This window comes from Arvicanthis niloticus, chromosome 27, assembly GCF_011762505.2.
Source record: "Arvicanthis niloticus isolate mArvNil1 chromosome 27, mArvNil1.pat.X, whole genome shotgun sequence".
NCBI classification, from domain to species: domain Eukaryota; kingdom Metazoa; phylum Chordata; class Mammalia; order Rodentia; family Muridae; genus Arvicanthis; species Arvicanthis niloticus.
Genome location: NC_133435.1, coordinates 19476058 through 19615920, shown reverse-complemented (window position 1 = coordinate 19615920; position 139863 = coordinate 19476058). Strand labels below are relative to the sequence as shown.

The window sequence follows — 139863 nt, the reverse complement described above, 5'->3', positions numbered from 1 at the left end:
AGTGGGCCACGGGAGCTGGTGACTAAGAGTCACCGCCCCTCACGGAAGAGGTGACTCCCAGGTTTTTTTTCTAGGCCATTTTCTAGAGTTTGTCAAGGGACCAAACCCAGTGTTCAGAGCAGACTTTGAATGAACAAGCAATCGGTACCATTGCTCGGTGTTTCTTTCTCTATCCTTCTTTCTGTCACCAGTTCCTCTTAAAATCTCTTTTCAAGAAAAGCTCTTAAATCCTCTCCACGGGTTTGCTTCCTGGACAACATAAGGGAGCTGCTGCTGATCTGAGCTAACCTTCCACCACAAAGGGCTCCTTACGGAAACATGACTACTCTGGTACATTAGCCTGGGTGGTGGCAGATACGCATGTGGACATGATGATGGATGTTGATATGGACGGCCATCTCTACAGAATCACCACAAACATAAGCCTCTCAGCGTCTGTGATGAGGTTTCTAGATTGTGTTAACTGAAGGGGGAGACCCACATTATGCTGCATCGTTTCATGGGTAGGGGGCCCCAGACGAAATAAAATAAGAAATGGGCAGAACACTGGCACCCATTTATCTCTGCTTCCTGAACGTGGACACGTGGCCTCGTGCTCCTGCCCCTGTGACTCCCCCACCTCCATGAAGGTCCACCTTGGAACTGTAAACTCAAGCAAGCCCGTCTTCCTTAGGTTGCTTTTATCATGCAACTAAGGCACAGTATCACTTTTGGGTGGCAGTGTTTGCTTCCTTTGCTTTCATTCTATCTTTTAAAAAAAAATTTTTTTTAGAGATTTTATTTATTTTATGTATATGAGTACACTGCAGCTATCTTCAGACATGCCAGAAAAGGGCATCAGAACCTATTACAGATGGTTATGAGCCACCATGTGGTTGCTGGGAATTGAACTCAGGACCTCAGGAAGAAGAGTCAGTGCTCTTAACCACTGAGCCATCTCTCCAGCCCTCATTATATCTTTATATAACATTCATTATTATTATTAGTAGTATATTGTGCATGTGTCTGTATGTGTGATATGTGTGATGTGTGTGTGGGGGGGGTGATGTATGTCATGGTGACCATGTGGAGGTCAGAGGGCAACCAGTTGGAGTCACTTCTCTTCTTTCACAGTGAGATCAGGATCAACCTCGGGTCTGAGGCTTGCACGGCCAGCGCTTTTACCCACACTGAGCCAGCCCACAGTCTTGGTTTATTTTTTTACCTTTCTTCATTTGTTTTATCCCAATGCTGGAGATAGAGCCCCAGGACCAGCTTATACCAGATAACTCCTCTATCACTCAGCTACTCTCCATCAGGACCAGCTTATACCAGATAACTTCCTATCACTCAGCCACTCTCCATTTCTCATGTACTTTATACACCTGGGGGAAATTTTAAAGTACATTTTGTAGCCTGGCATGGTGGTGCACGCCTATAATGCCAGGACTTGGGAGGCAGAGGCAGGCGGATTTCTGAGTTCGAGGCCAGCCTGGTGTATAGAGTGAGTTCCGGGACAGCCTGGGCTACACAGAGAAACCCTGTCTTAAAAAAACCAAGCAAACAAAAAAGTTGTGTGGGGTGTGTGTGTGTGTGTGTGTGTGTGTACACGGGGGTGGAACACATGGATGTTCAGATGCATGTTGAACCAGAGGTCTTGATCATGTGTCTTCTTGTAACATGCTCTACTTTTTTTAAAATATAGAGTCTCTCACTGAGGCTGGGACTCTTTCTTTGTTTCTGTAAGACTAGTGGCCTAGTGGTCTCTGGGGACCTCATGTCTCCATCTGGCCAGCACAAGGTTTACAAACACACCCAGCTTTTCCACATGCATGTTAGGGATCTAAACTCAGGTCCTTATTCTCATGTGTAGCAGTCATTTTGCTGCCCAAGTCATCTTCCAGCCTCTACACAGATATTTTTAAGAACTTGAACTAGTGTTAGTGATGATTTAACTCATTACAGAAGCAAACTTCTTATTATTGCAAAATTTGGCAATAAAAATAAAGCCACTTCCTAAAATAGCAGGGATGATGGTGAGCGCCTGGAATCCCAGCATCTGAGAGACCGAGCCAGGAGAATCTAAGATTCACAAGGCCTGGGACATGATGTGAAAAATGTGTCTCAAGGGGGAAAAAAAACCAACAAAGCAAAACAAAATCATCCTTATGTGGTGTGTCTTCTCGAACCACTTCTCCATAAATCAGGAGGGATGTTATCTGCTTAAATTTGTTTAACTGGAAAAAATAGGAAAGAAAAATGAAATATATGTGTTTGTGTGGTTACACATTCCTGTGTATTAGAATTCTCTAAAGAAACAGGGCTGATAGGATCAGAAAGAGAGACAGACAGACAGACAGACAGACAGAGACACACACAGAGAGACAGACAGACAAAGACAGAGAGACACACAGAGAGAGACAGACAGACAAAGACAGACACACACATACACATACAGGCAGAGAGACAGAAACAGAGAGAGAGAGAGAGAGAGAGAGAGAGAGAGAGAGAGAGAGAGAGCATTTTATTAGAGTTGTAGACAAGCTGTGGTCTGACTAATCCAACAATGGCTGCCTCCTGACAGAAAGGCTAAGGATTCAGCACTAAGTAGTTCAGCCCTTGAGGCTGGATGTCTCAGCTGTCCCAATCTGGTGCTGAGGTCCCCAGGGAAGTGGGGAAGTCCTAGAGATCTGTCAGTTTTCAGTCCACATCGAAACCCCGAAGAAGTGGGTTCTAACCAGTGAAGAAGTGCCTGAGCCGCAGAGTAGATGAACTTGCCAGCGAGAGTGAGATGCAGCAGGCAAAGGAACTCCTCCACGTTTCTTTATCAAGGCTGCCACTAGGTGTTGCTCAGATTCAGGTAAGTCTTCCCACTCTGATCTAATGAACAAAATCTCTCAGAGGTGTGCCCAGTTGCTTGGGTTTTAGTTGCTTTTGGATGGCTGGCAACCAAGATTAGCCATCACATTTTGGATGGTGTTAATCTGTGATATCTAGATTCAGCTAGACGTCTGGCATGCCTAACATGGCTGCCATGTGATGGGATCAGTTCCTCACGCCCCACACTTAAGCACTTCGGTTTTAAACTTAGCATACAGTGATGAGATTCATTACACCATTGTCATACAGTGTCTCTGCACTTCACTGTCTTCCTAGCCCTGCCCTCTTCTATCTCTTCTCGTCCTCCCACTTCTTCCTGCCCTCCTCCCTCCAAGCAGTGGTGCTCTCTACCCTCCATTCAGTGCTGTTCTCCCTCCTCTTTCCATACACTGTTGCTCTCCCTCCTCCCTCCATACAGTGGTGCTCTCCTTTCTCTTTCCATGCAGTGGTGCTCTCCTCCCTCCCTCCATACAGTGGTGCTCTCTCTCCTCCCTCCATACAATGCTGCTCTCCTCCCTCTACACTCGGCTGTTCTCCCTCCTCCCTCCATACAGTGCTGCTCTCCTCCCTCTACACTCTGCTGCTCTCTCTCCTCCCTCCATGCAGTGGTGCTCTCCTCCCTCCCTCCATACAGTGGTGCTCTCTCTCCTCCCTCCATACAGTGGTGCTCTCCTTTCTCTTTCCATGCAGTGCTGTTCTCTTCCCTCTCTCCATATAGTGGTGCTTTCCTTCCTCCCTTTATACAGCAGTGCTCTCTTTTCTCCCTTCATACACTGCTGCTCTCCCTCCTCCCTCCATACAATGGTGCTCTCCTCTCTTCCTCTATACAGTGCTGCCCTCCTCCTTCTGTTTATACAGTGCTGCTCTCCTCCCTCCCTCCATGCAATGCTACCCCCCTCCTTCTCTGCATTCAGTGTTAAGCTCCTTCCTCCCTCCATACAGTGCTGCTCTTCTTCCTCCCCACAATCCTCCCTTATGCTCTTATGCCACAAGAACATGAATTCCGTTATCCCACCTCCTAAGATCTCTTCCTTCCATCTTGTGGTCCCCTTTCTACATTCATGACCTATAGACATATATAAATTTAAATCCAGATTCTGCATAAGAAAAAAACATAGGATCAACCTTTGTTTGAGTCAGAGTCTTAATAGTAGCCCTGACTGTCCTGGAATTCAGTATGTAGACCTGGCTGATCTGCTTGCCTCTGCCTACAAGTGCTGATATTAAAGGCATGTGCCTCTATATCTGGCTTGGATTCACCTTTCTTAATCTGTCTTAATTTGATTAGCATGAGTCCAGTTCTGTTCATTTTCCTTACACTTTCCATGTAAAAAATAATGAGAAAAATTCCCATCCCAGTTATAGTGTTTCTCCATGTTCTGAAGCCAGAGCACATGGTGTCCTCAGTAGTATGGCTTCACCATCTAGTTCTGGCAAGCCATATAATATGCTTGTAATAAACTACTAGGTTGTATAATTTGAACTTAGTATATCAAGATCAACTTGGGCAAATTACCACTTGGTGGTAACTTGTTAAGAGATATCTTTTAACAATCTTGCTTTCTAATGGCACCTTTTGGGTGGATAGCAATAAAACGTATCAATCTTTACTTAGTGGGCTGAGCTTTTTATATCTTGTTTAAGAGATTCTAGGTAGGTATGATGGCTCAGGCCTTTAATGCCAACACTTGGGAGGCAGAGCTCTGTGAGTTCAAGCCAACTTTGGTCTACATAGTGCATGTTCCAGACCAACCAGGGCTTCATGCAGAGACCCTGTCTCAAAAGGGAAGAAAGAAAAGAAAAGGAACCCTTAACCTACCATGGTGGTATATTCTTATAGTAAACTACTAGGTTGTATAATTTGAACTTTGTACATGGAGATCAACTTGGGCATTACATTGAGATCCTGGTATCACAACAGGGGGTAGAAGAGACAACAGAATCCTGTCTGTGGGACATACAAATATTTTCTTTAAAATGTCTTACTTTTACATCTTATATTTAAATATGGAGTTTTAAAATCAGATACAGTTCGATATGTAAAAGTTTACTGTGTTATCATCTGTGCCTTCATTTTAGATAACCCACGGGAGAAAGTCAGTGTATTTCTTTTCTCCCTTTTCTTTTGTGGTGCTTGGAAATCTGAACTCAAGGTCTCGCACACACTAAACTTCACAACCAAACCACATCCTCATCTCTTTTGTTGTTGTTGTTATTATTATTATTATTTTGGTTTTTGAGACAGGGTTTCTCTGTGTAGCCCTGGCTGTCCTGGAACTCACTCTGTAGACCAGGCTGGCCTCGAACTCAGAAATCCACCTGCCCCTGCCTCCCAACTGCTGGGATTAAAAGCGTGCACCACCATTGCCCAGTTTAGTTATTATTTTTTAAAGATGTACTTATGTGTGTGCTTATCACATGCATGTAGTACCCACAGTGACCAGAAGAGGGCATCAGACCTATGGGAATAGGTATGGGTGCTGGGAACTCACCCAAGTTTCTACAAGAGCAGCAAGGGCTTTTAACTGCTGAGCTATTTATGTCTTCAGCCTCAATTTATTACTATTTTTAATTTAAAATTTAAAATTACATGGTGGAGTGCATGCACATCACAGTCTGAGTGTGGTCAGAGGACAACTTGTGAGAGTGAGTCAGTTCGCCAGGTGGGTTCCTGGATACAAGTCGGGTTGTCAAGTTTGTTGGAAAGTGCCTTTACTCTCTGAGCCATCTTGTTGACCCCTGTTTACTTATTATTTTAAACATTATTTCATCTTATCAGCTTCAAAACCCCAGATAAGCCATATTTGCTTTAGTCAGTGATCCATTCTCTCCTGTAAGAATTTATACTTTAGATGTGGAAACATCATGATGTATTTAAACTGCCAGGAGAAGGCATAAAAACATCTTGGGCTACAATTTGAGATGAATTGAATAGACAATAGGTGAAAAAGTCGTAATTATCAATAGATTATGACCCAGTGTGGGCTCTATATGACACTGGCTCTATATGACCCAGTGTGGGCTCTGTATGACTGGGATACAGTAAGGAGAAAGAGGGAGGAAGTGGGGGGGGAGAAGAAGAGGAGAAAGAGGGACAATATTTCAAAATGTGTATTTAAATTATTAAATTACTATTATTTTTATAATATATATATTGTATGTAATATATAATATACATTAACTCTATTATTAAGCATGGAGAGTTGCTATGTAGTGACTTTTCTCAAATTGCAGAGTCTACCAGGTCCTAATGTTCTCCTGGAGTAAACACGACCAGCCAATTAACACAGCCCAAGAGCTATGTCAAACTTACCTTTGGAATTAAGTAGTGTAGGAGGAACCGAGAGCCACAGAATAATTGTTAAACGCTCGGAGCGCCCTCTGGTGGACGGCGTTGGTAAAGGCGCAGTGGTGAAGGAAATGAGCTCCTTGACTCAGAGGGAAAGTTTAGAACAGCCGCTACCTTTTGAAAAGGTAATAGCTGTCACTTTCCCTTTAGTGAGCTCAAGCTGTGCTCCTGCCTCAGCATCCCTGGCAGCACGGCCCATGGCACACACCACTATATCTATTCGCTTTTTGGTTTTTTTTTTTTTTTTTTTTTTTTTTTTTTTTCCCCCACTATGGTGAGTTCAGTTCTCTCAGTTCAACACTCTGAACTTCTGGCGGTTCCCCAGAGCCTGCACAATCCGCCTTCAAGAACATGCAACTTTCTCATCCAATACGGTTTCATCCTTTTTATGTTTCCGTCCTCGGTTGTAGTTTGGAGACTTTGGCTCTTAAAGGTCCCTCAAAGGCGCACATGTCCCAATAACTGTGTTTGCGGTGGTGATCCTGGGGTGTGGTGGAGCTGTCAAGCAGTGATGTAACCGTGAGGGGGACTGAGGGCCCTGGGCTTGTTATCCTGTTTCCTTTCTGGCCACCATGACGCCTCTCCCATTCAGAGAGACCTCAAAGCAATAAATCGAGCCAAACTCGGGCTTGGACTCGCCAGGCACACGACCGCCATGGAGCCGTGCTCTTTGCCTTTCCACCAGGATTTTGCACCAATAGGCTCTCCGGTGCAGGGTTTATTCTGCTTACACTAGCCAGGCTACTCAGGACTTCTCAAGTGCTCGAAAATTGCTCTGTACGCCCATTCCTAAGACATAACTGTAAATGTAAAAATGAGTTCCGGGGTGCAGCTCACTGTTGGAGGGCTTTCTTAGCTCGCAGAGTCCTGGTGCAGTATCGTCAAAACAAACAATCCACAAAGGTTTTTGTTTGTTTGTTTGTTTGTTTTAATACATATATTGCAAAAGTAAAATTGCCTGGAATTCTGGACCTGGTACGGCTCTTATATTCACAAGGCACAGCAGCTGTGGTCACCTGCACAGGACCTATCCGCGCAAGCTAGAACCAACGAGATTGGTCAGCATTCCAGCAGGCAGTGCTAACTGATTACATAGGGAAAGGACCGGAAGGTAGGCAGAGGGTGTGTACAGAGGTGTGTGTGTGTGGGGAGTGCGGACTGGAGGTGGGTGTAGTCAAGATGTGTTACGTAGGTGTATGAAATTGTCAAAACATGAAAAGGTCTGGAAAACAATGCACGGAGTGCAGGCACCTCAGGTGGGGGGAGTTTTAGGTTGGAGGCTCGTTGAAGAGGGAGTTGATTGAAGCAGGGCCTTGTCTGCTAAGCAGGAGTCTACCACAGGGCTGACTGAGTACCTGCTAAGGGAACTACTATAAAAGCAGGGAAATTCTGCTTTCTAGGCCCCATTGCTTGCTTAGGAAGAGTATTTGAGATCTGTTTTCTTTCAGAGCCAGCGGTCTTCGCTGCCATCACCTTGGGCTCTTTAATGAATCCTCCAGTCAGTGCAAGTTCACAGGGTCCTTATTACAGAATGAAGTATCTTCCGGCTTCTTTCTGTATTAGAAATAAAGGGGCTGAAACAAAAACTACCGAGGAGACATGTATCCTGGATCTTATATCTCGACAATAATGTCCTTTCAGGGTGCTTTTGACACATAAAGTGTGTTAGATTTATAATGCAAGGAATTTTGGGGGTCAAGAGAGGTGGCTGGGGGGGCAGTAAAGGTGCTTCTACCTGTACTTGTCAGGTTTTATTGACAACACAAACTAGAGTCATATCATGTTTATTTTAAAAAAATGGAGCCACCCATACTGGTTTGTTGTTACGCGGCGCTATGTTCTCAACTAGGCAAGGCCTGGGGCCACAAGGCGTGTTCTCGCTCAGGCCGACAGCTCAGGCAGGCCCAAAGCATTGACCCTGACACCCACAAGACGTCAGCATGGGAGATGGCTCTGCCAGTCTCCCATGCTGTCTCCACAACAACGTTTGGGTGAGCACAGGTCATCCCGCCATCCACATGGTACCTGGTATAAATGAGACTCTAATGCTTAAAGATTATCCAAAGGCTTTATATGTTTGGTAATGCTCAATAACAAGATGCCCACACAATTGGAGGTGTTACCCAATTAACTAACCTAGATATAAGTTGTTACCCAGGACTGTCCTGGACCAGTGTGTGGAGCTCCATGGCTCCTACATCTCTCCCCTCCTCCTCCTAGCTCCTCCTTTTCCTTCTCCTCCGGACTCCTCCTCACTCAGCCTACCTCTCACACAGCCCAATCACCGAGCTTTATATAAATGTAGTGGGAAAATAGGACATGTTGATGGAGGCATGTTCTTAATTAATTATTGATGGGGGAGGGTCCAGCCCCCTGTGAGCAGTGTCACCTCTGGACACTGGTATCCTGGGTATCAGAAAGCAGGCTGAGCAAGCCATGGGAAGCAAGTGAATAATCATGATTCCTTTATGGTCTCTGATTTAGTGCCTGCCTCCAGGTTCCTGCCTTAGCTTCACTCCAGGATAGACTGTAACCTGTAAACCAAACAAACCCTTTCTTTCTCAGATTCCTTTTGGTTGTGGTGTTTATCACAATGACAGAAAAGCAAGCTAGGATATCACCTACACCAGATAATCTTGAGTCAGATGGTAGAAGAAAAGAACTGACCTCCCACAAGTTGTCTTTCGACTGCCACATGCACATCCCTCCATAAATAAATAAATGAGTGTTCAAAATGTTCAAAGCGATCTCACAGGAAAGGTTCACACCATCATGTCTTCCTTATTTCCATCAACAGTCAGAAGGAGCTTGCAAGAAGGAAGTCTCATTTGTTAGTGTCCCACCCTGACAGTCAGATACTGAGGTGGGACACAGCATAGAGTCAGTGAAAGTCCAAAGATGACGACTTTTGGCTGGCAATTGACTCCTGCTGAAAGCAGCAGGGGGTTGAGAAAAGAAACTTAGTTACTTGGGCTCTTTACTCTTTGACTCTGGGCCAGGTGAGACACTTGGAGTTTGTTAACTTTTCCTGAGCCAGAGAGAAAGGAAAAGAAAGAGAGAAAGAAAGGAAGGGGGGGGAGGGAGAGGGGGGTACACATATACACAGGCACACTGGATGAAGCAGAAAAGGGCAACATTTTGGCAACATTTTATACAAGTTTTTTGGGTTTTGTTTTGTTTTGTTTTTTTGTTTTTCGAGACAGGGTTTCTCTGTGTAGCCCTAGCTGTCCTGGAACTCTCTGTGTAAACCAGGCTGGCCTCGAACTCAGAAATCCACCTGCCTCTGCCTCCCAAGTGCTGGGATTAAAGGCGTGCGCCACCACTGCCCAGCTTATACAAGTTTTCTATGTAAGAAAAAAATTACCTCATAGATAAAATGTTACACGAAAGGAAGTCACAGAAGAATGTAGACTATAAATTCAAAGCAGTCTTTCATTCTATAGGCTCATTATAAGTTCAAAGCAACAGTTTCTTGTGGTCTTGCTTTATCATAGTGCACACCTGTGGCCTCATCCTTGGACCTGACCTAGAATGAGTATTTTTCTTAGTCATTAATGCATTTCAAGCCTGTTTTCTTTTCCTATTGCAGTTAGCCCACAACACATGGAGGTTTACGAAGCTCTACTTGCAGCTTTTAGTCTATGGGGGCTTGAGAATACTTGTATCAGTGTAGGAGTTCTATAAAATCACTATCAGCAATTATGAAACCATCAATTCATTTAAATATTACTACATGAAAGTTCATCTTCATATTGATTCTGCAGAAAATCTGCCCAATAGAGTGGGTAAATACCCAGGAAATCATTAAGCTATGTAACAGAGGCAGGAAAAGTATAGCAGCAGTGAAAAGCAATCCTGAATTGAAGTCTCTGGGGTACTCATACCCACTGCAGTCATGCAAAATGGTGGGCTAGCTCCAGGAAACTCACTTCTTGCTGTAGTCTTTCCTAGGTGGCTCCCGTCATTCAATCACGCCAGTTAACTGCTAAAATACAAAAAGGTAATTTCTTTTTAAAAATTACTAATCTTTAAAAAAAAATATGCTCCCAGAAGTTCCTCTGGATCCATTAATTGAAACAGTACTGGTATGCAAATGCTTCTTGGTATGCAAATGTTTTTATGGCTTAATTTCTGTTTTCCCTGTGAACAGCCAACATGTGTACTGGTAGCAAATCTTCAGGTAAATGTGTAGCTCTTGTTTTAGGCCAAGCCCTGCACTGGAAAGATGTCCAATAACAACTCAAGAAACCCTGCATGGTATTCATTTCTTCTAGATAGTGCGATGCAGGTCTCCTCTTCCATTACAGCAGAAGGCTGAGGAGACACGGTCAGTAGAAGTTAATGTGACAGGAACTCAGGAAGTTACTGAGAACGTGCAACAATGCCAGCAATTTTTATTACAGAAAAACCACCCTTGGGTACTGTTGATAGCAGCTAGCTTTATGAGATTGAATTGCTGAATCTCTCTCTCTCTCTCTCTCTCCCTCCTTTTTTCTTCTTCCCTCCCTCCCTCCCTCTCTTCCTCCCCCGCCCTTATCTCAAACTCCTAAACACCCCCAAACTTGGATTTTCTTTTCTGGCTGCCTCTGGAGAGAAAATGAAGGCCATGGTCATTATAAATGGCCTGGAGGCCCCTGGGTCAACCCCAATGAACTCTCAGAGGCCCCGGATTGACCCCAGTGCTTTCGTAGAGGCCCCTGGAAAGGGCAGGGAGGCTAATTCACTAAAGGCAAAAAAAAAAAAAAAAAAAAAAAAAAAAAAAAAACTTGACCACAAAACATAACTTCTCAATGTAGTCCTGGAACTCACTGGGTAGACCAGACTGTCCAAACCACAGAGACTCACCTGCCTCTTCCTCCTGAGTGCTGACACTGAATGTGTCCACCACCATGCCAGGTTATATATTTCCTTTTTTTTTTCTTTTCTTTTTTCTTTTTTTATTGGATATTTTATTTACACTTCAGATGCCATCCCCTTTCCCCATTCCTCTACCCCCCCCACCCCCCCGAAAACCCTGGTTATATATTTTTTTGATCACAGCGTTCTAAGTGAGGTGAGATAGGGTCTACTTTTGATTTGCATTTTCCTGATAACTAAGGATGTTGAACTTTCCCCCATGTTTATGGCTATTTATACTTCTTTTAATAACTTTCTGTTCAGTTAATTTGCCCATATTGATTGGATTATTTGTATTTTTAATTCTTTTATTCTTTATATACTCTAAATACTAACCTCCAATTAAAGGAATATTTGAGTTTTTCCTCCACCAAAATCTCTTTGCTTTTGATAATTGTTGTTTCTGTCTTGAACTATTAGAAATCTATTCAGGAACTTCTTGGATACCTATGTCTATATCTTGGAGGGTTTTCTCCAGCAGTCTCAAAATCAGGAGTTACATTAAGGTCTTTGACGCAGTTGGACTGTAGGAGGGGACATAAGGGTCTGTTTTCCGTTTTCTACATATTAATTAATTAATCAATTGATTTAATATATACTAAAATTTTCCAGCACCATTTTCTCCAAAGTATGCTATAGTGATATCAGTTATTTCTGGGCCCTCTGTCACAGTCCATTGCTCACTGGATCTGTTTTTGTACCAGTGCCATACTGGTTTTGTTGTTATAGCTTTGTAGTATAATTTAAAATTATTGTGACACCTCCAGCATTGTTCATGAAAAAGTATGTGTTAGTAGGGTGTCCATTGCTGTGATAAAATATCTCATGGCCAGAGAACAAGCAGGGGGCTGGGGGTGGGGAAAGGTTTGCTTCATCCTACAGCTTATAGTTCATCATCCAGGGAAGCTGGGGCAGGAACTTATGTCAGGAGCTGGAGGCAGGAGTTGATATAGAGGCCAGGGAGCAGTGCTGCTTACTGGCTTGCTCCTCATGACTTTCTCAGCCTGCTTTCTTTTAGCATTCAGGACATCATCCAGGATGTGGCCCCACCCACACTGGGCTGGCCCCGCCCACACTGGGCTGGCCCCACCCACACTGGGATGCCCCCACCCACACTGGGATGGTCCCTCCCACATCATTCATTATTCAAGAGAAAGCGTCAGAGCCTTGTCCACAGGTCATTCTGGTGGGTGCATTTCCTTCATTGAGTTTCTCTCTTCCAAAATGACTCTAGTTAGGGTCAAGACAACGTACAATTAGCCAGCACAATATACAAAAACTTGCTACGAGGAGATGCTAAGGAGATGGCTCGGTGAGTAAAAGCACTTGCTGAGCAAGCCTAAAGACCAAAGTTCAAATCCGCAGGACCAATGTAAAAGCTCTACGTGGCAGCATGTCTGTAATGCCAGCTCTCCTACACAGAATGCAAGGTAGAGACAAGCGAATCCCTCCTTGGTCAGCTAGCCTGGAGCTGGAGAGACCTGTCTTAAACATGGTGGAAGGCGTGAACTAATGCTTGATGCTTTCTGCCTCCCACGTGTGCGAGGGCATATACAAATGGTACACACACCACACGTTATCACATACACTTGCGTACATAGAATGATAAATATTTAAAGATACGTACATGAATATTCATTGAAAACATTATTTATAATAGCCATGAAGTAGAAAGACTCAAATGTTCACCATCTGATCAATGAATAAAGAAAATGTGGTCAATGAATTTATTCCCAAATTAATATTACTCGGCTGCTGTCCTGTGTCACACTGACATGAAGCCACTGTGGATTCAAGAGGCCTGCACTTTGAAATTCGACCTTTCCCCAGGCTGTTGACCTGCAGTGTGATACTCTCTGACTTTGCCAGGGACTGGCAGCTTCCTGTCCATCTCACCATTTTGGGGTGACAAGTGACATTCTACGGTATATCACGTAGCTAAGCTATGCTTTGTTGTTTAGGTGTGCCCAGTCCACTTTTGACTTATGATGGGGTTTACTGAGCAATGACCTCACCCTAGGCTTAGGAGAATCAGTATCTAGACAGACAGACAGAGCTCAGACACACCACGCAGGCAATACAGTTCGGATGGATGCTGCAGTGTAAATTCACTTTGAGAACATTATGCTTGGTGGAAGAAGTCAGAAACAAAAGGCTCCATCGATTCACAATGCCACTTAAGTTGCTATGGTGACCAAAACAGGCCGATGCAGAGAGACTGAGGAAGACTTGTCATTGCCCAGGGCTAAAGAGAGAACAGCTGGGAGCGGCTGCTGATGTGTGCAAATTTTCTGTTTTTCAGCAGCAAAACAGTTGTACAGTAAGATAACGGTTCGTAGTTCCACAACTTTGTAAATATACCCTACTGTGGCTCTATTATAAAATGTCCCCCTCCCCTGGTCAGGAGCCATCATAGGAAAAGCTAAAAACCAGCAGGTGATCTTCCTGAGATGGTCCATCTTGGATTAAAATCTGTAATGGCTCTGGTAGGCAAGGCCCAGGAGAAATCCATCTTAGGAAAGATTCCTGTTATTAATATGTTTTTCCTGTTATTATTAAATATATAACAATCACTAGGTAATTAGCCCACCGTTTTGACACATCTCTATAGACCTATGAAGATGTACCATCTTGTAGTGATGCTATATAGACAAATATATAATAATTTTATAGAAGTCCTGATTTGATTCAAATAGTCTCAGGAAGAAAGTTTTTAGAGATGGTCTTAGTTGCTAGGAAAATGTAATAAAGTTAGAATTCAGAATAGAGTGTGCCCACTCCTCAGAATAGTGAGTAAAGGCTTCATAAAAAGGAGTACAATGAGCTTTCATAGTTACACTAAAAAGAGAAATAGACTTGGGACAATTTTGTGTTTAAGGAAAACCATTTAGGTCCAAGGATAAAATCACAGGTGTGCACTCTGACAAGGCAAGGCCACGTGAAACTGTTGCTTTGATGCTTTTAATGAGTATGTTATAATGAAACACTGCTTTGAACTTAATATCAACATCCTTCTGCAACTCCCATTCTATGTAACATTTTATCCCCGAGGAAATCTTCTCAAGAACTTTTTGTCTAATAAGGTATAAACGACCAGAAAAAAAGAAATCAAATTGTTGGTTGAATAGTTTGGTTTGGGGAGCTTTGCTCCATCCATCTGTCCATCCGTCCGTCTGTCCATCCATCCACACGTGTATATGTTTGTGTGTAGGTTATATGTGTATGTGTGTAAGCGTGCATGAATACTTGTGGAGTTGATTGTGACAGACGGTCAGGCCGGCCAGAGTGTGGGTGTTTGAATGTATATGTGTCTGTGCATATCTGTTTGTATACGGCATCTTAATTCTTTTCCTTTCCTTCCTCTTTGGTTCACAAAGAGTTAACCAGTTCATCCAAAGAGATTTCTGGCTGATTCATCAGAAAAAGGAGCAATAAATGGTTTCACTTAATCTCCTGCTGTTTTAGGATGAGGTGCTAAAGAGTTCCTCAACTCAGAGGTACTCGGAAGGCAGGTCAGCTACCGAAGCACAGCCGCTTAGACTTAGATAGGAAAACATTTTATTATTAACAGCAACCCTAAATATCTCTTACCCCCATTGAAGTTCTTCGCCCTCCGCTGTCTCAAGAAGAACCAAGAACAACCAAGAACAAGAAAGAACAACAGACCGGGCTGGCCCCCAGCACCCCCTCTTCCTCCATGCTCATGTATGCTTGGCTGTCAATGCTGGGCTTTTGCGGGTGATCAGGTCCTAGCACTCTAACCTAATAAATGAATTGATCCCTGGATGGACTCGTAATAAGATGGAATTATAGATGGGGAAAGTGGAAGGTGGGGCTCAGTTGGAGGGAGTAGGTCTCAGGGCCATGCCCCGGAGAGACGTGTCTTGTTTCCTACCCACTCTCTCTGTACTTCCTGACAGCCAGGAAGTAGCAAGGTCTGCCACACATACCTGCTGCCAAAAGCCAATGTCAAATTTTTAGTCATCTAGCCCTTGGGACAAGCCCGGGACATAGTTGTGTTCCTATCCTTACCTGTTTAGAGAATGAACTCAGAGATAGTAAATATTTTATTCGATGTTGCAAAAATAAGAAAGGGACAAGACTTGGCACTGACTTGGAAGGGTCTAGCCGGAAAGTCCATTTACTCACTATAGTATTTGACTTGTCATCACAGTGGCAACCAAGGCCGGTAGACAGGTAAACAGAAAACCATGTTTCTCAAAATATTCAGGACAACCTAAATTATTGTACCTAAGACACACATCATTTTAATCAGAACAAAACAATTTTTTACTAACTATCTCTGTTTAAGAACAGTGCCTTGCTGGCTCTTACATTTATAAAGCCCGGAAGCTTCCAAGTTATTTCCCTTGGAAAAGTGTGTTTTAGTAAATCTTTGGGTCCTATTTTCGGTGCTCAATAGAATAAAAAATTTTCACTTTATTTTGAAGTGGAAAAAAAAAAAAAAACACTTGGATGGGGAAGTTGGCTCTGCCTAGTTCCTTTCACAGGGCCAACTCATGGGAGGCTTCAGTTCCAGGCAGCCTGGCCAGGGTCTGCTTTGTCTCTGTCAGAGGGGGCCCTTCAGAGCAGGCCCGTCTGCCACACTGACATTGGTCTGCCAGAAGCTTGCTCATGTCGCTATCTGGACAACTGAGAAGAAGGATGTTCATTCATCCGACAGAGGGCTGCTTGGCACCAAGTGTGAGCTTCCACTATAGTGATGGATCCTCTCGAGCCTGGAAAATGTTACGTCAAGTCCTGTCGGAGCAACGCGAGGTTAAGGCGGGTGCTCAGTGTGCTAGGCGCAACAATGGCTGCCAGTTTCCATTCTTGCCAAGCAGTGGGATCACAGTGAGGCTGGGGAAATATTAAGACCGTAAGGGTTTACCTTGCACCCTTCAAAGTCGGGCATCTTATAATAGCCCACAACGCCCCCTAGTGTCTGGTCCCTGCCACCACACCTGTGTCCCTCACCTGTAATCTTTTCAACTTTTAATCTCAAAGCAAGAATAACGTTGAGAAGAGAGGATTTAACAACTTGAGACCTTTAAACAAATGTTATCTGTGCACCTTGACTGACTTCTGAAAGTAGAACATAAGTGTAGACATTATGAGGGCAACCAGAGCTACTGTGTATGGATTGAATATTTATTATTAAAATTACCGAAGGGACATTATTCCACTTGAGCATACAGCTCTGGCAGGCCTTACCCTTCCTCCCCATTCCCTCTGCCTTGCTAAAACCCACTAGATTACATTCCTAAAGCTGGTCACCAAGGTCTACTCCCTTATTTGGCCACTTCCTCCTCCTGAGGCTGACTACCAAGGTCCAGTTGTCAAAGTATTAAAGTCCAGTGATCAAAAGCCCGCTTTGACTAACCTAATTAACACCCACAATCAAAATTAAATACCTCCTTCTAACATGGGGTTTCCCCTTGTACCTTTATAAACCACCGATCGCCTAAGGGTCCCGTCTGTTCTCTCTATCCAGAGACAGTCCTTAGTCCCTTTAGGACAAACATCCCTACCCCTCTCCTTTGTCCCATCTCCCTTGTCCTCTATCTCCTGTGTTTGTCTCTGGTCCCCTGACCTCTGTCCCTCTGGGGCAAATGAATCTCCTTAGTGCTGAGAACTTGGTCTTGGGGGTCCTGAGCTGATATTTTTCCTTTTAATTACTTTTTTTTTTTAAATTTGAGGTGTACTATACTATTCTAGTGTCTATGTTCCCCTGATGTCCTTGACAGGATTAAAGACAAACAAACAATAAAACAAAATACCGTGTGTAAATGCTATTGGGAAATAGTAAAAATATAGAAATCCATGTGTAGAATGGAAAAGAATCTTTTTTTAAAGAACATTTTTTTTAAAAAAAACACGATTTATTTATTTTATGTATGTAAGTACACAGTTGCTCTCTTCAGACACACCAGAAGAGGGCATCAGATCCCATTGCAGATGGTAGTGAGCCATCATGTGGTTGCTAGGAATTGAACTCAGGACCTCTAGAAGAACAGTCAGTGTGCTTAGCTGCTGAGCCATCTCTCCAGCCCTGGAAAAAAAATTTTGACATTAAGCTTTAATGTTCCTTGTTATAGGAATGTTGTCCTTGCATAATATTTCATTGTAGTAACATATAAGACATATATTTTTATCGTGTTTCTAGGTAAATAACAAGAGACACTATGCATCAAGCATGCTGCATGGTTGTTTTGACACGGTAGGGCGTTTATAAACATTATTCCCCTTAGTTATAACAACTTCAAATTACCTTTTGTAATTCTTAGTTTTCCAGAAACGAAAACTCAGAGTCTGCCCAGGAAGAAGCTGGAGTATTGGAAGTCTGACTTCAGAGGTTACATCTTTAACGTGCTAGTCAAGCCCTGAGATAGGCACAGAGCTGGCTGACACTACTGACAGAGACCTTGCTTTTCCCTGTACCTTTTGTTGGTATAAATAGTGACACTCTCCCTCATTTGCTTCAGTTCTGCCATGCTCTATATTAAGACTGATATACTTGATTGTGTGTGCACTTAGCATTAAAAACAGAACATAATGCCTGTTTTCAAAGGGGCACAGTTAGCTGCTGGTGTCTCATCCAAAGCCCCTTTGTTCCCTTGTAGCCACCCAAGGAGAAAATTGGTCACAGTCTCAGCAGATGCTGGCTCAGAGAGTGGGCAGCCCGCTCCATTAATTTTCAGCAAGCTCTCTGTGTTTTTTTTTATTTTATTAATGTCTTGGCGAAGTGGCCCAAGACTTTTAAGCTCGCCAGGGGGCTTGCTGTTCACTCAATTTGCAGCTGTGACTGCTCCTTTGTTTTTGTTTAATTTTTCCACTCATTAAACACTTGAATCTGGCGTTAGCTGTGACCCTCAATAATGCTGGGTGTCTGGGAGAGCTGACGCTGTGGAGATGAGAGCACCATGTACTTTGTTAGTGTCTACTACTGCCCTACGGTGCGATGCTACTCTTACTGTACAGTACGAACATCCTGCTCTAGGAACGAGCTCTGAGAGACCGGAGCTGTGTGTGATTCAAGCTTTTGCTCCAGGTGAAGGTTAGCACGATCGGGAGGAAGTGTAGGTCACGTGACCCGAATGTCTGCCAGGGGGAGGGTTTGCTGTGTAGAATAGATCGACACCTAACTCACAGAGATCCACCGCCCTCTGTTTCCCAAACGCTAGGATGACAGCTGTGTACTGCCTATACTTGGCCAGGAATACGCCAAGTTGTAATTGCCTTGAGTCTCTGAGTAAAGCACATAGCTGGCTTTTTGAACAATAATAGAACTTCAAGACCATGCAGACGGATAAAGATGGACTAAATACATTTGCTAGCTGGTGGCACTGAGACAGACTTGTGGGAGGCTGTGGTGGAATGTTAAGGAGATAGGTGTCCAGTTGATGAGGGGCACTTGTGATGGTTAATATTGACTGCCTACTTGTTTGGATTGAAAAGCACTTTGGGGAGTGTGTGTGTGTGTGTGTCTGTGTGTGTGTGTGTATCAGTAAAGTGCTTGCTGCACAAACATAAAAGCTGGGCAAAGCAGCGTGAGTCTGGGGAAGCAGAGACAGGTGGATCCCTGAAATCTAATACCCAGACAGCCCAGCAGAACAGAGGAGCTCCAGGCTAGTGAAAAACTGTCTCACAAAAGTAAGGTGGGGAGTGACTAAGGGTGACATCCAACATTGTCCCCTGGTTTCTGTCCACATCTACACGGGATGCACAACCACACATGTGCATACTATATACATAAGGACATATGCTTAAGAGATGAGAGTGGGTGTTTCTGAAGAGGGTTAATTAAGGGAAGAATCACCCACAACGAAGCTGCCACATACCTAGAGGCTCGAGTTCCCCATGAAAGAGAAGGCAAAAGCCCATGTAGGCGCTCTCCCCTCCCCCCGCTGCCTCCTGGTGATGTGGTGAAGGGTGCAACACTGTTATGCCCCCTCCACCATGGCAGAAACTTCAGCCACCGTGAGCTGACATAAATGTTTTACCCCTTAAATTGTTCTGCTTAGGTCTTTTATCAGACTAATGAAAGCCAAATAACGGCTGTTTATCTTAAAGTCGGGAGAATAATAGCATTTTATGATTATAGAAAGGTTTTTTAATTGTGGCCAGTCAATATTTTGAAAATATTTCACCCATCCTAAGAGACTGTAACTTTTGCTGGATCTCACAGCCAGAGTTAATAACACATATCCAGGTCACTCAGGACTTTAGATTGTGTATCCCAGAACTTTCCTTAAGACTGTTACCCACTGTGTACCCCAGGTTAAAGGCTTAACCTGCCTTTGAGAGAACAATGCAATCTTGTGACAGGGAAATGCTAGTGATCCCCCAAAACACACACAGGAGCTGATCTGATGCATCTCACAGGAGGGTCTTTAATGTATTTGAGCTAGCTTGCCCTTCCCCCAACGCACCACTGTCACGCAGGATGGTTTTGGTGGTGGTGGTGGGGAGACCCTGAATGTCTATGGGGCAAGGCTTTATAGTAAGCAGCAAGCAGGGAGTACATGTGTTTGTATCTAACTGGAAAGCTACTCTGGCCTTTAACATAATTGGCTGCTGTTGGGAGTCATATCATAAACTTAACTTCTTCTCCCCTCTGCATTGGTGGTCGTTAGGCAAGGGGTGCAAACCTGGGGGTGCAGGTTTGTTGGAGGAATAACCTGGATATGCTGGTCTTGTTGAGGGTGTAACCTGGGGATGCTGGTCTTGTTGGGGATTAGCCTAGAGATTGGAGCTAGGCTCAGGTTTTGTTGCAGGCAAACTTGGAAACTAATGCTAGGTACCAGCCTGTTAGTTTACCTGAGTTCAAACTTAGGTCAGGTTCTCTAAAATGGAGTCTGAACTTAAAAGATTTGGCATCTCAGTAACAACCAACCTTGTTTTCCTTGGACTTCCCATGGAACGTAAGATAGTTCATAACTACCATCTTAAACTGTGTCCTCTTCCCTGCCTCTGACCCAGATAATACCTGTGTATCATGTGCTAAAAACAAAGCAAATACAGAAGCAGAAAGCAGTGTCCTAAAACGTCCCATAAGGATTGAAAGCAACCACTTATGGTAATTGGTTGATAAACAGCCATGTTTGCTGTGTGGGTCAGTTGGAGCCAGTGACTTACTCTCTTATATTTTTGGTTGTGAGCCTAGCCTTTAATGGCTGAGCCATCTCTCCAGCCCAGTGACTTACTCTCTAGTGAAACTGTTAAAAGATTTCTGTAAAGTATCTCATTCCTTCCCAACCCCCATGATGTTTTCTATGCTGTTCAATAACTACAGAGCAAAGCCTTTTGTTAGGGACAGACACATACAACCACACAGATGTGACAGATACACACAGCTCAAACAACAACAGACAGATACAAGGAAAAACATATTCACAAGATAGCCTTTAGGCAGGCACAGATCAGAGTCAGGTGACAGATAGAGGTTAGGAGTGGCAGGGAACACGAAGTAGAGAATTCAAATCTGGACTTGTTCTTGGTTAAACAACCCCAAGGAGAAATGCTTTGCTATCTTTCCTTAATGCAACAGATGAATTATTGGTGACTTGGACTTAAACACTAATGCGTTCTAATCCACATGTTAAATACAGTTAAATGACCTGCGCAGTAAATCTTATCTCTCTAGATAACATACTCAAAGAAGTAAGGAGAGATTGTCAACACTGAGAGCAAGTATTGACTCAGAAGACATTTTATTCGAACAGGCTTATGAGGATCCCCACTCAGTGGTTTCGTCTTGCCTTTTCTGGTAACTTTCCCAGTCGGTGGTCAGATTTCACCAACACCGTGTAACTCTCTTCCACACTGTGAAATTACTCCTGGGAGCCATTGTATAGACAGGGACCCTGTAGTCCAAGAGTTTTTTGACTAGTTCTGTTTCCTTTTTTATGTTTTCTAATTTTGTAGAGAGCACATTGAAAAGATAGTGTTTACCCTTTTAACTATTTATAAATGTACGGACAGGTCGGGGGCAGTAAGTATGCTTCTGTTGCTGTGTACCTATCTCCAGAATTTATTTATTTATCATCCTTGTATGTATTAAATATATATATATATATATATATATATATATATATATATATATATGATACACACACGCATACATGGCTATCCACATATCTTTAACTTACTTGACAAAGCTCTCCTTGATCACCTCTTACCTACCTCAATTACATTCATTCACTCAGGCATTCATTCATTCATACTCTCTCTTTCTCCCCCCTACTTCTCTCTGCTTCTAAAAAACTATGTCCTCAAAAAAAAAAATCGAGAAAACAATCAATATTGAAAAACCTTTCTATCCTTCTTTATGAAGAATAAGATTTATTCCAGAACTCACTCTAAATGACTCACCTTGCACCCTGATTCCATCAAGATAAAATGTTTCTCAGTGTGATCCCCAGATGGTGGCATTTCCACTGAAACTTTGTGTTTTGATGTCATGGAAACCGAGCAGCGTTCTTCACACCCTAATCAGCAGGTCTCACCGTGGGCAGGAGGCTTTGCTTGGGCACCGTGTCCACATGCTGTTGCCAGTCATTATTTATAACCTTTACTTTTCTTCTGCTTACAAAGTTACAGGGCGAAGACAGCAGCACCTTTTGTGAAGAGAGTAGGGATTACTCTGGGGAGGAATTCGCTGCGGTGTAAAGCTGGCGTTTCTCAAAGCTGGATATCTGGCACCTTCTGAACAAACTTTTTATTGAATTTATCTCAGGCCAAATATTTGGCCATTTATGGAATTGTTTTCTCTTTTGGAACTGACTGTATGGCTTAGAGTTTTATCTTTCAAGACCCACGCTTGCTTGATGAGTAAGTAATTATTGTGAAGTTACAGCTGCAAATGATTTTTAGTATAAGCTGAAAGACAATATTGTGCACCCAACAGAAGGTTGGGATGGCTTCTGCTAGGGTTCTTACTAGGGGTCTAACCCTAGGATTAGACAGGAATCCTGACAGGCAGGGAGTGGCTACCTTGCTCTTAGCTGCTAGAACGAGTGCCTCCAGCTCTCTTTGCCCTGGCCTCTGAATTCCTGAGCCCCACTAGGCACTTCCCCCCACCCCCCATTGCTGAGGCCTCCTCTGGAATTCTTTCAAAGTCATTCTGCTCTCTGGTCCTGACTCTCCACTATACCTTTGTGGTTTCAGATCCCGGCAGTTATTTGCCCCTCAGAGCCCCAGTTTTCTAGAGTTCTTAGCTCTAGTGCTCTCCCCTTCTGCACTTTCTGCCCCTTGCCACTTTAAGGAACTCTTAGCAGCCATTGGCTTCTAGGTGTGCTTGAGGCTAGCAGCCTCATGTTAACTGCTCTTGGTGCAACCAGCTCAGCTTACCCTATCCATAAAGACCATCGGTAGGTAATCAAACCACTTCAAGAGGCTCCACCGTGACCGTGACCTATGCATAGAGCAACAGTGCGTAGGTGTGAAGCCTTCACTGACCTGATGAAATTGTGCAGAGGACTGCCTATGCAGCCGACAATGTATCCAGTCATACAGGGGTAGATATGTCCTGTCTGCTAACAACAAACTCTTCGCTTTGTCATGGCTCTCTGCACAAGGCCCTGAACCTTTCTAACTTGGTTGTCTTGGGTGGGAATAACTGCATATTGAATAGAGACATCTGGAGCAGCACTAGGTTGAGGTCACCAGAAGCTGTTCTGGTCAGAGCCGATGCAGGACATCTGGAGCAGGCTTCCATGGAGTTGGTGAGGTTGAAGTCACAGTTGCTACAACTTCTGAAGAGAATTTAGGAGCGGTGGCAATCTCACTCACAGTCCAACCACACGTAGGGCCACAGCAATGGCTGCCAATCTGCTTGAGTTAAGTTTCTGCTCTGTCTGGGTTCCTTGGAACGGCTTGACAGCTGTCAACTAAGCAGCCAACTTCTAGCTCCTGCCAACCCCCGACAATTTCCAGAGTTCAAAGGGAAGCCAGAAGACATTGAGAAGTGCTTGTTACCAAGATCCAACACAGAATTAGCGTATTCTCCAGTGAACTCTATAACGCACTTAACTCGTGGCCAAATACTGTTACAAGGTAAAAAATATCCATGTGAAAAGGTCCAGTCTCTCTTGCCATTATCCTAAGTGTATGGAGTACAGGACAAGCTTCTGATGATAACCATATGCAGACACACAGAAGAAAGCATCAAGAAGAAACTGTGAGAATCTACGTACATCTAGCTTTTAGAAGAAGTTCTTTTAATTTGCAGACTTCCATTGTAATAATAAGAGATTGAGATGACCCTGGGCCACTTTTCGTCTCTATTTTACGTGTTTCCAAGTTCCAAATTTAGTTTGGCTTTTTGCAATAAAATGGTGGTTCTGAGGTAAATATCATAGATTAACAGCTTGGTGGGTGCCTGGGCAAGATTGTTGGCGCCTGTATTAGACAGGGAGTTAGGTTCCAGGCCAGGGAATGCTGGCATTTTCCTGATACTTTCTGTAGGATTTTTAAAATGTCAGGCCTTCTGTGATGAAAATAGAAGCAGTCTGGGATGTTAGCTGTGAAAGAACCTTCCTTCCCAGCTGGTCTATTTCACAGCCAACCTATATATCTCTTGACCTATATATCTCTTGACCTATATATCTCTTGATCTATATATTACTTGACCATTATCTCATCTTCTTTATACATAGTAAAACTACCACAGAGCAGAGACAAAAAAAAAAAAAAAAAAAAAAAAAGAAAAGAAAAAAAAAAAGAATTTTTCTTCTCTAGTTTAGTCAAATTGTAATAAACTGTTTTTTTTTTAACATGTTTTTACAGAGGCAGAAGCACAAAGATTACTTTAAGTCTGAGGCCAGTCTCAGTTATATAATGGGTTCCAGGCCAACCAGGGCTACACAGAGGGATGCTGTATATTTTTAAAAGGAACAAAACAAAATAAACAAATTAGAGACTATGGTGAGAAATGAACCTGCGGACTTGGTCTCAGCTGCTGGCCTGAGCTGCTTTGATAGAAGGAGGACCAAGCTTATTGCTCTTTTCTTTTTACCCTTTTATTTTATTGAACTTTCCAACTCTCATTGCATCAAAACAGGGATCTTAAAAAACCACAGGCAGAAGTCTTACTCAAAAGATTACAATTCTGCATGGAGAAGTTAGCACTGTTTTTTAGTTCAAAGCTGGGTCTGGTGACACACCCCTATGGGAGGCTGAGGTAGAAGGCAAACTCAGAGAGCACCCTGGGCTACAGGCTGAATGGAGAACAGTCTGGGTAACTTACAGAGACTCTATTTCATAGTTAAAAACGGGCAGTGTTAGGTCTCAGTTCCTCCAGAGACATAGAAATGAGTTCCAGCCGGACTGTAGATTTCTGGAGTTTGGATAAAAGCAGGCATTCCTGGGAAACTGATCAAATGGTCTTTTCATCCCCAAAAGAAGCTCCCCCCGCCCCAGGTTCCCATCCCCGTTATAATCTGCATAATGTCCACCCTAAGCTCTCTTCTCTCTTTTTCTCTCTGCTCTAGACACTTCTAGATGCTTCTGGATCGTTTCTTTCTCTCATCCACAATAAAAACCTCCCGTAATGGAGTCTTGATGTCTGCTGTCTCTTTACTGAGGCACCCTTGAATACAGGGAAGAGGATATCCTTGAAATATAGCTCAACGGTAGAGCCCAAACCTTTTTCATGTTTGGGAAACTTTCAGATTTATAAAAACATGGGAAAATAATACAAGCACATCCTTCAATGGTTTTCTTCAAATGGCAACATGTTTAAAAAAAAAAAAAAAACAAAGCAAAACAAAACAAAACAAACCGCATTATAGTGTTTAGAGCCAGTAACTCAACACTATTGTCCTTCTGGGAATAGTTTAAGGTATTAATTAATTAATTAATTAATTAATGGAAAATTTAGTAAAATTTTCCATTTCTCCACTTGTTTAAAAATGTCTATACTGGTTTTATAGTCATAGGTTATTTATAATATAGTTTGTTATTTATAATATAGTTTTTGATTTAAAGGGATTTCAACCCATATCTATGAGTCCTCAGAATTGCCAGCCATGTCAAAACAAACACAGATGCTGTTGAAAATCCAAAATCGCAACAGGTAGGACACATCTTCAAGACTATCCAGTGTTAGTCCTTAAGTAGAAAAATCTTTTCATTAGCCAAGAAAAGATAAATTGACATTTTAAAAATTGATTTAGGGTTAATGTTCATCTAAATTCATATACTGAGATCTCATCTGCCAGTGGGATTTCTCTCGGAGGCTGAGCATACCGGACGTAATTGGGTTGTGAGGGTGCAGCAGCCCACAGGATGGGGTTAGTGCCCATCTTTCTCTGGCAAGAAAGCATGGTTCCCTCCTGGATCTGTAGGCCATCATGACATGCAGGAGATGTGGAGAGATAACGGGAGTGGAGCTTAACCCCCTGAGCTGCCTCTTGTCTCCTCCCTTCAAACACTGAAGAATGTGTCACTGCTGAGAGTTGAGATCAGGCCATGCCTGGCTCTATGTGGTTGAAACTCTGGTTTCCCCAGGATGTGCCTTGCCCAGAGGGACTCCATTTTACAAACATTTTGATACCATTTTGAATGTACAGAGAATGACACTGCACTTTGGTGGGCACGTAACTCAGTCTGTTTGGCACAGCTCATAAGGCAGAGAAAAATAAAAGACTTGTTTCTAAAAGTAAAAAAAAACAAAACATAAGATTTCATTCTAGAAACATCACAGCAAATTGGTATTTTGTAAGCAGGTGGGCATATCCAAATTCTGTCATGAAAACCAGGCCTAAGAATTTATCAGACACAACAGCCCAAAGATAGGATTCAACATTGTACCTGGAAACCAGAACCCCTGATGTCACAATGTCAATGGCCCCAACATTGGTCATCTGATTACCCTGTGTGTATGTCAACAGTGTGACAACAGGTTGGGGATTCCCAGCTGTCACAGGGGCTTCAGCTCAGTTTGTCCCCATTGCTGATATAGCCTAATGCCATCAGTTTGTCTGTCTGCCACTTGTCCTTCCGGGCTTGCTATTCATCTGCTCACGTGTCTATCTGAACCTAGGTCTATCCCTTTCCTTTACAAACCCCATGCTTCGCCAACTAGCCTCTGCAGCTCAAATTAACCCTGAGGCTCAGTACAACTCTGCAGTGCCCTAGGATCCATGACAGTACTTCCAGCAGATCTCATCTCCCACAGAGGGCCCCTGGCCACCCTATCAGCTTCCTCCTCTGCCTCTCCCCCCTCTTTAAAAGCTCATGGGACTCTGCCATGTATCCTTTAGCCAATTGTACTCATTAGGTAACCTAGGTAACCTGTATAATCTCTCTCTCTCTCTCTCTCTCTCTCTCTCTCTCTCTCTCTCTCTCTCTCTCACACACACACACACACACACACTCACAGTGACTTGTGCTATGTGATGTGAGGGTTCTTTGTATTTAAGAGCTTGGCTGGCTATTGGGAAGAAAACAGGACTCTGGCAAATTGTTGACAATGAAGGTGGTTTGTGACTTTATGGACATTCAACAAACTATTCTCGTGGGAAAACACAGATGTGTCACGTGTTTCTCGCAGTTGCCCACAATCAGCACAGTTTACCTTGACTCTGAGCCAGCAGAGCTGTGTGCTGCTTCGTCAGCCTAGCCCAAGGGCCTGCCGTGCTTCCTTCAGAATGGATTAAGTTTTTCAAAACAAATAAAATACGTGTTTAGGAGGCAGAGTTCATAAACTTGGGGAAAAGGCTTTGGGGTGTGTCTGATATTACAAGTGACTGACTGTCCATGGTCACATTCTGAATGTGAACCAAAGTGTATCTAGGTTTTATTTACTTCTCAGCCAAAGTGTCTGAATCAAGCCTTGACAGAGGGTGATATCAATGCCAAGCAGTGATGAGCCATCTACTTCAATGTGGCCTGAGGTCTGGTGACTAGCTTTCCCAGATCCATACAGGTCAGCAGAGAAACAAAGTCACTGGGTGTGCCACTGGCTTCTCTCCACACTCCTCCTGCTCTTCCTGCCCGGTCAAGTAGAAACCAAAATTAAATACATATTCAAGGTCATTGGGAAACTTATCATTTAGATTTCAACCTTTTGGAGAATAAATAGATCAACATGTAGTGATATCTCAATCAACATGTAGTAAGATTTTCTTATGGCGAAAATCTCTGTGGGTATGAATATTCCTCCTAAACAACTTAAATATTTATAAAATACTTATAAGTATTTCTTTTCAGTTGGGTGCCATGGCATACATCTGTAATCAGCACTTGGGAGCTGAAACAGGAGGATTCTGTCTCAAAACCTGTTTGGTTTACATAGTATAGAGTTATAGGTAGAATTCTGGTCCAAGGAAAGCAAAATAAAACATTTTCTTAAAATTTCACACACATGTAGTTTTATTTTTTCAAAACCCTTTCCCCCTCTCCCCTCCCCCCACACAAGACTGGGCAGAGTCATGCGGGGGGACTCGGGATTCAAACCGGGAGAACAAAGGGCACGGGGTCGCCCTCTGGAGGCTGGCACCAAAGGTGTACGCCACCACTCGTTCACTCAAAACCTGTTTTTAATGACGGTTCTTAAATGCTTTAGCCTCCCTTTTAGCTCACCACCCACCAGAGGTAATGGGAAAGAAAGCAGACAGGGAAAGTAGACCTATTTAGAAATGATTCTTTGGAGCAATTCCCATCTGTGTTGTCTGGAAATCTGCAGTTCAGTTCACAGGTCAGCAATGGCAGCTAGATCCACTCACAAACACTTCACCGATACACCAGCATTCCAGTTCCACAGAGTCAGGTGAGCAACAAGGTGACATGACCTAGCAGAGACAGCCAGGCCTCAGCCTTGGCACAAGTCAGTAGGAGGGACACTAGGAAAAGTTCTCAGCTGTGCCTCTCTCAGAGAAGTGAAGATCAGTGAAGACTGGAAACCTTGCAAGATAAGCTCAGCCCCCACCATCATCAGTTTTATTTATATCTCTCCAAACATCACATGTCCTCAGCATGTCTGTCTGTCTCACTCTGCCAATCAGCCCACAGAAGTGGCAAGAAACTGCAGCACACCACCAGAAGATTTTTGATGCATTTCTTTCTATGGAGCTCAAGTACATAATGTCTGTTGTTAGTGAAGAATCCTTCATCACGTGTCCTTTCCATGTGTTTATTTTAGTAGAACATCCTTTCTCCTGTGTCTGCTTCAGTGAAACGTTCCTTTTCAAGTCTGCCTTAGCCTTTCACCTGTGTCCATTTCAGGAAAATACTCCTTCATGTGCTTGCCCCAGTAAAACACCAACTGACTTTCCAAAGAAGCACACACACACACACACACACACACACACAAACACACACACACACACACACACACGTATAGATGATCATATACCAAGGCATGGGTACAATGATTAGAGGACATTTTTCTTGAACCCCATCTCTCTTCCCAATTATGGGTTCTGGAGATTGAATCCAGGTTGTTAGGCTTGGCAGCAAGTGTCTTTGCCTACTGAGCTAACTCACAGGCTAGAGAAAACATTTTATTTTAAAGATTTATTTATATGAGTACACTTCTGCTGTCTTCAGACACACCAGAAGAGGGCATCAGATCCCATTACAGATGGTTGTGAGCCACCATGTGGTTGCTGGGAATTAAACTCAGGACCTCTGGAAGAGCAGTCAGTGCTCTTAACCACTGAGCCATCTTTCCAGCCTCAGAGAAAACATTTTATCTGAGAGGATACAATTTTTCTCATATAGTTTGTTTAAAATAAAAAATAGGCTTTATTTCCTAACTATTGTAAATACTTTGGGGAGAAGGAGATGGAGTGAAATTTATTCAGTCAGAGTGATGCATCTAGCATGATGACGTTATAATATGCCAATATTTTATTGCTGTTAAGAAAATCACATACTTTACTGGCTTAGAACATCAGTATTATTAGCTCATTTAAAACATGTGCTTATTCTATTTTATGTGTGTGAATGTTTGCCTGAATGATGTAGGGGTACCCACTGGCTGCCTGTTTGAGAAGGTCAGAAGAGGGTATCAAATCCCCTGGAACTGGAGTAACAGATTGTTGTGAACCACTACGTAGGTTTTTGGAACGAAACCTAGGTCCTCTGCAAGACTAAGAAGTTCTCTTAACAACTGAGCTTTCTCCTCAGCCCCTGTGAGTTGGCTCAGTAGGCAAAGACACTTGCTGCCAAGCCTAACAACCTGGATTCAATCTCCAGAACCCACAATTGGGAAGAGAGATGGGGTTCGAGAAAAATGTCCTCTAATCATTGTACCCATGCCTTGGTATATGATCATAGCTTTCTGGAGTACGTACACTCTTGTTCAGCAGTATACGAAGGAAACCAAAGTATCAGCAGGTTGGGGAGCGATGTTGTTGGGGTCTCTTCTGGCTCTGGACTGTTGAAGGTGAGCTCTTCACTCCACATGTGTGCATCCACGAATCCAGTTCCATTGGCTATGTCTGAACATGGCTCCATTTTTGATCTATAGCACCCAAGTGTTGCACAGTAATGTTAGATGTTCATAGGCTCCTTATTACTGGCTTTCAATGTGGCCATGAGATTGGCTGAGAATGGTCCATTTGATAAGAAAGACGATAATGACTCCGGACCAAACAAGAGGAGATACTGTCTGCTTACCAAAAAGGATGTTTCCGTAAACTGAGTGGAAAATAAACAGATACTTAGACCATTCCGAAATACTCATCAATAAATCATGACACCATGCTCACAGGGACCTAAGAATTTTATGATGTGTCTCTAACTAAATGATTTGTGTAGATGGAGTCTTACTTGGGGATCTGTGCATCCCTGTGGGTAGTCTAAGGGGCTGCAATGTTGGCACAAGTAAGAATTGTGAACATGAAGATTATCACAGAAAAATATTTAGAAATGAACCTGGAACTGGAAGATATCTACACTCAAAATGTGTGGAATTGGGCAAAAGAGATCATTGCTGAATGCTGCAGGCCTCTGAGCTTCACTTAACAAGTATTAAAGCAAAATGTAGAAATAAAGCTGCAAGTTTATAGACAGGAGATCAATGCAGACTTCCTGCTTAACCTGTGCTAGTTGGTGGGATCAGTCCCCTGCAGCAAAATACAGAAGCCAAATGAAAACCTAGGAAGGTTTCCTGCTTTATAATGGGATCTGTGTGGGAGGTCATGTCACTGTTAATATGTATATGGTTGGATATTTTCAGTTATTGCCTAACAGAGTAAAAAGAAAAACAAATGTGTCCAAGGTCTTTCTAAAGCAAAGAACAAGGTGTTGAGATTTCACAGTTGCAAATCTGTGTCAATATTTGCTTCCCCAAGTTAGGTAAATAAAATAGCTTCATTACTCATTCACAAGATGTGAAGAAAACTGCACACTGAGGAAGAAAAATGTGGAACGAAAATACTCCTTCCCAATTCAAGGAAACAGGCAGAGTTTTCATCCTGTCCACAAAGAGCAAACTTAGACACCACCAATCCCTCCATGGAAACAGAAATCACTACAGCATGTCAGCATGTGTCCAAGACTTTATTATGTTGCCTCTTTGCTCACATTTCTATTTATTAATTTATTTTATAAAAACACACTAATTATCTTTTCATTCTGTTGTATAATGGACATTATCTTATTATATCTCCATTGCCAGAACCCACTACCAGGGTCTGAGAGATCCATAAGTACAGGAAACCAGAAGGACAGTTGGGCCAAGCCTGCATTTTAAACATGAGAAGCATTTAAAACGTGTGAAAGAAAGCTTCATGTCCACTCTAAACTTGGCTTTATGTCACTGGTGGCTCTGCATACATTACTTCATCTTGGTTTTGTGGCCCACAATTGCTTCAAATTGAATGTTCTGTACGCGACTTATAGCTTTTAAGGCACGTTCAGGAAGAAACCTACATTTAAAAAAAAAAATGAGAAATTTCAATTTGAAATTTTGATACTAGTGTTTCTTTTTGCTGTCAATTTAAAAAGCGCCCTGAAGCTCACTTACCTGGCCTGCGTCCAGTTTGTCTCTACCCTTCGCTCTTGCTTAGTCCCCTCCCCCACCCCATCTGCAGTGATCTATATATAATATAGCACTGCTTGCTCTTTCACAAAAGCAAAATCAGATGGAATCTTCTACCAACGATAACCTAAAACTGACACCAAGCTCACTCCCGAAAATGGCAGTGTATCTGGGGCCGAGAGCTCAGAGTCTGTCTCACACTCTCTTCTCCCTCTGCCTGTGACCTATTACTTTAGAAAAAGAAAAACTAAAGAGCCTTTCAAAAGCCAGTGCCTCTTAGCATACTGCGCTGCCGAGCGGTTAAACACTGCCAACTGGCAGTGAATACAGAAAAGCATCAGCGCTGTCTATAATATGATGGGGAAGGGTTTACATGGGCTGAATCCCTCAGCATGTCAGAGGGCTAGGTCTGAGTTGACAGAACAGGGAAGGGTGTGAATGAAGTGAAGGAGGCAGGAGGATCGCTTTCTATAAAGAAATCTATTTCAGATCACATTGGTACTGTTTACTAATGCAACATTTCCTTCCCTGTCAGCCCCTGGGTAGAGAGCTGAAGCTGGGAGAGAAGTAGAGTGGGGGGTGGGGGGGTGGGGGGGGTGGAATGACCCAGCTGTGGAAGCTAAGGAGAGAGATTCCTCAGGCCTCTGAACAACAAGCCCAAAGACTAGTGATTGCTTTTGATCACAGAATTGTCTCTCTAAAAGGAGTTAAATGCAAAGAGCAACAAAAAGCCCTGTTGCCAGGGCAACAAATCACCCAGAGTGCTCCACAGTGAGGCAAGGGCTTTGAGACAGGTAGCTGTTCTCATCCCAGTTAGAACAGTCAGTCATTTTTGCATCTTGGTCATATACATGCCAATTTTGGAATTTTTCAACTTTAATGAGACCTGTTTTGAGCTGGGTGGAGGGAATTTGATTCATGGAATTTTGCTCTCTCTCTCTCTCTCTCTCACACACACACACACACACACACACACACACAAATAAAGATTCCATGAATCTTTTTTCGCCTGGGACGGAAAAATGAAATGATTACATTGTAAAGCTCTTGGATTGTGATATAAAATCATGTGAAAGTGAATTGTGAGATATGTGAGATGCACACTAACACCAAGAACCACAAAAATTGAGCACTCCAGGGTTTAGGGAGATTGCCACGCAAACAGGAGGACCTGAGTTCAATCCTCAGAACACACACCAACACATGGGCATAGTGGTCAGCACTTGTAACTCCACTGTTGGGGGATAGAGGGCCTGGGATATCTCTGGTGCTGGATATCTATCCTAGCCAAACTGGTGAGTCCAGGTCTCAATGAGATACCATATTGAAAGAAAGATAGGAAGAAAGAAAGAAAGAAAGAAAGAAAGAAAGAAAGAAAGAGAAAGGGAAGAAACAAATCCAAACTAGAAATCCTAGTTGGTCTGAGTTCGAGGCCAGCCTGGTCTACAGAGTGAGTCCAGGACAGCCAGGACTACACAGAGAAACCCTGTCTCGAAAAAAACAAAACAAAACAAAAAACAAACAAACAAACAAACAAAAAAACCAAAAAAAAAAAAAAAAAAAAGGAAAGACATGCTAGTTGTATGATTCCTGAGAGGTTTGCCTCTGGCCCTCTGGCCTCCATAAGCACCACGTCTGTATGATCCACATACACATGAATACACACACAGAGCCTTTATGGTGTCCCCATACCCTGTACTTTCAAAACTGTCCTTCCTTCAGCTGAATAGACTTGAACAAAATTTGGGTCAAGATGGTAGATGTATTCCACAAAGGGCACTGGAGAATCAGGGATTCAAGAGTAAGGTGGTAACATGGAAAACAGAATTTTCACTGCGGCCGTGGGGAGCTTCCATACAAACATTTCTATTTGTGTCTGAGTGATTCTGAGTTCTGTGCTGTACTCACTTTTCCAGTACTAGAGAGATATTGATATAGGATGGAACGAAGATCATTTTCTTGTTGGTAAGTATTCCATCCATCAGACTCCTTGCAACTTCGTCTGGCTCTAATACAGGCCACAACCTGAAGGAAAGGGGGAAAGAGTTTATCTCCATTTATATTTCATTTCTTCCTTTGGATGCTGGAATTAAACCCAGAACTTTCACACATACTAAGCATGTAGTCTGCCGTTGAGGAAAAAAAAAAAAAACCCAGCCTCTCAATTTATATTGTTTTAAATTAACAAACGAAGAAAAATTATCCTGTCTCTTCACCAAATTTAGAATTAGGATTTAAAATGTTCCAGGCTTCCCTGTGTGAATGTCACCTTCCCTCCTTCACACATACCACTCGGACATCTTGTTATCACATTCTTATGCTCTTGGGTCCAGTAGGTCTGTCAGTTACCTCACCAGGTCAAAATAATTAAATCACAACAAGGTACAAGTGGGGGGAGGGACTGAGGAGCCAGGGAACGAAATGGCATACATAGCATCACTCAGGGGCCAGGAAGGAAACACCGGATTCCCCACGCCTGTTGGGTGTTAAGAGAATCTTTTATGTCTGAGTATACTTCCTGTCCTGTGTGGGTATCCATAGAGCTGAGCTGTTCTGAGGTGCTTAGTATCTAAGATTTGCTTCTCCTGCAGTTTTATGGGAATTTAAGGTTTGCCATAAGGAGTGCTTCACTACAGCTGGTAGTTGGCATTTCTTGATTCAACGGTTGCACACGTGTGCCATTGAGAAACGCTTATAACCTTTGTTCAGTGTTGGAGTCTTGCCCATTAATGAAGATGAGAGAAAATTCAAAGCATAAAAATGGATTGTTAGTTGTCGCACCAAGGTTAGCATGCCTAGGCATGGCTGTGTGGGTTTTGGAACTGAATCCCATGAGAACAGTCTGAAAAATTCTGCAAACTCATGTGTGATTGAGAAGGCTGTGATTCAGACTAGCAAAAACCATCACGCAGCAACACAAATCAATACTTTCTAGATTATCCTGGCTCTGTCTCTTCCCTTCCTAATTTTGCAATGGAGTCTTCAGTCCAGCCTTAGAGCTACATCTGACATGAGCACCTCAATGTCTGCCTCAGGAGGGAGGGAAGATTCAGGGCCCAGACCCTGAGGGGGAACAATCCTGAGCCCTGGGCTTCGCCATGTCTGCAACTATGATTGCTCCAGGCTCATGGCCAACCTAACCATGTTCTTACTTTTCATAGCATCTTCCCCTGAAGTGGCAAGGTATTCCTGACAAAGCGCATCAGACTCCATGCTGAGTGAGCACTTGCTAGGATTTTAATGGGCCTCACTATCCCACATAAGAAAGCAACTAGGGGTTAAGATAGTGCCACCAGATTTACTTAAATGAGCGTGATGCACTCGTTAAGTTCCTGTGACCTACTCAAGTCTCCGTCGTCGTCTGGGAAGGCCCCCAGCTTAAAGGTCAGCACCGCTGACTTCCATCTCACCTTGTACTCGGGTTTTTGGTGAAGCCAGTATTCACGAACACAGGGCAGACACATGAGGTTTTGATACCAGTTTTCCCCAAGGTGTCGAGTTCTGCAGTCAGTGCTCTGTGGAAACCCACAGCAGCGAACTTGCTGGAGCTGTGAGAAAATCAGCCATCAGCAAAGGAGGGGGGGGGGGGCAGTCTAGGCTGCCTGGTTTTATTTTCTTATGTATTAAGCTCAATTCTGAACATGCATGATACCTGTTTTGTTTTTTTTTTTTTTTTCTTTTGGATGCTGGGGATTGAACTCAGGGATTGACACATGGTAAGCATGTAGTCAGCCATAGATAACCCCCGAGCCCCTGTTTCTAATTTCTTACTAGCAAAGATAGCAAAAGGACCACTTTACAGATGGGCTTAATGTTTTCACTGTATATGTGACCTTTTCTATGGTCCAGTCAACCTTCCAAATGCTTCTCAATCAGGTTTTATTAGTTTTTATCTTTAAAAATGTAAGTCAGAAAAAGATACTTAGAACTCTATGAAACCAACATTGGCAAACATTGGTGGGACTGTGCTCATTTCTCCTCTGTTGATTAGTGAGTTGATGTTTTCTCTCTTGGCACAGGAAGCCTCACTGGTTTCCTAATGTCATTATGAGTATTCAGAGTGAAAGGGCTCCCAGTGGAGTTGGTAGGGTTGTGTTTGTCTCAGGGGTATTCAACAAATTAGCATATGCATGGTAACTCATTATCTACAAGGATCTATACAAGTTTTAATTGTAGTTTTTGTCCAGGTGACAAAAAAATTATCAGTGTTAGAAGTTACCTGTCTTTTTCTCCCTCAACTCTGTGTGTGTACAATGGAAACCTGAAGTACATTGAAATTTAATTCATCTGTGACCATATTATTGAGAGAGTGTTAGAAGTTATCTCTGTCTCTTTCTCCTTCCCCTGCCCTCTGTGTATGTGTGTAGGTGTGTATGTAATGGAAACCTGAACTACATTGAAATTTAACTCACCTGTGACCATGTATAGTGTGAGAGATTGTTTGGTTCATGATCAAGTTTAGCTTTGAATATGCCTATAAAGACATAACACGTGCATCTGCTACATCCACAGATCTTGGTAAAATTGTTTCTGAGATCGTCTCGCATAAACAAGATGCCAATAGCAGACTTCACAGGGATGTGCTGCAGATGTCGAGTGCATCTGTGTCCCCAGGACACAGTGTGCAGTGTGTCCATCTTCTGGGAAGGCAGAGCCACTCTATTTTCTTCTGTCCCACATGCACGCACATAGGCCATGCTACGCCCCTGTGCTCGGGTTAGCATCTGGGCACTTTGCTTTCCACTCTGTTGTGTTTCTTGTCTCAACATCTACTCATTCTAGGATATAATGGAAACATACTCTATGGGGGAGCTCTTAGGACTCTAAAATATTCTAAATAAAATTAGAGCTAGTTTCCTTGTTTTAGAAGTCATTTAAAAATTATCCTAATGTATTATGTAAATTCCCTACGTCCAAATTACCAAGCTGTGGGCACTGAGGCCTGAAGATTAATAATCCCTAATTATTCCCTATAATTAATCCCTATAATAACCCCTATAATTATTTAATTATATAATATATGAATATATTTATAAATATATATTTATAAAATTATAATATTTATAAACACATAAATATATTAATTATAATAATCCCTATAATAATTTCCTATAAATGAGCCCCAAACTAATAAGCAGGAATGCACAGTGCTGTAAGCATGCAATACCTACCAATAAGGGATGAGATAAGGAATCACTCCGTGGCCGCACACTGAAGCCACTGTGACAATGTGGCCAGAGTTTCTTCTCAGCATGGATGGAAGGAGTGCTTTTATGATCTTAAGGTCCAAGTGAAAAGGAAAGAAACAATGACATAGCTATTAGGCTGATTCCAGGCCAGGCCGTTTCATTTCCAATGCCCCCCTCCTTGGTGGAGGCATTGGAAATCACACCCTTGCAAGACTCTGAGGTTCCTTCCACACAGTGACAGAAAGGGAGAGTAACTGTGATGGTTCCAGGCAGTACTCAGAGTGTCTCTTAGATCATGCTAAGGATCTGTGCTTGCTGCCCCTTCTTCCCTTCTGAAGGAATTAAGTAGCTAGCCCCTTCCTGGATTTACCACATAAGCAACATTGTTATTTTTCACAGTGTTAGGGATTAACCCAGGAGGGCTTTGTGCATAGGTGGCAACCGGTGCTGCTGAGCTCTGAGCGATATTGTAAGGGAGAGATCCACAGATGCAGGAACTGAAGGATGATTTACGGTTGTACAAGTTCTTGGCCCCAGTTTGAAGAATGGGAATGTGTACTCGCAACAAAACAGTTGAAGTTCTATCCTGGCCCACAGCCACCATGCATAGGAAGCAGACTCAAATCTCTTTCTTGTAACAGTATACATTATAGGATACATTATGGGAAACAAAAGATTTGTTTGTTTCCAAATAAAGCCTCACTGTACAGTGCAAAATATCAGAACATTTTATGAGAATTTTACAGACCCACTCCTCAAATTTTATGTAAATTCCTAGAGCCCAGATTGCCAAGCCAATCCCCCTGCCAGCCCTGCCTGCAGATCTGTGAGGAGGTAATGAGAGTTCCTGGTTCTCTAAACCTCTACCCTTTGATATATTTTGTGACATAGCTATAATTTCCCATTAATTATTAGATAACTAAAATACAGGGTCTCTGTGTTGTGTGACTGGCATGTTAGCCGGGTCATGAGGGGCTGATAGAGGCTCTCCAAATCCAGGTTTGCTCCAGGTGCTATAGTAATTATCGAGCCCTGCAGCACTAATTCATATAAATGCTCCCTCCAGAGGGTTGAGAAGCATACTTCAGTTTCTCTCAATCAACCAATAGTAAGAAATCTTCTGACTCATCTCTCTATGCTCCAGAATTCCACTGATCTAGCAGGCTTGTTCATCCCACAGTCCATAGCCTGCTTATGACTGAGATTAGCTATGAATATAGACCAATGCAAACTTGTGAACAGACATAAAACATTTTGAGATTACCTCCCCCCCCACACACACACACTTTTGGTAACTCGATTGTGAAGTTCTCACGCAAGAACTTTGTAGATGCTTATGTTATGTCAAAATGTCTTCTTATCTCAGAGCCTAACCCAAAGTGTCCCCAACTTCTGCACACATCTGAGTAGTTATTCTATGTCCTTTCAGCTCTAAACACCTATGAGAGGAAGACACAGACAGATGTATGCAGCATACATTTCTTCTAAAATATTGGAAAGATGTACAGAAGAAATCTCAGCAAACCTTTACATATATATATTGTAGACCTGGTACATGCCAGGCCCTATGTTAGATTTTGTTTGACAAAAAACCCAAATGGCTCTCTCTTTAGGGTGTCCTGTGTCCACTTGAACTCTGAACCGTGCTGCCAGAGACCTGTGGCTCTTCTACTCAAACACTTTACAAGATTCCTGACTTAAAAAACAAACAAACAAAACAAACAAACAAACAAAAAAAACCCAAAAAGCGGGGCTGGAGAGATGGCTCAGTGGTTAAGAGCACTGTGTGCTCTTCCAGAGGTCCTGAGTTCAATTCCCAGCAACCACATGGTGGCTCACAACCATCTGTAATGGGATCTGATGCCCTCTTCTGGTGTGTCTGAAGACAGCTACAGTGTACTGACATACATAAAATAAAGATAAACAAATAAATCTTAAAAAAAAAAAAAAAAAAACCTTCACCTCCCCCAATATTATGAACTCAATGAGTTTCTTGCATTGAAGATATGTCAGACACACACACACACACACACACACACACACACACACACACACACACACACAGAGAGAGAGAGAGAGAGAGAGAGAGAGAGAGAGAGAGAGAGAGAGAAATGTTTCTGACTTACTCACCCAAAAATGTCCTAGAATGTTGACCTCAAAGGTCTTGGTGATCTCCTCATCCTTGGCACTAAGAAGGTCCGCTGGATATATTGCCCCAGCATTGTTTACCACGATCTCGATGTCACCTACTTCTTTCTTTACCTTTTAAAATGCAGAGAATGCACACACAGGGTAGGTCACAAAGCTCATATTGATTTTTTATATATTTTTTATATTTTTTATATTCTGTATTATAAGGATACACACTCTGCCATGTAAAAAGGAACCAGAGCATACACACTGTTTATAGCTTAGCAATTCCACACTGTGTGCTCTGAGCTCACCACTCCACACCCTACCCTAGCCACCCAAGGAGTCTAAGGTGGATGCCAGCACAAACTAGGCCAACTCAACTCCAAAAAATGCCTGAGCCCAATAACACAAAAGGAGGGAGTGGTCCAAAGGATGATAACGAGAGACACACAGACAGCACAGGTCACTGGCTGAGATAACATAGAAGACAGATATCTAAGATATCAATCCGTTTTCCAAGAATAAAGAACAGCTTTAAGATGCAGTTTCTGTCTGTGCTCACTGGCTTTGGCGACAGTTAGCCTGGTCACAATGCAACCTAGGCTTGTTTTATTCCAGTGCATGAGGTCTCAGAGCTCAGACATGAACGAACCAACTCAGTGACAAGAAGGGGAGCCTATCATGAGGGAACTCTAAACTGTTTTGGCTAAAGCTTTCAATTTTGTGTCCAGTATGTAATAGGCAGTGTGAAAGTTTATGAGCTTAAAAAAACAAGAATTAATGTTTGTGCTGGTAAGTAATACGTAAGTTCTGATGAAATATTTTTAAAGTGTTAAGTAATTAATCTTGGCTTTTGCTACCCACTGGTCACGTGATCTTTATCTGGGCCAAACCTTTCAAGTTTTTATTTGCTTATCTATAGTGAGAATAATGGGGTTTTAAAAAATTAAATCAGATTAAAGAAGGCAGTAGCTTATCAGAGGGTTGAGGTTTTTGTAAGTACTCAGTATTTACTTTTTAAAATAATGGGTATAGTGGGTGAGGAGATGGCTCTCAGTGGGTAAAAGGTTGTTTTTTTTTTTTTGTTTGTTTTTTGTTTTTTGTTTTTTTCCAGACCTTCTATATTTGTCCTCCTTCGGTCACACAGCAACTTGACTGAGCAGCTGACGTCTACCGGAAGCCAAGTAGCCCCAGACAAATCTCTTCGTTTCCCAGTTCAATGTCAGCCGATGCTTACGGTTATATGCAGACACCTGCATCCCGGTTCTCACCTGATCCACAGAGCTGTAAATCTCCGCCCGGTTGCTGCAGTCCACCACAAACACATGCACTACTGCTCCCAGCTTCCTGCACTTGGCTGCTGTTTCCTCGACACCGCGCTGGGTCGGGGGAGGGGGTAGGCAAATTAGAGAAAAGATCAGGCTCTTTAAAATACTTTAAAATCTTTGTCCAGTAACCCTTCCGGTTAAGGCTTTTGCAGCTTCTCATCTTGGCCTGGGCGTGCCTGTAGGTGATTTGTCTAGACTCTGTGGTAGCACGAAGGGCATCCCATAAATGCTCGAAGATGCCGCGCCTCACAATTTCAAGGAAGATGTCTGAGCATGGAGGACAAAAGGAAGACTGGTCCACTTGTTCCGACTGGCCCACAGTTGCAGAGCGACACCCATTGCCAGCAGTAAGGTGCCGAGCAGTGGTCTAGTGGTGACTCTAGATGGCTTCCACTGACAACTTGGATTCACTCCCCTGGTGCAAGGAGAGAATCATATCCGAGAAAAGCTTCCACAGGGAAACTGTAACTACACATGACAATCTTAACTGGGTATTTATTCTTCTGGAGCTTTGGAGGAGAAAAGGCCAAGAACCAATGGTTGAATTCCCATTGAGATGACAGTTGCAAACAAGTCCTCCAAGACATGGAGACAGCTTATTTTTAGCCTAAATTCAGAAGCCTCTTACCTAAGATTGTCCTAATGTGGTGTGTGTTTTCTCTCATGTTGTTTTAGACCAGTTGTTACTCTCTGTCCCTTGCTTACTATGTGTACACCAAGTGGGTCACCAACTCAAGCCAATCCTGCCTCAACCTCCTGAATGTTGGAATTACAGGTGTGAGTCATCACTCTTGGCTTTTTTTTTTTTTTTTTTTTTTTTTTTTTGACCTACATTCAATGAGAATTTGGATTCTTTCCAAGTTTTGACACTTATTGATTTTATAGGGAATGTTATGTGGTTCAAATTCTTTTTTAAAATCAGTTATTTTTTCCTCTCACTGTTGTCCCCATTTCTCTGTGATGAAGAGTGAGGATGCCCAGGAAGCTCTTTCTTGTGCACGCTGGGATAGCAATAGTGTAGCCATCACGTGGGCTGTCCCTGAGTGGATGGTGAGTTTGGCTTACCCTGGTTGCCTCCCTCCATTCCTTTTGCATTTCCCTGTCTTGGCTTAAACCACAAAGCAATGATAGAAGTCTCAAAGAATAGACTTTCAAAAGAATTAGGATGTCACTATAAAACCACCTGTCCCTTCACATAGACTTGGGGTGGGCTGCCGCATAGAGCCTTAGGTCTGCATGGGGCTGTGGAATCGAGCTGTGGTCTGGGCAGGACCACATTTTCTGCTAATGTTGGCTTCATTTCCACTAATGAAGGCTGCTTACTGCCAGCTGGCCAGCTGCCCTCCTCACAAGTCCCATACAGACCTGAGCGCTGTAGAGAGAGCGGGGGTAACCAGAGCATCAAACAAAGGATTTGACTGAAGAAGAAACAATACATCAGGGTCACTTTCTTCAGTAGCACAAGCAAACAATTTGACTGAAGAAGAAACAATATATCAGGGTCACTTTCTTCAGTGGCACAAGCAAACGATTTGACTGAAGAAGACACAATATATCAGTGTTACTTTCTTCAGTAGCACAACCACCAGCAAGCTGTCCCTACTCCTGTAATAAGCAATCCTAACTAAACTTATTAGCTCACACACCAGGAAAGACATAAAAGTACAAGGGGACAGTGAGGAAGGGGATCGGCAAGAGTGGGAGGGGACCAGAGATAACGACGGAGAACAGTGAATATGACCAGAATATACATGTCCACGAAAGCTTACAATGAAACCCAGTATCGTGTTTGAGTAATAGATGCTAATAACTGGCAAACAGTCCAGCTTTATAATTAATCTGGAGCAGAGCTCTTTGTTACTTTTGCACAGGAAGCACCTTCTGGGGTGTCAACGTCTCTGTGCATTGCTAATTCCCCGTGTTCTTTTTATTAATGTACAAACTAGTATGTTCCATGATAGCATTCCCCCACAGGAGGCATGACAGAGCCCATGCTTGCTGTCTTCTCCTACCCTCTTTTGTCTTTTGCAATAATTCTCTATAGCCAGGGCTGGCGTCTAACTTGCCTTGATTTTTCCAGTGCTAGGACCAGAGCAGAGTGATCATGCTCTCCTGATCCTTCCCTCCCCCACCCCCTGCTGCTCCTACCCCCGCGGCCCCCCCCCTCCCCCATATCTTGCCCTTTGTGAGTCTGGCTCCTTTTTTACCTAATGTTTCCTCCAGTTTCACCCACTGTCTTGCAAACAGAATGATCGCACTCTTCTAAAAGACTGAACGATGTCCTTCCTGTGTGTGAAACCACGTTTTCCAATCCACATCTATGGGTGGGCACCTAGGCTGGGTCCGAAATTTTGCTATTGTGTCAATGCAGTCTTAAATTTGCTTTTTGTTCCTTGCATACACGTGTATGCTCTTATTATCTTATCCCCCGTTACCTTCCTGCAGACCCCCACCCCCAACTCCCTCCCTAACAGCTGTGTTTCATGCCTCTGTGTCATTGTTTTTAAAGCCAGGGGCTTCTCTGTGGCCTTGATTTTCACCTATAAGGAAAAGGAGCCAGCTTTGATGGAAAGCTAGCTGAACAGGGAAACCAGAGTTATGCTTGAAGCTTTACAGCCAATCATTTGATGTCTTAAATGCTTAATCATGAAATTCAAGACTTCAAAGAGAAATTACAAGATGAGTTACTCAGTTTTCAGACCCCTGCCACTCCAAAAAGTGGAAGTCATTTTAATGTGATCTCTTTCTAGTTTTACTGTTTCTGTATCTGAAGATTTTCAAATTAAAGGAAGTGTACTAAGTTAAGTATTGATGTCTTCCCACCATGCACACTTGGGAGGTGATCTGAAAGATCCATGAATGTATTCTTCATGATGTATTCTTGTTTATATTTTTTTATGAGAGTTTGAGAACAGCAGCCTCAATTTTCTCGACTCCAAGAAGACTGCCTGGGACCTCTGCAGGATTTGCTAATCTCAAAACCATCTCCACGTACCATGTTAGCTCATCTTGCCCACAAATGCCTGTATCTGCCTCTCTTTGGTTTCTGCATCTTGGGATTCTTCACTGCTCAAAATGAACCGAAGGGAATTTAGTGCCTTATATTCGAGAACATTCTGAAGGCCGGGAAAGTGAGTACTAACTACCGATGGCAACGGACATAAAAGAGTAAAACCCCAAGGAAACCTTCGGAAATTGCTTCTTAACAAAGAAACAAACACCCCACATTTCTCCAGTCTGAGCCATTGTATCTGGTACATGTCAGTCCAGAAGTTTGTTTTTGATTTCCTGGTAGTGCTGGGGCTCAAACCCAGCCACAGTTGGATCTACTATCTAGCTTGTATGTGCTAGATAAATTGCTGTACCACTGGACCGTATCCCCAGTCCAGTTCTTCAAAGATTACAATCCCAGAGACAGTTTCTTGTGGCACATATTTTCACTGCCTATGGGAATGTACATGTTTAGGAGAAAGTGGCACAAGACGTCAATGCTGCCAGACTTAAGGGTAGTTAACAGCATTTATAAATATACAAGAGGTCAACAACTTTGTAAATGTCCAAGCGAAAGCCCAGCACCCATGTAGCCACTACCATGTATGATACTGCACCAGTGGCAGGCCACGTTAATCACTTAGAGTATTATTTTCTTTATTAACTCGTCTTGCTCGGGACCCCGAAAGTCTTTTTTTTTTTTTTTCTGCTAAAGGTCAGATATAAATATTTATTTTAGGATTGCTAGAGTGTGAGTGAAGGTGCCATGGGTTTCTACTGTAAGTTCTTCATGTGGGTTTCATTTTGAGAATCCTTCAAGTGTGTAAAACCTTGTGCTGTAGCCGCGGCTTGGTGGTAGAGTGCTTGTCCGGCATGGACTAAGCCCCAGTTTCAGTCTCTATCACAGAAAGGGACAAACGAATATCTGAATAAATAAAAATATTAAAGTATAAAAGGCATCCGTAGCTTTAGTAAACTGCACATTGGCCAATTTGGTTGCTGGCAAGAATTACCTGTAGGTTGTCTCCCTCTGAGCTCTTATCCCAATTGTAGAGATTAAAAAAAAAAAAAAAAAGTGAAGTTGAGGTAAGTTATGTGGCTTGCCTAATTTCAGCAGCTGGGAAGCTTCCTGACTCCAGCATCTCTTATTATCAAGTTGTACACCATAGTAGAAACAAACAAACAATCAAACAAACAAAATGAACTCCCCCCCCCCCACCCCCCAGGCTTAGTTCTCCAGTGCACTGGTTTCATCTAGTTCACCTGTCCCAGGGATCTAGAAAGGTTTCCAGGAATTTACTAAAACTTTGAAAAAGGAAAACATAAGGAAAAGCCAGCATTAACTCAGGTAACTAGAGAAGCATATGCCTTATTATTTTGTGACTTTACAAGATTGTCAGAAACATATATTATTACCTTATTAATATCCCACAGGACCAACCTGCTTTTTCGATTTGCAAATTCATAAGCGGTCAGCCTGCCTATTCCGTGTCCAGCTCCCGTGATGAGAACAGTCTGTCCGGCCACAGATTTCCTTCTCCGGGGAATGAAGAACTTTACCAGTGACTCCAGGTAGGAGTAGATGATGATGCCCACCAGCAGGAGAAGCTCCAGGACCAGGTTCATTGCTCTGCACTGCCCTCTCCCTTGGGGTCTGTTCTCCCAGCCAAGAGCCCTGTCAGATATTATGGACTGCTGGAGAAGAGGCAGACTTTGACTTTGTCCCCTGACAAATCAGATACACCTTTGGTTTTTGAAATGATGCCAGTTTCTAACACAAGCACAACATAGGTCAGGGAACCCAGCAGGGATGTGCCCTTTGGACCCGATTATCTGAAAAGCAGTTGTATACCGTGTTTAAACACAAAACTTCGCCTCTCAAAGTTATTCTAGAAGTATTGCATCAGCTAATGGTCTGTAATCATTTGAGTGTGTGTGTGTGTGGTTTTGTGTGTGTGGTTTTGTGTGTGTGTGTGTGTGTATGCATTCATGTTTAATCATGGTGGGAGAGTTAGAAATAGAAACATTATATTAGAGAAACTTTAAGGGATTAGTGAGATGGCTTAGCAGTCAAAAGTGCTTGCTATGCAAGCCTCTCACCTGAGTCTGCTCCCCAAATCCATAGTGGAGGGAGACAGCCGACTTCACACACACATACACACAGGCAGGGAGAGACACACAGAGACACATAAATACTCACATACACACATATCCACACATACATAGACACACATACATGCTCACATACACACAAATACACGCACATATACAGACACACATACAGACATACACACATAAAAATGAGAAAGGTAAAATATGGGTCAACAAAGCTTAACTAGTCAACTCATGTATTCACAGAAGTTCACCATTAAAGTACCGACCTTCCTCTGAAACCCCTGAGGTTGAGGAGAATTTAGGTTATAGAAAACAGTCAGTTCTCTCCATAACACTGGAAAAAAAAAAATCACACAACCAGATGTTATAAACCTCAACTTAAAAGTGCTGGCACTGTCTTAGCCTAGGCAGTGGTGACAAATACTGTGGGCTAGGTGACTTATTACACACAATCCTAGTGTCTGTGTAGCCCAAGCTGTAAGTGGGTTGTGTGTCAAGCGGGAACTGGCTTCTTTGTTTGCAGACAGCTGTCATTTCACTGCTATTGCACTCGACAGAATGAGGAGGGAATTCTCTGTGGTCAACTTTATAAAGTCTACAGACAGCTGACATGACGTAATCACCTCCCAAAATTCCAATATCCTAACTCTATATTAATAGGAGGTAGATTCCAGCATAAGAAATTAAGAGGACACATTCTGGCTGAGTCATTTCTAATAATTGAAAAGTGGAAATAACCCCTGTCCATCAATGGATGGGTAAAGTGTTGAACATATATACAATGGAATAGTATTCTTCCTTTAAAAAAAAAAAACAATTTATTGGATATTTTATTTACATTTCAGCTGTTATCTGTTATCCCCTTTCCCCATCCTCCCCCCCCAGGAACCCCCTATCCTATCCCCCCTCCTGCTTCTATGAGGATGTGTCCACTCCCACCTCCCTGCCCTCTAATTTCCCTACACTGGGGCATCCAGCCTTCACTGGACCAAGGACTTTCTCTCCCACCTATGCCTGACAAGGCCATCCTCCCCTACATATACAGCTGGAGCCACGGTCCCTCCCTATGTGCTCCCAGGCTGGTGGTTTAGACCCTGAGAGCTCTCCCCATGGGGCCGCAAAACCTGTTTGGTTGTGTTTTCTTGCAATTCTTGAAGGGACTTTTGTGTTTCCTCTTTAAGGGTTTCTACCTGTTTACCTGTGTTCTCCTGTATTTCTTTAAGGGGGTTGTTTATGTCCTTCTTAAAGACCTCTATCATCATCATGAGAAGTGATTTTAAATCTGAATCCTGCTTTTCTGGTGTGATGGAGTGTCCAGGACTTGCTATGGTGGAAGAACTGGTTTCTGATGATGTCAGGTAACATTGATTTCTGTTGCCTATGTTCTTGTGCTTGCCTTTCGCCATCTTGTTATCTTTAGTGCTACCTGCACTCCCTGTCTCTGACTGAAGCCTGTCTTTTCAGTTATCTTGCTTGTGTCAGAACTCCTGAGAGTCCAGCTGTCTCTGTGATCCTGTGGTCCTGTGGTCCTGTGGTCCTGTGGTCCTGTGGTCCTGTGGTCCTGTGGTCCTGTGGTCCTGTGGTCCTGTGGTCCTGTGGTCCTGTGGTCCTGTGGTCCTGTGGTCCTGTGGTCCTGTGGTCCTGTGGTCCTGTGATCCTGTGATCCTGTGATCCTGTGATCCTGTGATCCTGTGATCCTGTGATCCTGGGTGGAAGACCTCTTGGGACTCAGGTTGCCTAGGGGATCCTGAAATCCTATGACCCTGGGCATGTTAGAGCTCCTGAGAATCCAGTTTCCTCAACTGCTGTGAATGCAGAGGATTCTTGGCTGCTGTGAGTGCAATGGTTCCTCTGGGATAGGTTAGGATATGGTGTCTTCACGGGAGAGCAGACCAGCTAGGAATATGCCCTAGCAGAAAGGACCAAGTGAGGGGACAGAAGGGGAGTGGTATTCCAGAGGGCAGGGTTTGGGTGGGTGATGGGTCCTGAGTGCCCCAGGTGCTGGGCTGCAGCTCTGGGGCATAGGGTTGTGGGGGAGGGCTCTTACCTGCTGCTCTGAGAACCGTGGTTCCTCTAGGATGGGTCTGGATATGGTGTCTTCATAGGAGCAGACCAGCTAGGAGACTGCCCCAGCAGAAAGGCAGTGTTCTTCCTTTTAAGGAAGAAATTCAGATACATGTTACAACATGGTGATCCTCAGTTATAATATTCAAAGTGAAATAAGCCAGACACAAATCCACATGAGTTCTGAATCTGTTTATACAAGGCACCTAAGATAATGAGAGGTCAAACCTACTCCATCTTGGGACCGGCCTCCATCTTAAAAAAAAAAAAAAATCCTGAGAACTTGATCTACAGCAGAATCCAAGCTGGACCCACATACCAGGAAGGACCCCAAGGCTTGTTCTTGCCCAGAGTTACTCCCTAGCTACTTCTTAGCAGTAGTTAATCAAAGATTGGTCTGATTGTTTCAGATGTAATTTCAGACTGTGATTGTATACCCAATTGCTTCAGAGCACCCACCTCTTGGCTTACAATAGACATTCAGTTAGATACTTGCCAGGCTAGACACCCTCTCACTTACTTCCATTTCTTACAAAACCTTGTCCTGCTGAGGGTTCGAGACTGCTCTGCCTTCCCTTCCCATCCTGCTGTGTCAGGGTTGGGCTAGAGGAGAGCCCAAGCCCGAGCTTGTAATAAAAAGACCCTAATGCTATGACATCAGAAACTGCTCCTTGGTGGTCTTTTGGGGGTTGATGAATGCTTCCTGGAACAACAGTCGTCAGATAAATCACACATGTTCTGACTTCATTTATATGAGCTACCAAAGGTATTCAGACATAGACAGTCACCAGCCCACAACCACACCAAAGCTGTGTGAAGCTGGGTGTATGGTGCTTGCCTGTAGTTCCAGCATTCAGGATGTGGAGACAGGAGGATTGAAAGTTTCAGACAAGCCTACTTACGCAATGAGATTCTGTATCTTGACATATAGAGCTCCCCAGCAAAGTCAGTTATGAGCAAAGCAAATAGGAACTAAATGAAAAAGCACACGCACACACACACACACACACACACACACACACACGAACACACACACGTACACATGCATGCATATATGTAGACACAAGAAAATCTGCAAGTAGTAAATGGTTATAGAAATCAAATAGTAATGGTCTGAATTTACTAAGAACATGGTGAGCTGATTTAAGGGCTTTTTACATATACATTTACTTACTCCTCACAAGATGTGTTTGGTGAGATACTATTAAAATCTGTACTGGGATCTGGAAAGATGGCTCAGGGGTCAAGAGTGTGTATTGTTCTTTCTGAGGAACCGAGTTCAGTTGCTAGCACGCATGTCTGGCAGCTCACAGTTGCCTCTGACTCCAGTACCAAGGTGATCCAATGTTTCTGACTTCCTTAGGCACTTGTACCCACTTGTATGTGAACACAAGTTCACATAATTAAAAATCATTAAAAAAAATTCTTTGCAGGAATAGCCAGGTGTGGTGGTGTATGTCTCTAGTCCCAGCACTAGGGCTACAGAGATAGGCAGATTACTGTGAGTTCAAGGACAACCTCGTCTACCTACTGAGTGCAAGGCTACCTGGTATAACACAGTGAGACCCTGCTTCAAACAAAACACCACCACCACCTTCTACTACATGTTTTGGAGCTGGAGGGCTGGCTCAGATAATAAGAGTACCTGCTGCTTTTCCAGTGGACCTGAGTTCAGTTTCTAGCACCCGCATTTGACAACTTACAACCTGAAACTCCAGCTCCAGGGGATCTGACACCTTCTCTTGTTCCTGCTACCAGTACATGAACACACATGTCATAAACACACACACACACACACACACACACACACACACGCAAAAAGAATAGATTTTTTTAAAAGTCTGCAGTGGCTGCAGAGATGACCCAGTGGCCGAGTGTCTATTGTTCTTGCAAATAACCTGGATTCAGCTCCCAGTACCCACATCAGGCAGCACAAAACCTCCTTTTAATTGCAGTTCCATGGAATTTGGTGTCCTTTTCCAACCTCCCTGGACACCTGCACACACAAGTTGCACACAAACTCACACAGCGCACATGTAATTAACCCTCACTTGGAAAGGAGGAAACTGAAGTTGGCCTGGTAAGCAGCTGGCTGAATGCCAGCTCCTAAGGGGAGGAGGGTTTGATTGTGGGGGCTCTGATTCCAGTGCCCCAATTTTACCTTAACCTGTGCCTCTGGGTTAGAGTAACTTTTGTACCCCAGGACATGCTCCGAGATATTTTTGCTTGCCACAGAGCAGACATGCGACTGACATCAAATCAACCTTTTGACACTAGAAAACAACACCTTCATCTACAAATCACAAGCTTGAGAGCCATTTGAGCAAGTTATGAAGCAGATGACAAAAATCTCAAAATGTGTGAAGTTTAGGGTTTTGTGTTGGTTGAACAAGGCTCAAGGGTGGAGGGTGAGCTAGCCTGGGCATGTGCCTGAACATCCAGCCACACATAGCATCAGACTGAAACTAAGACACGCGGGCCAGCATGGAGCCCCACAGAGATCACAGAACTGTCAAACACTGACACAGTTTAGAGCAGACCTTGGGCTGAGCTGCTAAGCAGTAAGCAGTCTGCCTTCAGCTTCCTGTATCAGATACCATCCAAGTTCACACACTCTCATAGACTTCAGAAAAGCAGCCTTGGGTTTAAAGCGGGACCTGCATTTGACTTCTAGAGGGCATTCTGCATCCAATAATTGAGAAACACCAAGAAAAGTGAAAAATAGCTGTGCTTGTCTCAAATAGCCGGGGTGTTACTCATTTTATGAGAGAAACCAGCAGATCAAGACAGGGTTTCTCTGTGTAGTCCTGGCTGTCCTGGAACTCACTCTGTAGACCAGGCTGGCCTCGAACTCAGAAATCCACCTGCCTCTGCCTCCCAAGTGCTGGGATTAAAGGCGTGCGCCACACCGCCCGGCCAACTTTTCTTGTTTCGTTTCTTTTTTTTTTTTTTTCTTTCAGTTTTTTTCGAGACAGGGTTTCTCTGTGTAGTCCTGGCTGTCCTGTAACTCACTCTGTAGACAAGGCTGGCCTTGAACTCAGAAATTCGCCTGCCTCTGCCTCCCAAGTTCTGGGATTAAAGGAGTGTGCCACCACTGCCCGGTGACTTTTCTTTTTCTTCTTATTTTTTTTTTTTATGGACTAGAACATTTATGTTCTTCATACACAGGATTTTTAACTGTTAGAAACGAAACTGCCTCCTGATTAAAAAAAAACTTTATCTTTTGTGGGTTGTGTGGGGTTTTTGTTTGTTTGTTTGGAGACAGAACTTAGCTATGTAGCTCATTCTGGCCTGAAACTCATGATCTTTCTGCTTCTGTCTTCCTGGGATTACAGGCATGCACCACCATACAGGCTGCATATTTATATAAAATCATTGGTTGTAATATTGTTCATTGCAAGTTTAGTCTGTCCATGATTTAGATCAGCTGATTGCTTCTGACATGAGTCTGGAAGCTTAAATGTTAATTTTAAAAAAGATTTATTTATTTATTTATGTATATGAGTACACCACCATTACTCTCTTCAGACACAGCAGAAGAGGGCATCGGATCCCATTACAGATGGCTGTGAGCCACCATGTGGTTGCTGGGAATTGAACTCAGGACCTCTGGAAGAGCAATTGGTGGTCTTAATCACTGAGCCATCTCTCCAGCCCTAAACATTATTTTTTTTTCCATAGCATATCTCAGGACAAGTTATTCTCTGTAAAATTTCCAAACTAGAAACCATCTCCACATTTAGAATCTCATTAAATTGAAATACTTGCTAAACTCTGCTGTTTTCTTATCATACTTAAAGGTCCCTGTGGGCCATACCTTTAGAGACATCAAGAAAACACTTGGATGTGTCCCTGAAGTTCAGAGGAGTACTGTGGGATTAGCGGTGATCTCTGCCTAGGGTGTGTGTGTGTGTGTGTGTGTGTGTGTGTGTGTGGTGTGTGTGGTGTGTGTGTGTGTGTGTGTGTGTGGTGTGTGTGGTGTGTGTGTGTGTGTGTGTGTGTGTAGTGTGTGTGTGTGTGGTGTGTGTGTGTGTGGTGTGTGTGTGTATGTGTGTGTGTGTGGTGTGTGTGTGTGTGTGGTGGGTGTGTGTGTGGTGTGTGTGTGTATGTGTGTGTGTGGTGTGTGTGTATGTGTGTGTGTGTGTGGTGTGTGCGTGTGTGTGTGTGTGGTGTGTGTGTGTGGTGTGTGTGTATGTGTGTGTGTGTGGTGTGTGTGTGTGGTGTGTGTATGTGTGTGTGTGTGGTGTGTGTGTGTGTGGTGTGTGTGTGTGTGTGTGGTGTGTGTGTGGTGTGTGTGTGTGGTGTGTGTGCGTGTGTGTGTGTGTGTGTGGTGTGTGTGTATGTGTGTGTGGTGTGTGTGTGTGTGTGGTGTGTGTGTGGTGTGTGTGTGCGTGTGTGTGTGTGTGTGTGGTGTGTGTGTGTGGTGTGTGTGTATGTATGTGTGTGTGTGTGTGTGGTGTGTGTGTGGTGTGTGTGTGTGGTGTGTGTGCGTGTGTGTGTGTGGTGTGTGTGTGTGTGTGTATGTGTGTGTGTGGTGTGTGTGTGTGGTGTGTGTGTGTGTGGTATGTGTGTGTGTGTGGTGTGTGTATGTGTGTGTGGTGTGTGTGTGTGGTGTGTGTGTGGTGTGTGTGTGTGTGTGTGGTGTGTGTGTGTGTGTGTGGTGTGTGTGTGTTAACACTCAGTAAATGAGATGAGTTTCCATTTTTCTGGTTTCATATGCAAAAAGAAGTGCTCATTTTGTATACTGGTCATTGCTAAAATTCATCCTGGCGTTAATTTCTGATGAGTGTTTCGAACACTAAAAACACGTTGAGTGGGAACAGGGAAATGTTATCTGTATACTGAGCCACATAGTAAGCTTTCTTACTAAATGTTTCTGGAGGCTTCCACCAGACACACTTCACTGGTAGCTAAGGTTGGCAAGCTGGTCCACGTATGAGTGAGCCAAATGAATAAAGCTGTCTGGAGGTGGCAGAGGCTACTATAGCAGGTTCTTCACATCCAAGCATCATTTCCTTTTAAAAGCAGGGTCCCAGGTATCCTGGGCTCCAATCACTACACAGCTGAGTGTGACCTTGAACTGCCCCTGCCTCTAGCTGCAGCCAGTTTTGAGGAGTGCTGGGATCAGTAGCTTAAGCCTGTCAGGCTGGCACACTACCAACTGAGCTACATGCCCAGCTCATCTGAAGTAATCTCCAAAGACCGTGCCTTAGCAGCTACTTAACCATCTATTCATTTTCAACATGAAGGCCCACCCCCGGGGGGGGGGGAAGAGAGAGAGAGAGAGAGAGACTGAGACTTTATCAAGTCATTGATTTTCCTTTTATTTAAAGGAGACACTGAACATGAGATTTGGTCCATTTATTATTTCCATCTATCCATCCGCACCTGTGTTTTCCTGTACCCAGTAAGAGCCCACATGTGCTTTTACTCCAGGCTTCCTTGGGCTGATATCTCAGGAAACAGTGCTGGTCCGTGGGATGAGATGTTTCAGAGCACATGACACTAAACTCAGTCCTTCATTTCACCTCGAGAGCTTAAAGTTTCTAATATGGGATAGAACAGGAAGTGTGAATTAGACCAACTGAAAGTCCAGTTACAGATATTGTAAATAAAAGCTGATAGTACAAGTTCTGAAAACCTGCTGATGAGCTTCAGAATCTAGGGAAATCATGATCAAACTGATGGTGCCCCACCCCGTTTACATAGGAGCAACTTCCTTAGGGCTGTTTGGGTCTATGACATGAAACTGGCTTTCATGACAATGGTCACAGCTTCAAGAGAAGACAGTGAAGAAACAAGATAAAAAGAAAACATTAAAAACATCAAAGTTTTGATTAATATTAGATGAAATCAACTTGAATCCAGTCAATCAGCTTTCAGGAAAACCAGGCAGTCTGCATCATTTGTCTTTGTAGCCAATAACTGCATCGAACTTAATATTGATCCTGTGTTTCAAAACTTTCAGAAACCTCTCAGGAAAGATCCTAGAAGAGACAGGTAAATATAATAAGGAAAGTGACACTAAGTACATTTGTAAAGCATATTAATTTAAAATGCTTAAAATGTGACCTCTGATATATTATGTCGGATTCACTATAGACATGAGTATGAGACTCAACTTGGACCTAATTTTTTTCCACTTAAGTTTACTTTCTTTTTAAATGAGGAACAAGGGGTTTAACTTCCTCTAGGGTAGGACCAGTATCTTTTAAATATACAAATATCTTTTTAGGTCCCAAATGCCTTTTAAGTATACACATATATGCATTTATTTATTTTTGAAATAAATATAACTCTATTCTTTTTTCTCAAAAGATCTCAGAGTGGAGGTATACAAAACTGAATAGTTGACACCCTAGATGGGTTTTAAAAAAACAAAAAAAGAAAAAACAACAACCTAAAGCTTGGAAGAAAGTAAAATTTAGAGCTAATATGCTGCTTTATAATTCAGAACATCATTGGATATTCCACTAAAGCCCAGAGAAGGGGAGCCATTTAAGGAAAATAAACCTCATAAGGTTTTGAGCATAGTATTGAACAAATTAATTGACCTTTGCACTTAAATTTCTCACATGCATATGAAAAAATTCACATCCAACTGTTCTTGTGAACAATCTCCACGTTAGTACAGAAAGGTTAGGAACAGTGGTGAGCTTGAACCTGTCTCATCTTTCTCTCCCTGTGTACTAATGTTTAAAAGCCTTTTATAATCCTGTGAGAGAAAGTACACAGAATGCTAAGTCAGCGTGGTGGCGCACAGTGATCTAGAAAGTCAGCGTGGTGACGCACAGTGATCTAGAAAGCGTGGTGACGCACAGTGATCTCCTAGATCACATTCGAAGCGGGTTTGGAAACTGCTCACCATTTATAACAGTAACTGTGACAGACAGTGGCCATGGCCCCCAGGGAGTGCCCCAGGGAGCCCTTCAGATTTTTTAATAAAAGATTTCTTTTTTTCTTTTATGATGAGTGTTTTGTATGTGTTTAAGTTCATTGTGTGTGTGCCCGGTGTCCTCTGAGTCCAGAAGAAGATGCCAGATCCCCTGGAACTGGAGTTATGGACATTTGTGAGTCTCCATGTTGGGAACTGAGCTGGGTCCCCTGTAAGAGCAGCAAGTGCTCTTAACCACTGAGCAATTTCTCCAGCCTTTCTCTTAAGCTTTTGTACCTAAACCCTAGGGTGTGTCCAACTGGCTTTAAGAAGAGGGTGATAAAATGCTTGTTATAACTTAAATCTCTTAAGTTTTATTTTAATTTTTAACTCAGTAATTCTTAAAATATGATTTTTTTTGAATGGCTGTTGGTAGCAGTTACCTGTTAAAATACAAATTTGAGTACAGATTCAAATGTCCTGTATTAAAATCTAAGAATCTAACGTTGGTCTCTTTCCAAATTTTATTGTTCAGGGATTCTACTATCAAAATGCTTTTAAAAAACATTCTTGTTAATGGATAAGGTACATACATTTCTTTTAAAACAAAACCAACAAATCTTAAAAACATGTAAAAATGTTTCAGTAGCTATTCTAGTCTTCCTTAATGATCAGCACCCTCGGTTTTAAAACCTGATAGAATATCTCAGCCTATTATTTTTTGTTGGCTTACTCCCATATAACTGCATTTTATCAACAAATGTTAAGTCTAAAACGAACATGTTGACTTCTAGTGCAGACAAACCCGCTGTCACTTACCTTTCCAATACTGTCAGAACCGCTATAGAACTCGGAACAAAAATCATTTTCTGCTCAGTGAGGATCCCGTGCATGAGATGTTCTACCACCTCCTCAGGTTCCAGGGTGGGTCCTAAACTGAAACAGAGGCAGGCTTCAGAAACCAGATATCTTACTGAAGCAGACCTTCCATGTTGAACGCATGGAATTACTGTGCGACACTGCCTAAGGTCAGACGACTTCTGAATAAAGTGCAGTAACTCTCAAGCCTTGTGGTTTAAAAGGCTGAAATAAAGGACTTCAGAAAAAGTTCAATCTCTTCCAAAGTTCTCATGTTGGTGGGAGATGCAATTGAAAGGTACCCTTTCCCTTAGGCCGCCAGCCTATCAGACTGAGCAAGCCTGGAACACACTGCTTACCACTAGAGACCGAATAACAAAGGACCTGGGAAGCTGCCTGTGTTGGAGACCCGAAGTCTGCCATAGGGGTTGAGTTGAATAGACTGCCTGCTGAGCTCGCTCCACACACTTCAGGCCCGTGATTAAGGATGCACACCCCTCACCCATACTGCTGAGCTGAAGTGCCGAGGAAGACTCTTCTTGTGGGGGTTGGGTCTTCCCCTTTTTATTTGATGGTCTTACATTAAACTATAAGCCTTGATCAGAGAACTTTGTCTTGACTTCATCTCTTCCTGCCATTGTTTCCCTGTTCTCAGCTTCTCTTACAGGTGAACCCCGTTCAGCTGTTGCTGCAGGTGGCAACACGCAATCATATTTTTAAAATGGTCACAGTGGCTTTTGCACAAACATAGTGTAGAGTGAAAAATTATAAAGGCCATTTTATGAAATATGTGTAAATTTTTCGCCTTAGACCTTGGGCAGAAAAGCACCTGCCAGCAGGTTTGGGCCCATCTAATTAGTTACAGAGGAGGGGGAGTTACAAGACAAAGGCCTGTTAAGAACATCCCAGAAACTGACTGGCCAAGGGAGGAACTACACCCTGCCCCCATGGTACGGCCTACTAGTTTTCAAAAAAATTAAAACAACCAATCCTGTGCACCCGCTTTTTCCCCACCCCGCCCATATATAAGCGCTAGACCCCTGAGCCACGAGGTCAGTCCCTCTATCCCCTATGTGAACTATGGGGATATGGGCTGGCCCAGAGCTCTGATATAATAAACCACCTCATGTACTTTACAGCAAGCCGGTCTCTTGTTGGGAGCCGACTTTAGTAGAAAGTGGCTAGATCAACTTTGCAGCCATCTGGAACCATATACCCTGATGAAAGACTTGGTTGTCAAAAGCCTATAACAGCTGAAGCACACTCTGATAAATATCTTGTTTATCCCACATAGCTTGTTTTGCTGTTTAGTGACCTCATCTGTATGGTGCACGTGGTAAAGTGTTTTCACCTGTGTTCTCCTGCTTGTGTATATAAATACCTCAGCATTCCCTTCAATAGAAGAGACTCAATAAAAGAGAGACTTGAGAAAATAGAAGAGACTGAATCACACCCTGTCTTGTCTCCATTCTTTGCGTCTCTTGCCCCAAGAGCCACACTCTCTCTTGACCAGAGCACTTAGCCCCAAAAGCGTTGAGGCAAAGCATTGAGGCCAAGTGTGGGCCTCAACATTAGTGGTGCCTGAACAGGGACTCCAGTAAGCGGGATACAGTGGAAGACACCCTGCGCTGGAGAACCAGTCGACTGACGGAGCTGGCTGAATTCGGAAGTGAAACAAAGGTGATTGCATAGTAACAAAAATGGGGCAAGAAATAAGTAAATAGAAACAGATGAAAAAGGATTTAAAGATGCAAGGAGTAAATTGCAGGCTGCTCTGAGTCAAGAGAGCCAAACAGATAAATAGATAAAGGTTATAGTAACAAAAACGGGGCAAGAAAAAAATAAGCAGAAACAGATGAAAAAGGCTTTAAAGACGCGAGGAATAAATAGAAGGCTGCTCTAGACAGAGAGCTAAGCAGAATGATAATGTTAATTGATTTAACTTTCAAAATGGGTGTGATTCTGAGTTATATAGTTATATTTTTCTGGATAAAAACTCAATGTAAAGGTTTTTCTGGTTACTGGCTTAAGGAAAGGCTAATTTGGAAAAAAAGGTTTTTCTATGAGTTTTCTGATGAGGTCATTAAGGTAGTAGTTATATCTTCCAGAATTATATGGATCAGACATGACAGAGGTAGGCCTCCAGACTAGATTTCAGAGAATCAAAATAATTATCTTGTTACTAAAATTTGTTTTGAGATTTGTATATTGCAGAATACACAGCTTTGGAGAATGAATCTTATCACCTGCATGTTCACTGATGCCCTGGACTTCCAGCTGGATGCAGTTAACACAGACGTCAGATGCTTATCAATTTACCCTTCCCCTCATCCCTCTTCTAATATCTCAACGCCCATGTTCAGCTTGAAGAAATTAATGAGGAGTCGGCGCCTCAATTCCCTGGACTTGGGGACTGAGGTGGTTAATATTAGGCTTTCTTAATCTGTATAATTGTTACTAAGCTGATGCAAAATTCAAGGATTTCATTGGTATAAATTTGTGGGTACAAGGCTTAGACCTTTTACTTCCCCAACAGGGGAAGTTGTGTGTTGCCTTAAAGAGTGTTGCTTTTATATCAACAGTTTAGATATTAAGTCTTTTGTCTCTTGGGTTCATGCTGTTCAACAAACTGATGGCTTTGGTACGGCAACAGATAACAAATGAAACCCATACAGGTCCGCTATTACAGGCTGGAAGTAGGGGACTCTGAAACCTCTGTCATCAAGACTGATGAGGATTAACCCCTAACTTGCGTGCTAAGCCGGTTAGCCAAGGACGGGTAAGAGAGCATATCGAGACCCTTGCCCCTAAAATAAGGGAGGCCTCACCATCTTAAGTGAGGCTGGGGTCCTTTGTTCCAACCTAGGACAGGCACGGTTTCCGTAAGTTTTTCCAGCCTTCCCTTTTGAAAAAAAACTTAAAAAGGGGGACCTGTTGGGAGCCGACTTTAGTAGAAAGTGGCTAGATCAACTTTGCAGCCATCTGGAACCATATACCCTGATGAAAGACTTGGTTGTCAAAAGCCTATAACAGCTGAAACACACTCTGATAAATATCTTGTTTATCCCACATAGCTTGTTTTGCTGTTTAGTGACCCCAGCTGTATGGTGCACGTGGTAAAATGTTTTCACCTGTGTTCTCCTGCTTGTGTATATAAATACCTCAGCATTCCCTTCAATAGAAGAGACTCAATAAAAGAGAGACTCAATAAGGGAGACTTGAGAAAATAGAAGAGACTGAATCACACCCTGTCTTGTCTCCATTCTTCTCATCTCCTGCCCCAAGAGCCCCACACTCTCTCTTGACCAGAGCACTAAGCCCCCAAAGCGTTGAGGCAAAAGTGTTGAGGCAGAATGTGGGCCTCAACACTTTACAGCAAGCCGGTCTCTCATGTGTCCTTTTGGGTGCGTGCTATCCTGTGACTTAAGTGGACCTCCCTTCTGGGGAGTCCCGGACCTTTCAATAGTACTGATGTATTTTGCATCATGGTACTGATGTATATTTCATCAGTACTATGAGCCAATTATTCAGGGTCAGGAAGGAGGGAATTATGAACAAGGAGGAAGACTGAGAAGGATTTCCAGGCCAAAGAATTGGGTTTGATTGACTTATCACTTAAGCAATTCAATCACTGGGTGGGGAACACAAATTCAACTTCGTACGACCAAAACTTGGGTTTTATCTTTGTTGTTTCTTAACCTATGGGCACAAGGCAGCATGTTGTGGCTCTCCAAAGGACAGACTTTCCTGTTTTGCAGGGTTTGGTGGTTTCCACAGCACTAATGCTCCCTCCCGTGGCAGGTTTCAGCTCTCAGGGCATCACTTGGCGAATACGGACGAGCACCAACACTCCTGGACTGTTTGCTGTTAGCACTTTGTACAGCTCCGATGTGTGACATGATATCTGCTTATGGACCAGCTGAGATAAAATAATCTCTCTCTCCCTCCCTCCCTCCCTCCCTCCTTCCCTCCCTCCCTCCCTCCCTCCTTCCCTCCTTCCTTCTCACACACACACACACACAAAACTTGTAAGTATCTAGAGTAAAAAATAGAGCTATATTTGAGTAAAAGAGTTGGCTATGAAAACCTAAGCGTTATCACTTACACCTAGTCTAACAACTTAGACTAGGCTGCGTTGTTTATAAATACTAATTGGACAAAAGGGGATAAATTATTTCCAGAAGACTTTTAATTAAAAACAGCTTGTTCTTGAAACACCAGGGTCTCTATGGTGGTGGTGGTGGGGGGTGTCCCTGTGACCACCAGGGCGGGCAGAGTGTTGATCAGTATAAGGCAAAGAAGGAAGTTTGGTTCAATATGACTTAGTCAGTGTTGGTTCAAACTTTTACAGTCTGACCCGAAGCAGTTTATTGTAAACATATTTAAGCACAGTGCAATTTGGAGGAGTTTCCTGGTGTAATACAATGCCTGTCCACAAGGAGGCACAATTACATCAAAGCTCAAGTTAGAGTACATGTCTTCTTCCAAGAAGATGGATTCTAGGGATAGGCTACTGTATGGGCTTATGGGCCTAGGGAAGGATCAGATGTGGTCTCAGTCATAAAGATATTATAGAGGTCATTTGGGCTATGGTTCTGGTTGGGGTCCCTGGGGGAACTCTTGGCCCTACAGATGACACAGATCACCAGTTTATGTATTATTCATCTCTATTTCCAGCCTTCTGAATGGAAATGTTGGTTTAACATCTTTTTCTTTGAAATCTCTTCCTCAAGTGCTGGGATTACAGTCATGTATCTCTACTCCTGGTTTTATATGGTGCCAGGGATCAGGGCTCATGCATGTTAGGAAAGTCCTCTACAAACTCAGTCACATCCTTGGCCCCTGAATACTGACATCATACTTTTGTCTTTTGTCTCCAAGTTGAGAAAAAGTAAACCTTTTGATATGTAATAAACAATTGAAAAATAATTTTGTGTCTGACTGTGTACCCCAGGCTGGCCCAGAGCTCTCTACATAATCCCATCTGAACTGGAAATCCTAGCTACCATGCCCAGCTTCTTCTTTTTTAATGTGGAAAAGAGAACTGACAGAAACCTTTTTAAAATTCTTCCAAGAACAGATGACAAGGAAGCTTCCTGTTTTGTTTTGTGTTGGGTCTCAGTATTTAGGTCCAAGATGGTCTTTAATTTGTGATGATGAGTGAGCTTAATGTGCACTAAAATTAGAGGCACGAGGCACCGCACCTGGCTGACCAGCTGCTGCCTTGAAGTGTTAACCTAGCTATGTGCTGGAAAACTCGAAGCCAACCAATCACAGGCACGAATCTCCAAAACTGTGGACAAAAATAAATGTTTTCTCTGTGTACACTGATTATCACCAGTGTTCTTTCAGAGTGACAGAAATATGAGCAGATGCAGAGTTGTTATAGGAATTAGGAGCAGAAGAAACTGGAAGACAGGGGTAGGCAGGAGGGTTAGAAGTTCATGTCATCTTCGCTTCATAGAGAGCTTGAGTCCAGCTTTGACTGTATGAAATGAGAGGGAGAAGGAGAAAGAAAGGGGGAGGGAGGGAAGGAGGAAGGGAGTAAAAGAGAGAAAGAGAGAGACACAGAAAGAAAAAGACAGAGACACAGAAAGAAAAAGACAGAGACACACACACACACACAGAGAGACAGACAGACAGACAGAGACAGATTATCAAACCGTGGCTGGAGGATCAAAGCCAGCATGCAGGATCAGACCAGAGAATAGAGGCAAATATAAAGCCCCTGGGCCGCTTTTGGCATTTAGCAGGTGAATGTTTAAAAATAACTCTATCACTATCGAAGTTTATTTAATAAAAATAATTCTTAGTTCTCAAGAACTTAATTAGGATGCATGACAATACTTAATCTCCATAAATCCAGGCTACAGGGAATGCTTGCCTTTTTGGAAAGCCTGTTTCTTTACATTGTGTTACATGTATGAACACAAGTGATAAACGACACATGTGTGCCCTTAAGAGTGGATTCAAACACCAACACTAATCCGGGACACAACATTTCAAATTTTGCCACTTAGAAGCCGTTCCACTTTCTTCAGCGAGAAATTTGGCTCTGTGTAACTGGGTCTAAGATTCTGTTCTGCTCCTCATGGAGACTAACTCTAAGCCTCAGATGTCCCGTCTACCAGACAACTAGACAGCATCCGCCCCAGCGCTCTAGCTGTAAGAAGAAGACTGTTTGGTGCTCAGTTGGGGTACGTGCTGCTGGCCTTTTAATTATTTCTCCTATGGATATAGTTGTACCAGCAGAGGGCACTGTTGCCTTGTCCAGCCATGTCCTGGGGCAAGGTTAAAACAGCAATAGCTTTAAAATGGTTTTAACAACTGAAAGATAACCTGGTTGTTGTTGTTGTTATTATTATTTAAAAAAAAAAACAGAATGCCAGTATGTTATTTCAGAATCTAAATCCTGAGATAGAGAGGAAGCGTCGAGGGGTGTTTGGCATGCCTGCTCTTGGGTTTAATGAGCAAAGCTGCTCCCCCAAGCCCAGACTTTCTTCAGGGTCAAGTTAGGGCTTTCGAGTTAATACAGGAGTAAAGAACCAGCTTTCTGAACAGATTGTCTTGCTTTCTGGCTTGTGTGCTTCTTTTGTTGTTGTTGGAGACAGGTCTTTGTTGCCTATGCTGGTATGAATTTTAGCCTTCAGAGAGGGTGATGCTAAGAAGACCTAGGTTTAGTCTTTTCTTTTCTAACAAAGTTATAGCTTAACATAGATTCTTTTAGGGTGAGGTCTCACGACACTAAAAAGTTCTGCACAGAAAAGTTACCAACCAAGTAAAGACAGATGATGGCTGCGGAATGGGGAGGAATCCTATCTTGCTGTACATCTGACAGAAGATTCATGTGCAGAGTGTACAAAGAACTAAAAAAAACTAAATTTCAAGATACCAAACCCATGCAATAAATGGGGTAAAGAAGGGAATTTCTCAAAAGATAGAAATCAAATGGCCAACAAACATGAAAAAAAATGCTTCGTTTCAGCAGCCACCAGAGAGACGCACACACATGACACTGATGTTGTGCCTCTCCCAGTCGGATTGCCTGAGTTTGAAAAGCAACTCAGAGCTCAGGTGAGGACATGCCCATCATTCAGAACACAAATTCAAGCCCTGCCGCCTTTCCTCACACAGGCGCTGGTGAGAATGTAAACAAGAGGGCAATTGGCATGGTGATCTACCATAAGGCCCAGCTAGACCATTCCTCGGATGACACATCATAGACAGCAACGATTACTGCAGCTCTACTCACTGGAACTAAGTGGTGGAACCAACCCAGGCGTCCAGCAATGGAAGACGGGTAACGAAAGTGTGGTATACACACACTGAAATTTTCTCAGCCGTAAAGACCAAGTTCCGATGTTTACAGGAAAACGGACACAGCTGGAGATAATCGTGTGAATTGAGGTGGTCTCAGAAAGACAAATATGCTCTCATTCATCTGTGATTCCCAGGATGCAGATAAATACATAAAATGGTGTATGTGCATAAGACACAAAAGTACAAGCAAAGCCAGGGAGATGGCGCGAGCAGTGAAGGGCTTGCTGTGCAGATATGGTGATGTGAGTTCCATCCCTGGCACCCAGGAAAACTGTAAAAAACCAGGAGGAGACAGAGACAGACAGAGACACACACAGAAACACAGAGACACGGAGATAGACAGAGAGACAGAGACTGAAGTCAAAAACACAGAGACAGAGAGACAGAAACAGAAAATGTAAAGTGTCTGCTACAAATTCAAGTAGTAACAATGAATACATTATTCTTGTGTATTTTTTTAACATCCTATAGAAATGTGTCTATATTTATTACCAACATCACAAATTCTCTCAGTGTGAGGTAGACATCAGAGCTGTAGTTTTAGGAAACCTATTTGATTTGACTCAATGCTATTTATTTTTATCAACCGTTTCCCTGTAAATATATAACTTCAAGGTTCTTAGCATCGCACACAATTTTCTTAGCAACCAAAAGACAGGAAAGTTCTTTGATTTTCTGTGCTGGATGCCAGTGAGCAACTTCTATTGACTGACAATCAATGCAAGGTTTCCTTATTAACTTCTAACTACATTGTAAATCACCATTTCTAACTTTGTAACAATCTGCTATTACAGTGTAAACTGTAGAAGTGTATAAATCTCTGTAAAATGTTACTAGCTCACTACTACTTGCATATTGCTTTGTAAAAACTTAGTGGTTTCAAAATGATTCATTAAAGAAATAAAACAGAAGTTTCTAGGTTAAAAATAAAAAAAGGAAGAACATGCCCTTATTTAACATATCATGTACAATGACTATACACCAATGGAAAAACTAAAGAGAAAAATCTTATACTACAGACGGACTTAGGATGGTTCATGGCTTAAGTCATGATATTTTTATCTTTACAATAGCTATACATTCTGTACACACTGTATTTCAAATGTTAAGATTGGTCTTAACTGATATGAGTAGATTAAATGTGGCACGAGAGAAATCTTTCTAATACTTCATGGAACCTAAAGGCCATGGGGTGGGGGGCACTTGGGAAAACTATATGCAGCCAATGGGGCATGTAAAGGGGGTCTCAGATACAGGAAGGGCTATTAGATATTCACTTTAAAATTCTGAAGCTCCCTAGACAGGTAAGCAGATACCATGAGACAGACAAGCCCCCAAGCAGTTGTGTGAGCTAGTGATTACTATACAAAGACTCTCCACCTATGGAGTTGGCAATGATTAAAAGGTAAAGCAGCGAGGAGCTGATGAAGTCGTAAGATGCCCCCTGCCCTGTGGTAAACTGTAAGCTGGCGCCTGGCTTCTGGATCGGCAGTGTGGAGGGGCAGCCATACCGCATCACCGGAATCACCAACGTGGCTTTTGACCAGGGATCCAAGCGCCTCCCTCACCACTACCCTACCTCAACCAAGCAATGTAAGTCATCTCTGGGGTTCAGGAGCCCAGCATTTGTCCCAAGAACTCCAAGAGACAAGAATGTGTGCGTGAGTCTGAAATCCAGCTGGTCCAGGGTTGAAGAAACAAAGGAAAGATTAACCAGTTCCCAGGCGCCATTCAGGCCCGCATGTACAGCCGCGACTTCCGGTCTTTCTCTCTTTTTTTCCCCACAAGCATCACAAACTGAACGCAAGGTGAACAGCATCAGGTATCAGGTGTTTCAGGGATTAATCTGTTTAGGAAGTCCACCAAGCGAAATCCCCAGCAAGCACCCGCGCCCGCTGCAGTAGCGCTCCCAGCTTACCCTGGTCCTCCCCGCCCCAGCTTACTTGGTGCTTGGGTTCTTGATGAAGCCGGTGTTGATGAAGTTAGGGCAGAGGCATGATGTTCGCACTCCTGTCCGTCCCAAGGCAGCCAGTTCATCAGTCAAGGCTCTGTGGAAGCCGACAGCAGCAAACTTGCTGGAACTGAGAGGAAGGAGTTCACAAGAGAATTCAAGAATAGTAGAGCGCTGCTGTTAGGTGAGCCCCTCCAAGCAGCAGCAGGGGCGCCCCAATCACACAGGCCTGGTGTAGATCTAGTGGGTCAGAGCTTAATTCCTAAGCACGCAAAAGCCTTGGGCACGTGGCACAAACATTTCCTATCTGTTGCGTCCCTAGCCAGGTGGATTTCAGCGCACTGAAGACAAGACAAGAAACCTGTGGAGTGTTTGCTTTGATTGTTGCTGTTTCCAGAAAATCCGTTGTCACTGTAATTTGCTATTTATTCTAAAATGGTCGTGGAATTCAGGGGGAAGTTCTTCTGTACACATCCATTCTTCTTTAAGTCATAGCTTAGTTCCTCAGAGCCCTTTCTGACCACTCCCCCCGCCCCATATATAATACTCTTAAGTTTTCTCGGACACACATTTCAGATTTGTAATGCATGCGTGTGCCTGTGTGTGGTGGGGGTGTGGTGTATATGTATTTGGGTAAAGGCAAGATTCTAGGATTGGTGTTTTCCATTAATGTACGTCACTTTATTTTTGGAGCAGGGTCTCTCACTGAACCTGAAGCTTGCCCACTGGCTACACTGCCTGGCCTGCAAGCCGCAGGGATGCTTCTTTCTCTGCCACTAGAATGCTGAATGATAGGCATGTGTTGCTGTGTTTGGGAGGATTTGAACTCAGTTCCTATGTTTGTGTAGCCAGCCCAGCACTTTACTGACTCATCCATCCCAAGCTCTTGGTTTACACTTTTACTATAATCTCCATGACTATCCTGGTCACAAATGAGTCTCCAGGGTCTTGCCGCTTAATAGGCACTCAGAAAATATTTGTCATAAATGAATCAGTGCAAAACTTTTTTTTGTTTGTTTTGTTTTTTGTTTTTCGAGACAAGGTTTCTCTGTGTAGCTTTGGCTGTCCTAGGACTCACTCTGTAGACCAGGCTGGCCTCAAACTCAGAAATTTGCCTGCCTCTGCCTCCCAAGTGCTGGGATTAAAGGTGAGTGTCACCACTGCCCCGGCGTGCAAAACAGTTCTTACAAAAGCATCTTCACTTGGAAGTATTCTGAAACTACTCTAAATGGACTTTATTTTTTGAGGTAGCTAAATTTAAAAAGAGCTTTATTGAAATATTAAGTCACATAGCACTTAATCCACTCACTCAAGGTATATAATTTAGTCATTTGTTGGTATCTTACATTACTAATTTTAAAAAAAATCACAAGATACATGTAACATAAAATCTGTCACTTGAGTGTATAGTCCAGTGATATTAATTACCAGATAGTTTTATGCTTCTATCTTTATGAATTGGAAATTAGATAAAGTATCTATACATCCTTGCCAATTAGTTGCCCTCTGAAAAACAGAAAGTTGTAGAAAGTTTTGTTTTGTTTTATATAAATATGTTTGTTCGAGACAGGGTTTCTCTGTGTAGCCTGGCTGTCTGGAACTCACTCTGTAGAGCAGAGATCTTCCTGCTTCTGCCTCCCGAGTGCCTGGATTAAAGGTATGTGCCCCGCCCTGCTCTTTTTCATTTTTTTTTAAGCTTAGAAATATATTGAAGATGTAAATGAAATATTGTTGGTTTCAATAATAAGGTAGAGAGCTTCTGTATACTGAAAAACGTCACAAATGAAAAATTAATTGATGTAGGGCAGAATGTGCCCAAGGTTAATTAGATGTTTTACTTTTATTTAAATCTCACAACAACTCCATGATATAGGCATTTTTATTATGAGTGTTGTTCCTGAAACAGGAACCAGGGCTTAAGACGCAAAGTAAAGTTTGGTAGAACCAAACTTTAACAGGAGCAATACTGGCTGGAGAGGTGGCTCAGTGGTTAAGAACACTTGCTGTTCTTGTAGAGGACTGGGGTTCAGTTCTCAGCACCCACCTGGCTGTTCACAATTGTCTGTAACTCCAGTTGCAAGGGATCTAAAAGCCCTCTTCTGGTCCCCACAGGTACCAGGCACACAGGTGACACACTTACATACAGGGAGGTAAATACTCATACACAGGAAATAAAAACAAAATACCTTTAAAAATTCTTAAAAAGTCTTAATCAACCAATAGCTGCCCTGACTTGAGACCTATCTCATATGAGATACTCTGTTATGCTTGCATATAGGAGTCTAGCATAACTATCTCCTGAGATGCTTCATCCAGCAGCTGATAGAAACAGGTACAGAGACCCACAGCCAAACGTCAGGTGGAACTTGGGGAGTCTTGTGGAAGAGTGGGGGGTAGGATTGAGTGAGCCAGAGCGACAAGAGTACCTATAGCCTCAACCAACCAGGGCCCATGGGGGCTCACAGAGACTGAACCACCAACCAAGGAGCATGCAGGGGCTGGACCTAGGCTCCCTACACAACTATAGCAGATGTGCAGGTTGGTCTTCATGTGGGGCCCCTAACAATTGAAGCGGGAGGTGGAAGGTGGAGGTGGGGGTCTGTCTCTGACTCCTTTGCCTGCCATTGGATCCTCTTCCCCTACCTGGACTGCCTGATTAGACCTCAGCGGAAGAGACCTAGTCCTGCTGGGACTGGATGCCCCAGGGTGAGGTGGTACTTGGGTGGGGGGTCTTTCCCTTTTCTGAGAAGGGGAGGTAGCAGTAGGGAAAGGAATTTGTAAGGGTGGGACTGGGGGGGGGGAGCTGTGATTGGGATGTAAAGTAAATGAAAAAAGCTATTGAAAAAAAAAAAAAAAAGCTACAAAAAATGTAATCAATACACCAGACCAGAATGTTCTACAATCGAAAGGTGATAGGCTCCTGACCAGAGTAGTAAGTAAGGGACAGGCTGCAGAAAATCCATAGCACCTTAATAAGTATAAAGATTAAAGTATGGCAACTTGGGCCTGGGGCATCGTTTAGTGCAGGGTGCTGGCCTGACATGGCGAGGCACTGGGTTGGATCCTCAGTGCCACAAAGCAAAACAAAACACAAAAATAAGTGAAAAAAAAAAAAATGAAACCTTAAAGAACAAATAAAAGGTTTGCTCTAATAGAAAAAGTCTAAAAGGAAACTAGAAGAAAACCCACAAGATAAAATGCCAACAGACAGACATAAACACATGCTCATCCCTTAACATACACAGTAGCATTTTCCTCTAGTATGTAATGGTCAAGTAACATGAAAATTCCTAGTTTCTCAGTTTGTCTTTCAACCTACAGGCAGATTTCGTCATATAGAACCGAGGCTAGCAACCTTTTAAAGTCCGGTTCTGAGCGTTTTTGTTTTGTTTTGTTTTGTTTTAAGTGATAAAACAAAGCAAAAAACTAACTACAGCTTTCTGTTTTCCAAAGCACAGGTGACACTGGGCTTTTCTGGAAGGCAGTTTGACAAGAGAATGAAGTTCATTAAAGCTGAGTCAAATTCACCATGCCCTACTCTTTGATTGAGAGCCTTGTGCAAGTGTTTACCCCAAGAAACCATCAAGTGGGCTTTCAAAGATTAATGCTGGGGGAAAGCTCATGAAAGTAAACAGTTGAGGACATTTAAAGTGGCTGTGACAGGCAGCATTCAGACCCCTTTGCTCTGGTCACACCACAGTCATCAAGCAACCAGATCTATACAATGATTGGATCCAAGTTGGTCTAGATCCCAGTGGAGCCTAGAACTTGCTTGTGTGAAGCTGCTTTGGGGAAATGACGGTCTTTTTGAACTTGAAGTTGAAATTTAAAGAGGTCAGTTGAACGCTGGTGGCTAATCCTTACCAAGAGAGGGAAGAAGCCAGCCAGAGATTCATTCTGCACTCTTCCTGGGTCTGGAGGTTTGTATTCCTATTAACTGAGAGAGTTGTGTAAAAGTCTCAATAATCAAGTAAGTCACGGGAACTGAAAAAAATGCTGGCATATATTATTAATATGTACAGTTTAATAGTTTTAGATACAAAATACGAAATTATAATGCAGTTGGTTTTTCTAGGTTTTCTGTTTATTTATTTGTTTGTTTTAAAACAAAGTCTTACCATATCTTGAATGTTGGCTTTGAACTTGCAATGCAGCCCAGGCTGGTCTTGAACTTGTGATCTTCCTGCCTCAGTGTCACTATATATGATAACTATATGTTTCCTTTCTTCCTCTCTTTTACTTTCCCACTCTTTATCCCCCCCCCCCCCTTAAACTTAAGACCTTGTACATTCTAGGCAAACAAATACTCTATGACTCCGGCCCTTGTTTTTGAAAGTATCTCTCTATACAGCCCAGAATGGCCCTGAACTCACGCAGCCTGATTCCCTTCCTTGTAGCTCCCACGTCCTGAGATTGCAGGTGTGTACCACCACAGCAATGGCTCACTGCAGATTATTTCTTACATGTATGACTATGCTTAAAGTGTCCAAACGTTGTACCAAATGCTTAACATGGTAATTTGTGTTTGGTGAGATTATCAGTAATTTTTTTTTTTTTTTTTTTTTTTTACTAAATTCTACTTTCTGGTTTTTTTTAGGTGAATCAAAAAATGCAAAAACAGCTCAGAGTTTATAATTTCAAGTGTCTGAGGGAGGAAGGGCACAATTTCACGCATCAGGGATTAGCTCTGAGTCACCAATAATTCATCAGTATGACGTTAAGGAATGGTACTTCCCCTTGGAGTCTATCAGAACTGAGCCAAGATTTGGATTTTTTACTTCATGTTCCATCTGTCCTCCATCCCCTCCGTCTGTTCTATGAGTCTGTGCCTGTCTGAAGGCTGAGAACTGTCCTTGTTCCTATTTTCTGGTATATGACTGTGTGTGTCTGTGTCTAACAATGGACTTCGCTCTGTATTTATTGAACAGCACAGAAAGCACCCCATGGAGAAGGGAATGAGACTGTTACAGAAACTTGTACAGAAAACTTCAACAGTTTTACAAGGTATTAAGTCACTGGCTTCAACTGACCCAGATAACAAACATCATTGTTTATTAACCAGTATCCTTAAGTCGATGCTTTCAACCTTTATGGTAGGTTTTAGGATGTTGCTTTCCACGTCTGTATTGGTGGCTTTCAACAAATGACTCTGGGCCAAGGAAGTCATTGTGCATTCCTCTGGGTCAAGGGCATGGAAGAGTGAGCTGAGACTCCGCTGTGCATTAGCTTCCCTTGTACAAGTTGATTCCATGGGAATTCCAATGCAAGTAAGGTTGATTGTTACACTGTTCTGTTAAAGTCAGGTTAAACAGTTTGAGTGCACAGTACGACAGCAGTCTTAACTGACTGTAAGGGGTATGATTAACTCTGGCTTCGAGGTCCAGCAAAAGGTCCAGTCTCTTAGCGTGTAAGAGATATTTTCAGAATAGTGCACGGCCGTAGAGGAGGTTTGAACTTTAGGGTGAACCTAGATATGAATGTAGGAACCTAAGTTGAGTAGACCCCCCCCCCCCCAGTTACCCTTTGCAATGTCACCTCAATTCCTCATGATAGTCAGAATTGTTTCTTTTTAAAGCTTTTTAGAACAGCATTTCATTGTAAGCTAATGTTATGTGCACTTTTGCTAAGTATTTCTATGCTGACTATTTGTAACAAAAGAAGATTTCCAGCTAATTGTTCTCGTTTAAATATCAACTTTGAAGTAGGGGATGGGTAAGAAGCATGGTAGACCAGGGAGGCGTGAGGGGGAGAAACGGGAGACTGTTCTATGATCAAGACATAATATGTGAAATTCTCAAAGACTCAACAAAATATTATATTAAAAAATAAAGATAACTTAAAAAAAAAACCACTGAGCAAACATTCAAAATCATCTTAAGAAATAATCAAAAAAGGACCACTCTTCCCTGCTATGAATTCAGCCTGTCACTGTGTACTCTCAGTGTTAGTCACTAAATGGCTGCCCCCCCCCCCCCAGATGATCAGTTATGGGAGATTCCACTGTCTGACAGCTCAGGAAAGTGATAGGTGGGGACTTGGTTATAAAGAAAAGAATCAATAATTCTGTCTCCCCCTCCCTTCATCCCACAAAAAGCAATCAGAGAACATGGAGCCAGTGAGCGTATTCTGGAAGCTGGAAGGGGATGCTCTATTGTTCTGTGTGAGTGTCGGGAACTGGAAGGGAAACTCCAGCTGTGCCCTCCTGTTACTAAACATACACAGGATAGGAGGATCAGTGCTGAGTTCATTCATTATATGATTTACATTAGATACTGCTAAACTATTTATGTGCGAGAAAAATTAAACACAGAAATGCTGAGTAACTTACCTTAAGGTCTTAACAATAGCCACAAATGACATTATAAGTACATCTCACAAATACAGAGAGATTCTATGTACATAAAGATCAAATGTAGGCAAATTTAACCTGTGTTGTTACAAGCCAGTATGTGGTTACCTCTGAGTGGTAACTAAGTTACAAGTCAGTATGTGGTTACCTTTGAGTGGTAACTAAGGAAATCGTTAAGAGGGTTCCTGGGGTAATCTCTCTCTCTTTTTTATCAATCGATGCATTTACTTTGAAGTAATTGATTTTCATTGTTATAAATGTGTACTATTCTTTTAAAAAGCTTTACCATTAAAAGGAAGTGTCAAGGCCAGGATGCAGCTCAGTGCCAGGATGCAGCTCAGTGTAGAGTACCCACCAAGCATACCCAAGGCCCTGGGTGCAGTCCCCAGCACTGTGTAGACTAGGCACATTGACACACATGCAAGGCCAGGCCTTGGGAGGTAAAACCAAAGGGATCAGAAGTTTGAGATCATTCCTGGCTTGGCTACAGGAGACCCTGTTTCAAAAACAAAACAAAACAAAACAAAAAAAACAAAAACCAAGAAACAGAGAGGAATGGAATGGAGGGAGGGATGGAGAGAAGGAGGGATAGAGGAGGAAAGAGGGAGCGGGGCACAAAGAAAGAAGAAAAAGAAAGTACTGTGTTTGCTTAGAAGCATCTAGGCTCAGGTGCCTACTTGTCCACAACCCCTGAAGGGAAGGTTTTCTGCTGGGAGAAATCATGGTGTCTCTGTGGAAACTCTGGCACTGAGCAGACACTGAGCAAAGCTGAACCAATGAAGACAGTTGTGATAGGTAAGCTTACTGATGCAGCTGACAGCTGGGAACTACAATGGGCGTTCTGCATGGCCTGGACACCACAGAGCCGTAGCTCAGATGGAGGTGTACCCACTGCTCTGTGCTCACAGCTGTCTCAGACGACACCCTCTGTCGACTTCAAAAAGCCGTGACTCTTTATAAGCTATTTTACTGCCATCTTCATTGTGTGAAAACATTACTGTTGTGTTTCCTTAGGGCTAGAAGGCATGGGAATTTTTAAAAATTATTTATTATGTATACAGCATTCTACCTGTATGTATGCCTGCAGGACAGAAGAGGGCACCAGATCTCATTATAGATGGTTATGAGCCACCATGTGGTTTCTGGACTTCTGGAAGAACAGACAGTGTTCTTAACCTCTGAGCCATCTCTCTAGCTCCTGGGAAATATTTTAAGTGATTGTCCTACATGTAATTCCTCCGGAGACTTCTAGAATAGCCCTTGAAGTGAACTGAAAGAGGACTTAAGAGTTGATGATACTGTTAATCCCAAGACTTTGTGGAGCTCTTCCTATTTTGGCAACTTCAAGTATATGATTATGATGAAGATAATCCTCACTAGATAGGATAAGAAAAATTAAGTATCAAAACTCAGATCTAGTATATGTCTGTAAATGTAACTATAGATGTGTGCAAATGTGCAGACATGTATATAGGTAGATAGATAGTTTATTTTTATGTAAGATATCTGTGCACCTTGTATAAAAGTTTACAAAGACATAAATTAAACTAATGAGACATAAAAGCACATGGTTAAGTATCAGAGTCATTGAAGGAAAAGTACTCACGCACCAATAAGCCAGCAAGAAGGGAACAACGGTGTGCCCTGCTGCGGATGCCACGGTGACAATATGGCCGTGATTATTCTTCATCATCGTTGGGAGAAATGCCTTGGTGGTCTAGAAATAATTTTTATTAAAAAGAAACCATGTATTATTTCTGGTTCATAGCTCATGGAGAATACTTCAAAACAAAGCCATACTTTCCACACATTGTTCCTGACACAAATGAAAACCTCCAATGACCGAGACTAGCTTAAGACAAATGGACAGCGTGTCATATGGGAAAAACTGCAACACACACCAAAAGCGTTTTTAAATTGCTAACTACTTATTTCCCTAACCAGCTACCTCTTACCATTGATATCTTCAATCATTTTATATACTGAATAGAAACGATACACTAGCGTACAAGAAGATATATTGTATATTAAATATATTGTATATATTAAATATATTATATATTATTATATATATTAAATATATTGTATATTGTATATTAAATTACTAGACATTAATTTGATCATGATCTCAAAACACTGCGAAGAGCAATCTTCTAATGGCTATGAATTAATCTGTACATAAAACATTTATTGAGTCCCCACTGTGTGCTGGGGACATACAGAAACAAATGAGGTAGCACACTATATGTTACCAAACACAAACATAGGAACATAGGTATCAATGGCTGGGGAAAGCAGGGTAAAAGCAAGCTGCATTTCCAACAGCTCCAGTCCCTCCAAGCTCACACCTAAGAAAATACCAAGGGGTCTTTTATAAACTAGCTCTCTGGGAACTACATGGCATCTTCAGAAACATACAAAAAGGAATGTTTTGTAAATGTCCTTTTTTTTTTTTTCTAAGATTTATTTTAATGCATACACATACACTGTCACTGTCTTCAGACACACCAGAAAAGGGCATCGGATCCCATTATAGATGGTTGTGAGCCACCACATGGTTGCTGGGAATTGAACTCAGGACCTTTGGAAGAGCAGTCAGAGCTCTTAACCGCTGAGCCATCTCTCTAACCCCCACAACTAGTGTGCTTAAATGGTGAGTTCCATTATAAAGTCTGAAGCTTTTGAGGCCAGGAAATAATATGGGTCTGGATCTCAAGAGAATATGAAAGCATGCCCCACTCACCCTTGCTACACTATCATAGACAATGACTCAGGTGGTCTCTATTTCTTTTCTGTATTATCTGTATCATCAAAGAGAGGTGTGCAAATCTAGTTTAGAATCAAATCTAGTTTAGCATGGTGAGGCATGCTTGCAAACCCAGAACTCTGAAAGCAGAGGCAGGAGGGTCAGGAGTTCAAAGCCAGTTTCAGCTATATATTGAGTTTAAGGCCAGCCTGTGATACCTGAGATCTTGATGCCAAAAGTCAGAAGAACTGAAACACCCACAATAACTGAAACTTACAATTATTTATCTCATTATTAATTTTGGAAGTGCAATTGCTGGTAAACTGGAGTCATATCACTAGAAATGAACACTTAATTTTTGAGTCTTCAAAAAGAAATGTTTTATAAAAGGAATCACACTCACCCAAAAGTGTGCAAGCACATTGACTTCGAAAGTCTTTTCAATCTGAGGGTCCTGAGTAGCGAATAAATCTGCAGTGTAGACAACGCCAGCATTATTTACCAGAATGCTAACATCTCCAACTTCTTCCTTTACCTTAAACCATCAAAGAAGAAAACCATATCCATTAAGTGGTTTGGCTGTAGATTTGCATATTCTGATCATTAAAAGGGCACACGTTTTCTTTTCGAAGAATTATTTATTTTATGTATGTGAGCACACTGTAGCTGTTTTCAGACACACCAGAAGAGGACATTGGAAGCCATGTAGTTGCTGGGAATTGAACTCAGGTCCTCTGGAAGAGCAGTCAGTGCTCTTAATGGCTGAGCCATCTTTTCAGCCCCCCAAGAGGATAGATACATTTTTATCTAGTAGGCATGGGGGGGGGGAAGCAATTTTGTTACCTCTATGCCAACATGGTGTAAAAGACACTTTCTATCTTAGTGCTTATGCCCAAAGTGGCTCTGTTTAGAATTCTTTTATAATTTAGTCTCTTGACCTTACTCTCTTGACTATGGCTAAAGGGATATATGGATAAATAGCATTGATTTTTAAATGCTTCTTCAAAAGGTAAGCAGAAATGAGTTAAATGTATTAGCAGATTCTAGGGCAGGTACGAGGCATCACGGGACACTGACTATGCTATTAAGATGGTCACATCTTATGCTACCTTATTTCTATGATTACTTTGCTCACCACTCATTCTCCATGAGGTGGCAAAGGGCTTAGGAGTGTCGGGTAGGGGAGCTTTGGTCAGCCTTGAGTAGAGTTTTGACTATGCTCTCTGGACTTTAAATAAGTGATTAAAACAGTGTTAAGAATATAGCTTGTTGTATAACTGTGGAAACACTAAAACATGTAAATGAACTATCTGGAGCAAATGAGCTATTGTTATTATGTCATTGATCCACATCTAGTTATACCTATGTCCAAGGGATATGTTTGTAGATTCTTTTTTTGGCCTTATGAGGCATCTGAGAAGGTCTTTATATGGAAATATATATGAGGGAAATAATATAAATATTATATATAGCCGGAAATGGTGGTATACACCTTTAATTTCATAACTCTGAAAGCAGAGACAGGTGATCTCTGTGAGTTTGAGGCCAATATAATCTATAGAAAGAATTCTAGACCAGCTGTGGCTACATAGTCTCAAAACAAAGCAAAAGCACAAACAAAAACTTCCACACCATGTAAGTCTTTCCCCTTGATGATTAACTTTTCCCTTTGGTATCAGTTCAGAAGGAAGAACATTTGAGAAACCAAAGGGATTATATTGTTATATAAGCCACTGCAGCTTTCAAAGGTTATTGCTGCACTGGGAAAAATGATTTCAGCTGAGGAAATATAAGCAAGACAACAGGGCTGCCTGCCAAGGGCTGTACAAGGCACCCTTTGAGCAGGAAGGCCTATTCATATTCAAGAAGGAAGAACTTAGGGTGATGTATTTGTTTTCCAAGTGATTGCTGTATCTTCTGGATTCTACTGCAATCACTAACAGCACCTGTAAATAAGAAAGTTCGCAGACCCCCAAAGCTTAGATTCTTTTTCAGAAGACCAGAGCAGCATAACAGACAGGTCTAGCAGTGCAAGGAAATCATATAAGAATTTTGTTTAGCCTACGAGCAGCTAAACTTATTGACTGTGTACACCCTAGAGTCAGACAGTACTCTGCTATATATTGGGCTCTAATAAAAAGCTAAGCTTCTCCTAAGAAAGTTGTCATGATTTAGAGTTAGGGCTATGGTATGCTGGGGATTGAAGGGACAGTGGCAAACGCCCCGTGGGGTCATTTACTTGCCCGAACTTGTTTTTAGGTGGTTTCATCTTTGTATTTGATGCTCACCACAAAACTTACTCGATGCTCTTGTTTGCCCACTTGAGAAACAGGAGCCAATAGAATGGTTTAGGCTTTTAAAGGAGGAACTTGAACTGTTCCAGATCTCTACAAAGGACCTCACACAGAAAGGCTGCCAGGGAACAAAGGTTCACCAGTGCCCGGGGAAGCTTCATTTGACAAGCCGAGGTTTCATTAGTCAGGGCTGAATCATATCAGGGTGTAATTAAGGTGATAATCGCCACGCTGCAGTATCTGACCTTTATCCATAGTCAATCCTCACGTCTCTATCACAGAATGAGAATTGTTAGTAATGTCCTTGGACTGCAGTCTCATGTTACTGAAGAATGTCCCTAAATGCCATCAACTTTTTCTCCTTTAAAAACAGTCATTTATTTAGAGGACGTGTGTGTAGTATATTTATCTAGTAAAACATTACAGTTTTGTGTCTGTAAGAAAGGTTTTTAATGTTTAATAATCCAATTGACTATTTAGGGACATATGGATTTTAATCTATAATCTTACATTCTTAGGTCCAGAAAGCTGAGAAGTTTCTCGATTGTAACAGTCTTAGTAATTTATTTACAGATGCTTAAAACAACAACAAAAGCAACAACAAAAACCCTTTTTCGTTATCTATTCTCCCTTCAGAGTGGAAATGCTGCCAAATTTGCATGTTTCTTAGTGCAGAAAGCATGCTGGCAGTTGAATTGTTAGGTAGTTCACATAGCTAATTAATTTAATTACCACCAATAGCTCTGTGACATGGGTATTCTATTGTATAGCCCAGTACGTTTCATAGACACAGAGAGATTATACTATAATCTGACTAAGTAAACTTCAAACTAAAACCAGTCAGAAGAGACAAAGAGGGACACACCAGTCTAATCAAGGAGACAGTTAGGCATGAAGATGTTATTATCCTCTGTACCAAACACCGAGGCACTCAATTTCATAGAGACAACAAACAACTACTGCTGCTGGATTTAAAGACACAGTTTAATAGCAATGCAACATTAGTAGGCGATTTCAATACCCACAGGTCCATAATCTCCATGAGCCTTTGAACCAAACACCAGAATTAACTACATCATACATCAAATGGACTTAACAGATACAGAACATTCCAATCAAACACCAAAGAATGTACAATCCATGTAGTAGTACATAGAAACTTTTCTAAGTTGGACCACAAAGCAAATCTTTAAAAATTCAAAAAGATTGAAATCACATCTTGTATTCTATCTGACCACAAAGCAACAAAAATTAAAATTGACAGCAGACAAATCTTTAGTAAACGCACAAACTCATGGAGATTAAAAAGCACATTACTGAATGAGGCGTGGGCCTTAGAGAAAATTAAAAAAAAAAATAAACAAAAAATTTTCTAGAACCAAATAAAAATGAACAGACAGCATAGCCAAGCCTCGGGTACGGTGTGAATGTGTCTCATGAGGGAAATGCACAGCTATAAGTGGCTGCATTAAAAATCAGAACGTGTATAAATAAATGACTTAGAGATACAACTAAGAAATGTAGAACAAGTACAAACCAAATCCAAACCCAATTAAATGGGAAGAAAAAAAAAAAATCAGAGCAGAAACCAAGGAACCAGAAACAATAACAACAGGTAATACAAGCAGTGCAACAAATCTAACAGTGCTGTTTTTGAGACAATAAACAAGATAGACAGGCCCTTGGCCCAACTAGCCAAAAGAGAGAAAGAGAGGACCTAAATTAACAAAATCAGAAATAAACATGGAAAATTTTACAACAGAGACCAAAGAAACTCAGAATAACACAGGGGAATATTTTTAGAAACCTGCATACCATTAAGCTATTTTTGAAAACATGAAAAAAAAAAATGATGAATTTTTATATTCAACCAAACCACCAAAATTAAACCAAAAACCCCTCAACCATCTAAACAGACCCATAGCAAACAAGGAGATCAAAATAATAATAAAAAGCCTCTTACCCAAAATAAATAAATAAAAATAACAAAAACATAAAATAAAACAAAAAACACCGGGGCCAGATGAATTCACAGCAGTATTCTTCGCCCAGACTTTCAAAGATCAATGGCCAATTCTTCTTAATCTACTCACACAAATCTACTCACACAAATGGAGACATTAAGGAGTGCTCCCAAACTCTGACACTGGAACACCACACTCAAACACTGGAACACCACAACCAGGAAACCCAGCAGAAAAAAAAAAACTACGTGCTAGCATACCTGATGAACACAGACTCAAAAATGCCCAGTAAAATACTGGCAATCAGAGTACAGACAGACATCAAAAGGATTACCCACTATCACCAAGCTGGCTTTATCCCTGAAACACTTAAAAACCAATAAATGTAACAAACCACATAAATAGACTTAACAACAAAAAAAACATACAATCATCTCAACAGATGCAGAAAAAAATCCTTTCACAAGATCCAATATACCTTCATAATAAAAGTCCTGGAGACTGTAGGGCTAGAGGGATCATGCCTCAATATAATAAGAGCTATACATGAGAGACCCACAGACAATGCCATCATACATGGAGAAAAGGTTGAAGCAAAGCCACTGAAGTCAGGAACGAGACAGGGACGTCTACTCTCCCCACTCCTTTTCAATATTGTGCTTGAAGTGCTAGCTACAGCAATAAGGCAAGAGAAGGAAATGAAAGGAACACAGATATGGGGGAAATCAGACTATCCCTATTTGTAGATGACTTGATACTATATATTACAGATCCCCAAAATTCTGCCAGAAAACTAGAGATGATAAATAAACTCAGCAGTGCAGCAGGACACAGAATCAAGTTGTACAAATCAATAGCTTTTCTATTCACCAAGAACAAACATGTACAAAGGAGATCGTGGGCATGTGAATTTCAACTCACAATAACGTCAAAAAAAAAAATATCTAGGAATAAATTCAACTAAGGAAGCGAAGGACCATGAAAACGAAAACTTTGACCCTCTGAAGAGAGAGAGAAAAAGACAATAGAAAATGGAAAGACATTCCACGCTCAGGGATTGGAAGAATTAACATTAGGAAAACGACTGTTTTAGCAAAAGCTACTTAAAGATTCAATGCAATCCCATCAAAGCCCCCATTTCATTTTTCAGAAAAAGAAAAAAAAACTATCCTAAAATTCATATGGAACCACAAAAGATCGCTGATAGCCAAAACATTCCTGAGCAAAAAGAATCATGCTAGAAAGAATTACTATTCTAGATCTTAAGATACATCACAGAGTTATAGTAACAAAAACAACAAGCAGACAATGGAGCAAAATTGAAGACCCAAACATGAGTACATGTACCTCTAGACACTTAATATTTAGCAAAGATGCAAACAAACAAAAAAAACATAGCCTGGAAAAAAAAAAAGAAAGCATCTTCAACAGACAGTGCTGGGAAAACTGCATGTCCAAAGGTGGTACCTAGACTTTCTGAATAGGATTCCATTTGCCCAAGAACTAAGGCCAACCTTTGACAAGTGGGGCTTCAGAAAACAAAAAAGCTTCTGTGTAGTTAAAGAAATAATCACTGGGCAGTGGTGGCACATGCCTTTAATCTCATGAACTCGGGAGGCAGAGGCAGGTGGATTTCTGAGTTCAAGACCAGCCTGGTCTACAGAGTGAGTTCCAGGACAGCTAGGACTACACAGAAACCCTGTCTCGAAAAAACAAAAAACAAACAAAAAGAAAGAAAGAAAGAAAGAAAGAAAGAAAGAAAGAGAGTCATGTGAAGAAGAAGCACACAGAATGGGAGAGACTCTTTGCCAGTTACACATCTGACAGAGGATTAATAGGAGAAAATATGTAAAGAATTAAAAAAAAAAAACCAAAGAATCAAAAGACAAATTGTTTTAGTCATAGTTCTATTGTTATTCAGAGACCAAATAGGTAAGTCATTCTTGCTGAAGATACTATACATTTTTAGACACAGGGCCTAGATGCATCTGAACAGGAACTGACCTAAATGCCCTGTCCCTGAAGCCTAGCTTCTATGGTAGCAGATGGCACCATGCAGCTTCCAAAGGAGGGAGGCAATCAACAGTCCTACCCAACTATGATACCCATGAACCGTAACACCAACCAGCAAGGCATGAGAACTATAAGCTACAGCAGCGGCACACACACCTTAGTGGTAACTGTACCGGCTGGTTTTATGTCAACCTGATACAAGCTAGAGCTATCAGAGAGGGAGCCTCAACTGAGATCCAACTGTAAGGCATTTTCTTAATTAGTGATCAATGGGGGAGGCCCAGAATAATGTGGGTGGTACCATCTCATCTGGGCTATGGTCCTGTGTTTTATAAGAAAGCAGGCTGAGCAAGCCACTGGTAGCAAGCCAGTAAGCAGCATCCTCCCCCACCACCCATGGCCTCTGCATCAGCTCCTGCCTCCTGGTTCATGCCCCATGTGAGTTCCTGTCCTTCCCACTTTTGATGATGAACTGTTATATGGAACTGTGAACGAAATAAACCCTTTCCTCCCCAAGTTGATTTTGGTCATTGTGTTTCTTCACAGCAGCAGTAGTAACCTGTCAGTAACCAACACCTCCCTAACTGAACTAAAGACTTGTTCAACAAGAGACTAATGTTTTGTACTGGAAACCTAGCTAAATACTCAGGGGTAGTAAAGTCATGGATCTTGGAGGGGAGCCTACACACATTACTAAACCAGCATAATTCCTAGGAGTGTTCTAAATACTTGTCCTTATCCCACAGATAAATGTAGTCCTCACCCCTCATTAAGGAAACTTCTCTGCAACAGATGAGGCCACGACAGAAAACTACAACCAATCAAAATGCAGAATTGTAAAGCCAAGTCCCAACAGATACTTCTATAAAACTATCTTGATTCTAAGACTCAGGGAACACTGCAAAAAACCTGTAAGAGCCAGAGGGTCTGTGAGTTCGCTGTGAACCTGTGTCTCCTAATATTAGAAGCCATGTCTATAGAATCTCATCAACTCAAACACCTAAACATGAATTTGAGAGAGACCAAGAAGGAGTGTATGGGAGGTTTTGGAGGGAGGAAAGAGAAGGGAGAAATGATGTAATCATATTATAATGTCAAAAAAGTTGTAAATAAATAAAAAATCCAAAATAATGAAACTATTTAAAAATAGAAGGAAAAAAATTAACCATATCTAAATCTAAACAAAGAGACTCTCAGTTGGGTTGGGTTGAATTGGGATCTTTGTGTCCACTTAGCTGAGGAAGAGGTCAGATTACTCTGGTAGAAATGCAAATTTTAGAGAATTTTGCCTGTTACTTTGATGACCCTCCTCCACGAGGCACAAAAGAGAGCACATTTTGTACAGAGAGTATTTATTGCGTAGGTAAAGGAGGATGGCCATGGCTGGTGGGACGAGATCAACCTGTCATTCAAACAAAACCCTGATACTGTGAGTTTCAGACCCACATCCTTGACTGGGCTTCAGAAGACACTGTCAGTGCTGGGAAGTGGCTGGTGACAATCAAGGGCCACAGTATCAGACCATGGCAGAGGGAAGGAGTGGCTGGTGACAATCAAGGGCCACAGTATCAGACCATGGCGGAGGGAGGGAAGTGCACAGGGTGCTAAAGGTATAGATTCCTGGATTCTGCTCTATCCTAGTGCAAGAGAACCACTGGATCTGAGGCTGACCTGTATGCATGTTTCTACACACACACACACACACACACACACACACACACACACACCTGGTGTTTTTTTTTCTTGAGATTGATGCCCAGACCTTGTACTTGCTAAAATTTGCCACATAATACCTCCCAAATACGTGTGTGTGTTGTGTATAGTGTGTGTGGTGTATGTCTGTATTTGTTTGTGTAGTGTATAGTATGTGTGATGTGTGTGACATGTGTGTAGTGTGTGATGTGTGTGTTGTGTATAGTGTGTGGTATGTGTGTGTGTTTACAGTGTATGTGATGTGTATGTTGTGTATAATGTGTGATATTTGTGTATCGTATAGTGTGTGATGTGTGTTAGTGTACAGTGTGTGATGTGTATGTCGTGTACAGTGTGTGCAATGTGTGTAGTATGTGTGTGTTGTGTATAGTGTGATGTGTATGTGTTGTGTATAGTGTGTTTGATGTGTGTGTAGTGTACATGTAGGTACATGTGCTATGTACACTCACAGAGGCCAGAGGAGGACGAAGTTGTCCTGTTCTATTGCCCTTTGCCTTATTCCCCTGATAGTCTATGCCTGAGCTCCAAGCCAGGCTGGCAGCCATTAAACCTTAAGACAGGCACATGTGGCTGTCTTACATATGGATGTTGTCATGCTTGTGTAACAGATATGCTTAACCACTGTCTTACCTACGGAGCCATCCCTCCTTCCTCAAGAGAGGATACAGTCAGTAAGTTCCCTGGGAGACTGTAGAGCACACGGAAGTCCGAGTCTCTCAGGTGCACGGTGTACTTCCAGGTCTGTCATTAACCAGACACACAGTCTTGGGGCATGCAAGCCACAATGGTTTTCAATGACTCTGTGTGATGAGCAAATGCAGCTATCTCCAACCCATTTCCTAGCTCCCCCAACATATTTCTAAGGACACGTGGAATCTTACCTTTTTCGCAGCGCTGTAAATCTCTTCCCGCTGGCTGCAGTCCACCACAAAGGGATGGGCCTGGGCACCCAGCTTCCTGCACTTGGCAGCTGTTTCCTCGATGCCATTCTAGGAAAAAAACATGAAGAGAGCAAATGGAGAATGTAAGTGATGGGGACACATCACCAAAAGCCGGGGATCAAGTAGAAGACATACTATTAAAGTACAAGGCGGATTATCGAAACCAAGCTAACCTAAGCAGCTCACTGGTCTTTAATGATTTGACACCTGCTCATCCAGGCATCCGCACTCTCTCGAGTGACCACAGCTGTCAGTGTCTTAACCGCTGTCCTTTAGTCCCTCCTTCCATACCTCCTCTCCACCCTCTTCTACTTGGTGGTCAGAGGATTCCTCCTCAGTAGAAATCATCTCCAAACACTGCCTCCAGGAGTCAAAACCAAAGTACCCTGAATGGAGGCTCCTGGCCTTAGGTCTCTCCAAAAGGGTAATAAGAGTCATATTCCTCTTTTTAACTTTTCTAGTAGCATACTATAAAAATAAAATTTAATCTAGCAGAATATTCCTTTTGACGAGTGGAACAGTTTGTTTCTCAGGTGCATTAAAGGCATTTCCCCCCAAATATTTGTAGCAAAATACAGCACAGTCAAAAGTCAGGATGGGACAGCGCTCTGACAAGCACAGTAGAAGCATCGATCAGATCAATCAAGTCACAGTGATTCGGATAGTTAAGGGGACTACAATCAACTGCAGAACACACTTCAGATGACATACAAGAGCAGCTCCTTTGTGTGTACATGCACACACACACACACAAGTGTGCCTGTGTCCCTGTGAGTACATGCATTGTATGATTGTGTATGCATTGGCATGTGTGGTGTGTGTATGCGTACATACATGTATGTACATGTATGCGTACATGTTCACATGTGCACACTTGTGTGAGTGGTGTACATGCACATGGAAACTAGAGGCCAACAATTTCTTTTCCAACCACTTTCCATTTTATTTATTTATTTAATAATTTATTAATTTATTTTCGAAACAGTCTCTCACCGAGCCTGGAGTTTGCCCTGTCTACTGGACTGGCTTGCCTATAAGGTCCACGGGTCCTCCAGGGTTACTCCCTACTCCCCCACACAGTGCCTGCCCTTCCACAGCTCCTCTAGGCTCCCCACTTGGTGGCAGTTCTTACAGGACCTGGCCCTGTTGCCCTTGGATCTTTAAGTGGGCACTGGAGTTCCAAACTTGGGTCCTCATGCATGCTATCAACCAAGCTGTCTCCCCAGAGCCCCTCTCCCAGCACCTCTCCCCCAGAGTCCCTCCCTCAGGGCCCCTGTGGCCTTGTGCTTAGTGCTTATCTCTGTTCCCTCAGGATTCCACGTTTTGGTTGTATACCCCACAGGTGTTTGTATTGTTACAATTAGCCCAAATATGTTAGAAAGCACGGCGAGGCTGAATTAAAGCATTATGTGCAGCCCACAAATCAGAGTGAATTAGTAGAACAGATGAAACAAGCAATGGTTCTGGCAGAACCGTTACTATTTAAACAGCCAACTGCCATCTAATGGTAGTTTCTCCAAGTCTGTGCATTTGACTCAGAGAACCAGTGTTCACTCCACCCTTTTATCTAACCCAGTCTCCCCACTGAACTCTTAGTACTTCAACATTATTAGTATAATATTGTGCACCCCTCTTTCCACACTAAATGGTTGAAATCAAGTGGGCTATCTACACTGAACAGCCATGAGGGGGTGGGTGGCGTCTACCTACATTCTCAGCTCAGACCTTGATCCAGATCTTAGACTTTTCCTCTCTTCAGTCTGTTCCAGGCTTTGAATTTGTTATCCGTGTGTTTTTGTGTGTGGTGGTGCTGGGATCTGAACCAGGGCCTTGCGTATACTGGGGTAGCGCTGTAACACTGAGCTACAATCCCAACCTCTCTTGACTCCATCTTCTGATGCCTTCCCTGGCCACGTTGACAACTGGAAATCTGCCTTTCCCATTCCACAGTCCATGCGCCTTTCCTGCTTCTCATTGCTATGCCACCCGGTTGTGCATTTTACTGTACAGGTTGCCTGTCTTTAGCTCCTGAAGGCTGTTTTCATCACTGGTATCTGTAGTTCTGTATTATAACACTGTCCAGAAGACAGTAAGGGTCATCAACACTCACTGGATAAATACACTTTAGAGAAAATTGTGTAAATTAGAAGCCACCAACCCAAATCACTCTTGCTAAGGGATAAAATTTCAGACTAGCTTGCATGCCATATACTAGACTCTTGGCCAAATTATTTCATGGTTTAACTTATCATCTCCCTGGCCTTCTGAAACCTAAAGGCCTGGGAAGCCAAGTTTCTCAGTTAAGAAGCAGAGGCCATTTTGTGCCTGACCGTATGACTATGAGGGGCCGTGGCCAGCTGACCTATGCTGGCCCAGTTTGCATCTTCCATTCATTGTATAAATATCTAATTACTTGTTTTCTCCACCAGACTCAGGGGACCCCCCCCTCCCCATCTCCTGTTTGCCACCAGGTCTTAATATCTAGGCTGCAGATACTATGGAACACTGGTTACTTGCTGTCTCAATCACTCTAGAGTTAGCTCTTAGTTAACCTCATGAACCTTGACCTCTTGTTTACAGCATGGAAACAGACAGCGCAGTGAGGGGCCTGCTAAGCCAGCAGATACCTTCAGATATCCCTTTGTCATCCACCAAAAGCCAGATTAGCACTTCACTGCTAGGTCCTTCTAACTTGCCTCACACCTCAACCTGCAGGTACAGGAGACCGCACTGAAGTTACTTCACTTTTAATTATTTTTTTCTACAAGGTGACTTAAATGACTCTTCTAGGTAGCTATGACAATGCAATGGTGATTTCTGTAGAGTGTCATTTTGAACCCATCTCAGTAGCTGCAAATGAGACTTGACAGCTGCACATCTCTAACTTTTTCCAAAAGTTCATGAGGGTCAGTAGGAGTAGATTACTGGCTATTTTCAGAATGGATTTACAGTGTTAATGTAGCGAAGGGAGGTAACCAAGATTCCTATCGCCCATAGGTCTGTTCATCGTGTGATCTTAACAGATATCAATTTATGCCTCTCTTGCAATCCGAAAAATATCAATAGTAACTAAATGCTCTGTGGACTCTACAGAGAACTGTAAAGGGTGGTTGTTTGCCAGTGTGGACCACAAAGGAAAGACAGCGATGAAGCGCAGTTACCTTATTGATATCCCAGAGAACCAGTTTGGTGTTAAGTTTGGCAAATTCGTAGGCAGTCAGTCTTCCAATCCCATGACCAGCTCCGGTGATCAGGACGATCTCTCCGGCGACGGATTTTTTCTTCTTGGGAATAAAACGCTTGACAAAAGACTCAATGCAGAAGACGATGAGCAAAGGCAGCAGCAGGATCAAGTCAAGAAGGTACTTCATCCTTTCAGCTGCCCAGGGTTCTCGTTCCCGGTCCTAAACTGCCTCTGGAGGGTGTCGGTCACGCACAGAAGTAAAAGCTTAAGCAATGTACAGTTCCCCTATTAAAGAGAAACAAACAACTCGGAAACCATTCCTTCCGCGGGGCCGGGCTTCAGGAGGGTTTTTTGCCATTGGCTCGGACTGCAGTCAGAGCGACTGCTCGCTGGCTTGGAAACCTGGGAGGGACGAAGTTCAGAGGCAACCCCTAGGGCGGTGCGACCCTGATAGCTTGCAAGGACTTCCTCCTAGGAGGGCTAGTTACCGCATGCCTTCCTAAATTGAAAAAATCCCCTCCCTGTCTGCGACAGACCTCGGAGAGGTCCTTACGCCGCACTGTAAAAGGTGAACCGCAGTGCTAGCAGCTCTCAGGCTGCGGTGGACAGTCGCCTGTTCCTGCATAAGGGTTTCAAAAATACGGAGCCACACCTTAAAGGACCAGGAAACAAGGAAGGGGACTCTTGGGGGAAAGGAAGAGAAGTAGCAAGGGGGAGGGGGGATTGGAGGATGGCTATGGGGGAGGAGCGGGTTAGAACAAATAATGGCACGTTTGTGTAGAAAAGTCACAAACCCATTTCTTTGCACGCTAACCAAAAATTAATAACAAAGCAAAAAACCCTTCAAACAAAACAAAGCACGGGGGTGGGGGGGGGGGGTGGCAAGTTGATCTCCTGATTTAGAAATGACCCTACATCACATTTTAATTTGAATTGAGCACCATTTCTGGAGAGCAGAGGAGATTGCATCTTCCCAAGGCATCATCAAGTTTTAGAAAAAGCAGTATACCCATTTCCCCAAGGAAGAGCCTTGTAGCCGGGCAACCAGCTCCCACTTGGCCTCAGAGAATCTGGAAACAAGAAACAAAACATATATTCAAGAATAGTGGGTGTTTTGCCTGCATGTATGCACACCATTTTTGTTCATAGTGAGGGTAGGGGTGTGGGGGAGGAGGGCAGATGAGGGTTCTGGGTTTCCTAGAACTGGAGTTACTGGGAGCTGTGAACCTTCATGTAGGCACTGGGAATTGAATCATAGTCCACAGGAAGAACAGCCAGTGCCCTTAACCACCGAATTATAGTTATCTCTCCAGCATTCCCATCCCCAGTACACACTTTTTAAGACAGGGTTCCTCTGTGTAGCTCTGGCTGGCCTGAAACTCTTTCTTCCCCAAGTTGTTTTGAGGCAGTGTCTCATCATTTAGCAGCAGGAATACACGAACAGCCTGTCTGTTGAGTAGTTGATTTATGAACTATAAACGTTAGCCATTGACTTTTCTCCTGTGACACTGAGAATGTGGCTTGCTTGTTTTTTATCTTACTGTCTCCTATCATTCTCAATATAATTATCTCTTCCTTTGCTACTTTTGTTAAGTTTTATTGGTAACTTTAGGGAACAAACTTCTATTTTTTTTTTCTTTCTTGTTCCAACAACTACAGGCTACAGATGTTGGAGGAGAAAAAAAAAATCCCAGTCTTCCCCAGGAGTCTAATAGGTTATTTCTCCACCACCTGTGAATAGAGCCAATTTAAGCCAGATTAAATTATATTAAAGGCAAGCTTATTGGGAAGCTGCTCTCAGGTGGCTGAGTTCACTGGCCCCAAGGACCAAGGCCAGCAACATCACCACGGCGAAAAGGGGTGGGGGATAGGGAAGAGAGAGAAGAGGAAAAGAAGATAGAGACCAAAATGTCTGAATTATACAGAGAGGAGCCTCTGGGGGAAGGGCAGCTCAGCCCCTAGGCTGGAAAGTTCAAGATTGGAGGCAGAGTGTGCCAGGTAGGGACTGAAGGATGCTGGGAGAACCTGGAGGCCAAGTCTGTTTTGGTATGTAAAACAGGCACCTCAATCCCTTGTCCCAGGGTGTTTCTCTTTCTAACTCCTAGTTTCTGTCTTCTGTAGCCTTACTTCCCTGCCGCCAGGACTGGATTTACTTTCTATCTTGCAGCCATTGCTTTTTGTTCCCTCTACCAGTTCATTCTAAAAACTGAAAGTCAATAAGTAACATTTACATTCTTGTGGATCAAAAGTGACTTTCCTCAGCATGGTTCTGTTTAGAGGGTTGACTGCCTGAGACAGAGCACACAGTGTCAACCTGAAATGATAAACTATGGACTTTAGATCTGAAGCAGTCTGGTGTTGAGGCCAATCTTCTTATCATAAGTTATAATTTTGGCTTTCACGGGACAGAGTGGCACTCACATACGATCCTAGTATCTGGAGGTGGAGGCAGGAAAATCCAAAGTTCCATGCCAGCCTGAGCTATACATAAAAGATTCTGTTAACCTGGCATGGTGGCATGCTTCTTTAAGCCCACCACTTGGGAAGCAAGAGGCAGGAGGATCTCTGAGTTTGAAGCCAGCCTGGTCTACATAGTGTGTTCTAAAACAGCCAGGGCTATGTAGAGAGACTTTATCTCAAAACAAAACCAGAAATATCCAAATAAATAAAATACAAATAAAGGATGCTGTTTCTGTCACATCCTTGTTGGATGAATTTGAATGACAAAACATTGTGTCTCGTTTCTTTACTCTTAAAATTAGAATATTAATAGTTACCTTACAGGCATTTACAAATGCCTTTTAATCTTTCTGAATAATGATAAATTTTAAATGCCTTATAAATTTTGAGAGGATAAATATAAGAATCCCCTGGGGAGTAAATGAGGTAAGATTTAAAAATATTCTTATTTAAAATACTATTGTGCCTAATGTCATTCCTTATAGGGACAGTCATTGAGTGTTGCATAGATGTGTGAGCACCACATGCATGCCTGACACCTGCTAAAGTCAGAAGAGAGTGCTGAATGCTCAGAGTTACAGGACGATTGTGAACCATCATGTAGGTGTTGGGAATAGAGCCTGAGTCCTCTGTAAGAACAGCAAACGCTCTTAACCGCAGAGCCAACTGCTCAGTCCCCGAGTGCTGTTGTCTTAGGAGGGTTAATTATTGTACTTGGTTTCTCACTGTCGCTCACCCTTAGCCCTAAGGCTTTATTGTGGGGATGCTGAGGAGAGGAGGAACCCAGGAGCCACACCCAGAGCCCAGCCGGCAATCTCAGGCTCTCTTAAAGACGTGGGTAAATACTAAAATATCAAGGCAAATTGTCCTGATTTCCAGTTCCCCCTTCTCCATAAGCAGGGCAGCAACTCAGGTGTTAACAGCTTTTGACGAAATACAGGTGTAGTTGATTCACTCACGGTGGCTCTGGAACACTGAGTTTGAGGTCCAGAGAGGCTCAGGGTTTGCTTCAGTCTTGGAGAGTTGCCCTGCCTAAAACAAAGAGAAAAGTGACCTCCGGATACAGGGCAAAGGGACAGAGGGCAGGAATTCCTTATCACACACACACACACACACACACACACACACACGAATGGCTGCGGAAGCCACACACAGGAGGACACACGGGCCTCCACTGAGAGGTTCTGCAGATCATGCTGCTGGGACACCTCTGCCCTTTGCTTTCCTTGGGATTTCGCCAGCTCTTAGCTGTGGTTTTTAGGGATTCAAACGCAAGCATTCCCATTTCCTCTCCCATCCAACAAAAGACTCGGATTCTCTAAAATGTGGGATTTCCCCCAATCATGTTTCCAAACACATCCTGAATTTTCAGGTTTTAGAAGGGGATGCTTAACTCTATGTAGTATCGCGGCCCAAACATCAAAATGCAAACAGTCCCACTTGAAAGATCATTCTAGAAAGTCAAGTGATTTCATTGATTTATTCAAGTTCAGAATTTACTTACTGAAAAATATAATTTTATGGAACCCCCTGGTTTAATTTTATTTTTTTTTTTACCGAAACTCCAAAATTAAAATTTTTAGCAATTGAAAATGAAAGAACCTTTCCTAAAATAAAAGAATCAAAGAAAATGTCATTATTGTATTGTGGGAGTCTTCCCTTTCATTATTCTTAAACAAACAAAAAATACTTAGTGTCTTTACTCTTCCTACAGCCTCCAAATAGGGCAATTGTTGATTCTATCTAACCGGCTTCAGTAAGGGAGGTGGGGTCTAAGAGAGAACTTATGTGTACACCCATTATAATGTTCACTTGGAGACAGCAGAGTGGTACAGAGAATAGTTTCTGGGGCTAGATGGCTGGAGGCTCAATCTGTGTTCACCTAACTACTATGTGGCCCAAGGCAAGTTTTACTATTTGTTTTTTGCTTCCTCATAAATGAAAGGAGGATAATTATAGTATTATCTTTATTGTGATTAATAAATGAGACATTTACAAAATGCTCAGAGTAGGACTTGTTACATGACAAACTGTCTTTATGTGACCAAGAGCCTCCTTCTCTGGGTCTGAGTGACTTACCCCAGTACAACAGACACTTGAGTCTTCAGTCATCATTTTAGGGTGAAGACCTCGCTGAGATATAGCCCTGGCTATTCAGTTTTCCTTGGGGGAGGGGGTGTAGAAGGAACAGATATTGAAAAAGTGAGGAAAAAATGTCTCTGAGAGAAGTTAAAGAAAACTTAGTTTCCACAGAGACAGCTCTGTGAGAGTAAATGACTGCCTAGGAAGACACTGCCTTCATGAGCAGGGCTCCGATTTAACACACAGCATTTTAAATTTTTTTTTAAAGATTTATTTATTTTGTATATATGAATGCTAGAGTACCCGCGTGCCAGAAGAGGGCATCAGTTCCCATTACAGATGGTTGTGAGCCACGATGCGGTTGCTGGGAATTGAACTCAGGACCTCTGGAAGAGCAGTCAGTGCTCTTAACCACTGAGCCATCTCTCCAGCCTGTACACACAGCATTTTTAAAAGCAACTTTGTTAAGTAACAGTTCATACAGCATTGCTCAATGGATTTTAGAGTACCCTCGGAGTGTGTGATCATCATTAAAACTCAGATTAAACTCTCACTATCCCACAAAGAAACCTCAGGCTCACTGGCAGGCCCATGAGCTTCCATGTTCTCTTCCCCAGTGTAACACAACCACTGGTCCCGTCTCTCAGTGTAACACGACTGCTGGTCCCTTCTCTCAGGATGCATATGCTCATTCCGATCACTTCATATGGTTCAATCACACTGTCAATATAAAAAATACTCTTAAAATGAAACAAGAATTTATTTTGAATCAAATATAGGTCATTATGGCCTGGGAGCATAAAATGATGTTAGACTGACAACACGTTCCAACTTAGAAGAACTGAATACATTTTGGTAATCACAGAAGAGAACAAGGCCATAGTCAATATATTTACCAACTGCACTGGTGTGGCCATTAGGTCAGATTAGCTACAGAAGGGCAGGTAAGTCCTTTCTATATTTTCCTGATGTTCTGTAGTCTTGGCTTTAGGGATGATGGAGGTAAAAGGTCTTTGAAGCTTAGTGATGTGACTCAGAAGTCAGGAGGCTTAGGTCAGACACAGTGGTGACAGTAAATGCCTTTTGAAAGGTACAGTATCAGCCCAGAGTAAAGCTGGCTTTTGTTCTGAAATATTTCATTTCTCCATAATTGTGGCGCTCTTGCTAACCAAGGTTTGACAGACTGCTCTCAAGTAACTGTGGCTTCCATAGAGAACTTTAGATGACAACATAGTTGTCTTTTGAGACTGGTTTCTTTCACTTACCATAGGGTTCAAGGCTATCTCAGCTCCTACCCCATGCTCCCCTCCTCAGATACGACTCCACTGAGCAATTATAGCACGTTTTGTTTATCCACTCATTGGGGGTACTTAGCACATTTGTAATGCCATTAAGAATTGCTCCTATAGGGGCAGCAGGATGGCTCAGTGACAAAGCCTTAGTGCACAGGCCTAGTGGCCTGAGCCCCATCCAAAGTGAAAGAAGACAACTGCCTCTGTAGAGTTGTCTTTGATATCTACACATGTGCCATGGTGGATGTGCTCACACTCACAATAGTGACTTTAACCAATTTTAAGTATTTGTTTAAAACTGCTACTATGAACGCTTATGAACAAGTTTTTTTTTTTTTATATCTTCAATTTTCTGACACACACACGCACAGGAATAGGGGGTGTAGACCGTACGATAATACGATATCTGTTTAACAGTTTTGGCTGTTTTATATCTCCACCAGCAATGTATAAAAGCTCCTATTTCTCCACATCCTGACATACATTTTGTTGTTTTCCATTTAAAACATTCTTTTTATATTAATCTTGTGGATATGTGATATCCCATTGTGGTTCTGATTAGTGTTTAATAAAAAATGATGTTGAAATAACATTTTAGTGAATTGAGGATTTCATACACATACTTTGATGATATTCACTGTATTTCTACCCATAAGCCTTCCTAGACCCAACCATACCTTCCCACTCCTCTCAACGTTGTATTCTCTTTTAAACATGTCTTTATTGGCCATGCATCTTCTCTGACAAATGTTGATAAAATTCCTTTTCTTTTAAAAAAACAAAACAACAACAACAAAAAAACTAGGTAATCTTTTAGTTGCTGGATCTCCAGAACTCTTTATATGTTTTGGATGCCTATATCAGATATTTGCTTCATGAATATTTTCTCCCATTCAATAGGTTGATTTTTCCCCCTTTGGAAGCACTAAATGTTTTTAATTTTTGTAAAGTCTAATTTATCTATTTGTTCCTTTTGATGTTCTACATAGGTTATCACAGTGGCCTAGTAAGGAAGTCCTCTCAGCTATAACCTTGACAAGGAGAGTGACTTTGAAATCCCTTTGTTATCTGTTCTGTTTTGCTCAACCATTCTCCATACCTTCTTTTCATTGTGGGGAAGGAACGCAGGAAACTGTTGATGCTGCATCTGCTATACCTCTGTAACACAACCACAGATTAGTCAGTATTTCCTATGAAACCAAACTCTTATTTAACTTACCTGAACACACTCATAAAATGATGTTTCCCAAATCTAGAATTGCACATAAAAGTCAATCTTTAAATTTGTTACTATTTTGCCTTTGAGGTAATGATGTAATGAAAACATACTGCTATTTAATCTTTGTTCTTATTCATCTCAGATAAAATCATTTCTATTTGTGGATCAAAGTTGTAAGCAACAAGTGATCTGAGTTAAAAACTATAAGAAAGTACCACTGTAGCTTGTTTTTCTTCATATTTTTGCATAAGCTATACAAACTGTGATATACCTAATAAAGCAATTTAACAACAATATAAAGTATGGAAAAAAAAAAAAAAAAAAAGACAAGGCCAGCTAGTTAATAAGATGCTACTTTATTAAAAGGTTAAAGCTGTCCAGGGTCTGCTTTCCCACCTGTAGCAGTGGTGTAATTGCTTCGCCATTGCAACCAGTGGATTTTGGGAGGGGAAGTAGGGCAAGCTGGCCTGGAGCTAGGTGACAATGGTGAGCATGGTCAAAGGTAAGCATAGTGAGACAGCTTCAGTGAGACAGTTCCTTTTAATGGGGGAAACAAGCTATTTAAACTTTTGGGGATGGTGGTGAGTAGGGGCTATGGAGTGAGTGCACATCATTGGCTGGGGTAAGGATGCCTCATTTGCATAAGGAGGGATTGCAGATGCTGCTGGACAAGACTTTGTAAGAAGAAAGGAAGTTTAATCTGGCTACTTGGCTATTTGACTTCCTGAGGTGGGGAAAGGGTGCTAATTGTTTTAAGAAGTCTGACTGACCGTAGCTTAGAACAGACCACTCCAGACCATGGGGTTCCAAGGGGGAGGAGGTTTATTCAGGGGATAGGGCAAAGGTGGGGAGAAGAAGGTGGAAAGGTAAGAGAGAAGTAGAGGCCGGCCATGACCACGTGGAGAGAGAGGAAGGTGGGGGAGGGGGAGGCAAGAGGGTAAGAGAGAGAGTAAGAGAGTAAGTGTTGGGAGCCAACTTTAGTAGAAAGCGGCTAGATCAACTTTGCAGCCATCTGAAACCATATACCCTGATGAAAGACTTGGTTGTCAAAAGCCTATAACAGCTGAAGCACACTCTGATAAATATATTGTTTATCCCACATAGCTTGTTTTGCTGTTTAGTGACCTCAGCTGTATGGTGCACGTGGTAAAGTGTTTTCACCTGTGTTCTCCTGCTTGCGTATATAAATACCTCAGAATTCCCTTCAATAAGAGAGACTTGAGAAAATAGAAACGAGACTTGAGAAGAGACTTGAAAGAGACTTGAGAAAATAGAAGAGAGACTTGATCACACCCTGTTTGGTCTCCATTCTTCGAGTTTCTTGCCCCTGCAGCCCCACACTCTCTCTCTTAATCAGAGCACTTAGCCCCAAAAACGTTGAGGCAGAGTAAAGGCCGCAACAAGGAAGAGGAAGAGGAAGAGAGTAAGAGGAGGGGGCAAGCAGCCCCTTTTATAGTGGATCATGCCTACCTGGCGGTTGCCAGGTAACTGTGGGGAGGAGCATACCTGGCTGTTGCCAGGTAACTGGGGAGGTGGAGTTTAGACAGAATACTAACAAAGGGGAACAGAATAGAGGAAAGGGGGTAAGTGTGCAAGGACACACAGGCCCTGGGCAGGGGGAGTGATCCTACTCCTGCTGATCTCAGGACAAGGTTTCTGGGGTTTGGACATGACTCAACCCCATTCTTGTTGCAGGCAGGCTCCCCCAAGACCTACAGCTCCTCAGCCCCACAGGTTAGTTTCTTATGCAAGTACAGTGGTTTCTGTTTGTAGAAGACTGCAGGTGGAGAGAGTGGAGGAATGGAGGTAACTGTCGTAGCGTAGTAGCTCTGGGCTATTTGCTATCTGGATGCACAGAATGAAATACACTACTACTTCAAACTTCCTGCAGAGCTGGTGTCTGGCAGCTGCCTCTGCTCCTTCCCTTGTGTCCAATACAGAAAGCATGTAAAGTCATTTTACCTAAGGTTCCTCAGTCCTAAGACAAAGAACTCAGGATTTATTTATAAATGTTTTGTTTTAAAATTGTGCCCTTTTGATTTAAAGGTCTTTGTTTATACTTTGTGCTTTTTTTTGTTAGCATTTTAAAAATAATTTGTACTGATTTTTCGTGAGTTTCACCCCAATCATGCACCCCAATGCCACTCATTTCTCCAGCCTTTCCACAGCTGCCCCTCCATACTAGTAACCTCCCCCATAAAAGAAAATAAAAAATAAAATAAATTTTAAAAAATCTGCAGTGCATCACAGGCATGCCATGCAGTACACCCTTTTGTCCAAACAGCTTTATTTGCAAATGTTTGCAATGAGTCATTGTTCTGGTTTCAGGCCTTTGGCATCTGCTACACCATCAATACTGAATTCTCACCAGAACTCCTTTCCAGTGTCCTGTTGTTGCCAGTGTTATGGAGATCTTGCAGCCTTGGATCTGCAGGAGTGGCCCTTTCCAGCAGCTCCTCGATGGGGTGGATGCTGGGGTGAGCCAACTCAAAGTCCTGGATCTGGGCCTGGGTGGTAGCTGAGTTGGTCAGCCTGCCAGCTCTCCTGTGCCCATATCACCAGGGACAGCAATCCTGCATTGCCCCACTGAGGGGTATGATCAACTCTCCAAAATGCCACAGCCAGCAAAGGCCTTTAATAGTATTTAAAATGAGGGAACAAAATTAATAGCTGTCAGACTCCAAGAAATTCCTTTTCCTAAGGTTTGACATTTAGACAGAAGCCAACACATTCCCTCAGGTACTTAAGAAATTAGTTCCTACTTGCTAAAAGTAGTCATTATCCTTATCTTCTGGCACAGTGGACATGACTACATGCTCTTGGCTTCTCTCTTGATATTTTTCTTGGCACTATTTCTGGCAAGTCTGATGAAAACTCCCCAGTCTTTGTCTTTACATCTGATCACACTTAGCCCCAGGTGTGGTGACAACAGAAGGGAAGGTGGCTACAGAGCACACCTTTCCACTCATCTTCAGCTGCTTCACTTTAATTTTCTAGCATAATTACGGGGTTATATTCAATATGTTTGTGTGTGTGTGCTCATGTGCGCAGTGGTACATGCGTATGTGCAAGGATACAAACATGTATGCACTCATGTGAAGACCAGAAGTCAGCCAACCTCAAATGTTCCTGAGAACAGTTGTCCATCTTGGTTTTTGACATAGTCTCTGGGACTTTTCAGTTAAGCTGGCCTGGTCCCGGGGACCCTTTGGTCTCTGCTTCTTCATCACTGAGATTCAAACGTGCACCACCAGCTTTTTATGTTAGTTCTGGGAATTGAACTCTGGTCCTCACACTTAATGTGGCAAGTACTTTGAGGATTGAGCTATCTCTCAAGCCCTTGACTGTATTTCTTGATGGCTGGGCAATGCATAAGTTGTGAGTTGCTTTTGGAGTATAGCCGAGTTGTCACTCCTCAGGTTCTTTTAAAATGTAGAATTGTCATTGACCTGGAATATTAATTAGCCTTGACTCGGTGTTCTATGTTTAAAGATGAAATCATAGGAAGGCTGGCCACATAACCTTACATGTTAATCATTTTGAAGACTACCTCAGCCACATAATTTCAGAAAACTATGATGGATCCATTCCTAAGTATGGGAAAACTTGAGGAGAACATTCATTGAGTAAAGTAAATTAATTCTGGACTGATTCTAAAGTGGTGAGGCCAGCATTGGACTAGATACATAAAGATCAAGTGTTGTGTGGATTTAGATCTAGATGTCTTATTTAAGAATTTCACTACAGGTGTCCAAAGTATACCTTTGTATTTTTTTTTTTTTTCGGTTTTTTCGAGACAGGGTTTCTCTGTGTAGCCTTGGCTGTCCTGGAACTCACTCTGTAGACCAGGCTGGCCTTGAACTCAGAGATCCGTCTGCCTCTGCCTCCCAAGTGCTGGGATTAAAGGCGTGCGCCACCATACCTTTGTATTCTTATCTTTATTATTTTCAGTACTGGGTCAAACTATGAACTTAAGCATGCCAAGGAAGCGCTCCACCACTAAGCCCCCATCTAGCCAAAATGAAACTGTTCTTAACTAAAAACATTGGAAGGGATGAGCGTTTATGCTTCACGCCAGCACTTACTGTGCTGTCTGTGTGATTTATCCAGTTCCAGTGACTACTGAACCAGGCAGTTCATGGGAAAGAGGCTCCAGCCTTCTCCTGGTCTCCACCTCTCTTATCCTTGTCTTCCCTTCAGACTAACGTGCTTAGTCATTATGCCTTACTTTGTGTGGAAGTATTCACACTTGCGGAGGTGAGAGAAAAGGAGAGGTTAAAGTCCTTGACTTGCTTGAGGGACATTCTACTCTGTTTAATGCACTTCCTCTTTTCTGCTCCTGCTGTCACCTCAGCACAGAGCCACCTGATACTCACCAGTCCTTACATATTAAAAGATCATCTTTGGTTTTTTTAGCCTTCCAAGCCAAGACTTACCTGCTTGCTTTCCCGGAAGGCTTTAGGGAACTGCCAGAACCCTTGGTCCCCTTATTATCATCACTGATAAATAAGAAGTTGACTTACTGGTGTTATCTGCCAGTGATGGCCTGTGGTAACCCTGGGGAGTTCACTGCTCTTTGATACATTGGGGGAGGGGGAAGCTCACTCTCTGGGTTCTCCCTGCTGCACACTGGTGAAAACATTACACAATATTATGCATTAGAGGCCAGTCTGTGCAGGGAAGTATAAAGTAAAAAACTACAGTGGACCCTCCTTTTATATGATTTTATTACCTAGGCTTGTATTCATGACCTTGAGCCCCCCAATTACTGTACTGATCTCTAGTCCAGCTTGGAGCCCCCCTTGCTCAGCACCCTAAGCCCCTCTACCTTACCCACTTGAGTGGGCCTACTAAATTCTCTGCTTGCCAGTCTTTCTCTAATGAAGAGTCACTTCCACATTTCACCTCCTGACTTTTCTGAGTGGACCCAGGCTGGTTGTTCTAATGTGCTTTTGAGGTTCCTGTCATTTTCTCATATGCCTGCAGCAAGCTGAACCCTCCCCAAACCAACCACCCTCAATCACTGCTGATGGAAAATCCCCAGGCTCCTGGAGGGACTGCTGTCACTCTTCTAACTACCTGTGTTACATTTCCCACCCTCCCTCTCATCTTATGACATCATGGCCTATGGTGAAAATAGAACTGATCAAAAGAAGCATTCCCTTCTCATCACCAAACCCACCCGAGTCCCTGGACCTGAGTCCTAAGAACTGTCTCCTCCACTGTTGCCATGGAGAGGTGATCTGGCCCCCAGCAGGCATCTCTCATCCCTTCCAGCCATCTGCAGAGGTTCCCTCTTCTCGATAGAGTTGGGTTTTGTTTTTATTTTTTATTGGATATTATATTTACATTTCAGATTTTATCCTCTTACCCCATTCCCCCCACCCAGGAACCCCCTAACCCATCCCCCCTCCTCATGCTTCTATGAGGATGTGCCTCCACCTACCCCCCACCCCCCAACTCCCATCTCCCCAGCCTCGAATTCCCCCACACTCAGTGTCCAGCCTTCATGGGACTAAGGACCTCCTCTCTGACCTATGCCCAACAAGGCCATCCTCCCCTACATATACAGCTGGAGTCATAGGTCCCTCCCTATGTGCTCCCAGGCTGGTGGTTTAGACACTGGGGAGCTCTGGTTGGTTGGTATTATTGCTCTCCTCATGGGGCCACAAACCCTTTCAGCTCCTTCAGTCTTCTAGCTCCTCCATTGGGAACCCCATGATCAGATCAATGGTTAGCTGTGAGCACCCACCTCTGAATATGTCAGACTCTGGCAGACCTCTAAGGAGACAGCTATATCAGGCTCTTGTCAGCAGGCACTTCCTGACATCCACATCAGTGTCTATCTTTGGTGACTGAACATGGGATGGATACCCAGGTGCAATGGTCTCCTAATAGCCAGAAGCTGGAAAGAACCCAGATGTTCTTCAACAGAGGAATGTATACAAAAAATATGGTACATTAACACAATGGAGTATTACTCAGCTATTAAAAATAATGAATTTGAGAAATTCTTAGGTAAATGGATGGAACTACAAAATATCATCCTGAGTGAGGTAACCCAATCACAAAAGAAAACACATGGTATTTACTCACTGATAAGTGGATATTAGCCCAAAAGCTTGAAATAACCAAGATTCAACTCACAGACTACATGAAGCTCAATGAAGGAGGAAGACCAAGTGTGGATGGCTTGGTCCTACTTTGAAGGAGTAACAAAATACTCAAGGGAGCAAATATGGAGACAAAGTATGGGACAGAAACTGAAGAAGGGACCATCTGGAGATAGAGTTGGGTTTTAAACAGCAACTGATTTTCTGTCCTTGAAAAACAATCTTTTCTCAGAGCCCAAGGGCTTTGTTGACAGAAAAGATATACTTTACATTCTAGTATCTAACATTTGAGGGCCAGTGAACTGATAAAAAGATTATTTGAGAAAAAAGAAAGTTTAAAAAAAAAAAAAAAAAACAGAAAAATGTGACTCTCAGAGGCAGGATTGAAGGTACACACACTGCCGTTGTGGGAAGGGAGGGCTGGGGTCCAAGTTTGACTTTCTGCTGCTATGATAAAACATTGACCAAAAAGCATTGGAAGAGAAAATGTTTACTGATCTTGCAGAATTCTGAAGAACATTTGTAGAATCCTTCACTGGGTACTAAATGTTATTTTAATAACTTGATGGACCATAGGCACTTGATTTCCTACGGTTGGTGACTGGTAATCCACCAGGGCTGTGGAACAGGCCTGGACTTGGTTCCGAATGGTATCTGAGCAGTAACACTTAGAGTTGTGCTCCAGAGTCCCAGGACCTCCTGCTCTTGACTCTCCACTGGAAGAAGATGCCATTCCGTCTCTTATCCCCTTCACAGATGAGGTTCTGGGGCAAAATCACATCCTTCAGCACAGGCTGGCTTGATCTAGAACACTGTGTTCCTCTGGGTCTTATTCAAAAGTAAAAATGTTTTGAGATAATAAATATGGCAAAACCATTTTCCTAGTGGTCATCTATATATATGATATTCAAAACCCAAAGAGGCCACGCTGTCACCTGTTCTCAGTAGGACATGACAGAAAGAGCAACAACGTGCATCTTACCTTCAATGACACCTCAGAGTGTTGGGCATCTACACACTTCATAGATGTGACAGATGTTTGGATTCCAGTGAGGTTTAATCTCCTTTCTCTGGTACCTGTATGTCTCATTAGCACATCCAGATTACAAGATGTTTGCTGACCACTGGATCCCTGCAGTTTGATGTTATCAACATAGTGAGCCAGAAGAGTGTTAGGTCCCTGTGAGCGCTATTGGTGGAAGAGTTGAAAGGGTCACAGGGAATGTGGGTCTGCCATTTGTGAAAGAAAACCACTTTAAAAAATCATTTTACTCCTTAAAATGACTGGAAGGAAAGTGTGCACCAGGTCAGTGTTATACACTGAGTGCCGAAGCTGCAGTAAGATTGGTACCAGTGTGGAAGAGCTGCTAAGACTGGAGCTCCTGTCCGATTAGTTCTCTGAGAGTCTGTCTGCTAGCACCCACCGCACGCCTCTGACTTGGCAAGTGGGACTGAGGAGAGATTCCAATGAAGATGGCCCCCACGCCACAGAATCTCTTGATAGTGGTGCTGTTCTTTGCAGCACTGTGAGGTTGCCTCTGATCTACTTGGCCTTCCCGTGCTCAGGTATCCCAGTGATAACTATAGGGTGGGCTCAAAGAGCCAAAGGATCCGCTGTGCCTTGAATGCAGCCAGGATTCCATGTTCCACTTAGTGTGGGTGAATTTCTAGAAGAGACATCACAGCATGAGAGTATTAGAGCAAACACTGCGTCTAATAGGAACCCTCATAAAGCCTGGCTGTTCCCTTAGCCTTGTATACAACGCTCTGTTGAAGAGTCACACACATGTTTGGGAAAGGACTAGAGGAATATGTTAGCTGTATTTTTGTGGTGTCAGTATAGCACTCTCCTTTGGTCAGTGACTCTGGATCAAAGTTCAAAGTGACAAACTGGGCAAAAGGTCATGATTATCTACGGTGGCTTCTGTTGGCAAGTCTCTCCACCCCCACTTCCTTTCTTTACCTCTTTAATTCAAGTTATACCCAAATATGTCTTAGGAATCTTTTAGCGTCATGGTCATGGTTCTCTGTGGGTTGGCAATGATTCTCCTTTGGGCTCGTTGCCCTTTGTGGCATTTATGCTCACCTTGCCTCTGTGGTGCTGGTCATTTTGAAGTCCTTTTTGCTCCTCTAGCAGAAGGAAGCACAATTACATGGCAGCATCTCACCAGGTCAGTAGCATGTCTGCAGTTATATTTTGCTTCTACATTTATTTTTGCCTACTTGGGTGATGTAATGTATGTGTGATGTGATGTGCATGTGTGACGTGTGCATGTGTGGTATGGTACATGTATGGGGTGTGTGTGTGTGTGTGTGTGTGTGTGTGTGTAGAGGCCAGTAGTATTTTCCTTGACTGATCTCTCTCTACTTTATTTACTAAGGTAGGCTCTCTCACTGAATCTGAGCTTCCCAATTCAGCTAGTTAGTTAACTAGCCTGCCCCGGGGATCCTCTGTCTCTGCCCCATATGCACTGTGATTACAGGTGGGCCAGAGTGTCTACCCAGTTTTATGCAGGAGTTAACCTGAGTTCCTGTTCTCAGCTTGTGCAGCAAGCCACCTGCCCACGCTCACATTTCTTTTCTGGATTTTGTTCCTTGCTTTTATGTTGCCTACTTAGTGCTTTCCAGTCCAGAGCCTCCCTTCTCTACATGACTTATAAAAACACCTGATTCCTTTAGATCTCTTTTCTCTGCTAGTTAAGCCTTCACTGCTGTGTTATTAGAGGAAAAACAAAACAAAGAAAACCCCAACCACCAACAACAAAACAAACAAAAATGAGGGAAAGAAAGAAAGAAAAGAATTCCTGATCTTGACTTCTCTCTGCAGGCTTTTGAGGCCGCCTGTTTCCTGTAGTGTCCAGCAGCCAGCAGCCAGCAGCCAGAAGCTAGTGACATTCACCATTAACTCTGGGAAAGAAACCACTCTCTGAACGGTGGAAGGGAATTCATTTACAGGTTCTTGCTCTCCATTGCTCAATGGCCTGTTCATGGAGTGTCACTTTGCGCTTTCCAGGAGGGCAGATGGTCTCTAGTATAATCATATTGGGTCCTTGTGGGTGCATCTTACAACCTAGACATCAGAAAAGCCCTATGGCAGATAGATATATTGTCCAGGTGAGTTTGGTGTGTTGTAAGTTTAGACCTGAGCAAAACTGATTGTGGCGGCAATGACTGGATAAAAGATGTGATAAGAGAACTTAGCTGACACAGTGACCAAGGAGGAGAGTGTCATAAAGTAAAGTTCTAAAACTAAGCAGAGGCTAGAGTATGCACAACCTTACAAGCTGTGGTAAAAGCCGAGGCTAGAGTATGCACAACCTTACAAGCTGTGGTAAAAGCTGAGGCTAGAGTATGCACAACCTTACAAGCTGTGGTAAAAGCCGAGGCTAGAGTATGCACAACCTTACAAGCTGTGGTAAAAGCTGAGGCTAGAGTATGCACAACCTTACAAGCTGTGGTAATTTGATTTCATTTAAAAGAAAAGAGTGTGTGTGTGTGTGTGTGTGTGTGTGTGTGTGCACTGCTGTGCACATGTGGAACTGTTTTCCTTCTGTGCAACTGGTTTCCTTCCACCTTTACATAGGTTTTGGAGATTGAACTCAGGTTATCAGGGTCATGTGGCAAGCATTTTACAGGCTTCTATCTGAATTCTAAGTGCATCATTAAGGCAGGAGTGGGGTGGGGTGGGGGTGGGGCGGTCTGGAAAGATGGCTCAGCTGTTTCCCAGATCCCTTATGGTGACTTACAACTCTAGTTCCAGGGGATTTGCTGTCCTCTTCTGGCTTCCATAGGTACTGCATGTACTTGTTGACATACTATTTAAAGAGTGGGCAGAGAGAGACAGACCCACTAAAAAATTCTAAATAATGGAATTATGTGGATCTGACTTCAGGTAAGAAAAACCCAGCACTCTGAGACCAGTGTAGGAAATTGGTTTCTGGGAGAGGAATCATAGAAGACAAGTAGAAATGATCACAGGAGAGCAAGAAAAGGCCGATGGTTTGAATAGTGACTGAGGTGGACAGAGTGAAAATGAACTGGAGCAATAAGGATTTGCTAATGGCTTACATTAGCAAACAGAAGTCCTCAAGGGCAATTCTTGGATATTCACATGGGTTATATACTATACATGCCTTACAGCTCCATTTAACTGTGTATACTCACAGTAACTCAAGTGATCCCAGTCTTTTTGAAATAGGTCTTGCTGCTCAGACCCAGCTGCCTTCAATATCATCATCATCCTGCTTCAGACTCCTGGCTGCTGGAAATACAGGTACATGCTCCATGCCTGGCTTCAGGATGTAGTTTTTAGTTGATCTTAATGTATTGATGGGAGTTTCCTTGTGGAATACACACTACAGGGAACAAAATTATTAAAAATAAAATTCATGCATAACTGTTTCCAACTAGCTTCTTAAAGAAGTTTATTTCTTTCATGTAAGAAATGTTGATTAAAAACCTTGAAAAGTACTTATTTTCAACTACAAAAGTACATTTCCTGAAATCTTTCTTGCAGCACATAGCAACACACCTTAAACACTGTCCTTGAACAAGTCTGTCTTGCCCAACAATGACTCTGAGATAGAACCAAGGCTGTTCATTTGTTTAATGGCAGAGTGTTTCTTGGGCTCTCTGAACACCCCTGATATGGTCCATCTTAGAATGCCATGTAACTGACAAAATGCTTGTTTCTTGGCATGGGAGACTAACAATTTGCTTTTTGGTTTCTGCATTGCTTGGGCAACAAATAGTAAATATTTATTAAAATTTATTCTACTCAATTATGAATGCTGGAGACAATGTTGCATGGTGTGCTGCAATGCAGGTTAGAAAAATACATGGGGAGGGCACACTGTATTGATCAGGAAGACTCTGGGGGAGGGTACTCTACAGGCACACTGTATTGATCAGGAAGACCCTGGGGAAGGGTACTCTACAGGGACACTGTATTGATTAGGAAGACCCTGGGGAGGGTACTCTACAGGGACACTGTATTGATCAGGAAGACTCCGGGGGAGGCAGTCCTAGTAGATTCTTTTTTATTAGTAGCACTTTTATTATTTATTTTTATGTATGGATGCTTTGCCTGTATGTATGTCTGTGCACCATGTGCCTGTTTGGTGCCCTAGGAGGTCAGAAGGTGTCTTAGGATCCCTCCAGAGTGGAGGTAGAGACAGCTGTCTATGACCACGGGGTGCTATGACCATGGGGAACTGCACCCAGCTCCTCCAGAAAAGGGACCTGTTCTCTTAACTCCAGCCCTTTCTCCAGCAATGTCCTAGCAGATTCTTTAAGGAACAGAGGGAAAGAGGGAACTCGATTTTCCAAGCACTTAATGTGCTGCATCTTCTGCAGCACCAGAGGTTCAAGGCTTTTCTTTTTCTCTGCTTTATGTCCAGTGACCTTTACCCTTCCTTAAGGTCTCATGTCGATATTCCTTCTTAGAGTGAACCTTCCCAGCCATGACAGCTCTCTCATCATCCCTCTGCAGAACAACACAACTCTCCAGTCAGGACATATGTTATGCTTGAGGCTTGATTTTTATTTGTGTGATTATTATTTTCTTTTTAAACCACTATCTATCCCCTCACTAACCCACTGGTTTGTAGGGGCAGCCTGATCAACTAGTGTGATTGATTTTACTTAGTTTACATCCACACTGTGTGCTACAGTGCTTATAGAAACCAAGTGTTTAATAGCGAGCACACACATATTTGGTTAGGAATAGAAGCTTATCGTTATTCAGATCTAAATTTGAATCATGGTATAGTAAGCTCAAACACTATCCCCAAATGTACTAGGTTCAAATTCCCAGAACCTGTAAGTATTAACTGATATGGCTTTCATGGGTGTGATTAAAGATGTTGAGATCAGCTTCTTATCCTGGATTGCCAGGACAGAAAAGGCAGAAGGCAGTTGACTACAACAGCAGGAACTGGAGTGATGTGACCACAAGCAATGGAATGCTAGTAGTTACAAGGACCTAGAGAGTTGAGAAGGTAAGCATAGATTTTCCTGTAGAGCTTCCTGAGAGTGAAGTACTGCTGCCATCTTGAATTTGGAATGGTGAAACCAATTTCTGACTTTTAGAACTGTGAGATAATAAATTTCTGATTCAGATTACCAATTTGTTATGGTTATGAAAGAAAATGGATACCACAGCCCTTTCAAACTATTATATCTGTCATATGAACCTGGACAAGATAGCTAACATACAACTTGGTGCTGAGTCTGTCTCCTTCCTTCCGGCTCCCCCCAGGCTCCCAGGGAAAAGCACAGCAGATGCCCTAGAGAATGAGGCATGGCTGTCTGTAGAGACGATATTGTAAGTGCCTGAGAAGCATGGGTGCTAGGATAGTTGTTAGGCGTGTATGACCTGTTATGCTTAGTTCTTGCAGTTCCACTGTGCTGACCATCATAGCTCCTCATTTTACAGGCAAAGAAGTAGACACAGGGAGTTTAAACAGTTTGCTCAAATTGCGTGATCAAAATGAAAAATACCGCTGGAGTAATTTTTTGAAATATTGTAGATATGTTTTTAAAATATTCTTGTATCTTATTGCCAGATACACTCTATCCATTGAAATAATAGTTGCAGTGTTTCAGAGAAAAAGAAAGATATGAATTAGAACAAAGGCTTGACTGTTAAATGGGATTTTCAAGTTTCTAGCACAGGATTAATCTTGAAAGCCAAACTTTGTTAAGGGAAAGTTTAAAAAATTCTTTCCTTGACCATGAACTCACCAAAAAGCAGAACCTGTGGGGGTGAAGCTAAAGAGCACAGGTGGCACGAGGAAAGTGTTCACTATGGGGCAGAGAGGGAAGCCTCTGACCTCGGAGATGATGGCAGAGGGGAAGTGAGAGTAAGTGACGTACCAAGAAAGCTGTCACCATTCCCCAGAAGGCCCATGTTCAAGCCTGGTTCCCAGACTGCACTGCTACTGAGAGACCGTGGAGGCAGGCTTATGGAAGATGGTTTGGCCATTGCCCTTCAAGGGGTATTAGAACCTTGGTCCCAGTCCCTTCTTCTCTCACATCCTAGCCATAAACAGCTTGATTGGACTCTGCACACAGTGTGCTGCCTGGGCACAAGCCCAAAAGCAACAGGGCCAACAGTCATGGGAAACCATGTGCCAAACTGAACCTTCCTGTAAGTTCCTGCATCTCACGGAGATCATGGAAAGCTGACTACCTGGTACTCAGCCCCACCATGACAATTTCTGTCTGTCCATTTTCAGCTTCTTTTCTTTTTGACTGTATCTCACTATGTAGCTCTAACTGGCCTAGACCTAGCTGGCCTTGAACCCAGATCTGCCTGCCTCTGCTGGGAATAAAAGCAACACTACCACTCCCAGCTGTTCTCTATTTTGTGAAGACTAAATCTGTAGGGTCTTAATGGCTTTTACAGCATGGGGATCTGGAAAAACTTCACTAAATGTTACACTCTCATGTCAGAATAAAATACAAATACACACAAATACACACACACACACACACACACACACACACAACCACGATTTAGCCAAATAGTAATTTTGTTCCTCTGTTCTTCTGGCAGGTTGTCTAGGCTTGAGACAAATATTCCAGGACCCATTAAAGTCTCAATTTCCTTCTTATAACCTACTTGGCACAGTTTCTGACAGGGTAGTCAGATAGCTGCTCCCTTTTTAGGCAAGCTGCCCCCTTCCCAGCAGGGAGAAGCATGAACATATAAAATATTTGTGAAACAAGTCAGACCCTCTCTCTCACCAGGGATACAGCAAGTTCTCACAAGACCCACACAGCAAACTTTACACCTTAATCACTGACCACAGAGCGCCCCTTAGCAGCAGGGAGTGTAGGAAAGATTTCATTTTACTGTAGGTGTTTTCCACAGGAACCACAGCTGGGAAGCAGTTGTTGACGTCCACTTAGACTTCTCTCTCAGCCTCTGCAGAGTAACCCCCGCTTACAATGTGTCACTGTGTCCACCTTCCTCTCGTTAGCAGGCAAGCTCTTTCCTACTCCAGAGTGTGTTAGGAGCCTCGTGAGCGTGATAGCATTCGCCATTACAAGATGGCTCGGGCATCCTGTGCTCCCACTAGTAAACAACTAACTGCGCAGGTGCAAAAGGCAAAAGCGCGCCAAAGTCACTGCCCATCCCGGGGCGTATTATGGGTAATGAGTGAACAGCCAATCAGAAGTGAACACGCCACTCTAGGGTACATATAGCAGTGCCTTTTCCGGGCTTTGGGTCTTTCCGCTTCTGCTGATACAAGAATAAAGCCTGGCTGTGGTAACCACCCGAATACTACCTCACATGTCTCTTTCGCGGGCGAAGGGGACACAGAGGGGCTCGGAACAAGAGTGGATGACTTACATCCACAGTCCCTCTTACATGGACTGTTCTTCTCCCAGCTTGTCCAGTGACTAGCAGCTTCATGTCCTTCATCTCTGCCAACCATTACAGTCTTGGGAAAGCTTAACACTTCTTTTACAGTGGAAAGTGACTTCTTTCTCAGTAACTTTCCCCAACAGGAGATTATCTATCCCTTCATAGGGCCTCCCTCACCCCTCACCCGCCCTTTCCCTCCAGCCCCTCCTTCCTCTTCCCTTCTCCTTTCTTGAGGCAGCTTAGCCTCTGGATCGTGCTATGTGGTCAGGGATGATCTTGAGTTTGATCCTGTCTCCTGAGTGAGGATTGTAAGATGACCGCCAGGCATCTCCAGGGCTGTGTGCACGATGAGGAAGCATGCTCGTAACTTAACTACATGCCCAGCCACTGAGCACAGCTCCTAGTCTCATGTTACTACTTGCTTATTATTCATTCCCCTCTAGTAGGGAGCAGCGCTTTATGATACAGGGTCTCTCTATGTAGCTCTCCATGTTCTGGAACTTTCTATGTAGACCAGGCTGGCTTCAAACTTGCAGAGATAATCTGTCTCTACCCCTGGAGTGCTAGAATTAAGGGTGTGCACCACCATGCCATTTGGTATTTAATTTTTTAAATACATTTTTTTTTTTTTAAAGACACGGTTTTGTATGTAGCCAGGCTGTCTTTGAACTTCTGATCCTTCTGCCCCAGCTTCCTGAGAATTGGAATTACATTCATAAGCTACTAGGATCTGCTTTCAAATGCACATTGAACTGATGTTCCTACAAAAAAGCCACAACTACATTAATTTTTTATAGGGCTGGTTAACTGATTAGGAATCAATGACTGTGGAAAGTTGAAATGTTGCAGGTCTAGAGTCCAGTTATCTTGGGTTATCTATCTAAATAGCTATTTATTGCCTTCCTTGTGACTGATATATAAATCCCATTTTAATGCATAAACAGACTCTATCCCAAAGACCAGATAACATCTGAGGCCTTTATCAGAGATCTCACTAATTTGCTGTAACCCAGGCTTACCTGGTGTTTCCATTCATGTATTTAAAGTGTCTTAATTTAGGATTTTGTTCTATTGTTATTGAAACTTAATAAAATTGTTACCACCTAGGAACATGGTATTTGGGGTAATCTAAATCTGTGTTCCTGGGGACAGAGGAATTCATATTTTGCTTCAGAAGAAACTAAGACCCTTTGCAGTGAGAACTATGCTTTTTTATGTCAACAATACTGTAAGAAAAATGCTATTTGAAAATGCTGCCAAAGGTAAATAATGCCTGGGCTACAGAGATGGCTCAGCAGTTAAGAGCACTAGCTTGCTTCTCTTCCAGAGGACCGGGGTTCAATTTCTAGCACCTATATGGTGGTACACAGTCACCTGTAATCCCAGTCCTGAGGAATCCAAGTCCTCTTCTGGACTATGTAGGCACTAAAGACCTGGGGTACACAGATATTCAGGCAAAACCCCTATACACATAAAAGGAAATAAATCTTAAAAAAGATAAGCCTGTGTAAGGGATCTAGTTAAAGTCACAAGGTAAGATTTTATTGGATACTGCCGATGTGCTTATAAGAAGATAAAGATGTAAAGAATATGTTCTATGGGTGCATGGTGAGGTATGGGGGAAGGGGATGTCTCAGTAGGCCCTGCCGAGGCATCCCTTCCCTGAGGGACCAGCCACATAACCGTATAGTATAGAATAGAGTTTATTCAGGGCATGGGAGGAAAGTTAAGAGGGTAGTAGAGGCAGAGAAAGGGGGAGGGAGGGAGGGAGGGAGGGAGAGAGGAGAACGGTCATGAGCATGTGGAGACACTAGGAAGGGAAGGGGGTGGGGGTGAGGGGACAGAGAGGGGAACCAAGAAGGCAAGAGATCAGATCAGAGAGGGCAAGCAGCCCCTTTTATAGTGGGCCAGGCCTACTTGGCAATAGCCAGGTAACTGTGGGGAGGAGCATATCTGACTGTTGCCAGGTAACACTGGGGTGTTTAGACAGAATGCTAACAACTGCTGCCTTAAGAAAACCTACATTATAAACTGGACTCTATTTTCATTAAAAAGAGAGACAGAGAGAGAGAGAGGGAGAGAGGGGGGAGAGGGGGAGGGGGGAAAGGGGGAGAGGGGCTAGGGGGAGAGGGGGAAAGGGGGGAGAGGGGGAAGGAGAGGGGGAGAGGGGGGAGGGAGAGGGAGAGAGGGGGAGGGAGAGGGAGAGGAAAGGGGGGGAGGGAGAGGGAGAGAGGGGGAGGGAGAGGGAGAGAGGGGAGGGAGAGGGAGAGAGGGGGGGGAGAGGGAGAGAGGGGGAGGGAGAGAGAGGGAGGGAGGGAGGGGGAGAGGGGGAAGGAGGGAGGGGGAGAGGGGGAGGGAGGAGAGGGGGAGGAGAGGGAGAGAGGGGGGAGGGGGAAGAGGAGGGGAGGGGGGAGGAGAGGAGGGGAGGAGAGGGGGAGAGGAGGGGAGGGGGGGAGGAGAGGGGGAGAGGAGGGGAGGGGGGAGGAGAGGGGGAGAGGAGGGGGAGAGACAGAGAGAGAGAGGGAGAGAGGGAGAGAGAGAGGGAGAGAGGGGGAGGGGGAGGGAGACAGGGAGGGGGAGGGGGAGAGGGAGAGGCGGAGGGGAGAGGGGGAGGGGGAGGGAGAGGGAGAGGGGGAGGGGGAGGGAGGGGGAGAGAGGGGGAGAGAGGGGGAGGAGAGGGGGGAGGAGAGAGGGGGGAGGAGAGAGGGGGAGGAGAGAGGGGGGAGGAGAGAGGGGGAGAGGAGAGGGGGGGAGGAGAGGGGGGGAGAGGGGGGAGGAGAGGGGGGAGGAGAGAGGGGGAGGAGAGAGGGGGAGGAGAGAGGAGGGGAAGAGAGGAGGGGGAGAGAGGGGGAGGAGAGAGGGGGAGGAGAGAGGGGGGGAGAGAGGGGGGGAGAGAGGGGGAGGAGAGAGGGGGAGGAGAGAGGGGGAGGAGAGAGGGGGAGGAGGAGAGAGGGGGAGGAGAGAGGGGGAGGAGGAGAGGGGGGAGGAGAGGGGGGAGGAGAGGGGGGAGGAGAGGGGGGAGAGGGAGAGGAAGGGGGGGAGAGGGAGAGGGAGAGAGGAGAGAGGGAGAGAGGGAGAGAGGGAGAGAGGGAGAGAGGGAGAGGGAGAGGGAGAGGGAGGAGAGATAGAGATAGAGATATTGAGAGACATTGAGATTGATTTTGAGGGCCGGGGAACAGTGCTGCAGGATGTTAGGTGTTTGTGTGTGTACTGACTGTGACTGGGATATTTGGGTTCTTAATTGTTACTTGTTCAGAGGAGAAAAAACATGTCTCTTATGACAGGAGCAGTGGATCAAGCTGAAGACAGCCATCTCTGGAAGGGACTGGAGCCCAAGGTGATTTATCTTTCTGAGTACTCACACCTGAAAGATATGTCTACCACATCTCCAGGAAACTGTGTGTGGTGGTAGAAATACGCCCCAAAGTGCAGAGAAAGAAAATACACTTAATCTGTACTTTGCTCCAGGGGCCTAACTATCTGTAACCAGGTTTGTGCTGGGGGTGGGGAGGAAATTTATCATACTTTTAGATTTTCTAAGTGGGCACTTAAATGGGTGTAGTATAGACACGAAGCCAACACCCTAAAGTGTTACTGCAGAGTCGTTTCTTCTTGCTGTCCCATCCCAAGAGTGCAGATTTCAGGATACAGTTAGTATTTGATCGATCTGGCTTTAATGGGCCAACGCCTTACGGTGTGTTTCGAAAGGCCAAAGTTGATGATAGACTTAAAACATAGAATTTGTCTCATCAACAAGTGATCGAATGAAAGCTGGAGTGCACGCCGCTATGCACGCCTGGCTTTACCACTTTCAACCTAGGCTAACTTTAGTCCTTCGTTCGTTATTTGTTATCCAGACCGCGAGCCAATTTCACAGCTTGTCTCGAAGTTTTGGCTTGGGGCTTCAAGAGTGGGACACTGAGGCCGGCTGTCTTTTGGACAACAGACTTATCAGAGATACTACCACCGCGGACAGCACCGTGAAGGGGGCTCTGGGGAACCCAGGCTGCGTTCCAGGGTTGGGGGTCCTTCCTTATGGGTTCCAGGGGCGAGCGGTCACATGATTGGCACGATCACGTGACCAGCGGGAAGCCCCAGTACGCGGGCGAGTTTCGAAAAACAAGTTAATATACTTCTGGAAACCAAACCACCGTGTCTCATTCTACGTCTTCTCAAACCTCGCAGTGGTCACGTGACTCCGCACGGCCTTCCTCTCCTGGAAACACGTGGTCTCAGCGTCGGTCACATTACATCCCTGACCCTCCTTCCGCTCCGCTTCAACGTTCTCGGTCTCCGCGTTCCGCGGCGCGGCTCAACACTTCGGTGCGCCTGCGCAGACGGAGAGGCCGGGCAGACAGGTTGGTTTGCGGCGTCGCCGTAAAGCGCTGTCGCGCGTCGGGTACGTCGTGGGGCTGCGGGCGCTGCGGGCCACTGGCGTCCCGCGCTGGGGAAGCGCGGCCGGGTCCTAGTGCCTGTTGTCTGCAGGTTCGGGGCTCTCGGCGGGTCTCCGGGCGAGGCCGGCCAGCTCTGACCCCTCTCCCGCCGCGCGCCAGGCGCCGATGGCCGGCCGCTCCCTGGGGCAGGCGGTAGCCACCGTGTCGCTCTCGGTAGCCCTCGCGTCTGTTACTGTCCGGTCCTCGGGCTGCCGCGCCGTCCCCGCATCCAGGTACCCCGTTTCTAGGACGGGCTGCGGCTCCCAGACCTCGGGTGGACCTGCGATCTTTCCTTCCTTTCCCAAAGGTTATGTAGGCTGTGCCGGCGTACTGGATTTTAGAAAACCAATAGCAAGGACCCTTCTCGATGTCTGACTTTTAAATTTGCCCTTCTAGATAAGGTGCCAACGTTAATTCATGGATCACCAGAGTTTACTGAGCATTTATGATGTGTCGCCCCGTGCTAGAGGTGATACTGAATCCATATGATGGAAACATATATACTGTTACTCTGAGTAGCAGTGCTTTCTGTGCGCTGGAAGGCGCTGACTATTGGTTTTAGGATAGACTGGAAATTAAGTGTGTGAGCAAGTGCCTCGGAACTGGGAACCTCACTCTTTTCCTTCTCGCCTGTGTTAGGTGGCCACAACTTTATTTCCTAGTGACTCGGAAAGTTTGTAAGCCTGGTTCTATTAAGTTCTCCGACACCAGTGTCTGTAGCAGTGTCTTCCTTAAAACACATGTCTTCCTTACACCCATGCCTCAAACTTGCCTTTATCCAAGAGGCAAACTCAGCAAGCTTCAGTTCCCTGATTCTTTGGTCGGCGTGTGAGACAGAATTTGGAATTTCTGTGGGCTCCCCTAACAGGAGTGACATCATCTTCACCTTTTTGAAAACAGAATTACGTCTGCTGTGGTGTGTAGGCCCCATGGTTCCTTCCATCCGTTTTCTGCCTTCCTGACAATGTTTAAAACCCCTCAACCAGAGTGTCCTCTCTCTGCTGGTGTGAATGAACTTCCTTTTATACACCACCTTTAGTGGGGTTTGTGGAGGGAAGAACTTCCAGTTCTCTGGAAGTCACTAATGGTATTTTTGTTGATTGTTACCAGAACAGTGTAAAGCTGCTTGGTCCCAACCCTAACCCAGATTTTTTGGTGCGATAGGGAAAGGAACTCTTAAAGTGGTAGGTATATCCAGAACCGAAACTGCAGATTCCAAAGAAAAGCCCAAAGCTAAGTTAACAAGTATGTATTGAGTGCCTGCTGAGCTAATATTTATTGTAAAACATCTGTCGAGAAACAAAAGACGTGTAACAAAAGAGTTTTCTTTAGGGGTGTGGCCCCTCATCGATTGGCCACATTCTACACCCTTGTAGATAGCACTAATTAGACTATCTAAAAAGGTTATCTAAAAAGAAACAGAAGGAGGAGTAAGAGGGGGCTGGAGAGATAGCTCAGCAGTTGAGAGTTCTAGTGGACTCCCTGTTCATTCTCAGCTCCCATGTTAGGTGTAAACACCTGCTTCATTGCCATCACTGTCCCCTTGTGCAGGACCCATGCACGAACACACACATGCAATCAAAAATAAAATATAAAAATGTAGGAGAACATGACTGATGGGGTGGGAAGCTGGGAGGAGTTGGGGGGGGCTGATATGATCAAAATACATTTGTGTGTGTGTATACACATGTGTTTCCAGTGTGAGAGATCTATATGTATAGAATTCTCTAAGAGTAAGTGAATAAAAAATATTAAAAACAATTTTGTGACAACAATGGAGGGAAATCCAGAGCACAATAGTTTTGTAGTTCGAATTTGTGATTTACCTAATTTCAAAGCTCTTTATTAGTAAAAACTGGAAAAGTCAGGTTCCCGTTTCTCAACAGGTTTCATCAGTGATGTACATTTGTTAATGTGCTCACATGTAACACGTGTGACCTAAAAATGAAGCAGAGGTGCAATAGGAAATATCAGACTGATTTCCGTAGCAAGGATTTGTGTGGGTCAGATGAGTGGACGGTATTTCCAGTGTTTAGAAGAGTCCTTGCAGCTGTACACTTATTTCTTATAAATTATAGTATTGAAGATTTTCTTCAGTTTATAGCAGCATGCAGCAATTGGATTTCTTTTCTTTCTTTCTCTCTTCTTTCTTTCTTTCTCTCTTCTTTCTTTCTTTCTCCCTTCCTTTCTTTCTTTCTCCCTTTCTCCCTTTCTTTCTCCCTTTCTTTCTTTCTTTCTTTCTTTCTTTCTTTCTTTCTGTCTTAGGAACTGGTCTTTGCTTTGTAAGATGCATATTAATTTTCTAATTTCCATCTCTTAATTACACAGTCTTGTAATGCAATAAAAAAGACTTAGGCTCTGTATATGTGCATATTCTTGTTCAAATAGCCAGCACTGTCTCATATTGGAGAGCAGATGTAAATAGATTAGCACTCCTCTGTGGAGAAGATGCATAGTCTGGTTATACTTTGACATTTATTTATTTTTTTTTAAATATTTTTGGGTGTTTTGTGTATGCGTATTCGTGTGTGTGTGTGTGCGCGTGTGCACGGTTGTATGTGTCTGCACCTACTGTCTGCCTACTTCTTTGAGAGAGATTCTCTCCCTGAACCTGAACTCTGGCTAGGCTGGATCTTTTTATCTCTGTGCCCCAACGCTCCACCTGGAGTTAGAGATATGTGTGGGATGCCTGACTTCTTATATCATCAGTACTGGTCTCTGGACTCTAGTCCATGGTGATTGGGTAAGTAGCTGTCCTAGCAGAAGTGTCATCTCTCCAGCTAATTCAGACAAACACGAGTGTTTCACACACTTATTTTTGAGTGCTTGAGTGGGGAAGAGTTTCATTTTTCAGAGAATTTGTAACTTCAATTTCCAGATCTGTAGCAGCTGAAGCAAGCATGCCATCAGATAGGGAAGTAAGGAAAACGTAGTACCACTTTCATTTGTTTGTGAGGCAGTTTTGCTGAGCAGGCCAGGCTGGCTCTGATCTGGTGGGCTCCCTGGCTGTCCCCACTGCTCAGGGACTGCACCTTTCACTTTACTTAACAAGTGTAAGCCTACCTCACACATGCTCCCAGCCTCTTAGGGCTGTGGATCTGCCTTGTGGATGCAGGGTACATGCAAATGAAGCAGCAGGGGACTCTCTTATGCTGTGACAGCAAACAGCTTGCCTTACACTTAAATCTGTAGACAGACAATGGGATGGAGCCTCCTGAAGGCAGGCAGAGCAAACAGTTTGAAGTTTCTTACAAAAAACAATCTTGCTGTGTTGAAGGGACTCAGCAGTCACACCAGTGAGTGTCACTCAAATGAGCTGAAAACTCATGTCTGCACAGACTTGCATATAAGCTTTTTAGTAAATTTATTTATAAACTCCTGCTTGTATTTGTGTTCATGTCTGAGTTCTCAGAACATATGCCCCTTTCCTAAAAGAACAGAAAACAAAAGTTCTGCCATTTTCTCTGCTAAAATAACTGTAGCCAGTAGACAACAGTTAATAAGATTAACTAGTTTGTATGTATATATACGTGCTAGTGTGTGTGTGTGTGTGTGTGTGTGTGTGTAGCAGCCAGAGGTTGATATTGGATGTCTTCCTTAGTCCCTTGCCACGATGGGTCTCTTACTAAACCCGGAGCTTACCTGAAGGCTAGGCTGGTTGGTTATTGATCTTTCTCTGCCTGCTCTGTCTTCAGGGTGTGGTGACAGATAAGTGCTTGCATGCCCAGTGTCTGTGCTGGCACTGGGGCTCTAAACTCAGTTTCCCATGCTTGTGTGGCAAGCATTTTTCTGAGTTTTCTCTCCAGTCCAGATTTAGCTATTTAAAAAATATTCATGTTTGAAAAATCTTTCGTGGATGTTTTTAAACTTGAACTTTTTGATTTGGAAAAAAGTTTATTTTTGTATTTTAATGCGTGTGTGTTTTGTGGATAGAAGTGCAGGTGCCCTCAGAGGTCAGAGGCCTTGGATACTCCAGAACTGGAGTTATAGGTGGTTGTGAGCTGTGTGACTTAGGTGTTAGGAGTCGCACTTGGGTCCTCCGGAAGAGCAATACACACAGGCAATCGCCGTTGTGTTATTTTCTGATTTTTACACGTTTTTGAAATTCAAAAATGTTTCAGGAATCTTTGGTGTACGTCCTTTAATTCATGTGCTTTTGGAATGTCTATAAAATGTTTTTCTTGTTTTTCTCTCCCTAGAAACCCATTTCCATCCTGTGGGTTTCACCTTAAAGCCAACATCATGTCTGGTTCTAATGGTGCCAAAGAGAATTCCCACAACAAGGCCCGGACATCTCCTTACCCAGGTTCAAAAGTTGAGCGAAGTCAGGTTCCGAATGAGAAGGTGGGCTGGCTTGTTGAGTGGCAAGACTACAACCCAGTGGAGTACACCGCGGTCTCTGTCTTGGCTGGACCCCAGTGGGCGGACCCGCAGATCAGGTGAGCAGATAAGTAGGTAACTGGGTCTAAGACTTATGGAAAGTCGGGGTTTTAAGTTATCATTTGATATTTGAAAAAAAAAATCACTTTAATCCATGCTGGGTGTTGTTAGAATTCAGTTTCTGCATTTGCTTGAATTTGCCCAAACTGACCAGTCCCTGCTTGTTTATTCTTCACCGAGTTTTGTGAAGACTTCCCCTAATAGGCGAGGTGAATCTATTTTGGTTTGAAATTGCTGCAGTTTTGGAGTAATAACAGCCTGTGATATTGTTTGCATGTGCTCGTTGGGTTAACACTTGTGTACCTCTGTTGTTCCTGACAGAGCTAGGCTGGATTTTGAGGTGATGAGAACATCTGTCAGACTCTTTTTCCGATTACCAAAACCCGATGTTGAGCCTGTATGTTGTGAAAGCAATTGGACTCCAGCACCAATGGAAGAAGCCAGGAGGGACAGCATGGGCAGGGGGACGGCAAGGGTGGATGGACAGATGGATGGCATGGGTGGAGGGACGGCATGGGCTTGTAACCCCAGTGCTGGAAAGGCAAGGTTGGGATCCCGGAGCTCGGTTAGCAGCCCAGCATGTTTGGCCAGTTCCAAGCCAGTAAGAGGCTCTTCAAAGAGTAGATGAGAATCCTGGGGCTGACCTCCAACAAGGTTGACCCACCAACCCCAGCACTTCTAACAACAAAAGTCAAACAAACCAGATGATTGAGGTAGATGTTAGGAGAGTGCTAACTACTGTCTAGGAAGTGGAAGTGGACTACTGGATAACCAGCAGCTCCTCACATAGAGTCCGGAGGAGGAGTAAGTTCTGCTGTCTTATGGGATAGTGGGTGTTACTGTTCACAATACTTCGTTATAGATTCTAAAAAGAGCTAGAGAAGAGAATTTCGGAAGTTCTCCATGTAAAGAAATGGCAGATGTGTTAGGAAGATGTAAATGCTAATGACTCTAATGTGGTCATCACATTAAAATCACAGTTTTATGACTATCAGATCATCACTGTACCTATAATATTTACAGTGAGTATGTATCAATTCAGAAGACAAAAAGGAAGCAGCACTGTTTGCCGTGCCGACGGCATCAGTGTAACTCGTAGGAGAAGAGCCCAGTCTATCAGGTACTGTTTGTCCATATGTAAACAAATGTCCGTGTGGGGGGTCGGTATGGAGTGAAGACAAGAGGAACGGCTGAGAGTGAGCCACGGAGAAGGACCCAGTGCAGGTGGTGAGCTGGAGTGACGAAAGAGCATACGCAGCTATGCTGTTTGTTTCTTCTAACTCTCATGGAGTTTCTGGCTTCAGTGGGACATAAGTACATAAAACATATTTGATATAGAAAGTATAAATGTAATATAAAAATTCACAGCTTCTGTTCTGAGTGTTTGTGCTAACTATATAGGAATTCATTGAGTTGTGTGGGTTCTCGATCTATTTGCAAGAGTGGCTTGTTTTGTTTGTTTGTTTTGGTTTTTTGGTTTTTGTTTATTTGTTTTTAAGGCAGGGTTTCTCTGTGTTGCCCTGGGTGTCCTGGAACTCACTCTGTAGACCAGGCTGGCCTCAAACTCAAAGATCCCCTTGTCTCTGCCTCCCGAGCAGAGACTAAAGGTGTGTGCCAGCCTATTTGCAAGTTTCTTAATACTGTTTATTTACAAAGTGTTTCTGTTGAGGCACAACATATGTGCGGTCAGCACACTCATTTCAGAAGTGTGCAGGTGCAGCTCAGCAAACGTGCAGTTCAGTCTGGATCTCCATTTCCAGAGGGTTATGTCTTTTTAAATATCATATTTCTTTTATAGTTGATGGGATAAATTCACACCCCTGTGAATTTTGTTAATATGAATATTTGACAGTATTAACCAATATGTGTTAAATTAAAGTAATCAAGGTTACTTTGGAACAGTAGAGATATCAGAGTGTTCAGAGAAGTCTTGCATTTGGAATCTGTGGAGCCAACAGTTGCTGTAGTGTAGTTCTGTGTGCTGGTGTCATGCGGACATTTTTGCTCATGTGGGAGGGGCTTCCATCCTCCTGTCAGCACCACACCGCTCATAAATATTACACCCCTTTCTGCTTTGGCTGAAAGTTTTGTTTTGTTTTGTTTTTTGCCCCAGAGCCTTTTTGATTGAATAAGATGATTTGTAAGTCAGAACTCAGTCCTAAACATTTTTACCATTTCTATATTTATTATGAATAGCAGTGAGTTTTATTGCTAAGCTGTGGGTGATATCTAATCATTACTTTATGTGCATTGTTGTTCTCATTGCAGTGAAAGCAACTTCTCTCCCAAATTTAATGAAAAGGACGGGCATGTTGAGAGAAAGAGCCAGAATGGCCTGTACGAGATTGAAAACGGAAGACCCAGGTAGGTGCTGCGGTGAAGGGACTGAGTCTCAAAGGGAAGAGAAGGTGTTGGCTTTCAGAGTGGACTGTCAGGGCCAGGCGTGGTGAGAATGTGCATATGTGAGGCAATTACGTTTTCACTGAACTCAGGTTGGGAAAGAGTGTCAGCAATTTGCATACAACTAGTAAGTGCTACAGACAGTTTAAATTAAATTAAAAGGTTTAATTCTTTTAAAGAATTAAAGGTATGGTTTCATAATTTTATCTTGAAGGTTGAAGTAATTCATTGAATAAATTATAAAAAGGATTAAAATTTATGTTTTCTGTGGTTATTTATTAAATGAACTAATGGCTTAAAGAAAGAATTTATCCAAACATGTAAGCCATGTTAAGACTAAAAATAAAGCTTTGTCGGGGTGAGATTTCCCAGTAGGTAAGGTCTGAGAGGAGGCTGACAGCCTGCATTGGATCCCTGGGACTCACATGGTAGAGGGGGACATTGACTCCTATAGGTTCCTCTCTGATCGACACACAGACACACAGACACACAGACACACACACACACAGACACACACACACACACACACACACACACACACACACGCACACAAATGCGATTCCAAAGACAAGTAAAACCCAGTAATGTTAATATCAAGGCTCCTTTGGCTCACGTCCCATTCCTGTCCTGTGATTTTGGGAAAAAAGTTATTGTCAGTTATCCTGGTGACACTTTTTTAAAAACACTTTCGAGTTTAGTACAAAACATACCAAAAGTCACTCAGTTTTATCAGCAGTAAAAACCATTGGTGTGAGTGTCTTGTGGACTAGATTACGATGTTAGTTGCAGGCTGGAAAGATAGCCTGTCGGATAAAACTCTCGTACAGGCTTGGAGACAGGAGTTTGGACACCCAGAGCCCACAGGAGAGCTGGGCAGGCATGCTGGCTCCTGTAGCTTAAGGACTCAAGAAAGGAGCAGAGACAGGGTATCCCAGGGGTAAGCTGGCTAGCTAGGCTGCCTTAGACTGGCTTGTTGCCCCTTCCCCACTAAACTGGAGACCTGTTGATAGAGACACCTTGGGCCTAATGTCATGCTCATACCTGCACACATGTACACGAACACCTGCCCACACACATTAACTTGTGTGTACACACGTGCATGTTGTGTCAAGCTAGATTTTTAAAAGTGAATGCATTGAATTGATTGTATGGTGGTCTTCCGTTCTTTTCTACCCTAGAAATCCTGCAGGGAGGACAGGACTGGTTGGCCGGGGTCTTCTGGGGAGATGGGGTCCAAATCATGCTGCAGATCCTATTATAACCAGGTAAAAACTGGGTAAGATGCTTCGGCAGCAGAGAGCCAAGTGATCAGAAAACTACAGATGTCAGCTCTCCCCACCCCCCCACCCCCCGTGTTTGGTCTATAAGAACATGGGACTTTATGTGAAATCACAGTGATGTGCTATAGCTAGGTGTTGTGGTTTCTGCTTATAATCTCCATATATGGGAGACTGAGACAGGAGAATTGCTATGAATTTGAGGCCTGTCTCAAACCTCAGAGTGAGCAATCGATAAGTTAATCAAGCTGTGGTTTTATGTTGTGGGTGTGCACCACGCATTATCTACCAAGCATGTCCAGCTTATTGCCCACAAGCTACATGCTGTGCCCAGTGATTGTGGCCCAGCATAACATGATACCCTCACTTAAAACAAGAGATGACTTTGGGCAGGGGACAGATAACATGAGAGCCTATTTCTCAAACATGAGGTTTGTAAATGACAAAGTCATGTTGCAGTGTCAAAAGTTTGAATGTACCTGGAAGATATTTACTAAACATCAGTTTTTTTTCAGCACTGAGGAGGTACATTAGAGAGTATAAAAAGTATATGAATTAAGGTTTTGGCCATTGAAAATCTATAGTTTCATTTGCAGGGTTGAAAAATTGAAATAAAATACATGAAATATGACTAAGTACAGTCATGCATTGCTCAGCACTAGAGACAAGTTTCAAGAAATGTGTCATTAGGCAATTTCCTCATTGTGTGCCTGTCACACTGTGTACTTATATGGGCCTAGATGACACAGGCCAGTCATTCACTGTGGCCTCTTAAAGCAAGAGACTTCCTGAACATAGGCCTGTGAGTCAGCTGGAGTAGCATGGCTTAGTGTTCTATAGTAAACCTGTTTGTTTATACGGCAGTCAGGAAGTCATTAAAAAGAATCCAGAGCTTTCAGTGGAAAGGTACAGGGAAGACCTTGAGGGTCTCTCAGGAAGGGATGGGTCACTTTTACCCCCTGGTTTCAAATGTCTGAAAGAGTGAAATTGTTTGCAAACTGTTACCTCTGAAGGGAGCCATGGGGCACGCTACTTGCACAGGGTCACTGCCTTTTCCAGAGAACGCTGCACAGGGAGAGGGATCTGTGGGAGCTGGACCTTGGGTTTCGAGTGAGTGAGTTTATTAAGTATCTGGCAGGCAACAGAAAGAAAAACAGCACCTGCGGATGGTGGCAGCATTTCACCTGTCCTTTAGGTCACTTTGCTTGCCTGAGTCACTGCACATCTCTGTGGCAGTGAGAGAGTTCCCCAGTGAGCCATACTCTCTCTCTTAGAAACTCGGATTTGAGAACTCTGCTGTATAAACATTCACCCGCACCTTTAGCTTCATGCTCCAGCCTCCCTCTGACTTGCCAGACCTCGAGTTTCATTGCTTTCTATCTTCTTATCTTCGGGGTCTGATATCTTAAAAACAAACATTGCACTAATTATTTTTTTATTCCCGTCTACTGTGCTCCTCAGTCTGAAGCTTCTTATTATGATGTGCCACTTTGGTGTTAGCTCTGCTCTAGAACCTGAGCTCTTTGATGAGGAATTGTGAGTCAGATAAAGAAATGTGGAGAGCTGTCCAAACCGGGTGCCTGCACAAGCCTTGCCTTCCTGCAGTGAGAGGCGCCCCCTGGGCCTTCTTTTCCCAGTTGTTACTGCAAGAACAAAATCCTTACCTTTGTCTAGAAGACCACTTTTAGAAAGAGCTGGAAGTTTGGGGTGTAGATTAGGAAGGGAAGGGAGATTTGTCCTCAGAACAGATGATGTCCTCAGAGGAGATGTGTTCTGAACTGATTGTTTCCCAACTGGGGGATTTAATTCAAGACATAAATTAGTATAGGATGGAGGTCCCCCACCCCCAATCTAAGATGGCATAAAAACTGAGAACACTACACTCAGCTGAAACTGAGTTTCTGCTTTTCTGGTATCACAGGTATCATGACGAATAGAGGCATCACCAAGTCTGTTTTATCATTTCAGTTTCTAAAAGGGATTCTCGGTGGAAAACACCATGCAACACCTTCTAAACCCTTTCTTCAAATCATGTTCTGTTTTTAAGCTTTTTCAATTTGACAGACTTTAAGTAGTAAGAATTGTATATAATCTAAATTTTCCTCACAGAGAATACAGCACCCTTGTGTGAACTAAACTTCCTTAACTGGGTAAACAGCATTTGTCTAATAAAAACAGGTTTTTAAACGGACCTATTTTAGGTAAATTTGTACTTTGTACTAGAGAAGACATTTTACTAATGTCATTGAGGGTGGAAGCTGAAGCCTTTGCTGTTCTGTGTTCCTGTCCACAGGTGGAAAAGGGATGAGAGCGGGAATAAGATCATACACCCTGTCTCCGGGAAATGCATCTTGCAGTTTGTTGCCATCAAAAGGAAAGACTGTGGAGAGTGGGCAATCCCTGGGGTAAGCATGGCGCCCCCTGCTGGGGCTGCTGGGGCGGCCACTGCTCACTGCTTGGCTGCTTGCTGTGAGTCAGTCTCCTGTGTGAGGAATCTGCTCCTTCAGCTCACTGTCACCAAGCTTAGGATGACATGAGGCTTTTAGAATTCAAGGACAATTCTAGCGTCTTTGGAAGGAACACGAATGTCTGGATAGATTGAGGCTTGTGTTCTGTCCTGGGCACTTGCCGCTGGGTGAGTCCAGGTGCCCGTCTTTAAAATGAAGGTAGCCGTATTTACCTGAGAGCGCCTTTGAATATCAGGCATATGGCTGGCATTTATTATGTAAGGTCCATTTCAATCCCCTGCTCTAAACTCAATTTTATATTTTTTAGTATTATTTATTGGATTCTTAGAATTTTTAAACATAATGAAATGATGACACTTGTTATGGACTTTTCCTTGACGTTCCAGGTCCCCATCAGGAGGAGTGCACTTTTGCGTTGATGTCTTGAAGTCCTTTAAAGCATGTGTTCAGTGTGGTAGAGATTTTGTAGTTATGTTGTGAGGCTGAGGAGGTATCCGACGTGAACACCAATCTTTACACATACCCTGCTGTGGGCAAGAATATGTTTTCCTTTGTGGTGTAAAACCAGGAGAGTTACAGACAGTAGCCGACTGATCCAGCATAGGCTGGTCACCGAGCCGGGTCAGTCAGCTTCTTTCACACCGTGATGATTTCATGGTTTTTATTTCCATTTGAAATTCTGATCACGGGAGCAGCTGCAGTAGTTGCTGCATTCTGAGACCCGTTGGTCTCCTTGACTGACTCTACCTTTGTGGGTTAAGACTGTAGACAGTGTATAACAGCCACATGACACACAGCCCTGTCTTTTGTTACGTTCAAGTGGGAAAGGCAGGCAATGTCCTAAGACGAGTAAGTATCTTATGCTAGTGGATGAATAAAGAAAACTAAGGCTGGCAGGAAGTAAAAGATGATTTAGGGGAAGTGACATTTAAATGACATCTCGAAGGAGCTGAATGAGTCTGTGGAAAAATCTGTGGGTTCTGGGGAGAAACATTTTGGATAAACTTGGTGAGGCAGCCCTTATGGGGGTGCTTCTGGTATATTCTTCTAAAGATGCCATTGTGGCCGCAATGGACGAGACGGGTGGGTGGGTGGGAAGAGCCACTGTGCTGTTTCCTTGCCTCTAGGCCTTGTAGTTTGAGTTTGGAAAGTATCAGGAAGTGTCGTTGCCTGTTCCAGTCTGCCATAGCCTAACGCTGTACGGTGACTGGCCCATTGCGTGAGCTGCCTTTCTCGGCTGCTTCTGGTAGAAATGAATGTTTAAGAAGTGCTTTTCAGAGAGGGGTGGGGGTAAGTACACTGTGCAAATACTATAAGACATGTTTATTGTACCACTCGGTAAATATGTGTGGAGTGAGCCAACGCTCACTGCTTCTCACAACTGTGACTGCAGGGGATGGTAGACCCCGGAGAGAAGATCAGTGCCACACTGAAAAGGGAGTTTGGTGAGGAAGCCCTGAACTCGTTACAGAAGTCCAGTGCGGAGAAGAGGGAGATCGAGGAGAAGCTGCACGCGCTCTTCAGCCAGGAGCATCTCGTGGTAAGGAGCTCCTCAGTCGGCTCCGGCAGCGGCAGCGGGGCCTTGGTGTCTCTTAGCTCATGTGATCACGTACTGCTCCTTCCTCACCCCCCATTTTTTAGCTGAGGGCTGACCTCCATGACAAATAGGCTATTTTCTTACATACTTAGAATCCATTAAACAGATCTCGTTGTTTACAAAAATTCAGCTTTCTGTGAAAAATCCTTTACATTTTAGATTTACTTTACACTTTTTTAAATTGCTAATGATTTATGGTTTATGTCTATGTGCTTGTATTGTCTGTGTACTCTATGTTAGTAGAAGAAGACGCCACAGAAAGCCTGTGGGCGTCAATAATGAGATGTCAGAGCTTCTTTTCTTTTTGACTGTCATTTGGATTGATTGCTTTGTTTTTCTTCCAAAATTGGGATCTCTTAACTTTTTTTTTAAGGGCTGTAACACAAAGCTCAGCCTGGTTAAGTATTTGCTGTGTAACCCAGGTTGTCTTTATATGTGCGTGTGTGCATATGTATGTGTCTGTCTGTCTGTCTGTCCGTGGTACGGTTGAGGGGAGAAGACTTCTTCAGTTGTTGTTCCTCAGGTACCATTTACCTTGCTGTTGAGACAGAGATCTCATTGGTTAGGCCTGGTTGGCAGGTGGGTCTCCCTGTGCGTGCCCAGCATTCGCCCTACTGCCTGAGCTCTCTCCAGCCCAGTACTGGGTCTCCTAATTCCATTCCTCAGTCTCCCAAGGGGACCTTCTGTTTTTACATCTGCTGTCAGGATTGTCTTACCCACGTTTGTGTTGGATGACTAGATCTAGATTTTTTTTCTGGTATTAATAAGCTTTACATTTCAATTTATATAATATTAATATTTATATATTATCTATCTAGGTTTATCAATAATAATAATAAACCTTTCAATATATGAAGTTATAATCACAGAAATTATTAAAATAGAAACATGCTTATATTATGGAACCTTTGTAGAAAGTATAGCTCAGATTGACTCTTCTCAGTTTTCCCTTGGTGCCGTCAAACTTGGGGCCTCCAGCACACTGCACATGTTCCACCACTGAGCTATGCTCAGCCCCTCTCAAATCGTGTGCTTCCGAGGGTTTTGTGAATTTTTGTTTTGTTTTGTTTTTTCGAGACAGGGTTTCTCTGTATATCCCTGGCTGTCCTGGCACTCACTCTGTAGACCAGGCTGGCCTCGAACTCAGAAATCCGCCTGCCTCTGCCTCCCAAGTGCTGGGATTAAAGGCGTGTGCCACCACCGCCTGGCAGGTTTTGTGAATTTTAAAACTACTTCAAAGGAGAATATTGTTCCCTGAGAAATATAAACACACCTATGAAGCTATGTTACTGATTCTGTGCCATATATATATATTTAAGGTTTATTTATGTATGTGAGTATACTGTAGATGTCATCAGACACACCAGAAGAGGGCATCGGATCCCATTACAGATGGTTGTGAGCCACCATGCAGTTGCTGGGAATTGAACTCAGGACCTCTGGAAGAGCAGTCAGTGCTCTTAACTGCTGAGCCATCTCTCCAGCCCCCATTTATATTTCTTTATAAGCATTTTTTTTTGTGGTAAAAACATGTAATATAACATAAACTCTTAACCATTTAAACTGTCCAGTTCAGTAGTGTGACGTGCACAGCAGGATATTTACAAGTATTAATCTAGGGAAGGAAGCTGGCCTGTCGTCCACTTGCTCTGGCCTCACCCTAGACTGTTGTTCTTTCTCTCCTCTTACAAATAGATATATAAGGGGTATGTTGATGACCCTCGGAACACTGACAATGCATGGATGGAGACAGAAGCTGTGAACTACCATGATGAAACAGGTAATTTTATACTCAAATACGACTGGAACAGGAGGACTAGCTGAAGCCAAGAGGTCTACTAGGATAGCATCGGATCTAGGGTGTAGCTTCTTAAACCAATCAACTGAGCTTAGGCTTGTTCACCTGCAGGTGAAATTGTTAGCATTAAAGGAGTACTTAGGGCAAAGCTTGCAGTTTATCAGCAGAAACTAAATAAATGTCTTTAATCTATTGATGGCATGTGAAGTTAAGACTGGATTATAGGCTAGAATAATGCAATGTAAACCCAGCAATTAATTAGTGAAATTATTGCAAAAGCAGGTAAAACTCTGGGTGGGGCAGTTTGGTGATGGGGTAAAAAATGGCGTTTACATTTACCTTGCTGTATGACCGTCCCGGGCTGCAGCCTTGGGTTTGCTTGCCGTGTGTGTTGTTAAGTACATGCTTTCCTGATCTCTAGGTTTAAGAATTTATCAGGAGAGACTCTGTTACTACAGAAGAGAAGGGAATCACTTCTTCAGAATGATTAAGATCTTTATACATCAGCCGTGTCCTCCAGGCTGGGTGGCGTCTCAAGTGGTTCACACTCTTTTGTAGAGTAAGGAAACAAGGCCAGCTTTCAGAGAACTCCGTGTTCTTCTGGCTCTTTGCTGAGCTGCCCAGTCTTATGCTAATCATTTGTCCTCATTGGGCAGCCAGGACTTGGGAGGTCTCCTTTCTCTTGGCCTTTCCTTGGCCTTGGGAAACTCTGGCACCGTTTCCTTTCCCTCTGCAGCAGCTCCAAGAAGATGCTGAGTTCATCCCTTAGTACAGGAACTTAGAAGATGCGTGCAGATGGAGTTTAGAATGGGGCTTCCGCAGCTTACCTGTGCACAGTCCACTCTATCTGTGAGGCTTTTTAGCCACGACCTTTTCTCCAGAGATTAAGGTGGATTATGTATCCAATGCATGGTTGATCTTTCCTTTTCTGTAAAAGGAAAATTCTTTGCTCATACATTCTAAGGTGTTTGCTTTGCCTGTATAGCTTGGTCATGGTTTGTCTAACAAAAGGAATTAAGGCAAGTAGCATGGACCTTACAGGTTATCCTGCAGAGGAGTATGCTCCATTGGCTTATCCCCTTGCCATAGCTATAGGGGATAGACCTGTCCCCTCGTCTCACTGATCTGTCCTCCCTGCACCTTTGGGTGTCTCTTAGAAACTCCTTGGTAAGACCTAAGGTGTGTCCTCTTTCCGTCCAATCCCTTGTTGGTAACATAATTGTTCACGGGGGCAGTAAGTGGTATGTTTCAGACTGGTTGCTGTTCCCCTCTCCCTGCTGTAAGAGGGGATTTTCTGCCCCAGGGGTAGCAGTGTGTCCCATGACCCACCCCTCTCCCTGCTGTAAGAGGGGACTTTCTGCCCGAGGGGTGGCAGTGTGTCCCATGACCCATGCTCTTTGCTGGATCTGAGAACTGTCTGTTTTCAGTTCAGCTTTCTTCTTGTGAGAGAGGTGGCTGTTGAACTCTGTGTCTTTAAATACTAAACAGTTTTGTTTTGAGTGATATATCAAGTGGTCAGAGGAGTAAAAGGAAGTCTAGGTGTTATTGGTTCAGATAGAACATGGGACGCTGGAGGCATCCTGAGTAACAGCTTCATAACGGCTGTGGAGGTGCCCGGGGCTACAGTGCAGATAGAGCTGGGGGCCAGCCTGGCACTCAGTGCCTGTTCTCAAAACATTATCTTCTAAGGAGGGCTGTTGTTGTTTGAGTGCCGTGGTGATGTTTACATAGGTAAAGTAATTGAAACTTACTTAGAGAGTAGATGATGTGAAGAAGACACAGTGAGCCACCACCTTTAACTAACATGTCGCCTTAGCTTCTTGCAGACTCTGCGTAGTGTTACAGTTACAGTAAATAGGTACAAAGGTGCTTACGCTGCATGTTCTGTTTCCTTGCTTGACGTTTCACTTAAAAACATTTTCTGGGCACTGTTTGTTGGCAGCATCCCTGAGCTCCAGTCATTGTTGGTTTCTTTGTTTTTGTTTTGAGATAGTCTTGCAATATAGCTCAGGCTGTCCTGAGCTCACAGTATAGCCCAGGCTGACCATGAACTCACAGGCAGTTCTCCTGCTTTTGACTCCCAAACACTGGGATTACAGTTGCAGATTGTCAGGCTCAGTCACCTCTGTGTTTAATGAATGTGGCATCCCATTGTGCATCACTGTTATTTCTTTAACCTGTTTTGTAAAGGTGAAAAGTTTGATTCTGCCCATTTTAAGAATGAGAGGTGCAATGGCCCTGCAGTAAGGGCACTGGCTGCTTGTCCTGAGGACCCAGGTTCAACTCCCAGTGCCCTCTTCTGGCCTCTGCCAGCACCTGGCACACATGTGGTACACAGACATACATGCAGGCAAAACACTCATACATATAAAAATAAATAAAAATTAAAGAATGTAGAATATAATACTAAATGTTTATATATACACATAAAGCACACATATATGTCTATGTACATACACACATAAAGCACATATATGTGTTTATATACAGACATAAAGCACACATATGTGTTTATATACAGACATAAAGCACACATATGTGTTGCCTTGAATAGTTTTCTCTCTGTCTCCTTTGGATAATCTTTTGAGACAGAGTCTCATTATGTATCCCAGTGTTGCTCTGAGCAAATAGCAATTTTTCTGCCTCGGTCTTCTGGGGTGTTGGCATTGCTGCCCAGAGCTTCATGTTAGCCAGGTAGGTGCTGACCACTGAGCTGAATCCTAGACCTGTAAACTCCTCATATATCCAGTGCCTGCAGCAGAGTCTGGTACACAAGGCATTTACACCTACTGAGTAAGTGGGAGAATTTATTTTTGAAAACACTGGGTAAACGCCATCAATTTAACCTGTAGAAATAGCCATTTACATTTCTAGCAATGATGACATTTATAAATAATAAATACAATTATAAATATATTGTATTTTAGTTTGCTAATTACATAGCATTAGACCACAAAAATGAGTTAGAAATTTGCTTTTAGGCTTTTTATATTTGACTCTAATCCTTCTGGAGTTTAGTTTTGTAAAAGGTTTCATGTAGAATGGTCTCTCTCTCTCTCTCTCTCTCTCTCTCTCTCTCTCTCTCTCTTTCTCTAAAGGAGAAAAGCTTTCTTATTAGTCCTTTCATCTAATATTTAGTTACAGTTCAGGCATTTTGGAATATTCTGGATTTTAATTCCATAGCCACCTAATAACGATGATTTAATCTTATTTTTAGTAAGACATTTGAAGATCCATAATTGCATTAAAAATGGACTAACCCCCCAATTTTTTTTTTTTTTTTTTTTTTTTTTTTGCTGTGTCTTTGGAAACTAGGGGAGACAATGGACAACCTGACTCTGGAGGCTGGAGATGACGCCGGGAAGGTGAAGTGGGTGGACATTAGCGACCAGCTCAAGCTGTATGCCAGTCACTCTCAGTTCATCAAGCTCGTGGCAGAGAAGCGAGACGCCCATTGGAGCGAGGACTGTGCTGCTGACAGCCACGGGCTATAGCCTGTCCTGAGAGCCAGTGGGCTGCCGGCTGTACAGCACACAGTAGTGCTGCAGAACTGACACTCTACTAAGGCCACTTGGAAATGCTTGCAACACGGTGAAATGCCTGAATATGATGAAGAACACTGAATGTTCAGCTTTCTTCTCAAAGGGATTAGAGACTGTCATTTTGTATATATTTACGCATGTCTGAACAAATTTAAATAACTAATGTTTGAAAAATTGTAGTTACAATAAATATAAAACCCAACTGCTGGTGACTTGTGTTTCTGGTTCTTATCGTTACCTTTTCTCCCTGCCCTTAGAGGCGAGTGATGTACCGCTGAACTGGACTTCCCTTGGAGGGACCCCCTCACGTGCACTTAATGGCCCACCTGATTCCCTTTTCACTGTCTGCTTCATGTTGTTCCATGTGCATGCAGTGCCTGAGGAGGCCAGAAGAGGGCACTGGATCCCCTGGAACTAGATTTGCAGATGCACGTGAGCCTCCATGCTTGCTCTTGTCCTGGAAGAACAGCCAGTGCTCTTAACTGCTCAGCTGTCCCTCTAGCCTGAGCTACCAGTTTTTGTAATGGAATTTCAGTTATCCCACTGATTGATTGATTGATTGATTGATAGGTAAAGTCTCACGGTGTTTCAGTTATTCTTGTAGTCAGAGATCAAAATGAATAGAAATTCATATTCTCATTTTTAGGATATCTAAAACTTAAAAATATGCCTAGGTGAATTAGTAATTTATAGAGGTTTCACTTGATCGTATCTACTGTAAGACAAAGAATAGACACAGTGAACAAGTAGGGTGAGCAGGGAGCCTTTGTGATTTCAGACGGTCTTTGGTAGGAGGCTAAGGACTGAGAGCTGTGTGGCTAATACCGTAAATCTCAGGCGAAGCAGAGAATGTGTTGGTGGGTTCCCTTCAAAAGAAAACGAAAGGGAAGTAATGCTGTCTTACTCCCTGAATCCAGGTGTCACATGCTGGTCAGGGCTGTCCCTTCGCAAGTCCAGTCAGCTTGAACTGGGGGCTCATGCTTGCTTTATTCCATCTGGATTGCAGTGGGACCTCTGAAGACTCAGGTGTAGGGAAAAAGACGTGGTGCTTCTGTCTTCTTGGGATTTGACAATACTGACCAATCTGTAGTTAGACAGTTAACACAAAGAGGGAGGAGTGTGTGTTGTTAGGACAGGTCTGTGGTAAACCAGAGCTGAGCTGAGCATGTAGGAAACCTTTTTGTAGTATAATGGTGTCTTTGGAGGAGCTTTGAGATGTTTGATTTCAAAGTGAATTCTTTTTTTTTTTCTTTAGTATAGAATAGACTTTATTCAGGGCATGGAGAAGGGAGTCAAGAGGGTAGTACAGGCAGAGAGAGAGAGAGAGAGAGAGAGAGAGAGAGAGAGAGAGAGAGAATAAGTAGAGGAGTAGAGGCTGGCTGGCCATGAGCATGTGGAGAGAGAGGGAAGGGGTGAGGGGGCAGAGTGGGAGGAGGAAGGCAAGAGCAAAGTGAACTCTTTTTGACAGATTATTTTTCAAAGTCCAGAAATGCCTGGCACTAGGGCATATCAAGGGCTCTTGATGAGAATGGCTGTTCAGAGGGGCTGGGTGACCCTGGCTTGGAGGGAATGTTGTTTTCAAGCACTGAGACTGAACTACTTTCAGAAGCTTTCAAGAAACTGAGCAGTCACTACAACACTGAACTGGAATCCACACAGGAGTTTTAGTGAGATTTTTATTTAGAGCGTACGGCTGTAGATAGTAGATTTGCCTGTGGTATTTGATGTTTCACAGAACGTTTACTATAGAGTCTACAAGATGGTAAGTCCATTCCAAGCTGCAGATAACAAAGCCAGTAACCTGGACCACCTGCAATAGAAGAGACATTGAAACGGTTAGCTTCCTGGCCTTCCTGTTGGGAGTGTGTACTCCTGGTCACTGGGGGTCTGTGTCCCCAACCCCTTGTGCTCGATCATGTTCGACGTGTTTTCTCCTCTTAGAGGCTTTGGTAGAGTCACTGGGAAAGCTAGGTTACTCTTACTGAGTGCCACTCCAGCCTCAGGCATTTCACGGGTGAAGCAGTTGGGTTTGGAATGGTTTGTTCAAGATCTTTTCCCCTAAGGAACCGAGCTAAGATTCGGCCTCCACCTCCCCAGACCCAGAGCCCACTCTTGTTTGCCGTATTCTACACCAAGGTTCTGACGCCACTGTGCGTTGATCCTCAAGGAGGCTGTTACATAAACTATGTGTGGTGATGTAAATTCTGATAGATAAGCTGGACTTCATGAGCCATGGTAGTACACGGAGTGAAAAGGCTCTGTCTGATTGGCTAGTGCTATTGAAATTGTGCATAATTTTAGGCCAAAGACAGTTTATTTCATAATTTCTTAACTTACGGCTAATGGCCACAGTCAGCATTTTTCTGACACAGGCACTCTTGAGCTTTTGAAAACATTTTAAACATAAATATTAGATCCTCATTTTACTTAATGTCATAATTATTTTAAAAGTTAAAAGTGTGGTAGATAAAGAGAGAACTTGAAAATTCAAGCTATTTTTTAAGGCCACTCAGTTTAAAATGATAAGTTTTAAATACTCAGAACTTCTGTGATATATATATATATATTTTAGGATATTTCTGGAGTCTTGCTAAATAAATTTATATTTTATTATATTGTAGTGCTCTGGGTGGACCCCAGGGCCTTTCACATGCCAGGCAAGCAGTCTTCCCACTGAGCCACAGCCCAGCCCACTTAAATACAGTTATAAAATATCCTTGCAGAAACACACCCTGTGTAGTTATATTGGTCTTCTGAATTGCTTTTATCATGGTGTTAATTTACTAACAGAGACACCATCTGTGGTGACAAAACTTTTATGATAAAAAAATTGAAATATTTAATTTACATATTAGTTCATGAAAGATTTTGGCGATTTTACTCACCGGACACGTCTTCTGATGTAGCAGTGAAGATTATCTCTGTTGAAACAGACGGCACATTTACTGTCAATATCTGAAACATTTTCAGAATTCCTTTCCCACCTCCATCAGCCTCTCCCATCTTATGATTCTTTTGTTGTTGATGTGTTAATACTGGCGTGATCATGCAACTGGCATAGAAAATCGTGTGCTTTGGTAATCTGTGAACACTGAGAAACTGAAACCTTGAGGATCTTGTGTAAAATAGATGGTAGTTTCTTCCATGTGTGTGGAGGCCGGACAGAGGGGAGTCTTCACAATGGTAAAGAAAAATTACTAGTAGTATTCCAGAGCAGTGAAACGTACTACTAGGAACGTTGGTGGGTGAAAACACATTTTCCCCCCTTAAAATTGGGGTTGGATATTGCCTTGAGGTCAGGCCATGGCTGGGTTTGGTAATTTCACAGTAGGCTTTCCTCAGTCTGCTACTGTGAATTGTCCATCAGACAGAAGCAAGCCAAGATAAAGTGTTAAGTACTTGAGAGTTCATGACCTAAGATTGTGTTGGTGTCTATAATCTTAAATTCTGTGAAACTCACCTTGTGAAAGGATATTTACTGTTAGAGATGCAGAAACTCAGATTTAAAGGTCTGGGAACTGAATTCATAACGCCACGGGTTGTAATTGGCTTAATGTATTGGGTTGATTTAGAGGAGTTATTCTCCCCTTCCCTGAAATGGATGTTACCTTTATCAATACAGCCAGAAATAAAATCTTACCCCCAGGAAACCCTAAAAAAAAAAAAAGAAAAGAAAAGAAAAAGAAAAAAAAGTTAAATATTAACCACAGTTCACTTAGTGACTTTGTAGTTTATGAAAATAAGAATTACCTGCAGTTGGTTCAAAATAGAAGTAATTAACTGTAAAAGAAGAAAAGAGTAAGTACTCTCAGTGGGTTTGCCTTTTGATTTATGTTCATTTTAGTACATGTGTCAGTTGAGATGTTTTGGATGTGAATGTTTAATTGGAAATTATACTTGACTCGTACAAGACTGAAGATAATTCAATTTTTTTTTAATTTACAGAAATACTTTTCTATGCCTTCTAACTATATTTACTGTATTTGAAAATTAGAAAGCTGACGAAACTCTGGTCCACTCTGAGAAAGTGGCATTTTGATTATGGATGTGAATGTCCTGAATGCCCAGTTGAATGCTTTTTGCAGGCAATGCTATGAGTGGAAGCTTTGTCTTGTGGATTTGCTTACACAGCTGTTTCACTGGAGATGGTTGCTCTGTAGCTTCTTCAAGAGATCAGATTGGTCTAACTGTAATATATACAAAGCTGCCTGCCCCAGACCATGTAGGAATAGTAAAGCCAGCTTCAGTGTTCTTATGTATAAGCAGTGTTCTGGGGACTGAGTGCTGGGGGAGGGTGAGAAATGGGTATTGGGAGATGGGGAAGGGGGGAGGGAGGGAGGGAGGGAGGGAGGGAGGGAGGGAGGGAGGGAGGGAGGGAGAAGATCTGGGATTCTCTAAGAAGGCCCCTGGTAATTTGAGTGAGTCAGATTCTCTGAAGAGAGCACATACTCAGAGGTCAGGCAGGTCATTGCTCTCCATGCTGGCAGACTGAGCAAAGCCACAAAGTTGGGTCAACTCTACAGGTGACATCAGGACCTTGTTTCCCAGCACTGGATGTTGGGCGTGTACTGGAAGGCCTACTTGGTGACTTTAAAATCACCAGTAATCACTCACAGAGGGAGGCCCTGAAGTATGTTTAATAAAAGAGTGCTTGGAGTTTTATGATTTGATCTTTGGAGATGGGTATGCTGTGGGAAGAGCACCAGTTTCTTGGACTGAAGTTGACTTCCTGGTATGTTTAAATATTCAAAATGACTTGAGCCAGTCAGTATTTTAAAATCCTGGGAAATTTTATCTCACACACATAAGCTATTGTGGTCCAGCTTTCTGACCTTTGAAAGAATACTGCATGCCCATGTTACATCATAGTTACATCAGTAACTATGAAAATGCTTTGTTTTACTGATAGCATTTGAAGCAATAATATTTTATTCATTATGAAATATGTTTCTATTTCAGAAATGTTTGTGTGTTTTAGACAGAACTAGAATTTTTTTTAGTTTTATTTTTTGTAATTATATTCAAAGTATTCCTTTGATATTTTCACAAAGTGATACTCTAAGGAATTTACAAACCAGTAAACAATTCATTAAACAGTTGAATTATGTTCAGTTAATTAAAAAAGCATCTCGTGGGTCAGACATGTCAGTGCATGCCTTTAATCCCAGCACTGTAGAGGCAGAGGGGCAGAGAGGGGCAGAGAGGGGCAGAGAGAGGGGCAGAGGGGCAGAGGGGCAGAGAGAGGCAGAGAGAGGCAGAGAGAGGCAGAGAGAGAGGCAGAGAGGCAGAGGAGGCAGAGAGGCAGAGGAGGCAGAGAGGCAGAGGAGGCAGAGGCATCATAGAAGTTGCCACCAGCCTGGTCTACATGTTGAGTTCTAGACTACCAAGGACTATATAGAGCTTGTCTCAAAAACAAGCAAGCCTCCTTTGGGGTTTAGATTTGATAAGGCTTCACATATTACATGCTGTGGCAATTCATCTATCTTCTCTTCCTAAAGCACTTTATTCTGTCCCTCATGGTTTTCCAACTCCTTATTCTGTCCCTTAACTGGAATCAGTAATAAAGACATCCCCTTGTCACGTTATAGCTGGTTGAACTGAATGAATGAAAAGAACTCTTGTCCTGCACTGGGTTGGTTTTGGCCTTTGGATTTAACAGGTGTCTGACTGGGGGTTGGAATGAACGGAATAAGTGCAGTGGTTCCCAGAATGAACTGGCTCATTTTTATACTATGAGGTGCTGTGTTCTTAAAGACCCTATAGATCGACAGAGCAGAATGAATTTACCGCCAGAAGTTGATTAGGCGTCAGAACCTAGAATAAAAGAAACAGAACAAACCAAGAGTTACAATGTAGCATTTCAACTTTGATCTACAACTTTGAATTAGCCTGGTAAATGGAAACATAGTTTTAAGACCCCTAGCAGTTCTAAAATTCCATCATTAAATCTGTATCACTGATAGTTTACAACCCCTCCCACACCTTTAAAAAAAAAACCATCTCTGGAAATGTGTACTCCATAGTTTGTCTTGTGGGGTCTCAGCACAGTAGGGACATCTTGTGATGACAACTCACACATGCTCACTGCGTTATACTTAGGGGAAAATGGTCATGAAAGAAAGCCAATGGTTTCCTCTCACAATCCCAATAGTATTTAAAATTTGGATGACATGGTATAATAAATACATAGTGTAGGCACTTCAGGTCAGAGAGATGTGGGAATTGTACATTAAGCTCTTTAAATCAAACAAAGTAAGTTTTAAGTTTTAATCATTTAAGTATCTTCTTAAGGGAGGTTTTTAAGTACACTTACCTGATTTGGATCAAAAGGGAAAGGAAAAGGAATTGGGATCTACAAAAAGAAAAGGAAGGAGAGTTGTGGGTGAGACAAGATAAGCCTGTTTCCCCTGCTGCCTTCTGTTTTTATCCCTTTAGTCTCTGGGTGTGTGTTGAGTGGGTTTATGCTTCTAGGACTGGGGCGGCAATAAACAAGACCGCTGTCCTCATAAAGCTCTGGATTGGATATGCTATTTTCCTTTTAGGAGTCATAATTATTTTGTTTGATTGGTTAAACTAAGTGCTTGGGGATCTGCCTTGTGTCCAGTGTTCATATTCTTGCAAGCCCACCAATTTCTCCCGTGTTCTCCGCCACGGGTAACCTTCTGCTTGCTTTAACACACAGGCTGCCCTCTGCTGGCAGGAAGGAAGAGCTTCCAGGATACACCACGGATTTCTTTTTGTTGCCCAGGGCCTGCCTTCCTTGGGAAGGGTTTGTTAAAACCTAGCCACTGTCGCATTTTGTCTGGGAGCATTGCATCAAAAGCGCCCCTGTTATGTCCTCATTTTTCCAGCCCTCACTGAGACAGCTCTAAAAATCCAATTGTTAGGAGACACCGAGGGGTCAGCAAAGAAGAAAAATGTTTGCTTTAACTTGTAACAAAAACTTATAGAAACCTGAGGACTTTTTTTTAGAAGAAAAGAAAGTAGAAAAATGGTTTAGTAACAGCCAAAGAATAGCTGTCACAGTGGCCAGCATTTCGCTTCATGAAGAGTGAGGCTCTTCACAGCCAGTATTATTGGTACAAGCACATGTTGACTAGGAGGAACATGGAGAGAGGCCACAGTGTCAGAAGCAAGTCACAGTGTTGGACACAGGTTTACCAGTCGGCTGTCACTGTCCAATACAAGCTGTGCTGGGAGAGGACTGTGAACAGCCGGCAGCTTTCTTTTTTAACGTCATATTTCTGGGTCACAGTTTGGAAAGTTTGAGAACCATCACCCAGCTGATAGACTTGAGCCTTCCCACACCCTACTTACCAGAGGAGCCTGCGGGAGGGGAAACTGAGGAAAGAACGGCAGGATTTGTGGTGGGTAAAAGTTAAATCTCTGTAAACAGAAGCACCACGTGAATCATTCCAATTGTGAACTTGACAGCTTTTAAGTGGTTGTCGTGCCATTTGAAGTACAGTGTACCTGTTCACTGGAACTTCCTCCAGATTGTCCAAGCTTGAAAACAAGAAAAGCAACAAAGTGAAGCAGCTGGAAGCTGTTAACGCTCTCCATGAAGACATTTTATTTTATATGAGAACAGCCTAAATGCGTCCTGTGCTCACAGGATGCCTGATAGCCTTGCATCCACCTCTGAAGTAAGTTTCATATTTCACAGGGAAATGCTGAGTTAATTTTTGTCCAATGATTTAGACCACCAAGCATTTTTTTTTTTGGCTTTAAAATTTTACCCCCAAAAGTTCTTTTTACGATTACACACCTTATGTTGGTAAGGTATACATGCCTTATAGTGGTATATTTGGCATCAGTACAGCTCTAGACTCGATTTCAGTATGTAGAAGTTCAAAGTGAAGGGAGTATGAATCTTAGCTTAAATTCTGTAATCTCCCCACAACCTCTGAATAACCTCCCATTTCTTTGAAAGCCCTCTCGTTGCAATAATAAGCATGAGATAATAATATTTCATGCTTAACTGGTGCCGGACACGATCTATAAGAAATGTAAGTTGTTCCTACCGGTCTCACATATTACAGAAGTGGAGAGTGTGACTGTAGCCAGTGTACAACAAAAGGTTCAGCTGGTGGTGTTTTATTGCTGTGTCTTATGTGCTCAAAGTGGTGTCATAAAATGCACCATCATTTCACAGACCAGAGCCAGGGTTGCTGTTAAGTGGGCATGATGCGTTATCACACCGTGGGTGAGACATTACTCATTTTCAGAGATTACTCATTTTCACAGATGAAGAAAGCACATGTCAAATGTAGTTAAATGTGTATGCTGCAACAGTGTCATTAGCACAGCATTCCTACAGAGACAAGCAGTGTGTCTCATCTGGTACGTAGGACAGTAATGCTTGTCCGGGCTGGGGATGTAAGTAGGTGAAAGAGCATATGCCCTGAATGTGCAGTTCCCTGGCTTTGGGCCCCAGCACTGCCAAGAGTGCATTTCACTGGCAGTTCTTGTTAATGTTGCAAGGAGAGATGCTGACCTAATAGAACAGACTGGTTTGTTATCTGGGCACGCTGCACACGGGCATAGGCTGTTATCCGAACCTCTTTTTTCCAAGATGGTACAGGAAAGACATCCCATGTGTAATATTTTAATGATTTGTCAGGCTCCTGGACTGTATATTTTAGACACAACATTTTAAATATTAGCTTAGAACTAGTGCAGGTAGTCTTAAATATCCCTCTTTGTAAAACCAAGTCTGTCAGGGCGTCTCTGAGAGAAGCCTTTACCCTCGATGACGTAGGACAGTATAAATGAAGCTCAGCTCAACTGCTAACTTCCCACCTGGGTCCCTGTAGAGTACTTGTTTTATATTGCTGAGAGCTTTCTGTTGCAAGTAGGATTTTAAGTGTTTTAGAGCCATTTTTAATCATTTATACACTCTGAGTTATCGTTCTAACTCATTTGACAGGGAAAGCACGAGTTATTTCCTGCCCAAAGTCACCACTGTCTGCAGAGCCGAGCTTTGACACACCGGCCTTAGACCCGGGCAGATGACAGACCACATTACATTCCTGAACTCCACTTTCCTCTCCCGTGAACTGTAAAGATACTTTGTAGCTCAGAGATCTGAAGACTCACCATGGTGGTTGAGGGGAGAGCTGAGTACTTACAGGGATTGGCTGAGCAGCTGCGGTGCTCAGCAGGGCGGCCAGGAGCAAAAGCTTCATTCTGAAGGGAGAGTCTGGAGGTGATCCCCGTCTAGTTTCCTTCCTCGTCCTGTTTCCATAGTGAACGGATGATTGAGGTAGATTGATTATAATACTGGCAGCTCCCTCCTCTTTCTTACACCTTATAGTTCTGCCTACATCCAGTTCTGCTGCCCTTGAAGTGACTTGAGACTGTGATGTCTGTGCAGATTTTTTTTTTTCTTTAATGTTACAGTGAGGACGTGGCCATCATGACTAAAAGGTGAGAACAATTTTTGCAGAATACACAGATACAACTTGTGCCTTCATGAGACTGACCAGTCCATATGCCCTGGATGTTGTTGACAATTATAGTCCTTTAGGAAGGGAATTATATGAGAAAACTTTGCAAGGCATAATGGGTTGATAAGAATAATCATAACGTGAGCAGATTCGATAAAGCAACTCTAGGAGGTTTGTTCTGCCCTTCAGAACCAACATTTCTGAAGTAAACCTTCACATTTGTAAAATCATATTTATTTAGAATTAACTTACCCACTGCATTTTAAGCCACATCATTGTACTACGGAGTTTGGTTATGAAAGAACAGCTTCACCATATTTTTATAAAGACTGGTCCTCAACATTTGAGGCAAGTTCCATCCATCTCTGGATTATCCACCTGTGCTTAAGCTTAACTCTGGCTGAGTTTGAATCACTGGGCTTGAGCTTGGGCTTTCTTTTCTGTCTCATATTTTTCCTTGGCATATTTTTAGGATCCAAACTCAAAGATTTATTTCTTATTTTAGTAAGTGGACATGGTATAAATCATTGAACTATTCAACCCAAAAATATCCCACATACTTTAAACAGTAATAAATTATATCGCTTTAATTACCTGTGCTTCAAATGGTCCCTGGAGCGACAGATTCGGGAAGCAGTGTGGACTGACATCCCTCTACCTGGCTAGTATTTAAGCTGTATCTCTAAAGCCTACATGGTCATGGGCAATGTGATTCACCAATTCACTGCTAACCTGAGCAATTGGCTTCAGACGAGAGACTCAGCTTTCTAAAAGATCACAATTACAGAGATAGACTTAAAGACTGATTACTAAGAAGACGGCTTCATCTCCTTGGCTGGGATCAGAGCAATTCTTTATCATAACCAACTGATTATTAAAAACTAACCACCAAGAACATGAATGTGCTTCTGTGACCTGTCCTAGATCTGTAATGTGGGGTCCCTAAGACTTGTGTAAGATTTGAACATGTCCATTCTTAGGATTTTCATTTCAAAATGAAAATGATTTTTCACATAAAAAATTTTAAGTAATGTTTAGATGGCATCTTTAATAAGATTAAACTCAGTTTTCCTTATTTTTAAAGCATTTTTACAAAGTTGCCTGAGAGTAAAATAAAATTTAGGTCTAAGTGACATTTGCCTACTATAATTATAAAGCGTGATTTCTAAAATGTAGCTTCTAAAAATAGCTTCTAATTAAAAAAACTTTGGTATACATAAATGTGGTCTGAAGTTTAGAATAACTTGTAAAATTAATTTCCTATTTGATAAAAATAAATAATTAGATTTTGGCTAGTCAAATTGAACTTAGAAAGGACAGTGTGGTTTTAGTTAAAGAACAAGCGACTTACTGATCTCATAAAATATAAAAATAATTGAAGATATTTGTATTGATAGCTTTGATTTCAATAGAAAAACCAGATAACCTCCTACTTTCTTATAAACATTATAAAAGCAAAAGAAAATGGATCCGAGGAAGTTTTGGTGCCTCACTTCAGATATTGGAAAACCATATGGTGCTTTTATAATTATAGACATTATAATTTACAAATATATTATGTATAATGTATACATATTAAATATAAATAAGTGATATATATGTATGTAGTTATGAGTTTATAATTATGCCCACAGTTTTAGCATAACAGGAAAGCCCAACTAGAAACACATATTTCTAAGACACAGGCCCCAGGAGTAGCACTTCTTCCTCGCAGCCTTGGCTGTCTCGGCAACCCCACGCCTCTTCCTCTCTTCCTCTCACTTTGAGAAATGAAACACGGAGATCTTTCAGACCT

At 43.0% G+C, this 139863-nt stretch overlaps 3 protein-coding genes and 2 long non-coding RNA genes across 10 annotated transcripts; 1 reads left to right on the top strand and 4 right to left on the bottom strand.

Annotated features, from left to right (window-relative positions):
* Positions 1 to 30597: 30597 nt before the first annotated feature.
* Hsd17b13 (hydroxysteroid 17-beta dehydrogenase 13) lies at positions 30598 to 44439 on the bottom strand. Of its 2 annotated transcripts, XM_076926327.1 has the most exons (7): positions 44155 to 44436; positions 39691 to 39798; positions 38417 to 38548; positions 36269 to 36375; positions 34508 to 34645; positions 33006 to 33122; positions 30598 to 30984 (listed from the first exon to the last, which is right to left on the bottom strand). In XM_076926327.1, the coding sequence occupies exons 1-7, from the start codon at positions 44362 to 44364 to the stop codon at positions 30894 to 30896; spliced, it is 903 nt and encodes a 300-aa protein (XP_076782442.1). In that variant the 5' UTR covers positions 44365 to 44436; the 3' UTR covers positions 30598 to 30893. The 2 variants fall into 2 exon arrangements, with proteins under 2 accessions (XP_076782442.1, XP_076782443.1); XM_076926328.1 differs by lacking the exon at positions 39691 to 39798 and having other exon boundaries at positions 44155 to 44439.
* Positions 44440 to 52216: 7777 nt separating this feature from the next.
* On the bottom strand, positions 52217 to 85789 carry Hsd17b11 (hydroxysteroid 17-beta dehydrogenase 11). Its single transcript, XM_076926326.1, has 7 exons — positions 85102 to 85789; positions 81881 to 81988; positions 73419 to 73550; positions 71880 to 71986; positions 63913 to 64050; positions 54611 to 54727; positions 52217 to 52904 (listed from the first exon to the last, which is right to left on the bottom strand). The coding sequence occupies exons 1-7, from the start codon at positions 85309 to 85311 to the stop codon at positions 52820 to 52822; spliced, it is 897 nt and encodes a 298-aa protein (XP_076782441.1). The 5' UTR covers positions 85312 to 85789; the 3' UTR covers positions 52217 to 52819.
* Positions 85790 to 89930: 4141 nt separating this feature from the next.
* Positions 89931 to 94679, bottom strand: LOC143439777 (uncharacterized). Its single transcript, XR_013107813.1, has 3 exons — positions 94546 to 94679; positions 92058 to 92116; positions 89931 to 90386 (listed from the first exon to the last, which is right to left on the bottom strand). It is a non-coding gene; the product is annotated as an uncharacterized LOC143439777 (long non-coding RNA).
* Positions 94420 to 128821, top strand: Nudt9 (nudix hydrolase 9). Of its 5 annotated transcripts, XR_013107809.1 has the most exons (12): positions 94420 to 94654; positions 102489 to 102563; positions 109949 to 110001; positions 110522 to 110682; positions 110850 to 111022; positions 115297 to 115536; positions 117806 to 117901; positions 119116 to 119202; positions 121508 to 121619; positions 123076 to 123222; positions 124975 to 125059; positions 128393 to 128821. XR_013107809.1 is itself a non-coding variant. In XM_076926324.1 (8 exons), the coding sequence occupies exons 2-8, from the start codon at positions 115340 to 115342 to the stop codon at positions 128569 to 128571; spliced, it is 903 nt and encodes a 300-aa protein (XP_076782439.1). In that variant the 5' UTR covers positions 110575 to 111022; positions 115297 to 115339; the 3' UTR covers positions 128572 to 128821. The 5 variants fall into 5 exon arrangements, 3 of the variants coding, with proteins under 3 accessions (XP_076782439.1, XP_076782440.1, XP_076782438.1); XR_013107811.1 differs by lacking the exon at positions 110522 to 110682 and having other exon boundaries at positions 110850 to 111063; XM_076926324.1 differs by lacking the exons at positions 94420 to 94654; positions 102489 to 102563; positions 109949 to 110001 and having other exon boundaries at positions 110575 to 111022.
* On the bottom strand, positions 98767 to 106549 carry LOC143439776 (uncharacterized). The gene is made up of 3 exons (XR_013107812.1): positions 106100 to 106549; positions 102455 to 102645; positions 98767 to 99957 (listed from the first exon to the last, which is right to left on the bottom strand). It is a non-coding gene; the product is annotated as an uncharacterized LOC143439776 (long non-coding RNA).
* Positions 128822 to 139863: the final 11042 nt, after the last annotated feature.

Bases quoted from the DNA above. Each gene is read 5' to 3' on its own strand.
- Hsd17b13 (XM_076926327.1), bottom strand. From the start codon at position 44,364: ATGAACCTGGTCCTGGAGCTTCTCCTGCTGGTGGGCATCATCATCTAC. The intron at 38,549-39,690 runs GTGAGAACCGGG...GCATTTTAAAAG, and splicing joins TTTACAGCTCTGTGGATCAG to GTAAAGAAAGAAGTAGGTGA. The intron at 36,376-38,416 runs GTGAGTAAGTCA...TTGGACCTTAAG, and splicing joins ACATTCTAGGACATTTTTGG to ATCATAAAAGCACTCCTTCC.
- Hsd17b11 (XM_076926326.1), bottom strand. From the start codon at position 85,311: ATGAAGTACCTTCTTGACTTGATCCTGCTGCTGCCTTTGCTCATCGTC. The intron at 81,989-85,101 runs GTAACTGCGCTT...TTTTTTTCCTAG, and splicing joins TTCTCTGGGATATCAATAAG to AATGGCATCGAGGAAACAGC. The intron at 71,987-73,418 runs GTGAGTGTGATT...AATTATTTCTAG, and splicing joins ATGTGCTTGCACACTTTTGG to ACCACCAAGGCATTTCTCCC.
- Nudt9 (XM_076926323.1), top strand. From the start codon at position 111,224: ATGGCCGGCCGCTCCCTGGGGCAGGCGGTAGCCACCGTGTCGCTCTCG. The intron at 117,902-119,115 runs GTAGGTGCTGCG...TTTCTACCCTAG, and splicing joins ATTGAAAACGGAAGACCCAG to AAATCCTGCAGGGAGGACAG. The intron at 123,223-124,974 runs GTAAGGAGCTCC...TCTTACAAATAG, and splicing joins TCAGCCAGGAGCATCTCGTG to ATATATAAGGGGTATGTTGA.